The sequence below is a fragment of the Perna viridis genome, chromosome 2 (assembly GCF_037379345.1).
Source record: "Perna viridis isolate PV_CMFRI_1.1 ecotype Kerala chromosome 2, ASM3737934v1, whole genome shotgun sequence".
Taxonomy (NCBI): domain Eukaryota; kingdom Metazoa; phylum Mollusca; class Bivalvia; order Mytilida; family Mytilidae; genus Perna; species Perna viridis.
In genome coordinates this window covers 42112988-42257166 of record NC_142446.1, presented here as the reverse complement: position 1 = coordinate 42257166, position 144179 = coordinate 42112988, and the positions used below count along the sequence as shown (strand labels likewise).

The following is a 144179-nucleotide window of genomic DNA, read 5'->3' as shown; positions in this document are numbered from 1 at the left end:
TAAAATAAATTTGAACGAAAGTAACTTCTTTCACATGAATAATTTCGTATTCTCCCTTTGTATGTTATATCAAATCACATCTTTTCCGATAAAAAGACATAACGCAAAAGAAATATTCATACTTTTCTGTATCATGAATCTATTTTGTATCGTACGACTTCTGTATATCTTTGTCTCACTAAATACGTCTAGATTGATGCTGAAATATAATAGATGTACACGTACGTTTAAGCAGTAATTGTTATATTTGTATAATTCAATATGATTATTTTTTCTGTTAAAAAGATGCCAGTGTTTTTATTTTATCTTGGATACAAAATGTACTTTAAACCACGGCTATTTTAGCCAGCGATTTTTATCCATGAAATAGTTGTGTATTGGAATAAAACAAAATCAATAATGTAAACAGTCTTTAAATATGTCTTTCTTATTTACCATAGGCCTGTATGCTATACAAAATTATTTATTACGTCTTTTTATTCTTTGAATCCCATAAAAAAATCATCAAATTAGAATTTCCGTCGTATGCTTTTAATAATTTGCAAAATATGGCAACCTCTGGTCTAAATTACGATTGCGATGCCTATGATCTTAATGTTGACCTACTGATGCACATCTTGCCAGATGAAAACATGCATGTGATTGAAACAGATGACAATATACTGTTCGATTTGTCTGCATCAACATCTGCTATTCAGGCAAATAAAGATTAAACAGAGCCTCACAACCTGATCAATCTAAATATTTCGCTCCAATGTAGGCACCAAAATACAAGAGAATCAAATCAGTATCATACCAAGATCTGAAGGCTTTGCAAGAAAGGAACCAGTAAAACTCAACAAAACAGAACACCAAATGGGATGTGATAAACTTTCAAGGTTTTCATCATTTTATTTTAAATAATTGAAAACAAAAAGTTTGTAAAATGAAAATATAATAACATTTTTACTGTCATCCTATCACATTTTCAATTTGATACACTTCGATCCGTACTTGCACCAGAATCTATTATGAATGTACTTTAACTAATATGCTATTTAGGTCTTATAAGTGTCAAAAATAACAAAATATACATGTACAGTACATGTAAAATTGAAAAAGTTATAAAAAAAACATACTTAACATAATTGAGTGTATATTGCTCAGTTTTTGACATTTGCCGTTCTTTTTTTGAAAATGCAAGCCCTACGCCGGTCTTTTAATCAAATGAATTGTCTCTCACAAAATATCCAAAAAAAAAAATTGAACAAAAAGATGTTTTTGCAGAATGTAGAATGGAACCTACGTGGAAGCAACAAATTTTTAGGAAATTTAAGATAAAGACCTTGATGTAAAAGTTGGAAAATTCTTTGCTGAAACAAAATACCAAAATGGCCGAACAAGTGCCTGATGCCGTAGCAAAGGAGTATAACAAAAAAACTCATTTAAATCAATAAGATCAGCAATAAATCGCCACCTACAGACCTTAGACCGCGATATTAATATTGCACGAAGAACAGAGTTCCGTGCAAGTAACAATATATTTGATTGAAAAATGCAAGAAGGCTTAGCGCTGCCCACAAAACATAAGGATTTTTTTACTGCATCTGATTGAAATAAAATTTCAACCTACCTGTTTATTGAATTTAATTCTGTGGTTTTTGCGTTTCCTAATTGCTATACAATTTGTTTTTAAAGAGGGTAAGAGTTCCATGAACAATTGAAATTGAACTCGTTCAACCTTAATGATGAACATGGCCACGAGAATATGTCTCTTACACATGTAACCAAACTGAAAAACTGGCAGGGTGGGATTGATTCATCCGAGAGTCCAAAGGAGAAGGGTAGGTATACAGTTCCATACGCTGAGGAAATGTACCCTGTAAAATCCCTTCGGCTCTTCATTTAAAAAAGAAAAAACAAAAGTTTTTAGACGTCGTCGTGAAAAAAAACCGTAAATCATACAAGAGTAATCAAGGGAACCAAGGTTATAGGGTAATCAAAAGAATGTAATCCAGGGACAAAGACCAGACATGGAAAACAGACATACACAACAAAGAACATAAAGTAACTAAAATCATACATACAAAGTAACAAAAGTAAATGAGCAACTCGGACTCCATTAAAAACTGGGAGCATGGAACAGGTGCACCGGTAGGGTAAGCGTCCTCTGCTTTTCTAGAAACAAGAACCACAATTGTTCTTCTCAGTCGGTAACGTCCGTGTGTGTAAAAGAAACGAAAAAATTCCGAATAAAAAGTCATAATTGTAATGGGCTATTCATTAAATACGCTACAGGGACCGGTTTAACAAAGATGTCTTAAGACTAAGACATGTCTTAGGATCGTTTAAGGATAATTTATATATTACTATCCTTGTTCTTTGTTGTTTGTCAAAATTGTCGTAAGTTAAGACATCGCTTTTAGTACGTGGGCTGAGATAACCCCCCGAGCACCCCCACTCATCTACCAAAAAATATTTTTTTAGATACCATCATATCTTCCATTTATGAATCTTTTTGTCGCCAAAAATAAACTTAAGTATTTTTGTATTTTTTGGCTACTTTTTAAACCTCGTGGAGGCAAAAATCAGTTTTTAAAGATTTTTTTATTCTACGAACTTCTTCTTTCTACAGAACGAAGTAAACTGACATATGCATAGATCATCATGTATCTCAATGTCTCAGCTTTATAATGGTGCCATGAAGGTTGCGTTAACACTTAGTGTTTTGCGGTAAAATGAAACAAATGTAAGTACCCTACCCCGCGCTTAAACTGACATAGTCTTCAATGCCAAAACCCCTAGAATATTAATGCTTCAATAAAAATGGTTTATTTGGATATTTTCTGTTTAGTGTTATCACAATTTATACTTCTGGGGTTCCATTGATGAATTTTGGCGATTATCGTAGTCAGAATTTATCCAAAAAAAGCGAAAAATGCGAAAAATGGAATTTTGGATTTACAAGTTATTGATTTAAGCTCAGACACTATATAATTGCACTGTATCACACATAAGTTTGTTTAAACTACGGTATTCTGAACAAAGGGAAATAACGAGTGATATAGAAGAAAATTCTGAAATTCTGAAAAAAATCCCTTTTTCCGATTTTATAATAATTGTTACCCCCCCCCCCCCCACCTCCCAAAAAAAAATCTTAGCGCCCTAATTGATCAGATATGTTTAGAACATCATTATCTTAATTATTTATGCCTAAAATATGAGTTCTACAAAGTCAGTATGCTTTGAATGAGAATTTTGTTTGACACATAGACCAGTTTTCTATGGTTAATACTGAACAGAAAATACCAAATAAGTCATTTTTTACTGACTCTCTAGAATTTTGACATTGAAAAATATGTCAATTTAAGCGATTTTTCGGCAGGTGGGCGAACATTTCTTTCATTTAACCGCTAACTCCTAAGTGTTACCGCAAATGTCTTGGTACTATTGGTAAGCTTAGACATTGGGCTACATGATGGTATATACACTTGCTTACTTAATTCACACATGCTATCCAAGAAAGGGTTAGACGCCCATACAATTGAGTCACAAAAAGGTATTTGTAGATATAAAGGTACTTACAAATCACCATGAAGTTGATGAGTGTGTGTGTGTGGGGAGGGGGGGAGGGGGGGTTGCACGGTTAACCTTCCCAGCCCATGGATTATCGGGAAAGCATATTACACTACAGCATAATCATAAAAATATAATAAGTATACAGCATGACAGACATAGCAGTGGCCAAACACTTTTATATAAAAAAATATAAGTAGATTGCACCATATAACATATGTTTATGTGTTCATTACATGTAAATGAAGAACTGTCATTTATCCTAACGGATTCTCAATTAGTCCAGTACAGTTCTTACATGGTATAAGTATCCCATTGAAACCATATGTGATCTCTCATGTTCCATTCCCTTTAGAAAATATTCGTCCCCATATTGTTTTTATCAAATACATTGCCAAATTAAATTAAATATTTTAAATTCTTAATTGTTAATTTCAGTTGAGTTTAATACATTTTTAAAATTAACACAAACTTTAAAAATTTATCTCTATCATTCCCATCCCCCATATATCATAGAATGGAAATGTTTTCCCATACAAGTACTGTACGGTTGTGAAAAGACCAGCATTTTTGAAAATAAATATCAACAAAGTATTATTTAAGTGTACAAACGACAATACTTAGAAAGAACCAATCTTTTGCGACGTTTTTATGGGTAAAAAATTATTCCTTGACAATGTGATGCAAATACAGTTGATAACATCGACACCACTGAACACTACTAAATAAAAAAAACTGGATAGTGTCTTTTTATCTTTAAAAGTGGTAATTTCTGTGAAATTTTCATTCAAGTTCTCATAAATATAGTTTATAGCACTTAAATTCACAATGTGCACGAACTTTCATGCTTGCAGTTTTTCCATACACAATCTAATTCCATTCCTGCATTAATGTTTGACATACAAATGTGAGGCCTAAATATGGCACACTCCATCCACTCCTCGTGGTTCTTAACCTTAACCGTATATCGGTTTTATGTAAATAGTTATTCTTTTTGTCTTTTGCATAAATGAATTTAGTTTAAATAATTCCAGACTCTGTGTTTCCCCGTGTGTTATCAAATATCTGTGTGCTTTACTTGCCGTTTTACCTAGTTTTTTTTCAAACTTGTGACGGATATCATTCATCCTCTTCCCCTTTCTTATGAACGAGTGCATGTGTGCTGTAATACCATACACTCAATCCACCTCCTAACCTTTCGTCGCTCAATTTAAGTTTGTTAGTGATCTGTACACTTTCTGATCATCGGGAAGTTGAATTTTATTAAGTTTTACAAATCTAACACAATTGAAATATATAAAAAAGAAATTGCTGCAAATTCTAAAAACTGACATATAAGATATTGTTATTGTACATGTTTTTTTTTCTTCTGAAAATGGGTTGTCACTCTTTTGTCAATGCCCAAAGAGATGTGTTAAAGGCAAACATTTTTGAATGGTTTATCTAACACAACAAATTAAATTTATGTAAAATTAGGACAAATTTATGGTATACGGTTCTAATATTCCACAATTTAAAATGCGATTCCTGTTTCTTGTTATGACAACGCGAGCAACTCGCTTGATTTAATTTTCTTAAGATCGTGTACAGCGTACAGAAATTTGCATTACTTAATTTTAATATGGGTATTATTTGTGTATACATACACATTCATTTTCATGACTTAATAAATGTTTAGCATCTTTGTTCATCAGCTGGTCCACTATCAGCCATTAACAAGGGTTTGTAGTTTTTTTTTATCCTGCAAAAGGATTATATTACTGTTTGCGTTTATCTTTTTTGTTTTGTGTTGAAATTGTTTCCCTTAAATATAAAAGTTTTATTAAAACTCAGAAATTGGTAGAAGGAAGTTGGCATGAGCTAAACATGATTTAATTGTAAAAAAGTTAATTTGAACGCAATACCTTACATATCATTATAATCGAACTTTTTATATACTTTAAATCTTAACTGTCACTTAAAAAAGGGTAGAAAAAAAAACATTACACTTAATGACTCATTATATCTTATATTTGATTCCAGTTATACAGATGCCTTTAAGAGATGCAGTTTTAGAATTTCATATATAGAGCATGCATCACAAAATTATATATGAAATACATTAAAACATGAAAAGAACTGATTGTTATTAAAAACAGTAAATATTCCTTCATTTAAAGAATTGAAAACTTTATCAAATACTAAACATACAAAGAATTGAAAACTTCATCTACTGCTTAACATAAACAATTAAAAGAGCTTACAAATATTCTCAGTATCCATCTGCGCAACTCAACTGGCGGAATCCCCTAACTAAACACTAAAAAGATCATCCAATGATCTGCTCTGATAGTAAGCCTCTGCCTTATGTTCATCGTTTTAATTTCAGAAAGTAAGCAAGAGGCTACAGGAATAAAACATGGGATGAAAAGAGGGCTTGGAGGGACCTTTGATTTTATTTAAGGATGTTCAGTTTCATTACAATAAATGCCATAATAAGTTCTGTGTAAAATCTTGAAAGACAAATTACAGAATATGACGCAAAGGTGAATCCCCATTACCAGAAGATGCAGGAGACAAAACAATTTTTTTCAACTAGAACCAAAGGTCCCAAAGGAATTAATCCCTGGATTTGAGAAAATAATTTCAAGGTAGTGAGAAATGAAGGAATGTATAGTTCTCCAGAAACCGCGTATAAGTCTTCCTTTAATGACCCATTATTGAACAGGGCCCAAAATGTAGAAGAAAAAGAAAAAAACATAAGCTAAGTGAATGGTCTTAAAATCCGAATAGAAATGTTTTAAGTAGATATTTTTTATACCTTTCGTAGTAGGAATAAATAGTCTAATATTATAAATAGATTTAAGTCTACAAGTTATTTTTTAAGATAAACATGAAAGCCTTGATAAGCCATATCATTTAAGGGAAGCACTGGAATTACTGTTGGTTCTGCATCTCGACTGTAAATCTGTTAAGAGTGTAACAGGAGACGTATCTCTGTTATCTTTATTATAGCAAAGACGTAAATCAGAAATAGAAAAAGCAGGAATTTCACTTCGTCTATTACCAGAAGATACAGCCATCAGAAAAATACTCAAATATGAATAATATTTAATATCGACTTCTACAGTTTGTCCAAAAATATGTTTTTTTAGAGAAGAAACCAAGCTAAATTCCTTCTGTCTTGGGCGTTTGTGAGTAATTTGTTATAACTAAAAACAAAATATATTCATCCTTAGTTAAATGAGGCATAATTGGATAATTCTGTGAAGAGCAGAACGATTGCCTTTAAATGAAAGAAATGCATAAGCGAACAGGGAAAACTTATGGCCTCTACAGAATAGGCTTTCAGATCTGGAGCTGGAGACACGAAAACTTAGATATGAATGACTGATTTTTGGAGGTTAACGCCCGAGCAGCAATATTGCAGCTATATTCAGGCGATGAACATGAAATAGATGACAAAATGAACATGACATGATGATGATGACATGAAAAATGGGATGGGACACAGGGATAATAGGGTGGACAAATTTTAATTGCCACTAGAAAAAGGGAGGTACGGCTAGGTCGGGCAATTTAGTCTCTTGCGGCGGAACGCAAAGGTTCCTACTCCTATCGAGTACCACATCAGGGTTCTAAAACGTGCAAGAAATGTGGCATCTTTCCCAACACGTTGCACCACTATGATTTGCAGTCAGGTTTTCCATCTTATAGTCTGACAACCCCAGCATGTAGCAAGCCAGGCGTACCCCATTCCACCACCTGGGGCACACAACCCAGTTGCTCTGACTAGGGTTCTGTGCACTATATAGTCGCCTTTTATGACAAGCTCAGCGCCGCTGCAGGCCTATTCTTTTGACACCCCCCTGAAGGTTGATTTTACCTGAAAAAACTGACTGGAGAAGTTCCCATTCTATTTGTACTGAGGTAAGTACTCTTGATAGAGAAACTTCTAAGACATGGATTTTCCCTGGGACCTGAACTGCAAGCTGTTAACGAAGTTGATTGCAAAGAGGAAAAATTTCTCTTGCCCGAAGTAATGGATTGTTGCAATGGGTTCTTCCTTGAATTATCAAGTTAGTCACAACAGTCGTGTTGTCCATAGCAAGAACAAGTGATTTGTTCAGCAGAAATGAATGGAATGCAAAAGAACCAATCATATTCTATTACAAATTTCGATATGCTGACCGCGTGTTTCAATAAATTACCTCTTATCCCCAGTTTTTAAATCAAATACAAAGAAAGAACTTAATGTGTAAAAGAAATGTATAGAAAGAAAACCTAATGAATCTAAATAGAACGACAAATCCAGCACTTAAACGTTCTACCATGAAAAAAAACAAGGAATGAAGCTTTATTGTATTATGAATTTAAAAATTTGTAATACTGCAAAATTTGATTAATGATATATGAAATAATTTGTGGTTAGACTACTGGGTTGGTGAATACCCCTGGGGAGCTTTGGCTCACAAGCAATGAGACAGTGCAAGAAGAACAGCTTTCATTTCTAGAATATTTATGTGCTCTTGCAAGATGTCTGGACTCCACAACACCTTCCTTTTTGCAAAAAAAAAAAAAAAAAAAAAAAAAAAGAGTCATTTTTGGTATTTCAAATATAGTAGTAATTATTTTAATTTATACAATACCACCATAATGTAAGTTAATACAAACACACATTTTCCTCCAGGTCTAATTTTTAAAAGACTATGCTTACAATTATTTAGGAGAAAAAAAGAGTTCCACAAAGAATAAGTAGTACATGCCTTGAAAATATGATATTATAAATATTACCTATAAAACTCTGCGTCTCTTTAGTTCTAGACATTTTTAGCCACGTAGCAACCATTCATAAGCAAATCACCTTCGAAGACTTTATCAGTAGTTTGTAAAGGGAAATATGTAATGAGAACATTTTCCTACATTCTTCAACTTTTTCAATATCTTTAGAAATAGAGTAGCGTTTTCTGAAGATATGCGTTATGTTTGAAAAGCTAATGTTTTAATGGCTCGCTGAAGTACCTTGTAGTCCAGTAAAATATTTTTTATATAACACAAAACAAACAAAATGCAAAACTTGCTAAGTTCATATTTTACAAGTAGATAAGTTTTGAAAAAAAAACAGTTCAGTTACTTAGTTATCAGTATTTCAATCTAATGTTTCATATATCCTAATTGCTCCAGTACTAATTCTGTGATTCTGTAGGGTAAAAAAATAACATTGAATCATGTTTTCAGATAAAAATATAAAATATTTTAGGGAATCTCGTTTTTATCAATTGATATGATTATATATTACTAGAAGATACCGCTGATTTTGCATAGAACATTGATTGCACATCCTTTCATATGGTTTAAAATAGTAAATAATTCTCTCCACCGCGAAAGTCCCATGTAGGTCCAAAGAAATAGGCCCCCAGCAGCACTAAGTTGACTAAATAGTGCTCATTACCCTTGCCAGGGGCTAGGGCGCTCTGCGCACAGAGCAACTGGGTTGTGTGTCCCAGGTGGTGGAATAGGGTACGCTTGGCATGCTACATGTTAGGGTCGTAATACGGAAAACATGACCGCAAGCCATAGTGTTGCAACGTGTTGGGAAAGATGCCACGTTTTTCGCAGGTTAAAAAACCCTGCTTTGGTATTCGATAAGAGTAGGAATCTCAGGAAGCTTAATTGCCCGACCCTTCTCCCTGTCCCTATTTCCAGTGGCAATCAAAATTCGTCGATCCTATTGTCCTTGCGTCCTATCCCATTTTTCTGTTCAACATCGTTTCATGTTCATCTTTCCATTAGATGTTCATTAGCCGGATATAGCTGAAATATAGGCAAAAATCAGTCAATCAATCAACCATATCCGGGACCCATGCTGCACAATTGCAGAACTTTTTATTGGAATTTGTGGAAAACCGAACTAAAATACCAAACTACTGTTCAAAGATTCAAGAAAGTCTTCAAATGGTTCTAAACTATCGACTAGAAGCCGAAGTTACATCGGATAAATAAGCTGATCGATTGATAGTTTGGAGACATTATTTCCATGTCACTATGTATATTGTGTTAAATAAAAAACAATACATCCCTAGAGTGAAAAGCATTAAAAATATTTTAAAGATTGGCACTGTGTACCAGAAATTACTTTTTACATATACTACAAAAATCGTTATCAGATTTCAGATCCGGGCCAGTTAATTTCCTTTAATGAGAAAAACAAAATAGTCTTGGATATGGCAAATTTCAATATGTACTAAGGTCTCTGACTTCTCATATATGTAAAATATTTGATTTGATTTTGATTATGGGGATTAACGCTCAAGCTGCAATATTTCAGCTATATTCAAACAATGAACATGAAATGATGAAGAAATTAAAAATGGGATGGGACACAAGGATAATGGGGTCGGCAAATTTTGATTGCCACTAGAAATAGGGAGAGGTGGGTAGGGTCGGACAATTAAGCCTCCTGTGGTGGAGCCCAATAGTTCCTACCCCGATAGAATATCAAAGACGGGTTCTCTAACGTGCGAGGAACGTGGCATCTTTCCCAACACGTTGCGCCACTATGGTTTGCGGTCAGGTTTTCCGTATTATTACCTGATGACCCCAGCATGTAACATGACATGGGTACCCCATTCCACCACCTGAGGCACACAACTCTGTTGCTCTGTGGGCAAAGCACCCTAGCCCCCGGCCAGAATTCTGAGCACTATTTAGTCGCCTGTTACAAGTGCAACTGCTGGCTTATTTCTTTGACACCCGGACCTACACTGGGCGATTCGACTTTGAAACGCAATGCCGGATAATAAAAATACATTTGTACGTGTGGATTTTGTGATTTTAGCAGACATTTCTGTAACTTAATTCAGTCCACGTATTTTATGTTTTTGAACACGTTAGACAATAAAGTACAATTAATTGCATTAATATATATTTTTAAATGTAAAGTATAAATTCAGTTACAAAGTACCAGAAATGGCTGGTTCTGTTCAAGCGCACTTTATATCGTGTAGAAGTAATGTCAGTGTAATTAGGCATTATGATTTCAACTCACTTCATTGATTCAGTCAACAACAATTTATAAAACGATCATGGTAAAATTAGAAACAGATAAACGTGAATGGAAATTGCACATAATCGTTGCGTTCATAAAGTTGGAAAAGTGCTTAGTTACACTATCAGTTGACAACATGTCGGGTTTTGTAGACACCTCATGCCATAAAATCTTGATGCATAAATGAATAACGACACATTAGCACTAGAGGATTATTTGTTATTTAAAGAAAGTAGAAAAAACATATAATAAAAACAGTTTTTGAAAAAAGGGGTACAGAATATCTCGCTGTGTGTATGAAAAAGGGGGGTGTAATTGACACGGGAAACCGATCAAACTTAGCAAATGCTGCTTCTCTTGGTTAAATACAAAAGAAAAAAAAAACAAAAAACAAAAAATAAAATAAAATAAAATAAAACAAACCTAAAAAAGCACACACACAAAGCATCCCATTTTTTATAAGCAAATAGGACGCTTATTTTGTTTTTTGTTTTAATTACATGTAAATAAGCGAAACTGTTTAACCGATGATCTATGTTTTTGATCGTTGATCTTAGTACAATGTATGTTTAAAATCCTAGAACAAATTACATTAGAAAGTTTTGACAGTATATATGTCATCATATACATCATATACATGTGTACAATAGAATTCCTTAATAAAGTAGTGGGTATTTGAAAAAAAATATAACCGCACATAAAGTCCAAAGTTCACAAGAACTCTTCATTCGGTTTAAGAATACATATATATAAAACAGACTTTAGTACTGACTTACTTTGTGTTCATGAATGACTATGTATCCTGAATGATTCTCATAGTTTTTTTTACCTTTAACGACTTATCAAACTAAAATAAAAGTTCAAAATTGATCTGTCTAAGCAATTAGCAAATATATATATACACAATTATATCTGGATTTGAATTATCCATTTATTCACAAGTTCATCATACGATAATGGTATTCTGAAATATGTGAAACAAAAACTTCTCGGTACAAACAATATTTTAGAGAAAGATAAGGGTGTCTTTCTAAAACTCTAATTAAGTGTTAACTTATTATAATGTACAAAATCTTATCTCCCGTGTATATATATTACCAATTGATGATCTTTGGAAAAATGACGTCATGCCATAAGCTATTTGCATGTATACATTTTTATGGTAATTTATGTACAATATTAGTAATGAATGGAATTTAACATCGTGCAAATATTTCTGTACGTGTTGAGTGCGTTCCATCCTTTCAGCAGAGGACGCTTAACCTACCGGTGCACCTGGTCCATGCTCCCAGCTTTTAGTGGAGTCCGAGTTGCTCATTTACTTTTGTTACTTTGTATGTATGATTTTAGTTACTTTATGTTCTTTGTTGTGTTTGTGTTTTCCATGTCTGGTCTTTGTCCCTGGAATACATTCTTTTGATTACCACTATAACCTTGGTTCCCTTGATTACTCTTTCAAAACATCTGATCAGGGCCTGCTATTCGTGATTAATTGGTGAAAACAGGGATAATAAATATATGTAAAACGCTAAAAATGCTTAAAATCTTAGTGTGCTAATATATCAATAGTGCTGTTGATGAAAAAGGAAGACTCGTGCATAATGCATATATAATTTGTTGTATTTCCATAATTGCACCAAGCGTGCTGATCATGTTTATCATAATGTATTAATGAAGTAATTAAGAAAGTACATATGCGCTTTCCTTGTTTGTTGTTTTCATCTAAAAAAGGGAATATAAATGATACAGCTTTATACAGGCAGGAAATAAGAAAATAAAAAACATGCAAGTTTTTGAGTTGAAATAGAAAAAAAAGAAAAAAAGTGAAAAGAAAGTGCTTCACCCATTCAATGCTCAAAGTACATGATTTTAAAATGATTAATAGCTGTGGCTTTGTGCTTTATTCATTGTACACAGATCGTCATAGTTTAAACTTAACAAACTACTTTCACGGAGTCTAAGTAAATATAAGCTGAGAAGCCTGAACTTATCATCCGCATCATTTCCTTAATGTGCCAAGTTTTCCCATTATTGACTATCCTTGGTCACTTTTCTCAGGATTTCATAGTTAATGGCTTCTTGTTTGATTAGCTCTGAATTAATTGATATAACCTAGAGTGGACACAAAGAAAAGTCCGACGTCGGAATTAATTTTGTTTGATTATAATTAATTGTCTAGTTCACAAGTGCGGAAGATATCTTTGTGTACTTTAAAGTTCATTTCTCATAAATGTACACCAGGAACTAGGACTAACCATACAACACTTGCAGCACTTACCAAAACAGGAGTAATGTAACACATTATTTCCTTAAATTGAAATATTCTTTTTTGAACTTATCCATGATGAATTTCATTAAATTTGCAAATAACTTCAGTATTAAACGAAATGGGGTCTTGATAGATATTGACGCGTAGAACTATTCCCATCGAAATATAGTTAATAGAAAATAACGAATGGCTTACATATTATGGCTTTTGAAAATATCATATTTGTCGATTCTGAATGCGTCTTGTTTTGGTCTAATCCTGTATTTCATGCTATATCTCTTCGATGCAACCTCTCCAAATAGGTATCTCACTACCTTTGCTTGACTATAATACACCAACATTCTTAGCAAATATAAAGAAACAAATATATATATGTTCAAGTGCATATGTAAAGTAGTAGGTGTTGTTCATATCTAGAACAGGAACATAAGAACCGGATTGCATATTAATGAGAAATACATTACATTATAAATAAAACATCTCTAATTTTCAGTTTAATACATACATGGGAAGATCATGCGTATTTGGCATTCAAGTTTTGGTATTTTCTTATGGTTCAAACATGTTCATGACCTAAAATATGCATAGATCTTAACAGGAGTAAATGATTTGAACAATTAAACACTTTATTTCACTGACACAATAGGGCAGATGGACTTTACGTGCTACTGATGCTATAGATATAGACAAAATAAAACCACTGCGATGAAAAACTTTCAATATTTTGCATTACTTGTCATTTATTGCCGCTTATCGAGACAGTGTGAAATTTCCGCTCTTTAGTTTTCGTATAATTGACTGCAGAAGATAAATTAAATAAACAGACCTAATGAAAATAAATCTCAAATACATAAAAACACATGACAGTTCTTGTCGTTTAGTAAGACAGTTGAGATTTCTGCACTTATTTTTTGTAAATTTGAATGTCAAGTTAGTTAGCTTATGATAAAGTGTCGACATTGACAAATCAGGGATACCATTCAAGCCAATTGATCAAATTGTTACATAATTTGCTGAATACCCAGTGATTCAGTCAGCAAGTTCACAAGGGAGGTTTGTCTATCGAACTCATAATTGGTGTCATTTTGCAAAATAAAATTTACTTCTGTGTAAACGGTTTTTCTTTTTGTCTGAATGAATTCTTTGTAATCCTATTTCATTCTTGATAAATTTAATGAGAAATAGATTTGTAATATTAGACACATATATTTTTGAGAACGTACTTTAAAATTTCAAATAAAGTGCTGATCCTTTAGAAAAGCTCTTGCATGCATAATGTAAAGCATAAATTAATGATTTTATAAGTATAACTTTGACTAGTTTTTACCGATTTTCTAACACCTTAAGTTTTATAAGTTTAGCTATGCTAAAAAAGTTTGTTTATAATTCTTTTTCATGTTTGTTTTGGGCGTCTAGAAATAATTGATATATGAGAAAAGAAACATTCTTTTAGTTTTACCACGTATTCCTTTTACTCATTGTCGCAGTCCAATATACTATGCCCCCACCAAAAAAAGGGGTAACAAAATAACCGAACACTAATCTGACAAAATAGATATTACATCACATTAGTAGCTGGTATCGCAATGGTCCTGAATGGTACAGGCATTTCAAACTAAATGTTGGGATAAAATCTAGGTTTTGCAGCGTGAATATACCGGTGATGATCAAACAGCATTCGAATGCCACAGTGTCACAATAAGGTAAATGAGTGATCATATCGGTATAAAGAACAAGTTTACAAAAAGCAGAGTATTTTCAATCGAAAACATGCATTCAATTATATTTCGTAAACACTATCACTTCAATGCACTAAAATGATTGCTTGCTTGTTTAATGAAAGTATCAGATATTGGTATCAGAACTAATAAGGAAAAACATCGTATGCAACATCTTTTATCTATTTGTAACGATACACTTTGATGAGTTCGATGACGAATCGCTGTAGCGTTGTAAACATTTCAATACCCATAAATTCTCTATAGACGGTTGATCATGTTCAAGATCAATTACATTTCTTGATTGAAAAAAAAACTCAAACCAGAATATTCATTTGAGAGGATCACGTTTGTTAGACACTTGAAATGTAACTTGAAATATTAAAATATCTTGCGACAATCTTAATTTCTTACATCTTAAAGCGGTTTCTTTATATATTGTTAGAACTTGCCATTCACAAATACGGATAATTTGTTGGGCATTACAGTTCTATTTATAGAAAATTCCTAAATTGTTTATTTATATTATTAAAGATAGAACAAAATGTTCGCCTTCATATTGGTAGTTTCTATATCTTATCTAGCATATAAATACGATGAACAGTTATCGGTTATTTATAGAACGTATTTAAGAAGACCTTCCAAGCATTGCAGAAGCATTAAAAATAATAGTCTTAATACAAAAATATTGATGCAGACATAACATCAAGGAAAGATGTAGATTTTGTTTCCATATAACTTAAAACGAAATAAAATGCAATCAATTATAGTTTAAATATGTTTTCTTATGTCAGATTTTTTAATATAAGAAAAAAGACTGATCAAGGTGATCTTTAAAGGAAATTTAGGCTTGAATAAGACCAATAAGTGCTTTGATCTAATTTAACAAGATTAATAAAAGTATCAACTCGTCTGCTTTTCATCTTTTACAAGTTTGTGGTATGCTTCTATTTTGTTCGACTTGATAATTATTTGATCTGTAAGATTGCTGTCATAAACTGATACATAGACAACTAATTATTGGAATAGTACCGTCTTGATCCTTTTCATGCATTGATATTTTATCCTGTTGATTTTTTTTCGCTTTATGAATGATTTTTATTTGACACTAATTCCTCATTAGATTTTGTACCAGGAAGTGAAGCATATTGCATAACACAAAGAAAGAATGTTTGACAAGTTATTTGCAAAAAGCTTGTTTATCATGTAAAATTTATCAAGAAGACTGAAAAATACATGTTTTATCTTTTTTTTCTAGACCTCATAATAAATGCAGTAATAGAAAGGCAACTTCTGATTGACTGCATTAAATAGTCTTTTAATTCAAATCGTTATAAAATCGTTTATCAAACATGGGCAAAAAGCTTTTACAGCTGACAAAGTTGAATGTTTGAAGCTGTTTCTTAATGTGCATGCTATGTTTTATTAACTGGTATATGTAATACACAAAAAAAGTTTTGACGAACATAGGAATCAACGTACTTTGAAAACTCCTCCTGAATTTTAAATTCCAACTCGTTTTAAGATTTATTTGATACAAAATGTTATTTCAAATTTACACACTACTTACTGTTGAACCAAACATGAGTAAAAATGTCCTAATGAGCTACTATTTTTTGTGTGGAAATTCCATTCGAGAAATGTAGTTTAAATTGTAACACGATCAATCAAAACTCAAGGTCAAAATCTCATAAAAACGGGTCAGTTATTGCATTGTTTTACATGTGATACAAAAAAAACTAAAATTATAACAATCGTAAATATCTTTTTCTCAATCGTTAGTCGGCCCCGTGTAGGTCCGGGTGTCAACAGAATAAATAGGCCTGCAGCGGCGCTAAACTTGTCGTAAAAGGCGACTAAATAGTGCTAAGAACGCGCTCTGAGTTGTGTGCCCCAGGTGGTGAAATGGGCTACACCTGGCGTGTTACATGCTGGGGTTGTCAGGCTATAATACGGAAAACCTGACCGCAAACCATAGTGGTGCACCGTGTTGGGAAAGATGCCACGTTCCTCGCATGTTAAAGAACCCTACTGTGGTATTCTCCCGGAGTAGGAACCATAGGGCTCCGCCACAGGAGACTAAATTGCCCGACCTTACCCACCTCTCCCAATTTCCAGTGGCAATCAAAATTTGTCGACCCCATTGTCCTTGTGTCCCATCCCTTTTTCATTCCATCATCATTTCATGTTCATTTTATCATCAATTTCATGTTCATCGTCTGAATATAGCTGAAATATTGCTGCTCGGACGTTAAACCCCAACAAACAAACAAATAAACGTAAAGGGCGACTAAATAATGCTCAGGAACCTAGCCGGGGGCTAAACCAACTTTAGCAAGTTCTTGAATATCGTAACGGATGAACTGGTACCATTTTTTTTCAGAAATGATAAATACTTTACTTATGATATTATTTTAACAAGCTGATGTACTGTTAACTTGATTTTCAGTTTTACTACTATTCAACTTTATAGTTTTATTGTATTACGATTAATTAGTCAGTTATAAAACATGATGCTCCCTTGACAGTCTTTAATTGAAAACTATCAGTGCAAGAGTAATCAAGGGAACCAAAGTTACAGCAAAAATCATAAGAATGTAATCAAGGGACAAAGACCAGACATGGAAAACAGACATACAAATCAAAGAACATAAGGTAACTAAAATCATACATACAAAGTAACAAAAGCAAATGAGCAACTCGGACCCCACTAAAAACTGGGAGCATGGACCAGGTCCACCGGTAGGGTAAGCGTCCTCTGCCGCTGCTTTTCTAGAAACACCCACCGAGTTGCTAATAAAAAATCACGTCCAGATATGGCCTATTTCGATAACTTTGGTTTCGTGTATCTCTTACTTATTTTTGAATGTAGAACTTGGTTTTTGTATTTACACTGTAGGTGAGTTATCGATTTTGCAAATTATACCAACATTTGAAAAAAATAAAGAAATAAAAAAAAAAAACTGTCTAAAGAGAAGAGCATTTCTGTAATAAATATCACATCTGTAGTAACTTGATTCAAATACGAAATATGTTATTCAAATCAGAATTCGGTTAATTTTAACTTTGTTTGAAATGAACTATAAAGAAATGGATCTTATTAGTTTTAATTGCGAATGCTAATGCACAGTTGATAATATAGATAACTTGCTGTTAAGCGAATTTTTTGGAAGAGCTTTGTGCTTTTGTTCTATACCCAACAAGACGCAAAAACAACTCAAAATAGAAAAACAATTTTTTTTTACATATATACGTTGATTAAGGTTCATTCGTTAACTTAAAAACGCCGATTACAATCGACATTTATATAACTTATGAGATAAAGGGAAAAATGCCCCGTCAATAGATATGTTCTGATATCGAAATAAGGGAAAAAACATCTTATATAAATCAATTGGAATGTTACCATTACTTTGATGAAGAAAACATATCAAAGTATTCACTACTTTTCTAGTCGACACATGAAGAATTTGGATTGTAGAAACCGTGACAAAACGAGTATGTTTTCCCTACTATGTTCACGCTCAACTCGGACATACAACTAGCTCCTATAGTTAGTATAATACATTGTTTAACAAAAATATAAAGTACTGTTTGGACAATGATCAAGGTCTTATTTTAAAACTGGTCTTCTATCACCTTGCTCTTTTGATCACAATGTGCTTTTTAAAAAGAAAAGATCATGACAAAATCAGTTTGAGTGGTATATCGACAACAGAAGTCCATTTTCTTTCGCTGAACTATCGTTTTGATACAGGTTACCTAGGTACAATCAAAATATTTTTTCTGTATTTTTTGTTGAATGCATTCTTTGGATAAATCAGGAAATAAAAACTGCCAATGTAGGAAACAATACAGACAGATAATGCGTAATTATTCTTAAAAAATATGGAATTATAACAGCGGAGTAGGATCTTCAAGTGGATTGAAAGGTTTATAGAGTTCCTTTTATAAAGGTCGTGCATGTATTACATTCATTCTAGTAAAAAGTATAATTAAGTGAGTATTAAGTTAAATAGTACTATTATCTATGGACGCAGTGCCCTAAACTGGTTTTAAAGTCAACCAATATCAGGACTTCGAAATTATTCTTTATGACCCTTCAAAATATGAAAAGTACTTCCTTTTCGAACACGGTCCCCCGAATAGGTTATACAGTGCGAACAATTTTTTTTTTTATACCTAATCAAACTAACGTTTAACGCTTTAAAACCCATACTTCTTTTTTCACTGTTTAAGGGTATAGCATAATTATATTTTTTTATTTTTAACAAACAATACCAGTGTCGTATAAAGATAAAGACTGATTGCCTTCAAAATGGCGTCGTAGAGTGTTTCATATATGTTTTGTGTTGGGACAAAAAAAAATAATAGGTAATCAGCAATAGACAAAACAAATTAAATTTTAATTTGTGGTCGACTACTGGAACGTCTACTTGAAAATGTGGTAGCTTGGTTCGCCCAAACTGCAGAAGACCATTGGGCCAAATCCAGAACAAGTGATGCCAAATACTATCAAATTATTGGCCCATGTCTCCGTCAAGCACACAACATATAAGGGATTGAGTGACGACAGATGGACGTGGTGGCATAATGTCGTCGAGTTCGGGCATTTAATGTTGCTGATGTGAAAATCAGGGCGAGGTCGATTGATTACACTGAAAGCATTCTCCGTCATAGAACGTAAAATCAACTTTCTATGTAAAGATAACATAGTTTTGGTATCTATATTACCGGAGAAAACCGCGGATATTTCGCTATGAAAAAACTTATTTCGAGGAGCTGTATAAAAATTTCACAAAGCGGGTCGAACGAACGATTTAATTAACTTCGATTTTGACGTAGACAAATCAATTGTGAACATTTTCCTGGAGAAAATTGAGTCTTGTACTCCAATTTCTTTGTTGTAATTCGAAAATTCAATCACAAAACTGACGGTTATATGCCTAGTAAAGTATATTGTCTGCAATATATGTATTAGTTGTGTTTAAAATTCATGTGATATATAATTTAAGCGTTTGTTCTGAAATATCAAACTTTTAATCATAAATTCTTGGCTTAAGCAAAATATCATTTCTGACTGAAAATGTAGGACACTTTGTGGACGTTGTGCATTAAATATATTCAACTAATTTTATTTTACTTTTAAGAGGTTTCCACATATTAATTAATCTTATGTCGTATTATTATTCGTTAGATTTGTCCTATATGCTGAGATTAAATATGGATTGTAATTATTTAAACTTTTTCTTCGTCAGATGAAAGTAGCACCAATTGAACGTATAAATAAAATAATTCATAAAACGGTTGTATGATTATAATTACTGAATACCCGTTTAAGCAGAGGTTTGAATGTAATTACTTCTTTGAGATTATTTAGCTTTTAATAGCAGTTTTTGTTTATAAATAAGGAGTTTTTTTTTCTGTGAAACGTATTAAACGACGGTATCAACTAGGAAAACTAAAAAGAGAATTTTCTCTTGGCATAAAGACAAGCAACAGTATTTGTGTTTTCGAGACAAAAATGTTGGGCATAATTTCTGATAAAGTGGTCCATGTCCAAATGATTTTTATTACAGAAAACATATATTGTCTGTTTCTATTAACGGGAGCAATGTTAACATTTTAAGGACATTTGTTTTCTGGGGAGTGTTAAAACAAAACAATTGTTATTCCTGGATTCCAAATTCAATCGAGTATTTTTTTGCCCCTTGCGGATCCGGGTGTCTGCAGCGCTCAGGACACTAGCCGTGGCGGCTAGTGTGCCCTGCCCATAGAGCAAATGGGTTGTGTGTCCCATGTGATAGAATGGGGTACCCCCGTTCCTCGCACGTTTAAAGAAAATTCATGCTTTGATATTAGACAGGAGTTGGAGCATCGGCTTCGCTACAGGAAGCTAAATTGTCCGATCCTGTCTACCTCTCCAAATTTCCTGTGACATTTGAAACTCATCGATTCTATTATCCTTTTGTCCCATCCCATTTTTCATTTCATCAACATTTCATATTCATTTTATCATCAGTTTTAATGTTCATCACCCGGATATAGCTAAAATATTGCTGCTATGGCGTTAAACCGCAAGAGTCAATCAGTCAATCACATTCATAGCCCGGATATAGCTGAAATATCGCTGCTTGGGCGTCAAACATCAATCAATGAATCAATCATTTTTTTTGTTTTGTTTTGTTAATGTTACAAAACTAAGAAAATCTATTTCAGCGTATGCCAACGACAGAAAAAATAAATGAGCATCATCGCTAAAAGTCTACAATATTCATAAAATATACAATACTAACAAAAAAATCTGCTTTGTTTATTTTCCAATTTTTCTATTTGTCCTGATTGCATACTGCCTTGGTCGTATTTCAAGTTTCTAATTACGTTTTTTTTCCGTCGGAAGTAATGCTGTGCGGTTTGAAAAGTCTCATGCAAGCTTTTCCAATAATATAAAAATAATTGTCATATACTTCCTATACATCAGTCATGAGTAAAACCTATAACAACATTTTCTCCATAAACCTAAATGAACCGTCATATTTTGCTAGTATATTGATGTTTTCGTTGGTTTTCAAGGAAGCTGATGATATTTTAACGCTGGTAAAAACGCTGAAACCATGTTTAAACTAAAATGAAGCTGATTTTGAACAATTCTGACCCTTTTTGTACCTATTACATGCATATGTATTTGTAATTAACGTGGTTTTCCCCATATGTTTCTGACGTAATTAGATCTATGTAAGTTGATTAATGTCTCATTTCTTTTCTTTTTTACATCAACTTTAAGGATTTTCATAAATACAATATTCACTCAAGTCAATTTAATTCTTTTGATTACCGCTATAACCTTGGTTCCTTTGATTACTCATTGACAAAACATTGGAGTGTTTCTCAACAATACCACGAATCGTTTCATACTTCTAACATACAAACTATTTCTTTTTGTGGGAGTCAATACTTCACAATTCACATTGTTTATTTGTCTATGCGAAATAAACAGTTCCGATAAAAACTGTCACACTTGGAAACGTAGTTCTGTCCTAATCATCAGTTTATATTATATTCTATTCTTATCTTACTGTGCATATCTTGTAATAAGTAATAGACAGAGTTACTTGTAAGACAATGTTTATAGGATTATAACACTATAAGATGAATAGACAAGACAAGTTGTGTGATTATTTGTTACACCATAAGGAATTACTTTTTTTTAATTTCTATTTGGAGATTAATGTTTAATCTACAGCCATAATAATTAATTAAAGTCACAGTGAATGACACTTCTTGATAGAGTAAACAATAATAAATTTTCACAGAAAGATAATTTAGAGAGCACATAGATGGGTTAAACTCCATATTTGAAGATTTCTCCGTTTTCTCATGGCTTTAAGAAACGAATTGTTGTTTGATTTATGCAACCTGTAAGAACTGACATTTATGGGAGAATAGTGTTAGTTTAGTGAGTCGAACTGCAAAAATAACAAATTGCTGCCATTCGTCATTCATTACTCTGTAAAGGAGTTATTTCCCCCATGACAAAAATTTCATTGCTATACAGTTTTCAGTTTGCATCTTAACAGTTGTTTTAAGTTAGAAATAAATTTAAAATGATAAAACAACACTTTACCTGATGTTTTTTTTTACAAAATAAGGGATGCAATTTCTCTGTTGTTAAGTAGGACAAATCTTATACAAAAATTTTATTTGCTCTAACGTTTTAATAATATTTCATCGATTTTTAATTAAAATGAAAACTTAAACTGATACTATAATATAGGACCATGTTTGTCATAAATATATGAATCGGAATAGTTCATTGTTGTTTTTGAATAGGTGTCTTGTTGTATTGTGCTCACAGATCTAGGTTGCATCCCCGGTCGAGACACACCAAATACTTAAAGATTCACTGCTTCTCAACTATATAATAGATACATTGTAAGAAATGAATGACGAACTGTTCGGAGTTGAAAAAATGTGTCCGAGTGGGGTGACATATAAGCTTGTGGGTTGTTGCTTCGTTGGGCTGAGATAACAGAGATCACACATTAAATATCTAGATATCCGGCTGAGTGTGTCTGTCTAACACAAAGAAGGGTCTACCTAATTGATCAGTTTCGTCATAACATGCATTATTTTTTCTTCCTTTCGGGGTAATGAGTAATCAATGGAACCAAGATTCTAGCGGACATTAAAAGAATGTAATCCAGGTACAAAAACCAGACATAGAAAACAGACACACACAACAAAACATAACTTAACCAAAATAATACAAAGTAGCATACGTAAATCAGTAACTCGGACACCAATAAAACCTGGAAGCATAGACCAGGTGTACAGGTAGGGTACACATCCTCTGCTTTTCGAGAAACATCCGCCGAGTTTCTCATAAAAAGTCAAGTCCGGGGTAGACGAAAGAGGAAAGGAAAACTATAACACGTTGAAAAATTTTTTTCATGGTACAGATGGATACACCGTAATGATCCATGAATTCATGATGACGACCATAAAACTTCTGTAGTGATGACTTCAATCTTGTAGCAACATACCCCTGTTCCAGAAGCCTATTTGTTAGAGTTCAAGCGCGATACAAAAAGACTGCGTAGTTTCGGCAAGCTCTGACATACCGTATGAGTTGTGATATGAACATTCCATACGCAGGTGCCCCATGCAGGTCCGGGTGTCAAAAGAATAGGCCTGCAGCAGCGCTAACCTTGTCGTAAAAGGCGACTAAATAGTGCTCAGGAACCTAGCCGGCGGCTAGGCGCTCTCCCCACAGAGCAACTGAGATGTTTGCCCCAGGTGGTGGAATGGGGTACCCCTGGCGTGTTGGGTTGTCAGGCTATAATACGGACAACCTGACCGCAAATCATAGTGGTGCACCGTGTTCGGAAAGATGTCACATTCCTCGCACGTTAAAGAATCCTGCTGTGGTATTCGATAGGATTAAGAATCTTTGCACTCCGCCACAGGAGACTAAATTGTACGACCCTACCCATCCCTCCCTTTTTCTAGTGGCAATCAAAATTTGTCGACCCTATTATCCTTTTGTCCCATCCTTTTTTTCATATCATGTTCATTTTGTCATCCATTTCATGTTCATCGACTGAATGCAGCTGAAATATTTCTGCTCGGACGTTAAACCCCAACAAACAAACAACATACAAAACCATACGCAGGTGCTGAAGGGATGTCGCCACAGATGAAAGGAAAGTTGACAGTACGGAATGGAAAGTCATCGCTTTTGTCGTTTAGATTGGTTTGTTTGTTGGGGTTTAACGTCCGAGCAGCAATATTTCAGCTATATTCAGACGATGAACATGAAATGGATGATAAAATGAACATGAAATGAGAAAAAAGAAGGATGGGACACAAGGACAATGGGGTCGACAAATTTTGATTGCCACTGGAAAAAGGGGGGGATGGGTAAGGTCGGACAATTTAGCCTCCTGTGGCGGAGCGCAAAGGTTCCTACTCCTATCGAATACCACAGCAGGGTTCTTTAACGTGCGAGGAACGTGGCATCTTTCCCAACACGGTGCACCACTATGGTTTGCGGTCAGGTTTTCCGTATTATAGCCTGACAACCCCAGCATGTAACACGCCAGGGTTACACCACCTGGGGCACACATCCCATTTGCTCTGTGGGCAGAGCGCCTAGCCCCCGGCTAGGTTTCTGAGCACTATTTAGTCGCCTTATACGACAAGCTTAGCGCTGCTGCAGGCCTATTCTTTTAACACCCGGACCTGCACGGGGCCGTTTAGATTGGTCAGTAGTTTTCTTTTACCGTCGATCTCTTAGTGTAGGTGAAGATATGAGGCTGACTTCACAGTGTCTGTTGTAGCTTTTATCTCATGCACTGAGGGATATATAAGATGTATAAAATCCCCGAAACTAGGATTGTTTAACGATGCTACGTCATCTATATAGCGAACACAATTGTTTGTTGGGGTTTAACGCCTGAGCAGCAATATTTCAGCTATATTCAGGGGATGAACATGGAGTGGATGATAAAATGAATATGAAATGATAAATGGGATGGGACACAAGGCTAATGGGGTCAACAAATTTTGATTGTCACTGGAAAAAAGGGGAGAGGTGGGTAGGGTCGGGCAATTTAGCCTCCTGTGGTGGAGCCCTATGGTTCCTACTCCGGGAGAATACCACAGTAGGGTTCTATAGCGTGCGAGGAACGTGGCATCTTTCCCAACACGGTGCACCACTATGGTCAGGTTATCCGTATTATAGCCTGACAACCCAAGCATGTAACACACCAGGGGTACCCCTTTTCACCACCTGGGGTACACAACCCAGTTGCTCTGTGGGCAGAGCGCCCTAGCCCCCGGCTAGGGTTCTAAGCACTATTTAGTCGCCTTTTACGACAAGCATAGAGCTGCTGCAAGCCTATTCTTTTGACACCCGGACCTGCACGGGGTGAGTGCAATTAAAAAATAAATAAAGCGACAAGCTGGGTTTTATCCATATTTTAGTCAACCTATCTCTTAAACATTAAATGATTGTTGTTAATTCTGGGCAACTCTACTCATAAAAAAACAGATGTTTACAAGAAAAATTATGGGCTTGGTTTGCTGCGTTTCATTTTTACCTGGATTTGTCTGGTTTAAATTATAAAGGCTATTAACATACTGCAATAAAAAAACCCAGTCACTGTAAACGTATAAATGGACCGAATAAGAAATTCCACTTCCGTCCTTCCCGTACGGGTCCGGATGTCAAAAGAATAGGCCTGCAGCAGCATTAAGCTGCCCGGGGCTAGGGCTCTTTTCCCACAGAGCAACTGGGTGGTGGAATCATGCACCCCTGGCATGTTACATTCTGGGGCTGTCATCCCATAATACGGAAAACCTGACCGCAAACCATAGTGGTGCACCGTGTTGAGAAAGATGTCATGTTACTCGCAAGTTAAAGAACCCTTGTGGTATTCTCCCGGAGTAGGAACCATAGAGCTAAAGGAGGCTAGATTGCCCGACCCTACCCACCTCTCCTCATTTCCAATGGCAATTAAAATTTATCGACCCCATTATCCTTGTGTCCCATCCCATTTTTCATTTCAGGTTCATTTTATCATCCATTTCATGTTCATCGCCTGAATATAGCTGAAATATTGCTGCACGGGCATTAAACCCCAAAAATCAATCAATCAATCCACTTTCGTCCTCGTATACAACTTTACGTCGGCGCAGTGTCTCGTAAAATACATTTTGAACAATAAGGACCGTCATTAACAATGGCAATCCCAGAATAGAAAACAATTTCTGAATCGGTCCATTGTCGCGGTTGCTAATTTTGCGGATTTTGGCAAGTGAAATTATTCGCAGGAAACTATTTCCGTGATTAACATTATGGTTAGCGTTATATGCTGTTAAAATCAATCGCTCTTTTTCCTATCCATCGTAAAAGTAGCAAAAATAATACGTAAACAGTACCTTTTTTGATTTAATTTGCAATGTCCTAAACACTGACCTCTTATATTTGTGGTCATTCAGTACGTACATAACTTTCATCTAAGTTCCAAACAAGTTTTGATTTACGAATTAAATATTTACATTTCTTTAGAACTGTAATACCATATAAAACTATTATAAATCGTTATCCGTCTATTTAAGGCGTGATATTGTAATTCTGAAAAACTTAACTTGTCATGTACATGGACGAGGATTGTTCTTTAAGTCAATCAGAAATGAAAGATAGCACGGCAACATTTTAATTCCACATAGTCACTATAACAGCAAATTAACAATTGTAAGATAACATGAGTGGTTATCATATCAATGCACTGTCTGAACCTAAAAATGCACTTAATTACATTTCAACGCAAAATTTTATTCCCGTATTGTGTGTCACAATTAAAATATATGGAACCAAAATAAAAGATAATAAAAAATTCATGCCCATTAAAGTAGAACATTTTTGTGGTAGACGAATACTCCATATCAATCCACCAAACCACGGTGACAGCTGTACTGTAGAACCTATGGGAACAACACAACATATATAGACAAATACAATGATACAAATAGGGCACAATTTGTTTTGTATTGATGGCCAAACAGACTCGCTACTTCTGGCTGTCGGCTACGTTTTGTGGCTAGCCCTTACTAAACGTAGAAACGTTGGAATATACTGGTGTCTGAATGAAACTTACTTAAAGTAAACTCCATTTAAGACTAGTCATTAGTTTACAACGAAAATATAAGACGGTTGGAAGTCTCAATTCCCAGTAAGATAACTGAGGGTAATCCCTTATGTACCTGCATAAATCTGTATGTGAATAAACACATGACATAACCGTCCATACTGTTTTATATGTCTCAATTCTGAAACGAAAAAAAGACGCATTCTTATTTCTCTTACAAATGTGGACGGACGGAGAATGTTTAGCCATGATATATTAGAATTGAACACTGTTTTATCCAGATTTATCGACATGTAAATGGTCCGATTTTACACATCCATTTATTCTGCCAAAACAGTGTTTAATACTTTTTTATTCTCATCCTTAACTTTTTGAAATGTATTTATCTTTTTTGTTCTCATTCAGTTAAATTGATACATAAAACAGAAATTACCATTGGTGGCAACCAACGGACAACCAGATGTGGTTATCAATTTCAAAAGAGTAAATAGGGTCTTCTTGTATTATCATATTCTTTCAAAATTATTGGTTGAATATATGATGTCAAATAGTCAAATATGATTGGCATTAAGCAAAAAATACCGTTTCACGCCTTAATTGGCTCTTTCTTTTATCTTTATGTTAGACATATTTGTTTACGATATGAATATGAAACACAAAGGTCGTAGATATTGAACAACCAATCATGATACAGGAAAAGACATGCAGATGCAATTGAAATTATACCATTAAACGATCCAAAAAGAAGAACATATTAAAAAATGCTTCAGTAATCACCTTTACAAAACAAATCATTTTGAAGACAAATTGTGAAGTTCAAAAAGATCGGTAGACAAACAAATGGTGTCGGACAACAGAGTTAAGCGGTGATAATTCATTTTCGAATCTCATTTGGGAAAAAACATGTTCAAATTGTCCAAAGAACACGATGCATTACATGAAGTTTAAGCACAATGCGTATTAATCTTTAATGTATAATTAGGTCTGGCAACCATGGTCTTTTGTTATGGTTACAAGTAGTAATGTCGTGGGATTTGTGTCTGTAAAATGTAGGCATAATGTAGTGTTAGCAACCAAGAGTAGTTATTAATCTCTTTCTCAACACGAAGGACATTTTAACAACAATTGATCACAGAGGAAAAAAGTATTAAACCCACATGCTATTAGTTATTAATTTAAGTTTGGAAAATAAATGTAATGACATTTTTATATGCAAAATGTTATAAAACGAATTACCATTACCAGAATGTATAGTCTATCTTTGGGTTTCGTGTTCAGTAAATTAGCTACAGAAATCGTGATAAAGGGTGCACGACAAATACCAGCAATGGCGTAAAGTCGGTCAAGGTATGAGTCGTATAGTGGTTAAAGGACAGAAGTGAACGGAGTGTTCATATGAAATATTTCTGAGGAAGATAGGCGAAAATCTGAATGTTAGTCCAGTACTATCAGATACAAGAACTTCTTGGAATCTTAGAAGTTTTTTTGAATTACTTCCAAGAGAATGAGTCCAACAAAACAACAAATTTAAGCTCAAGTCGTCATTCTCCAACTTTATACATTATTTTTTATATTTCATACATAATTAAAGTATTCGAAAAGATATTAAAAATTGCAAAATAAATGACTGTAGGAACTGAAGGATGACGTAGTTTTTCTAATACTGACTACGCTAAGTATGATTATAAATCTTGATTGTTGATTGATTGATTGTTGGGGTTTAACGCCCGAGCAGCATTAACGTATAGAAAGGTCTGAAAAATTCCCAACGATGTTAGAACTGTCAAATTTGCGATGCAAGTGTTTGGTCGTTCCTTCCGCGGGACTCGAACTCGTACTGCTGTGACATCTATGGCACCTTTTTATTATAAGTTGTCTTTACTATTTACATATACATAACATATGGGACCCTAAGTTTTTAAAGATATCAATGACTATATAGATATGTTTAAGACTATTTGAGCCCTGTGCAGGTCCGGGTGTTAAAAGAATAGGCCTGCAGCAGCGCTTAATAGTGCTCAGAAACCTAGCCGGGGGCTAGGCGCTCTGCCCACAGAGCAACTGGGATGTGTGCCCCAGGTGGTGGAATGGGGTACCCTGGCGTGTTACATGCTGGGGTTGTCAGGCTATAATACGGAAAACCTGACCGCAAACCATAGTGGTGCACCGTGTTGGGAAAGATGCCACGTTCCTCGCACGTTAAAGAACCCTGCTGTGGTATTCGATAGGAGTAGGAACCTTTGCGCTCCGCCACAGGAGGCTAAATTGCCCTACCTTACCCATCCCCCCTTTTTCCAGTGGCAATCAAAACTTGTCGACCCTATTGTCCTTGTGACCCATCCTTTTTTTTTTCTTCATTTCATGTTCATTTTATCATCCATTTCATGTTCATTGTCTGAATATAGCTGAAATATTGCTGCTCGGACGTTAAACCCCAACAAACAAACAAACAAACAAGACTATTTGATAGGACTAAACTAGATACAATATCATATCTGCATTCCAGTTCAACAAATTATTCATCATTATAAAATGTTCGACCAATCAGAGTGATTCATAAAACCTATAAACGTATGAATGAGAGTTTTTCATTTTCTTTATAATATTCAGCGTATCATTACCTGCAATAAGGTATATGTTATTTACTTTAGCTAAATAAATGTTCAGGACTGTGAAATCGAAATCCTAACGAAAATATACGGATTTTGACTTTCCAATAGTAAACGCCCCCTTTCTTCCTGGCAACATATCAACATCCAAATCCTATGTAGTATATAACACAGTTAATCTGTTACCGTCGTACCTGCGATCTGTACACGGACTTTGTTTGTTTTTATTTGTTTGCTGGGGTTTAACGCCCGAGCAGCAATATTTCAGCTATATTCAGGTGATGAACATTAAGCGGATGATAAAATGAACATGAAATGACGATGAAATGAAAAATGGGATGGGACACAAAGATAATGGAGTCGACAAATTTTGATTGTCACTGGAAAAAGCAAGGGTTGGGTAGGGTCGGGCAATTTAGCCTCCTGTGGCATAACCCTATGGTTCCTACTCCGGGAGAATACCACAGCAGGGTTTTTAAAGTGCGAGGAACGTGGCATCTTTCTCAACACGGTGCACCACTATGGTTTGCGGTCAGGTTTTCCGTATTATAGCCTGACAACCCCAGCATGTAACACACCAGGGGTACCCCATTCCACTACCTGGGGCACACAACCCAGTTGCTCTGTGGGCAAAGCGCCCTAGCATCCGGCTAGAGTTCTAAGCACTATTAAGTCGCCTTTTACGACAAGCTTTGCGCTGCTGCAGGCCTATTATTCTTTGACACCCGGACCTGCACGGGTCCGGACTTTGTTTGTAGAGCAAGGATACTTATAAGCTTATGTTAAGCCTTTCTTGATATTAAGATAGAAGTTATAAGGTCGTCTCCGAGCTTTGACCGATATGTAATTTTTATCTTGCTTTACGTCTTAACGGATTGACAACCATTTTGATACTTGTCTGATTTTATCCACCTACAATGTGATGAGTACCACTGTTGGAGCAACACAAACTAACTTTTATTTGTTTTTTAGAAGTTCATATTGTAAGTGGTTTGGTTTATTTGTTTGCTGTCTTGTTTTCCTTATCTTAATCTTTTATATGCAACTTATTTTTTTATGTTCACTACATTGGGTATGTAGATCGTCTCTATTTCCTGTATTCACATATTGGCTATGTACTTGCATTCTGATATCTATGAACTGTCATCCTATTTTGTTTTGTCAGTAACATTTCCAGGGATATTTGCAAGAAAGCAAATTTATTTGAATGTTTTTTTAAAGGATATTGCAGGAAACATTTTTTTCTCATATGTATGGTTTTATTCATTTCTGTCGGCCTAATCATGGTTTCCTTTTGTCTAATTTAAAAAAAACTGTACACCCAAAATAAATTGATATTGTGACTCTAATGGAGTTTTGCGATAAGGAAACTTATGAATAAGTCCTGACGTTAATAACGAAAGTGTAATGAAATAAAAGTGGTCATTGGCATGGCTCTTTTTTTATTTTCTATGTAAAGTTGCATCATCAATCATCAGCTGATTACCCGGGAGTTAATGGAATTTTGAATGCATGGGATTGCGAAGTAACGGCGAATCGACTCTTTTTTTCAGTGTAGCAAATCAAATGAATAAAGTCAATTTGCACGATTGGTAACTATGTTACCTTCTCGTCATTATCGAGACCATCCCTTTCAGGCTATCAATTTAATAATGAAGAATACATATCCATGAAGTTCTTTTTAAAATATATTGTTTATATGTATTCATGTAAGCTTTGAATGGAGTTATGAATTCTAAGTTAAAACAAAACAAATAAACCAAAACAAAAACAAACAAAAAATATTGATTTGAAACCTTTTCAATGGGCACTGTATTTTTTTTTAAATATTCAAATTGTACCAGAAACATGAAAGAATGAATTAAATTCGTTTTTTAAATTTTATTTAAGTATGCCAAGATATATATCATCACATAAAATGGTTGCATGTAAAACCCTCTCGAACTGAAATTTAAGAGGCTTTCGTTTATCCTTTAAATTCTGCTTAACCTCCACTAGAACGTCTCTAAGAAGAGAATACATTAGCGCAATACATGTATGTTACGTGAACTTTTGTTCTTAAATGAGGTCAATCAAACAGGCGTTGCCGAATATCATATATCCTGCTAGGCGGTAGGGGAGCCTTGATTTCTTATTTTTCGATTGATAGATAGGCTTGTTTTTTTAGACACGTGGGTCATCCGTTATTGTTATATATCAGTTCACAAATTAAGCAGATCATACACATCGGGGTAGCATAAAATCTGCTTTTGCTGTCTGTTTTTGTGGCACATTTTATTTAAGTATCTTACAGAACATCATGCATGGTCTTGGTCTAATATATAAAACAACTACTGGGACAGTTTGAACTCCAAGATCTGATCATTTGCAGTATATTGCAAATAAACTGTCAGTTAATTTTCTACTAGTCTTTCACAATTACCTGTTTTCTTAGAAAAATATTTTGCATCATATTAAATCAAAAGGCTTGTAAACAAATGAGGCTTACAAAGATTGAAAAAAGTGAAACAAACTGCAATAGGAAATATTGATTTTTGAAAAAGTACTTTAATTCCCATATTGACCTCCTATGTGGGACAAGGAGGAAACCAATCTCAATCATTGCATCAGACACATCATAGCCATAGTCCCATCCTGATCATACATGTGTTTAACCACTACCTGTCGCTTGTAGGAAAAACAATTTTCCCTTAAATGATGACCTAAGATGAAACACAATGCCATGACTTATTTAAATTTTAAAAGGAAAAATACATTTTTATTTGCTCAGAGGGGACATTAATGTATCATAGCGTTTTGTAACTATTCATGTACAGGATAATGGGAATATAAAGCTGATTGTTGATATGATCATTTAATTAAGAATGTTGAAATTTGTATTCAATTTGAAATTGTTGTAAGCAGATAACAGAGTTGTAAATGAAAATACCATGGAATTAAATGTCCATTTTTATGGCCCTGAGAAGTCCGTTCTGTTAAACAGCCTATCCTATGCTTCATTTCCATTAATCAGATTTTGTTTAGATCATCTTTTCATGTGGAACCCTAAACAATATTACATTAATGTGTTGCCGAGGCGTAAAGTACCAACAGTTTGTCAATCAATCTTATGATAACATAATACAACGATAATATCCTTTGCACTAGAGGATCATTACGCAAGCTTAAAAATATTCCTTTCATACTTAAGGTTTGAATGAAATGGAACTTAACTGCACTAACCAAGCATTATTTTCCCACGCAGACCACAAGAATCAAGGTGTAATTTGTGGCTTGATTTTCTCTATTCTTATAACTCTGTGCGTAATCATGCAATAAAACAGGGTCTAATTGGCATGATGTTTTGTTGTTATTATGCGTTAATACATGCAAATGACCAATCAAATGTGTTGTTATCAGCTTAAGTTTAATGTATTGAGTCTTGGTATGCGGAAATAAAACTCCACGTGGGTGTGTGGTTACTTCTATAAGATTTATTTCCACTGTTGAAAGTGGTGCATCTAGTATGTTGCATTTTTACCTGTGTTCCAACTGTGAAAGCAGCACTAGTAGCCGTCCGACCCCGTCTGTCCGTCGGTTCATTCTTCTGTTCTCACCAAAAATCATGTTACTCAAAATTAAAAAAAGCAATATTTTTCAAGCTTTTCACACTTTTACTTTTTTACTTGCTGACCTATTCCTTCACTCTTATGAGGCTGACTTTATAGCTGATCTGATCAGAAAGAAAGAATATCGCTTGGCTAGATCCTTTAATCTCAGTTTCCGCTATATAGATGACATATTATCTTTAAACAATCCTAATTTCGGGGATTTGATACATCTTATCTACCCAAATGAACTTGAGATAAAGGATACTACAATTGGAATGACTACCGTCTGCTAAAAAACACTTGCATCACATGAACAAATGTGTTGTCAATAAAAAAATCCAAGCACTTTGACAACATCTTCGGTATACTGAGAAAATCTTCCGAATTTTTCAGGCTTCACATTGAATTGAGAACACAACGGGAGTAACAAGTGTCCTGGTAAGACTGAAAACCCTCTTTGACAGCCGTGAATATGGAAGGCTTGGTAGCACATTTTGAAGATGCAGCTATGAAGCCTTGCTTGTTTATGGATTCTTGTGAGCTTTGGATCCATTATATGGACGGATGATCATAATTAACGTCTTAAGTATAGAGACCTATATAGAATAGAATGGATTCATGGTTTTTCTTTCTTTTTTAATGTGTTTTTATCTTCTACGAAAAAAAATTCTGATTTATCATGTCACACCAGTCTAATACAGAAAGAAATGGTCAGGTAGGAACGAACAAATCGTTCTATTATATCAGTGGGCATACCATTATAATTGGATCGTAAATTTTGAAGTGATGTCTTAAGCAATTAAACAGCTAAGCCACTTGTGCATGATACACCGTCGTCTTCTGAAAAAAAAGTTTTTTTGAAATAACAATTGGTTGTACAAGATGCTATGCTATGTATATCCTGACTCATTCCTTATTCCACATTAGTAGGGAGCTTTTATAGGAGACAGACAAGAATTTGTAACAACATGTTTTATATGATACCAAATTGAAGCAATAATTCTGATTAAGAGAGCATAGACTTTTTTAAAAAATATTGCATGTCAATACATAAACTGAAAATTTCAAAGTTACATAAAACAGAAAGTTGATAAAAGAACTAAACATAAATTGTTACATGTTTCAGTGTTCATGGTTTAATGTTTCCCCAAATTGGTTTTCTCTTAGGGCTATTCCATCAATAAATGTATGGGAGGATTGGAAGGCAGTTTTCGTTTGTGACCAAAACACCCATACATATATTATAATGATTAATACTTCTCCTGATTTACCCTCAGTCGGCGCAAAATGTAAAAAAAACCTTTTTTTAACAACAACAAAAAGATCAATAACATATAACTAAAAACTAAAACAAAGCATCATCTTCAGATCTTGCGATTTATATGACTAACAAGTGTGTTAAGTTTTAAGCAATAATCATAAATCGATTTTTGAGATACGGCGCGACATATGAAAAAAACAAACATCTTATTTTAGTTACAAAGTACTTCGAAAAGTTGTAATCCAATTTTCACCAAAACGTATATAGACCGCGTAACCATACCAAGAAAAAACTATGTAAAGTTCCAAGAAATTTGAATAAATTGATCTCAAGTTGCGGCGCGACATGTGAAAAAAAGCATGTCCTTTTTTTGTTTATTTTTGCATAAAAACTCAATAACTTGAAAAAAAAAATTTGAATCATCACCAAAATGTATACAGATCTTTAGATTAATGTAATCAAAAGGTGTGTAACGTTCTAAGCAATAATCATAAATAGTTTTGAGGTACAACGCGACAAGTTAAACCCCCTATTTTAGTTTCAAAGTTTGTTACTTGATTAGTTAAAATCTGATTTTCACTAAAAAAAAATATCTATGTTAAGTTTCAAGAAATTTGGATCAGTTGTTCTCAAGTACGGTGCGATATGTTTACGACGCACGGGCAAATTGACGGAAGCCGGGCATTTGCATACCATTATACGTCCCGTCAAAATTTTGACGGCCGTATAAAAAGTAATAAAGTTTAGCAGAAATTATGCCTCTATAAAACGTATTATGTAAAGAGACATGTATAATATTAATGTTTCAAGAAGAGAAGACGACTCCTTCACTATTGTTGTATTCGAACATACTCCCAGGTTCAGTGGAGTCACAGCTGCTCAGTTAATTTCTGTGTTTATTGTATTATTTGTGATGCTTTTCGGTTGTGTTTTGTAAAATATTTGTCGCAGGATTATGAATGTCCTCTTCTTCGTTCTTCATAGTGTTCTAGGATTTACTGTAAAGACTATTATATTATTAAAATCTTAAAAACGGAGTTTACCTGTTAGTATTTATTTCCATTATAGTCATTTATAACAAAAATAGGTCTAATGGATGATGGAGTAAACAACACCTAAAAATAGTCCGCATATTCGAACTTCTGTTTGGTAAAAATCCATTTGCGTTTCAGTAATTCAACTTCGCTGAAGCCAGTTTTTATGAACCGTATGTTCATAAATAGCAGATAAAGTGCTTTTAATACATGTGCTACAAAAAATTGAAGTGCCTAAATCAATGGTTTAATAACATAATACCATTAACTCAAATTTACTATTTATTGTTCTATACAGACGTAACGTACAAGGTTACCGACAAATCGGTTATCAAACTAAAGCAGGATCAACACTATCTATTGATAATTTAGTTGACCTTCTGTGGTGTCGACAATACAAAGAGCCATTCACTGACGTTCGATATTTTCCACTTCTAGTGAAACTCGTCCTTATAGTTGTATCTTCTGAAAAGTCTGGGAAATCTTGGTCCTTATAAAACTTTCGGCAACACCTTCTGAATAACCTTCGAAATGCTCGTTTGAATTTGTCCTAGAAATTAAATGATAAAAAGTATAGTGTAAATAACGACTGAATTGAGAACTAAAATTTAAAATGTATCTAACTTATAGTTTATAAAAAAAAAACAAAAACAAAACCCGGAAACGAAAAAAAAAATAAATAAATTAAAAACAGACTATATCATGCAAATATTAATTTACAACGATTTTTTTTATTAAAGATTAAAAATCGAAAAACGCCACGATCCAATTGCAGCATTATTTTTAGGGAGAAATAAAGATATATATATACCATATAATCAACAAAGGCAACCCTCTTCCAGAGCAATGATCTTCCAGAGCAAATAGGGAGAAATAAAGATATATATATACCACATAATCAACAAAGGCAACCCTCTTCCAGAGCAATGACAATTACCAGGCGATTTTGTAAGAAAATAACGACTTTCAAAATTATTTTTAAGTAATGTGTTTTTTCAAGTATGTTATGATAAAAACAGTTAAAATGTTCAGTTCTACACTTTATTCTTTTCTTTTTCAAGCTCTCTTTATACTCCGTTTATATCAGAAAGTTTTTAAAATGTCGGCCATTCAACTTAGAAGTACTGGAAGTACCAAATGATCTGAAGATACTTATCAATGACAGTGAGACACTCCAGACAAATTGCTTAAAGAAATGATTACAAATAGTTTGACATTTTTATACTTGAGTTGTCATTTCGCTTCAGGTTGGGCAACAATAATTTTTCTGTAATAGCTTCAAAATACATTAGTAGCGCCATTGATTGTAGATCACACTGCCATTCAATTTACATTCATAAGCCTAACTGAATAGTCCAGTAAATCCGTTTAGTTTCGTCAGGGGAGCAAACAGCACAAAGACGTGGTCACAAATATAGATAATTCATTTCTGCTTCAACAGGAATGTCTTTCCCAAAAAAGAAACATAAGTGTCCTTCTCCTCAAGTATCATTTTCTATAACGTGATTCACCTAACAAGTGTTAATTTGCTACTATTTGAATAACTTACATTGAGGAGACCATATATAAATGGATTGTAGCAAGAATTACTCATTGCCAACCAGTTCGAACAAAACCATATGATGTTAATATATTTATACCTGAAACAGGAAATAAGCACCCAATTAAGGACTATATATGGCGATATTGTCTCAAACAAACTTTAAAGAAGGCACTTTTGAAAGTTTCAATTTAATTGAAAACGCGGACGTATAAAGGCGATTAACTTACGGAAAGACGTCTTAATACAATGATGCATTTTTGCGTCATCAGATGAATTTATAAGCACTTACTATTGATGCATTCGTGAAAAGGTATATATTTAAGCACCCGTCTGAACTTTTAAGATTCTTACAAAAGCTTTGATTTCGAGAAAATTGTTTGCACGTGCAATCGTATTTGAATATGGAAAATCCTATGTGTATTGTTTTCCCATATTTTTGCTAGTTTTTTTCTTTATAACGTTTGTTTCTTTTCGGTACTGCTTGTTTCTAAGGGTTATTAAAACATTAAAGGGGAAATTCAGTAAGTAAAAAAAATACTCACTTGTTAACGTGTGAATACACTTGTGACAAAACATTATAAATCTGTAAAGGCAACCAGCATAGGACAAAAATGCACACCACAATAATTAGAATTTTCACCACCTGTAAAAAATAAAATAAAATAAATACTAAGTATCACGTAAAGATAGAAATCAAGTTCAATAAAAAAAAATACGAAGAATAATAATTATTAAACAAGACGCAGATCTAAGATATGAAGTATCAGTTTTTGTACGAATTAGGTAGTGGGTGAAAACCCACCGTTTTTAAAGTATAATTTGACTATTTGCACTATTAGAATCAAGGAAAAAATTAAGAATTTTTTATATCAGCCTGATAGATTGATTTATAATTTTATCGAAATGCACAGAAAAATTGACATTTCAAGGGCGGATAACACTCTCAAAAATCTAATTTTTCTAACTTTCTATTAATAATTTTTTGAGCAATTTCAGTTATGCAGAGGTTAGATATTGGTATTTTCAAATAGAGACAGCTTCCTTGATTGAAATTAACTTGTCAGATCGTTAGGTTTTTGACATGGGTGTGATTTTTTCACATTTTGCCTGATTTTTACAAGAAAACTTACACTTAAATCTACATACCAATCGATTGATTGATTGATTGTTGGAGTTTAACGCCCGAGCAGCAATATTTCAGCTTTATTCAGGCGATGAACATTAAGTGGATGATAAAATGAATATGAAATGATGATGAAATGAAAAATGGGATGGGACACAAGGATAATGGGGTCGACAAATTGTGATTGCCACTTCAAATAGGGAGAGGAGGGTAGGATCGGGCAATTTAGCCTCCTGTGGCGGAGCCTAAGGTTCCTACTCCTATCGAATACCACAGCAGGGTTCTTTAACGTTCGAGGAATGTGGCATCTTTCCCAACACGGTGCACCACTGTGGTTTGCGGTAAGGTTTTTCGTATTATAGCCTGACAACCCCAGCATGTAACACGCCAGGGGTACCCCATTCCACCACCTGGGGCACACAACCCAGTTGCTCTGTGGGCAGAGCGCTCTAGCCCCCGGCTAGGGTTCTGAGCACTATTTAGTCGCCTTGTACGCTAGCAGGACTATTCTTTTGACACCCGGACCTGCACGGGGCCATACCAATCGAAACAGCCCTATCTGTAGCATATGATTAGTGTATTCGTGTAGTATTGAGATAGCTCATAACTTGCGTTCAGGTTAAAGAACAAATACCTTTTTTTCGTCATTAACAGATTAAAAGAAGCATTTGTATTGCAAGCACTGCAAGACATATTCCGCACGACCTACTATATAAAACTCAATACTACGATTTTGTTCCAATAATTGAAAACTACCTTTTGATATTTTGATGTATTATTTTTGTTATCATTTAATGTTTGAGCGGTTAACTGTTATTAAATCTTTATATTTCATAAATCTTATTTTCCATAGATGACGATGTGTGTTATTGGTTGCTACTATTACTTTTCTGTCAAGATAATATTCAACTTGTTCAAAGTGATATATTTGCCAATAGAAAAAATGACATGACAGAGTAGCGTTCGATAGACTTGTTTATCAAGAAATAAATTAACATTCATAATATTTGATGTTTGAGTTATTAGTTGAATTGATGATGTGGGTGAATTTTATACCTAAAGAAATTGATGTCAATGCCATACAAAACAAATTATACCGAATTCAGTCATGGAAAAAAAATGAATAAAACTTGTCGGAGAAATCATGTGGACAAAACACAAAATGTCGGACACATTTAAAGACAACATGTCAAAGAACAAGTTGCACAATGTACAAGAACCTAAAGGTATGCACGGAAAACAATTCGAACTCAAATAAACCCGGGATGAAGTGACCTATCATTTTACTCTAAATCAAAATCTTGTCGTTGTAAGTAGCACTCCAGCTAAGGATCATGCAAAATGTGATTCATGGGTAAAAAGCCTACATATTTTTATTTTTGATATTTTGTTTGAAATGTCATAGTAAACAGAGATTAACATGTGGTTTTTCACATAACCCGTGCTCTTAGGAGATAAAAATTGTATAGAATGCACCGTAAATTTCAAAATTAAAGGAGATAACTCTGTAAATGGCGCTCAAATACAATAGAATCTACTGGATTTTCAATGTGGATTATCTCTTAAGAGCAGGCAGATTTGAATGAATAATTACACATTTCATAGTATAGACCCATAAAACAACTTAATTACAAAAATAAAAATATGTAGCCTTTTTTGGGGTGTATCACATTTTTCAGATTTTGCATGATTCTTACAAAGACAGCTACTTAAACAAAACATATGATTAATTTTGCAAAGTAAATGATCAAAACATTCATATCCGAACCATGCATTGATACAAGGCTTTTGTTCATATTATTAGCTTTAAAGTTACTTTCATTTTATGAACAATATGTTTGCTGAACCCTTTCGCTTTCATTTGTGAGAACACAAAAAGTTAAAACCGTGAATCTTTTAACTGAATCAAAAACTTTGCTTGATGTCATGTTTTTATAGCCTTTGAAAGTCAGAAACCTATTTAGTGCTTGTTACGTCCCGTTTCATTCGTTTGTGCCTTTTGTAATTGGATGTCTCGTCAGTTTAGAAATCATTGTCTGTATCATTGGTTTTACTAACTCAGATTTCTGCACACTCTTATAATTAGTTAACTGGAGGGACAAATTTCAATTTCAAATGTTTTTTTTAATATTTTGCATTATAACAAATATTAATTATTCTTTTGAATAACGAGAAGAAAATAGAATGTCTCCTGACAGTATGTACATTTTGTATATTAATTATTCTTTTGAATATTTAGAAGATAAAAATACTCAATATGATTGATATGTTATTAGCATTTCTAGAAAATAAATAGTGATTGAGATATCCGACTTCTAAATGTCTTTTGTAACCGGACAGACTAACAAATGTGTTTTCCCGTGAAAGAATCACATCATGTTGTATAACTAATTGAGTGACCTATATAAGTCTTATTAATCGGACATTTTACTTCTTTCACGGAAGGCAGTAATCGTTTGTCACAATTAACACGCAATAAAGTAAAGTTGTATACTAGTAACTTAAGTAGAACTTAAATCACTTTAATATCAATTATGTTTGTTTGTTTGTTTGTTGGGGTTTAACGTCCGAGCAGCAATATTTCAGCTATATTCAGACAATGAACATGAAATGGATGATAAAATGAACATGAAATGAAAAAAAGGATGGGTCACAAGGATAATAGGGTCGAAAAATTTTGATTGCCACTGGAAAAAGGGGATGGGTAAGGTCGGGCAATTTAGCCTCCTGTGGCGGAGCGCAAAGGTTCCTACTCCTATCGAATACCACAGCAGGGTTCTTTAACGTTCGAGGAACGTGGCATCTTTCCCAACACGGTGCACTACTATGGTTTGCGGTCAGGTTTTCCGTATTATAGCCTGACAACCCCAGCATGTAACACGCCAGGGGTACCCATTCCACCACCTGGGGCACACATCCCAGTTGCTCTGTGGGCAGAGCGCCTAACCCCCGGCTAGGTTTCTGAGCACTATTAAGTCGCCTTTTACGACAAGCTTAGCGCTGCTGCAGGCCTATTCTTTTAACACCTGGACCTGCACGGGGCCTTTAATATCAATTAAGCTACATCATTAAAATATGTTTTTTTCTCATTTAGTGTCTGATTAAGGATTATTACTTAAAGTAGAATATCTGTGGAACAGAAATAAATATCACATGCTATGTTTAAACACAAGGACGGAGCAGTTTTAGTTAAACCAAGAGTGTATTTAGATTAATGCAATCTGTTTTCCCCAGTTTATTTTTTACCATATATCGTTAAAGCCTTATAATTATTAATTATTACTATTAATAATTGTTTTTGTTCATATGATCAAAGGGTTTGGTATGCCTCAAGTAATGTTTTTTGCTAGGACTAAAAATATTTCGTTCCAAAGTAAAGATTCAATTGCCGATAAATCTTAATTTGCAAGCATCAGAAATAAAACGTCATTTCTCGCAAATTGTGCTGGAGAGTTTGATATTCTCATAATAACAGAAACCAATCTTGATAGCTTAATAAAACAAAAAAAAAAAAAAAAAAAAAAAAAAAAAAATTGTGGAAAGGACGCACCAGCACTGGCAGTCGTCTTTTAATTTACACAATAAAAAATGATATCGGTATTACCCGTAAACCAGGATTTAGAAAACGACACTAGAGGTCAATCCCTTTTATTGTGTAACACATATCGACAAACCGGAACTGGAATACTGGACACGTTTATGTTATTCAATCGACCTCGCTCAACAAAAAAATCGTGATCGCGGTCGACTTTAATGTTAATCTCTATGTCAAATAATTAACTTCTTGATTTGACGATTAACCTTAATTCTTAATAACAAAACTAACTCAAATTGTTAACAATAGCAGTACATTACTTGACCCTATAATTACAAGTAATAGCATGATTTGAGTATACTCATATTTATGTATTCGAGAATAAGATTAGTGATCAATATACAGCAATAGCAGTAAAAGAAAGTTTAAAAGCCTCCAAACATTGTTTTATGACAGAAGTATGACTTCGTAAAATTTGACGGGAGACCGGTATACTATACATAATGATTTACGACTATTTACGAAATGTAGCTATTAAAACGAAGACACAGGCTGGGAAAAAATAGGAAAATCTGATAGGAATAATAAGAGAAATTTACAACATGACAACACCCCACACTATCTCCGTGATCTTATCTCCTTCTTTTTCAGAGAACAACAATCTGTCCTCCATGTAATAGATCTGATATTTACCCTTCTGTAGATAAACACTAAATACTAAATATTCAGTGCCATCTACTATAAGAGAATGGAACAATTTAAGTAAAGACGTTCGAAATCTATATTCAATATCAAAATTTACATGTGCAATCCTAAGTGAAGACTCATTGCAAGCTATGATTAATTAACTACGTTCTACACAGAGTTCATATTGTAGCTGATCCTTCGTGAAGTTGCGGTGCGCCCTTTGAAAATGCCTACCATTTTTTTCGAATGTAAACATTTTACAGAAAATTGCACTACACTATTCGAAAGTTAGCGTTTTAATTCCTTTATCAAGTTTGACGTTTCAGTACTTAGCAAAGATAATACTGATCTGAGGTATGAAGAAAAAATATTTTTTGATAATGTTTTCACATTTAAACATGAATTTAAAATCAGTGTCGGAAATGAACAATGCATCAATCAGCCCCTTTATGGTTCTTATCATCAATTTCATGTTCATCGTCTAAATATAGCTGAAATATTGCTGCTCGGACGTTAAACCCCAACAAACAAACAATGGTTCTTATCATAATGTACATTATTTTGTGATTTTAGGAAGCTTTTCAATTTTTTTTTATTGTATCAAAAATGTCTGTTAATATTTATAACGATTTAATGTATGACCTTAATGAACTGTCTTTGTAGTGTATATTTTTGTTGGGAGAAGACGTCACAAGTTTGTAAAATATTGTATTCTATTTCTCTTGAGATGTTGACGAATGCAATTGATAAACTAATATTTTTGTATATTTTTTTGAATACGTTTATTACGTCACCTCGTTTAGTGTCTGACAAAACACTTCAGTATTTTAATATCCCTTCTGTATTTTCCGACTACTTATTTAAAAAAAAACAACACAATTTCATGCTGCCTTTTTATTCCTTCATACTGGAAACAAATAATCGTAAAGCGAGCTTAACCTACCATCCAAATGCCTGTTCCATGTCAGGACCATTGCGGCTGCTTCTAACAATGCTTTATTTAACTTTCTTTAACTTTTATCGGGGTATTGCTTATTATTTTGGTAACTTTCTAATTACCATTTTTCTAGTTTTGATTTCCATTACAGCAGACACTGCATTCGCATATATGACTAAAGATAGTAAGAAATAACATTCAACCAACAGTAGACAAAAATGCTATCTTAATCTTTACGTCTAGTGCAGTTCATGCGTTCATATAACAGAGCTCTAGAGTAGACTACCACGGTAATAACTATATTAGACTAGTTAGAAGATTTGCTGATACATCTGTCATATCTAGAAATCTCTAGAGACTACTCTAGTGTCAATCTGACACACTGTATGACAAACATCGTGAAATAACTATATTCAGGATGACAACATCATTGTCTGTGCCACGTCAATATCTTATTTAACAAGATAATTGTATATTTTTTGCATAATTTGGAAATCGAGTAACATACAAGAGAATATAGAATATTAGCGTTATCAGTGAAAGCTCTTACATTTTAATTAAAAAAACTACGGTAACGTAATTCCAAACTCGAAAACAAAGGTATGTTCTGAGTGTCGAAGCAAAGGAAATCTAAAAAGAAACGGTCCTGCATCGATAAAAAATTAAATAAGCCAAACAAAACGAAACGAAACCGCAAAAAACTAGAAATATATCTATATGTATGTATGGGCCATTGTCAAAGCAAGTGTGCAAATTAAAATTACTTGTGTTACTTTTTATCACATATAACAAGGAAAAATGCCATTTAAGTACAATTTACTCACGTAGTTATTTTCTTGCCGGGACAGACATTGACATCTTTAAATGCAGTATAATATGCAGATTTCAATTGTTTTATTGGACTTTCACATGTAGGATGCCAAAGTTTTGCTGTCATACTCAGGAAACAATCAAGAGTCTAAAATTTCCTCCCTGATATTTAGAAATTTGAATCCTATGAAATGAGTATTTTTTTTTTACATTGCCACGTATCAAGGGAACCAATGCTATACAGGTAATCAAAAGAATGCAATCCAGATACAAAGACCAGACATGGAAAACAGACATACACAACAAAGAACATAGAGTAACTAAAACCATACATACCAAGTAACAAAAGCAAATGAGCAACTCGGACTCCACAAAAAAACTGGGACAACATTCATAGGCACTGTCCTGTTCGTATATTTTTCTTAAAGCTTTGATTAAATGTTAGGGTTCTCTAGATTTTATAGTTTCAGTGCCATTAATATTCCCATATTCGTTACTATTATTTATAACAACATTATTTTATATGTTATTTTAAATGACAGTACACAAACTAAAAACATAAATACAAACATACCAATTATATACAGTGCAAATTTTGATATGGTATACACGTGTTTCAAGAAGTAACCTCTCCTCACCAGCATTAGAATCAAATATATAGGAAGACCTTAATCAAAATATTAATAGTATATACAAGAAGTACTATAAACCAAAAATATCGAAACAGGAAGCTAAATCCTTCACCGATAGGTCCTACCAAATGCAATGCCTCAGTGTTTTAGGTATATTGAAATTTGTAATACTGTAAATTTTGATAAATATGATAAATGAAATCTGATATAAACTAAAATATATTTAAAAAAATTCAAGATCGGAAATTATTTTAACTTTTAGATGTTGACAGAAGATAAAAAATACACACTTAAGACTTAACGCAGGCACCCCATCTAATTACAACATATAGAAACAAATTATTTAAAAATTTAAAAAGGTTAAAAATTTAATAATTTATCAATGGGGTCCAAACCCGCAAAAAAGTCCAGGTGTAACTAATGACCGTATTTGCATGCTTTAAATACTTTGTTGTACGTTTATTTGAGTAAAGCTTTACGTTACTAAATTAGGTTTTGGAATTTATAGTGGGAGTTATTCAATTAAGCGGCCTTAATAACATGTCATTTATTCTCTTATTATTTCTGTAACGTGACAGGCCTCTTCCATGCGACATGCCTGCAGAAATGTCACAGTTGTAGGTCTTAACATATTTTTTTTTTTTAAAAAAAGGGTCATTTTTTCAGTGGAATGATTAATTCAACTTTAAATGAACAGAAGGATGTAGGAAAAACGCCAGGTTGAAAGAATAATCGTGGTACTCAATTTATTTACATCGAATGTTGCCAACAAACACAAATAAAAAGCCTTTTTTTCTTTAGTAGATTAAGGTAAAAGATAAGACTGTACTACTGTGGGAGACATTATAATTCAGCTATTTTAAATATTCCAAGACAAACGTGAAATCATACATATGTTAGTGCCAGAAACCACCCAGCTATATATCTCCAATAAATTAAACTTAGTAAAATTAAGAAAGAAATTCATATGTAAAAATAGAGTAAGTTCAAAATACAAAAAAAATATTTATCCTAATTAATATTGCAAATTTCGGTATCCTGTACACGTGTTCGTACAAATAACGACTCACCAGCAGCCAAATGCAGACTTAGGAAGATAGAGATTCAAATATGAATAGTCTACAAAAAGTACTCATAATAAAAGAAATCAAAATAGAAAGTGCAAACTGAAGCTCGAAGAAGTTATACCATATGCAATCGAATCTCTGAAGCTTTAGCGTTTTAAGATTTTTTATTTTGTTATACTGCATATTTAGATATGCAATCTCTGTTGTATTTTAATTAGACAAATTTCTTGCCGATCTCTGGACCACTAGCAGTAGCATCCCTCCTATTTTTTTTCAAAACACACAAAAAACAACCCGGCTTGATAAGTAACATTCTACTTTTTTAAATCAGCCATTTTTTAACTGGAAATAAATTTAGAGGTCCAGTAGTTTGTGAGGAGAAATTTTTTTTGGAAGGAATAACATTAAAAATAAGAAAAGACGTTGTGAACAAATTCGCACAAAAATTTAACCACACAAAAAAAATCTCACCATGCTGAACACTTGTACATGTACCCGTGTCAGAATTTGGCTCAACCTAACAGTTTAGGGAATATATGCGAAAAACTATTGTTTGATCCATATGTTTTATCTTTAGTTACAGCGACCAAGTTTTTTTTTCAAAGATCAATTATCCCAATAATCAATTTTGTGCATTGTGTAATAATATAAGAAACGGCGAAAAAAAAACTTCAAAAAAGAGAAACAACTCCAACAGATTTACACGAAAATCTGATCACAAAAAGAACTCATCATGCTATACACTTTCATCCTAGTCAGAATTTGGATAAACCTAAGGGTTAATGAGATATATGCGAAAAACTGCTGTATGACCCCTACGATTTACATTTAGTAACGGCGGTCATGTTTTCCGACGTTTAAAAAATTCCCATTTCAGTTCTGCAGCAGCGCTAAGCTTGTCGTGAAAAGCGACTAAATAGTGGCAAGAACCCTGGCCGGGGGCTAGGGGGCTTTGGCCACAGTGCAACTGGGTTGCATTTACCTGGTGGTTGAAAGAGTATTCATTGTATGCTACATGCTTGTGAGGTCAGGCCATAATACGGAAACTTGATCACAAACCGTAGTGGTGCACCGTTTTTGAGGAAAATACCACGTTCCTCGAACAATAAAGTTTGTTGGGGTTTAACGTCCGAGCAGCAATATTTCAGCTATATTCAGACGATGAAAATGAAATCGATGACAAAATGAAAATGAAATCGATGACAAAATGAACATGAAATGATGATGAAATGAAAAAGGGATGGGACACAAGGACAATGGGGTCGACAAATTTTGATTGCCACTGGAAATTGGGAGAGATGGTTAGGGTCGGGCAATTTATCCTCCTGTGGCGGAGCCCTATGGTTCCTACTCCGGGAGAATTCCACAGTAGGGCTCTTTAACGTGCGAGGAACGTGGCATCTTTCCCAACACGGTGCACCACTATGGTTTTCGGTCAGGTTTTCCGTATTATAGCCTGACAACCCCAGCATGTAACACACCAGGGGTACCCATCCCAGTTGCTCTGTGGGCAGAGGGCCTTAGCCCCCGGCTAGGGTTCTGAGCACTATTTAGTCGCCTTTTACGACAAGCTTAGCGCTTCTGTAGGCCTATTATTCTTTAACAACCGGACCTGCACGGGGGTTGAACAGTAAAGACCCTGCTAGTGTATTCGACTGTAGTAGGAGCCTTGGGATCGGCAAAGGAGGACTAAATTACCCGACCCTGCCACCTCTCCCTAGTTTACAGTAATCTAGTAAAATAAACTCGTTCACCCTATAATCATTGTATCACATCCAATTTTCTTTTCTTATTTCATCATCTTGTGTTCATTTTATCATCCTTTTTATATTGATCTCCCGGATTAGCTGAAATTTTGCTGCTTGGGCGTTAAACAACAAACAACCAATCAGTTAATAAGTGGTCAAATCATGTAGATGTTTGTTTGTTGGGGTCTAACGTCCGAGCAGCAATATTTCAGCTATATTCAGACGATGAACATGAAGTGGATGATAAGATGAACATGAAATGATGATGAAATGAAAATAGGATGGGACACAAGGACAATGGGGTCGAGAAGTTTTGATTGCCACTGGAAATAGAGAGAGGTGGGTAGGGTCGGGTAATTTAGCCTCCTGTGGCGGAGCCCTATGGTTCCTACTCCGGGAGAATATCACATTAGGGTTCTTTAACGTACTAGGAACGTGGCATCTTTCCCAAAACGGTGCACCACTATGGTTTGCGGAAGCTTTGAAAGATTGTTCAGGTGAGCTAAGCATACAATCACATATAAAAATAAGAAATTTATGTATGCTGTTTATGTGATACAAATAGTAACTTGAACCAAATACATAAGATCGATAAATTAAATATTTTTGCACCATTCAGTTTAAAGTTTGAATATGATTATTACTTTCAGCACAGCAATAGAAACATTTCTGTAACTACATTCTTATTACAACAAATACGTTGTAAGGCTTTTGTAAAGATATTACAAAATTAATTGTTCTGTTATAAAATATCTTGTCTAGGCTGCTGACAAAACTATTTTATAAAGAAACCGCTATTTTCGAATTTCTTTTAAAGCTAATATTCATTTAATTAATTGATAAGTTTATAGCTCCTGTGTGAATGGAATATAAAATTGCCTATTCTCTAGGTATAACGGTCCATTGTAAGGGATGGGCATAAAGAAGCAATTTTGTAAATTGCTTTTCCTTAAAAAGTGAATTGATGAAATACTGGCAGAGGTGGACATATCTTACAGTACATTTGAATACTAAAATGGTAGTTATTATCCTATTCAGTATTGTTAGAGTTAAACAGGTATTATCAAAAGAGATTGAATTTTAAAATAGAAACCAGATCAAAGTAATACAACAAATAAACATTACATTGATTATGTTTAATTGAAGAAAAAAAAAACGTGCATATAGATTAAGGGTATGCTATAGTTTACAATGGCATCCGTCCAGAATCATTAGGACATACAACAATATTTTATGTATATATCAATTCAAACATTGACGCTTAATATCATGATAAGTGCCAGGAAATTCAAAATAAGTTTAAAAAAAAACTCATCGACAGTTCGTTGACTCGCTGGTATATTTTTAATAGTTGCTATCTAGTGAATTTGTAACGAGGAATATTCAAACTTCTTTTTTTTTAATCTAATACGTTTAAGTTGAATGTATAGGATGACTTCAACATTATTTACGTCATGGAAATTGTATCGTTGAGTTGCTCAATTGTTACTGGAAAGAGTAATCAAGGGAACAAAAATTCTATCGGAAATCAAAAGAATGTAATCCAGGGACAAAGACCAGACATGGAAAACAGACACACACAACAACGAATTTAAAATAACCAAAAATACATACAAAGTATGGAATGATTTCTTTGTGACTAATCTTTGCAAAGTGTGTCGGGGAGCTACATAAGTGTAGCTAGACTCTAACAGAACTTTACTCACTCTCATTGTGACAAATGCGAAGCATGACATGATTACCCTTCCAGAGCATCTGATGTCACCGTTTTTTTTTTTTTTTTTTTTTTTTTTTTTTTTTTTTTTTTTTTTTTTTTTTTTGGGGGGGGGGTTGCTTTGCTTTACTTTGTTGTGTGATGTCTTGTTTTCCTTACCCACAGTTTTCACATTAATTGTACATTGTTCTGTTTGCTACACTGTGTTCAAGTTTGAGGCCATATACTTGGAGTTTGTAGCATCTGAAATGTAATATCACTGATGCTTCTTTTAAAGGCACTTTTATTGCCGATTATTAACTTAAAATCTGCCCTAAAATGCACTTGGTGAAGTAAATATTGATACTGAGAAAATGACTTAAAAATGTATTAACTTTATTAATATAACTTTTTGCATAAAATCGATTATTTTCATGTAATTTTTTCACATGAGTGACGTGTTATGGTACATTAATTATCTCTGGGTTAAAATTTAAAGTAAAATATGACAGGATACCGGTGTAAGCAATATGCCCCTTTTAATGTAAAAACCCATGGTTTTACTGCTAACTTCGCAATTTCAGAACATATTTCTACGTTAAGTTTTGACTTATGAAAATTTCTTCCATTAGCATTATTGAGCTAGTTTTGGTCAAATGGAAATAGTTACACATTTTTGCATACGTTAATATGATAAAGGTGAAACCTTTTAACGCTCCCAAAGAAACATAAATTAAAAGAGTAATCAAGGGAACCAAGATTCTAGCGGAAAGCAAAAGAATATTATTCAGGGACAAAGACCAGACATGGAAAATAGACAAACACGACTAAGAACATAAAGTAACTAAAATAATACGTACAAAGTAACAAAAGAAAATGAGCAACTTGGACTCCACTAAAAACTGGGAGCATGAACCAGGTGCACCGTTAGGGTAAGCGTCCTCTGCTTTTCTAGAAACACCCGCCGAATTGCTTATAAAAGGACAAGTCCGGGGTAGAGGAAAGGCAAACTATGACTCGTTGAACAAATCAATATTTTCATGGTGCAGATGGATATACACCGTAACGATCCACGAGTTCATGATGACTACCATTAAACTTCTGTGGTGACGACTTCAATCTCGTAGCAACATAACACTGCTCTAGAAGCCTAATTGTAAGAAGTCTAGCGCGATACAAAAAGTCTGCGTAGTTACGGCAAGCTTTGGCATAACGTAGTTGTGATATGAAAACTCAGGTGCTGAAGGGATGTTGCCAAAGATGAAAAGAAAGTTGACAATTCTGAATGAAAAGTCATCACGATTTCAAGTTTGGTCAATAGTTTTTCTTTACCATCGATTTCTAAGTGTAGATCAAGATATGAGGCTGATTTCACAGTGTCTGTAGTGTCTTTCATCTACAGTTCTTTGGGGTAGATGCGATATATCAAATCCCCGAAACTAGGATTGTTGAACGATAATACGTGATCTATATAGCGGAAACTGAGATTAAAAGATCTAGCTAAACGAAGTTCTCTCTTTCTTAAAAACAAATTTGATAATTTTTGTCAGTTCTGATTTGATATATTATACTTATAACCTTCAAATATGGTAAATTTTGTGATGAAATATGTCCTACATTATACTAAATGTCATGGTCTGATATGTCTATTGGCAACACTCTGGAACAGCCTTCCAAACCATTTCAGGACAGATTTTCTCATTTCAAAAGCCTAATTCAGTCCTGGAATGGTTCGGAATGTCGCTGTTCAGCATGCAGGTAACTTTCTGTTCTATATCATGCTTATTTTAGCTATATGTTTTGTTTGGCTTCTACTTGAATAATAGTACTTCTGCTTAAGCTTTAGATTCTGCATGATAATATATTTTTATGCTTAGTTCTCTGCCATATTATTATGCTTTAATATTTGCATACTATGCCTAATTTGTGGTTGATTGTATGTATAGCTTTGTTTGTATGCCCTTGCCTTGTTTTATGTTCGGTCAAAGGCTCCTTCGAGCTTGTGTTTGTATTTATGACATGCCGAATCAAAATACTTTTCTTAACTTATTATCTTATCTTATCTTGTCATGATCCGAAATGTCTTTGGGTCGAATTTCCGGCACTGGTAAACATTATGGTTCTTATAAATTGCGAAACATCTTAAAATATTTCTTATATTTAATTTAGTTTCGCTTCATTCTGTTTCGTTTTGTATCGCTTAATTTTATTTCTATTATGTTTTGATTCATTTTATCAAATTATTTCTTTTCGATTCTTTCTTTTAACGATTGTTTTCGTTTCGCAATTTTGAAAGTACCCAAGAATTACGGATAATATTGATCTCATACTTTTCGTAATCATCTGGCGCCATACTGCAGACTTATGGCCAACCCTATCTTGGAAAAGTTATGATTCGATTTGTATTTAATTATCGAAACTAGCAAATATTTTCCAAGAAAGGTTTGGTTCTCAATCGCATATATATATATATAAGTATACGCAAATGAAGCTGCCATTATGCTGTTTAGTCAGCTCCTGAAAATGAAGGTACAAATCGGATATTGATTCTTTTTCTTGTCATAAGTATACAGAACCAAGTTGATAAGATAAAAATGGAAAGTTGAAATTCCTAAAAGTAAATGAAACAGTTACAGTAATTAAATATTAGTTTGACAAAATAATGAGCTAAATATTGGTATCGCCTACGCTTGTTGTAAAATCATATAGCATATTTTTTCTCTTTTACCGCACTTACCATCAACAAGCATGTAATCGAGATAAATTGGGTTTTTATTGATACTACAAATACGAGACAATACAAATGAATGGGCAATAATAAATTCCGCTGTTTAAACCTTCCTGTCTCGTCGTTACTGAAAAATTACTCCAAGGAAGGGAAAGTATTTATTAAACAGAAGAATATATTGTAACAAAGATAATTGTTCAGAACCAATGGGTGACATAGAAATATCTCCTTTAAAAACATTTTCAGATAGCTAAAGGCTGTAACAATGGTAACTTAAACAGATAGATGAAGTGTCTTTGAGTAAATTCCAGACTTTAGCATAAAATGTACTTTTATAGACAACCACTTTAGATTCTTAAAATACAAAGTTTCATGGAAACTAGAAAAAATGCACTTGATATCTTGCATTTTTTAAATTTCCAGACGTCTTTACCTTTTGTTAAATCTCCATTTCATGAAATATGAAATAATTAATAAAAATATATATATATATATATGTCTGAAAAATTCCCAACGATGTTAGAACTGTCAAATTTGCGATGCAAATTTTTTGTCGTTCCCTCCGCGGGACTCGAACTCGTACTGCTGTGACATCTATGGCAACACCGCCTGCACAAAGTCCAGCGCCCTAGACCACTCGGCCGGCTAGGCTATATAAAAATATAGCTTTCGCTGGCCGGGTCATTCCTCCTCGTGGGATTAATGTGGGGCTGTAACTTAGTACACGATGTATGGTGGTACGTGACAGTTCATGTAGATGTTAATATGTAGGATAGAGGATCAAATTAATGATGCATGTCACAACAAATCAATATTATACAACGTCTCAGAATGTGACGACTCTATTTGCTACACTGCTCCATCGGATCAAATTGATACAGGGAAGATATATAAACGTATAGAAAGGTCTGAAAAATTCCCAACGATGTTAGAACTGTCAAATACTGTTTTCATATAGCCTAGCTGGCCGAGTGGTCTAGGGCGCTGGACTTTGTGCAGGCGGTGTTGCCATAGATGTCACAGCAGTACGAGTTCAAGTCCCGCAGAAAGAACGATAAAAAATTTGCATCGCAAATTTGACAGTTCTAACATCGTTGGGAATTTTTCAGACCCTTCTATACGTTTATATATCTTCCCTGTATCAATTTGATCCGATGGAGCAGTGTAGCAAATAGAGTCGTCACATTCTGAGACGTTGTATAATATTGATTTGTTGTGACATGCATCAATAATTTGATCCTCTGTCCTACATATTAACATCTAAATGAACTGTCCCGTACCACCATACATCGTGTACTAAGTTACAACCCTAGATTAATCCTACGAGGAGGAATGACCCGGCCAGCGAAAGCTATATTTTTATATAGCCTAGCCGGCCGACTGGCTTTGTGCAGGCGGTGTTGCCATAGATGTCACAGCAGTACGAGTTCGAGTCCCGCGGAGGGAACGACAAAAAAATTGCATCGCAAATGTGACAGTTCTAACATCGTTGGGAATTTTTCAGACCTTTCTATACGTTTATATATCTTCCCTGTATCAATTTGATCCGATGGAGCAGTGTAGCAAATAGAGTCGTCACATTCTGAGACGTTGCATATATATATATATATATATATATATATATATATATTGTCAAACAAATACATCTTAGAAATGCTACAAGAATGTTTCACTGGTTTTATTTGGTAAATATGAAATTGGTCCCATGTGTGAATGCCATTAAGTGTTAAGTGTAAGTTTTTGTAAGAATCAGGCAAAATAGAAAAAAATGAGAAGCATTCATGTCAATACCCAACTGTTCGGACAATATAATTTCATAAGGGTGCTTTATCTATTTGAAAAGATAACTATTTGACCACTGCATCACTGGATTTGTTCAGAAAATGTTTACTAAAATGTTAGAAAAATGAGGTTTTTACAGAGTTATCTGCTCTTGTTCACTATCAGTTTATTCCAATAAAAATGTAACTCAATTTTTCCTAATGATGTGGAAAATCTTGTCTTTTTTTCCTTGATTCTGATGGTGCAAACAGTCAAAATTCAACTTTCAAAATGGTGTCTTTTTCATACCATGTTTCACCCACTGCCTGATTTTTACAGAGACAAACACTTAAACGTCAATACCAGAATAAAATTAATAGCAGTACAGTCATGGGTCAAGATTTTGTCTTGATTGGTCAACACTTCTTTGATTATTTTTGAATTACGTTTTGGAAAGAGATATATTGGCCTTTCTATGCTAAATTAAGTACTTTTCAGATAAAATGGAATAAACACTTTTACTGTGGTTTACGAGAAGTCAATGGTTTATAAGGGTATAGAATCATGGAATAAAGAGGGAGAAAAGAAAACTGAAGGAAAAAAACAAAATAAAGGGAAACACAGAAAACCTTTCAAAAAATATATACATGTAAGCAACTCGAAATCTGCCAAAACCAAAAGTGAGCTATACTCTGAAATTCCTAAACCTTTTGAAGCTTTTTTCATATTTGAGTACTTAAGTGACACACAATTTCGATATATTTTGAAGATTTTTTCTCTCTCTGTAATACCTAAATGTTTCTTTGTATTGCTTTGATAAAAAGTTTTCTACAAGCTATAAAAAGGTATAATAGTCGATCTTAAAGGAGCCAAAAATACCCAGTAACACAAAGCCTGCCGAGGTTCTTAATAAGAGCACCTCGGTGTGTATGATCTAGAACGTTATTTTTTCTTAATTCACATTGATTAAATTGAAATGTACGAAATCAAACGTTACTAAGAACATTGAGTTTAACAATATCGAAGCATGATTTTTTTGTATCAATATTGTGCGATCAAATGTAGACAATGATGCTTTAGAAATATCTCTTTTTTCCTGCTGATCTATAACGGAATTTAACCCATAATATGCAGAGATGTTCTTAGAAATCATAATGCATTTCATGCTTCTGCATTTAAATAACTCAAATCCAAGACAATACTAAAACAATGCATATACGATCATTTACTCTTTGTAGAGTACATTGAATTTGTGAATACGAGTTATGTAGCATTATTAACAGTGACAGTGTGAGTCGAGCTGCATGCGTTGATATTTAAATAACTCTGAATTCAAGGAATTATTGAATAATTGGATTCAGAGTTCCATTTGCAAGATTGTATCAATTACGGAAGATATCCCGCAAAAACGCATTTTAATGGCCTGCATGCCATAAACCGAAAGGTCAGTTACTTATCAGGAAATTTTATGCCACCCTTTAATGCAAATGGTAATATAAACCGCAAGCAATAGACAATAGCAAAAATACGGATTTCCGTTGGAAATGCCGTGTTAAGGACTTAGATACACTTTTGGTGCAGGAACTCTAAGCATAAATTAATGAATTTTTAAACAGAACTTTCGTCTTCCGCAGTTTTTTTAGGTCTTTTTTTCAAATGACGCGAATTAAAGGGACATTTATCCCGGAAGTGACATACCAAAGAATTCAAGTACAATAAAATCAAATATTAATTAATGAAGTTTAATCTCAATGATTTAAAGCATAACCTAAATTTTGGGTTTAGGGCACTTGAGTCGATGTGTTTTCAATTTCTCCTCTCCGTTTTAGTCATAAATCACTGTCTGCCCTCTTACATTTGCCCTTTTTGTCATATATTTGTTCCTGTCTATTTTACTTCTCCTTATTCACTTTCATATTCATTTTTTTTCATAATGAGTGAAAAATGAATATCGAAAATATCAACTCAAGTTTTTTAATTTCAAAATCATAATAATCGAGCATTGGCGAGGGTGTTATAATGTTGAAACTTAATAAAGCGATTTGATATTTTGCGGTATTTTCACGAGTTATATGAAACCTTATTTTTTTATGAAAATTTTGGCTGCTTGAAATACAACATCTGTCATGGCAGAAATCCTATATAGTGATCTTCCATCTTTGACGTCATCAATTGTGTCATGAGAACAACGTTAGAAACGTCACAAGGTCACTTTCGACCAATCAGGTTTTATAGTGAATGATGCACAATCACACAACCAATCGTAACGGCGAATTTTTCATAGAACTTATTCGCATCACATCGTCAATGGTGTGATATCGTAAATATATAGCCAGCCGCCCCAGAAATTGAAATATTGACCAAATCATACAGAAATAACATTTTATTGAAAATAAAATGATTTATGTGGCCAAATCCCCCCCTTTTTGACCCTTACTCCGTTATCTAATGTAGTCCATATCACCAGCTGCATTTAATATATACATACCAATGCAGATCATCCAATCAAATTAGCGCGATTGATCACATGTTCACTCTTTAAACTTGAACAAGAAAGCTTGTTGTGATTTTTGTTTAGTTGATTACCCACCTCCACCCCTTACTACCTCCGATATATTTTTTCAATATTGGCTATGGCCGGTTTATTTTAGGCCAAACCTTTTTTGTTGTAAGGAATTTTGTAATACTTTTTAGGGTGTGTCAACTGTAATATCAATTTTATATTATTTGCCTCATCTATGACAGTGTCACTCCAATTTAATGTACATATGTTACTTATTTTTACTGTTTAATTATCGTCATCTAATAAATGACATTTGTGGGATATTTTGTTTTATTTATGTCCTTACCAAAAAACTTAGTGGAGTAGCTTGCACAGTTGTTCTCCTCATTTTCTCTAAAGGAATAACTTGGAAATTGGTGCAATATAAAAAATATTATGTTAACTTTATTATGATTAGCTTCTTCAGCAGAGATATAGAACATAAATACTCCGGGAGTCCTTGAAACTTCAGAAGTTGAAAATGGAAACAGTTGTGATAGTAGTAAGTCTATGCTACAAAGACGACAATAACTAAGTTATAAATTGAAGCGAAATCCTCTGAGGCATCAATCATTAAATAGTACGGAAAAATGAGCTTACCCTCAAACAGGATTTATATTCATTAACCAATTTTCACCCACTCTGTTATTTTTTTTATGATTGATAGTACTTGAGAACCCGAAAAACAATTAAATTTATCTAACCGTGACTAACATGTTGCAATTATTCTAAAGCTAAATTATATCTTATTGAATTTGCAGATGGATTATTTTAATGTTACCCTGGTGTAATGTATAAATACGGGATCTATTTTTTAAAACAATATAATTATTGGACACATGATATATAATGTTAAAGCGAAAACATTTCTACGGACATTATAATGACAGATCATATTTCATACATGGACATGGAGGTACTGAATAACTCGCTTTCGAAAATAAGAGTAACAAGATTACTTTAAAGATACCTGATTGAACTTCTAGAAAGAAAGATTATGCACGGGGTTCATAAAGGAAGCCACCTTTATCCGTAAGATATTAGTTTAGGCTGATCATATTTAACCACATCGGACCAGACTATATATATATATCCTTTTCCATGTATGAAATATTTGAACTAAGGTCAGAATATTTATTTGTTTTCAACTTTTAAGGGCCAGAAAATGTTTTTCCAAAATCTATGGGTCCCCCATCTCAGAATCAAATGGAAAACTAATATTAACAAACTGTCAATTAAATGAACAATTTTAAGAATATTCATTTATTTCTTTAAAATCATTTATACTTTGTGTCTGAGAAGGCTATGCTGTATTATTTTTAGAAGAATGTGGTCAATATGTGTAAAGAGCACAATACTTTACACATGTAAAAGACCCCATATGTAGTATTATTTCATAGAAAGGACCTTTGGTCCACTACAGGAGGCTAGATTTGACGACACCTACCCATCTGGCATATTTTCATCTGATTTTTGTCCTGATTATGCATTAAAACTAACGACTGTATGTTAAACAGACACCAAACAATCAATCAGTCTTAAACGTGATCATATAGTATGAGAAATACACGGCGTCATTTTTTAGAAGTCTGAATGAAGATATTTAACCGTTGAATTGAAGTGATGCCAAAATTTAACTGTTTCGAGTCTTGGTTTTGGATAGTGAGTATTTCAGGCACTTTAATGTTCTTTGTTGGTTCACGTAACTGGCAGAAGTTCGTTCCAGCATCCGACATCCTTACATTTTTTTCCGGCTTCGTTGTATATTAACAGACATACGTAGGCATTAAACAAACTATCAATTTTATCAACATCTGGTTATCATTGTCGGGTGTAATGATGGCTACCGATATCTACCGATACAAATAGGGACGTAAAGAAAAAATAACTGCCGTCAACCAAAAAAAAAGAATTTACTGTTTTAGAAATAACAAAATTGTTGTTATTGTTAAAACAAATTAGTTTAAATTTAAATTTAGGTAGAGCGAATAGCTATCTTAATTAGTTCGCTTTTGACTAACCATATAACATGCGGTTGAATAGACGATCAGTAGTATTCCTTTAAGCCCCGTGCAGGTCCGGGTGTTCAAAGAATAGGCCTGCACCAGCCCTAAGCTTGTCGAAAAAGGCGATTAAATAGTGCTCAGAAACCTAGCCGGGGGCTAGGCGCTCTGCCCACAGAGCAACTGGGATGTGTGCCCCAGGTGGTGGAATGGGGTACGCCTGGCATGTTACATGCTGGGGTTGTCAGGCTATAATACGGAAAACCTGACCGCAAACCATAGTGGTGCACCGTGTTGGGAAAGATGCCACGTTTCTCGCACGTTAAAGAACCCTGCTGTGGTATTCGATAGGAGTAGGAAACTTTGCGCTCCGCCACAGGAGGCTAAATTGCCCGTCCTTACCCATCCCCTTTTTTCTAGTGGCAATCAAAACTTGTCGACCCTATTATCCTTGTGTCCCATCCTTTATTTTCATTCCATCATCATTTCATGTTCATTTTATCATCCTTTTCATGTTCATCGTCTGAATATAGCTGACATATTGCTGCTCGGACGTTAAACCCCAACAAACAAACAAACAAACAAAGTATCCCTTTAAACGTTTGTCAAAGGATTTGCCTAACTGATAAATGGTAACAGCAAAATAACCAAAACTGATAAATTCTAGGTAACAGTCAAAAGGAAACTCCATTTAACAAATGGTATCATCAAGGTTAAAAAGTTGGATACGACCGCAATGGTCCGGGTATTTCCAATTGAAATGGTGGGTTTTACCAGGTTTCATAGCACTAAACCTCTAAAAGCGCTGTTTTAGTTGTTTCCATAGAATGTAGTTTGTTAAAACGATATTTATCAAAGAGGGTATTTGTCAAACGCATTACAAGTAAATTACTGTATGGTCACACTGCTAACTTGCTTTCTTTCAAAATAAATTATACAGATTATGTTTTCTTATATTTTATCTTTCTACAATAAAAATGCTATTTCGCAGGCTAAATACCTTTCAAGGCAAATAGTTACAACTTAGTTTACTCTTTAAACATAGAAATTACTTACAATCAACATTTTTCATAATATAATATATTTTTATTTTTCAATTCGACCAATTACCTGAGGTTCAAAAGGATTATTTACTTATTTTATTTCACAGTAACTCAATTTGTTTCGAATGTATGGCTTTACCACTTACAAAACATCTGAACAAAAAATCTCCATAGTAATATTAGTCACTAAATAAAAGCACTTGAATGTAAGAATTCGCAAATATTAAGTTGCAGTCCTTTTCACAAAAAATCGTAAGTGTAAAATTACTGGTAAGCTATGATGTCATAGTAGAGTTAAGTATTGTGACGGCACAACTTACGACTAATTTTACTCTTACGATTTTTTTTGTGAAAAGGGCTACAGACAGTAAAGGGAAGGGATCAAACCTACCGAAGTTACTTATTTTCTTATTAAGATACACTTAAGATACACTTGCATGTTTCATAAACAATCATAACTTGTCATTCAGTTGTTGCTACTTTGTGACAAATGTTGTGTATGAAATATGTGCTTTGCACGAGAATGATCCTCTTTGATTCGGTTGATTTAGGCGGAAAATTAGTATATGGTTTTCTCGATGATACAAGTCTAATGACAGGAAGGACTATTGTTACGTCATATGTAGACCCAATACATCATTTCTGCACCATGAATCACCCTACCATTGGCACTGTCTGAATTTTATATGGACTGGGCCTTAATAAATTGAAGCGTAACAACCTTAAGTTTATTAAGGAGTATATGACTTGGTCCCTAAGCTTACATACCGTATTATGATCGTTATATTAGATAATAGATATGTAATAAACATTACTTTTTTTTTTATCTCAATACGCATTAGTTAACAAAGAGTAAAGGGCATGATTGTAATTCTCTGAGCCATACAAAATTTTTATTTTCTATAAATATCTTACCTTTTTCCTGTTTCTTGAGCGGATATCATCCCGTCTGTTGATATACTGTCCAGGAGCCTTTGAACCCCATATTCTGTACGCAATTCTTATGTACGAAAAATTTATTATAATTAGTGGGATTATATACTGAATTCCAAGCAAATATACGAAGTAATATTGTCCAAAATCTTTATGTGGAAAAAACGGGCTACAAAATGGCTTTGTTTTTCCTGTTACATTGTCTGGAACTTGTGTAACTTTCATATAAAGAGCACGTGGGATGCTAGAAGCAGTTCCAAATACCCAAATAAAAGCTAAAATACCGACCGCAACAGATTTCTTGAAACCAGCCTTTAAGGGATAAATAACAGCGATATACCTGTCTATTGCAATGAAAGTCAGGGTGAAGACACTGACATTGACGGACAAGTCTTTAACAAAAGGTGCAATAGGGCACATGAAATCTGCTACCACCCATCGTTGTAACAAAGCTGCTTGGAACTGGAAAGGTATAGTGAACATCCCGAGGATAACATCAGCGAGTGCCAAGTTAGCAATAAAGATATTTGTTACAGTTTGCATTTTCTTGTTGATGACGATTACACTTATTACCAAGCTATTTCCGACAATGGCAGCTAAAGAAATACTTCCATAAAGAATTGCAAGTAGGACAATTATTTCAACTGGCACTGGGTATAAATCCGGGACAGTGCCGTTTAAGCTTGTATCTGTTTCGTTCTCCATTCTTCCTTTAGGAAAAAAACTTTAAAATATCCAAAAAGCACTTTCGGCAATATTATTTAATAGTTTGCGTAGAACTTTAGAACAGTATTGTTACATGCACCAACTGACTGTACATTTCGATATAGAAGACTTCTAAATTTTTTTTTAAATATTGCTATCCAAGAATTTAATTAAGCAATAGATGTTTGTTGTCCTTTATAATTTAAACTTTCCCATATTCTGTCATTGTAATATGTATAACGGTCTTCCTACGCCTGGAAGTAACAAGAATTGTGAATGGCTTTGATGCTACGCAGCTTTACATAAGAAACGAGTGAATCAATACGGGCAAACAACCAGAAAACCTTGTATTTTATTAACTTTTTATCTGGGAAAATCAAGAAATTAGAATCACTGTCATATCTGAAGTCATCGAACAATTCAATTAAAATCGAAGTAATTACTTTTTTTCAAGTAAAATCCTAAAATCACTCGAAGCTCATTTTTTACATAAACGAATTTATTTTTTTACAATTAGTTAACAACATTTTTATGATGGAGAATGTTACATAAAAAAAACTTACTTCTATTTTGCATCGATTTTTCTTCTTTGAATAACACAACTAATTCAAGGAAAAAAGGCCGAGTGCAAATCATAAAATACTGTAACGTGAAATCAACTAATGAAGTTTGCCCTCCAACAAATCTGCAAGCGATGCGAATGATTAAGGAACAAGAAATAAATGTCATGTATTTTAAGCGCAATTTTCTATTTTAAATTAAATTTCCAAATACAATTACATGTACCTCTATCCTTGCTTTGTTATAAAGTTCAGTTCAAAAATAACACACCAAGATAAGATAAAAAAAAACTACCATCGATGTAAAAAGTACAGGTTGATAAATTAATTGTAAATATTTGCAAAATATATTTAATTTCTTTTCGATATTCAATATATCATTTGTGGTATCACCACACCGGTTTTATTTAAGTATAACAAACTTCAAACGTACATGTATGTATACATATTTCGTTGTAGGGCGAGGCAATTTTTTCTTGGTTAATATTTATTTAACATCACCATGAGGAAATTGCTGATAGACGTATTTATTCATTGTGGTGGATTAGTGTTATAACAAACTAGCCTTTCCGATGGGTACCAAGTGTACACGCTACTTACTGAAGTTTTTGTACTTGAATGAGGAAAAATTCATCCAAAACTTAATCAAACAAAAGGAATGGAAGGTGTTGTTTCAGGGTTACATTTATCCAAAACCCGCAAGGACACTCGACACATTGCAGTCTTCCTCTAGTTTGTATCGTCTTCATCTCCAAAATTAACTGAAAGTTTCAACGAAATTTTTGTATTACATATAACACGATGACTTTGACTCTCCTATTATTAAATGCTGTAAAAAAACAATCAATCAATCAATCAATCAATCAATCTGACCCTTCCGTAGCACGGTAATTCATCCCGTTTTTCAATGAGTTTGTTTTAGTCGTTTTTTATTGTTTTTGTTGACCCTAATTTGTGTGTGGGCTCTAGTACATTGTATATTAGTGTTTTGTTGTAATTTTGTTCATGGTTATCCACTCGTTTGTACTCTTAATTTCTTGCTACTTCTTACATACGTTTCCATCCTTGAAAAACTGCTTTCCTTTTACTGACCAATTCTCAGTTACAAACAGTGTAAATACATATTATATCTAAGAAAAAATGTCAGAAATTTACTCTGGTTTTAATAGTTTCCGTTTGCATAAGAATATTCATCTTGAATATTTTACCAGGTGTGACCTAAGATGATATTTTGATTAAAGCGTTGTATAAGACCTCACGATATTAAAACGATTCTTTGCAAAAATAATCAGTTGCCGGTTCGGTTTTACAACAAAGGAAGGAATTTCTGTAAAGCTGTTCGACAGTTAGTTCAAAGTTTTTCAATTTAAAAAAATCCTCATTTACATTGTTGACGGATTTTAAGTCTTACGTTAATAACTGTCTTAGTTTGTTTTTGAAAAAAAAGTAGGGAGTCTTTTTTATTATTAAAATATTCTGTTCCCGACTTATAAGATTTGGTTTTGGTATTAATAGATTTTAAAAAAATCACTTGAGAGAAATTGCTTCCTTATACGCGTTAATTGTTTTTTTTTTCATCTACATGTTTATGGTATTGTCTTTTTAACTATAAGGAAGTCTTTGTTCCCACGGTTTTAGTTTGTTTGATTTTTGTTGTTCAGCGGCGCGAAAAAGATTGATGTAATATTGCATAAGAGATAAAAATAGATTAATATGAAAGTACATACAACCAAAAAAGTCAATTATTTCCGAAAAGGATAAAAGGGTATAATAATAACAAAGCAAAATATTGTAAAAACTGTGGCCCTTTTCACAAAAAATCGTAAGTGTAAAATTTGTTGTAAGTTATGCAATATTTCAGCTATATTCAGGCGATGAATATGAAATGGATGATAAAATGAACATGAATGATTATGAAATGAAACAATGATGGGAAACAAGGATAATAGGGTCGACAAATTTTGATTGCCACTAGAAAAGGGGGGATGGGTAGGGTCGGGCAATTTAGCCTCCTGTGGCGGAGCGCAAAGGTTCCTACTCCTATCGAATACCACAGCAGGGTTCTTTAACGTGCGAGGAACGTGGGATCTTTCCCAACACGGTGCACCACTATGGTTTGCGGTCAGATTTTCTGTAAGATTTCAAATGAAAACAAATTATAACTTTACTTAGTGATCAAGGTGATTTTCCTGTTTAAGAAACAAATATTTAAAAGTTTTTTTTAAGTATTTTGTGCTCCAAAAATTGTCATACTGAATATTGGTACGTTTTAGTAAATTCGATCAAAATAAACAGCCATGGTTGATATACTAAAAACCCTCAAAAGTTAAACTGAACTAAAATATGTGTGTCATTTCGGAGTCATACCGTAGTTTAACATTGCATTGAATCAAATCGGAAAAAATGTATTCATACAGTAACAACAAAAATAAAATGTGCACTATTTGAGTTTGTAACATACTTAATTCTATTGTTTTAAGGAATTAAGCAGGACCTTTGAATTGTGTAAATTTGCGTTAGAGCTAGGAGAATTTTGTAAGCAGATTAGAAAACGGATGTGTAGCGAAAGTAACAGCAAACACATTTGACGAAACGAATAAACACATTATCATGTCTTGCATGTCATTTAAAACAAATCACACCAGACTTTGTTTTGTTTGTACTTATTTATCCTAGTCACAGAAAATTGCCAATCCCTACGTTTTTACTTAGGTAAAAAGTTGTTCAACTACAAGTTTCCCTAACAAATATTGTGTATGTTTAAATTATCTTTCTAAATATATACATGTATGCATTTTTGTAGTAGTTCATATTGCAATCGTTTTACTGTTTTTTGTGTTGTCTTATTTTCGTTACCTACAATAGTTATATGTAATTCTATTGTATTCCGTTACCTATATATGTATATAGATTGCGTTTGTTTCCTGTTTATTTTGGCCATGTACTTGGACTTACATGTATCTGAAATGTCCTTCTGCTTTAGTACTTCGGTATTTTTTTCCGATATTTCATAATAATTTTTTTGTTATGAAGTATTTTGCGTAACGTCTACACAGTTGATTGTTTGTATTACTGTAAGAAAACTCGTCCTTGTCTCAGTTATTTTGTGTAAGTCTAATAATCTTAAAGGGGATACAATTTGTGCGGTAATCAATTTAACTGTTTTACAGTTTAAATATATTTTCGACATGTATACACGTTCTCATATGAACCTTAGTATAGGCATAAACTTTCGATTAATACAATGTGTCGATTCCTAAGAGGATGAAACATATTTATTTCCCGCTATACGGCGTCTTCAAACGGATACTATAACAGTATATTGGCTTTATAAATTCCATCTCAGACAACCGAATAGTCTAAGTAATACAATAAAAAAACTATTTTATTCCGATCAAGAATTTGATCCGAAATCAAATAAGTTGAACCGCACTTACTATGCGACATACAATACAATAAAATCCATTTTATACCGATCTACAACTTGATCCGAAATCAAATCAGTTAAACCGTTCTCCTGTTAGACTTTCAATAGTCAATTTGTAACGAAGCTCTAATTTTATTATGCTAGAAAGGTGACCCTTGTAGATCCTTTAGCGTAATGGAATTGTTTATGTCTGAGCAATCGAGTTTTTTAAACAGCGTTCGATTATGGAATAATACAAACATTGCTAATGTAATAAAATGACTAAGAAAAAAAACAAGTGTAAATGGTTATAAAAGTATTTCCTTTCAAGTAAAACCTGCAGCAGCACTAAGCTTGTCGTAAAAGGCGACTAAATAGTGCTCAGAACCCTAGCCGGGGGCTAAGGCGCTCTGCCCACAGAGCAACTGGGTTGTGTGCCCCAGGTGGTGGAATGGGGTATCCCTGGCGTGTTACATGCTGGGGTTGTCAGGCTATAATACGGAAAATCTGACCGCAAACCATAGTGGTGCACTTTGTTGGGAAAGATGCCACGTTCCTCGCACGTTCAAGAACCCTGCTGTGGTATTCGATAGAAGTAGAGACCTTTGGCTCCGCCACAGGAGGCAAAATTGCCCGACCCCGGCAATCAAAATATTGTCGATCTTATTGTCCTTGTGTCCTATCTCTTTCTTTCATTTTATTTCCATCATTTCATGTTCATTTTATCATCCATTTCATGTTCATTGCCTGAATATAGCTAAAATATTGCTGCTCGGGCGTTAAACCCCAATAATCAATCAATCAATCAATCAATCTCAATTTGAAAATACTATTATTTGTTCTCTGCATAACTGGTTTGCTCAGAATTTTTTTCAATAGAACGTTAAAAAATTAGGTTTTTGACAGAGTTATCTGACCCTGAAATGTTCATTTTCAGTGCATTTCAATGCAATTATAAATCAATTAACCAAAATGATATGGAAAGTCTTTTTTCCTTGAAAATAGACAAATTAAATTTTCAAAATGTTGGTTGTTTTTTTTATACCATGTTTTGCCAACTGCCTGATTCTTACAGAGACTGACACTTGCGAACACGCTTGATTAACATACCTTACATACGTATTCAGTTTAGACAACATTTGTTATGACAAGTTTACTCTAAACATGTACAAGTTAAATAATGACCCGTATAGAAGCGATAAAAATATAGGGCAAAAAAAGCAACTTATAGTTGGCCAAACATAAACTTTGTTCTAAAAAGTTATACATGTATTTATTAGGAAATGGGCACGTAAATGATTGAATTGAAAAAGTTATAAAAAATACATGTATTTACTCACATTTAATGATTAAATCACAGTTATGTTATTCTTATATAACATGAGAAAGGTATTTAAGCAGGAAAATCTCTCAAGTTTTTTTTACTTTTACAATTTGAATCATGTTTTTTTTTTCTTTTATTTTGATTCCGCACAAAATGGTTCAAAAAGTTGTTGCTAAAAATACCTCGATTGGGTGAATTTTATCACCGTATAAGGGCTAATTTTGGCGAGTGTAAAGGATTTTAAGGCAAAATAATATACGAAATAAATTGACGATGCTAATCATAGCTGACTTTAAGCGGTTCCTTTATCAACTTAAGCTCAGATTTAAAAAAATTAAGATAAGCCGCTAAAAACGCAAAAAATTAACGTCCCGCAAAATGCATCCACTACAAAGTATTAAAATACTTCTGATGTACTTTTGTATGTATTGAATGTTCCATAAACCAGATGTATAGAGTAATCTTCTCAGTGTAGATACAGAACATTCGCTTCAATGTTGTATTTGATTTTCTTTCTATTTTATTGGAATCGTGTTTTCTCATTGTGTCAAATCTTAATTGGATCATAATTAAGGATTTTATCATATAAAGTAACGCTTTCTGCATAATCAAATATGATATAAGAAAGTCTCAAGCTTTTGATGTACTGCATTAACATTTCCAATTGTTCTTGTAGTCTGTGTAAGCTTCCTGCATCAGGCATTAATTTCTATTAGCCGTAACATGAAACAGAGTAATGATATGGGGGTTTTCATTAAATACAATACACTTTGATCACTAATTTGAGTCTAAAAAGAGTAATAATATATTTATTTTTTTCGGATGCATCAATAAGCCGGCTTTTCCTGCAAATGCTTATGCCAAGGAATTTATCGACATCATTTTTTGTTTTTTTTTGTTTTGGTGTGAAGACTGAAGAGCAAATACCCAAAAGAGTTTCAGTTGTATTAAATATGACTCAATTTGATGAAAGTGGTAAAAAAGTTATTTGCAAACTAACTCCTTAAAAAGATAAGAATGTATCATGCTTTACTTGTAGATGATTTCTTCAATTTCTTTAAAAAGTGAAAGCTTATGGTAAAGAGAGTCCTGACAGAAAACAGAACAGTTATCATGTTCAAATACCGAAACAGTGTGATTAAATACTTGAAAATAAATGACAGGAATAATCATAGGTAGTAGGCCGCTATAATTTGAAAGGTTTTACAAGTCAATAATAAAACTAAACAGTAAACTGGACCCTGGCTAATGAATCTGAACAGTATAAAATCCGATGAATTCAAAAACGTTTTTGAACTATGGTGGGAAATTAGAAATTTTGAAATCCAGTTGTTCACTAGTGTAAGTGAGTGGTGGAAATTAACTAAAATTAAGCTTAACTCTCTAACAATTGATATCAGTAAAAGACACAATCGTTTAAAAAAAATAAAAATAAAATTTAGAATCTCTCAGATCTAATTGTTCTGACTCAAATAGTGAAAACGAGAAAATTCTTATTCTAGAAAAGTGCATTAAGATTTATCACATTAATTAAGATGAAGCTGCAAAAAAAATCGTTCAAGGGCAAAGTGGTGTAAAGAGGGATGAAAGGCCCACTCGATTCTTCTTCGATTTAGAAAAGAAACGAGTACAAGAAAAGTTATTCAATAGAGTCAAGTGATCAGATAATACTTTTAAATATGACATTGATTCTAGTCTAATGGAACGAGTTTACTTTTATTCAGATTTATTTAAAACGGAAGGATGGAGCGAAAACCATGGTCACATGCTAACGCGTCATATTGAAAAGAGACTTAGTGAAAAAGACATGATTTATTCATATGAAGCTGTCTCTTTTTGATGAGGTTGAAAAAAAATAAAAAAAACATTATACCCAACAAATCACCCAGGGAAGACGGAATAATCTCAGAATCCTATCTTTTATACTGGAAGCTTATAAAACATTAATTTATGTTACTACTGTAAGACATATTCGATAATAACCGCTTATGTGTTTCCCAATTATTATTAAGCTAATTCATACTGAACAAAAATGTTTTATTATAGAGCAAAATATTACAGACGCAAGTAAACAAATTCAAGACATTATTGACTTTGTTGATGAGACAAATGGGATGGAATAATAATATTCTTGACCAACACAAAGCTTTTGACATGATGGAATGGGATGGTTAAACTACGTTTTAGTAAATTTTAACTTTGGAATGACTTTACGATCATGGAATCAAATGTTGCTTAAAAATGGGATTACAGCAATTAATGGTTACATTTCAAACTATTTCCAAATCACAAGATCTGTAAGACAGGGATGTTCGATTGCTGTCTTCCTTTATGTATAACAAGCCGAACTAATAGCATGTGAAATAAAATTCAGGGTATTAAATTTTCAAGTGAAGAAGGGATGGGAAAATCGAATCTAAATGAAGCATGTTTGTCGATGATAGTCAATTGTTTAGTAAAGATTAAGCTTCCACAGACATCCTTTGAGATTTTTTTCAATTTGTGAAAAAGCTTATGGGTCAAAAATGTAATGTAAGAACACCAAAAGTTTAACTATTTATGAGCAACTCGGCGGGTGTTTCTAGAAAAGCAGAGGAGGCTTACCCTAACGGTGCAGCTGGTCCATGCTCCAAGCTTTTAGTTCCTTATTTACTTTTGTTTCTTTGTATGTATTATTTTAGTTACCTTATATTCTTTGTTGTGTTTGTATGCTTTCTATGTCTGGTCTTTGTCGCTGAATTACATTCTTTTGATTGCCGCTAGAATCTTGGTTCCCTTGATTACTCTTTAAAAAATGGGCCGTCTCAGAGGTCAGCAGATTCATTACAACAAGATTTCATGGACGATGAACAATATCACAACGAATGAAATTCAGCACGGTTATTACTTTGATAAAGTTGTGGTTCTCGAAGATGAAAAACATTAAAATATAATACATGTTTGGAAATTTAACATTTTTTTAGCAAGACGATCATTGTCAAGAGCTACATTCTTTCATTATGTGGTTATTAAATGCAAACACGAGAAATACGAGGTAAATATGCACTACAATTAAATAATTTAATCTGGGAATATGGGTAGGGGAAAGTAAATCAAGTTGAGCGAAATGTTTGATGCCTGGATGGGGAAAATTCAAAAATGTATGGGAATGGTTAATATATATTCTTATATTGAAAGTATTTTTATCAAAAATATTTATAAAATAGTCCAAGCGCCGCTGGGGAGATTGACGCTTAAATAGACATTGGTTGCGAAAATTTGATTAAAATTTAATGAAGATTACTTCATATGCAACTGCTCGACTTTATTGGATGAAAACGCATTTAAAACCTGGTGTCAGTTTGTTATTAAAATACAAAAGCTAGACAATGCCCATGACATACTAAACCAGAGACTTTTTGTAACTTTAATCTCTTATTTAAGAAGAGACCTCTTATTCATCATACACTTTCTAAAAGATGTTTACAAAGAATAAAAAGATATCTGGGATTCAAACCATACGAACGCCATAGTTTGTGATTTAACATACAAGATTATTTTTAGACAAATGTAATTGCATCTCTGAGTATTAAAAAATTAAAAGTCTATATCGTCTAAATTTACCGAAGTTTAAAAAAAAACCCAAAACATTGGAAAATTCGAAAAAGGATATTGTTTTAACTATTTCAGTTGGGTCACAAATTCTGGATATAAACAGACGAGTAACATATATTCAGAAAACCTTCGACTTGCAACTATCTAAAAAATAATAAATTAACTTTTAAAATGTCAGAGAAAATGGGAAGAAACCTTTTATAAAACAATTAATTAGGATGAAATTTGGAAAGCTAGGGAAGGCGTAATAACACATCCGAAATTAAAAGAATTTTATTGGAAATTTATACACCGTATATTATACTGAAAACAGATTGCAAGTGAAGGGTATGTCGAATGGCAGATGTCATTTTTGTCACAAAGAAAATAATATTGAGACCATAAAACACTTATTCTATGATTGCATTGTTTTCAGTGAAATAATTTAAAGGATTTAATTTACATTTTAGCTAATCATAGATTATCAAGCAAATTGTATTTGCTTCATGCTTAAATCATTAGTGCAGTAACCTCTAAATTCCTTTTTTATATTTTTTAATTTGTAATATGGAAACCAAATTATTTTTCTGAAAAAAGTACCACCACATTTATAGTTCATGAATCTCATACCTTGTCTCAAAGGTTCAAACTTAAACCATTTGAGAAGGACATTTAAAACAAAATTTTAAGGGATCTTTAAGATAAATATATCATACAAATTATACAAGGATGGTGCATATAAACATATATTTTCTAACCATATTAAAACTAATTATTTTATTTACATTTAGATTTATGCATTACAATGTGTGTTCAAAGAGTAATCAAGGGAACCAAGGTTATAGCGGTAATAAAAAGAATGTAATCCAGGGACAAAGACCAGACATGGAAAACAGACATACACAACAAAAAACATAAAGTAACTAAAATCATACATACAAAGTAACAAAAATAAATGAGCAACTCGGACTCCACTAAAAACTGGGAGCATGGACCAGGTGCACCGGTAGGGTAAGCGTTCTCTGCATTTCTAGAAACACCCACCGAGTTGCTCATAAAAAGTTAAGTCCAGGGTAGACAGACGAGGAAAGGAAAACCATGACCCGTTGAATAAATCAGTTTTCATGGTGCTGATGGATACACCATAACGATCTACTAGTTCATGATGACGACCATAAAACTTAGTCATGTAATGTTTTTTAATGGTTTAAAATTTACTAGTTTACTACTTCCCGAGGTTTTACAAAATCATTATGTGGAATACACTTTGTTTCAGATACTTCAATTTTTATACTAAATATGTAACTGTGAATGAATACTTTTTTTCATATCTTCTATCTTCATCTCTGGGAAGAAAGTGTTTTTTTATTGTGAACAGGGACCCTTAGACTTATTCACTTGGGCTGTATAAGGGATTTGCAAACAAAAAGTCAGTATGAAATAAACTTTTTTAAATCTAAAACATGCAGTTGAACAAAACAATAAATGAAAACATAATAAAAATAGACTATCGGGAGGGGGGTAAGTAGTATGTGTAACATATATGCATTCCGGTATTACGAAGATGTTGGACCACAATAATATGAACAAAATAGTTTAATAAGAGAAACAATGATTGATTAACATTAACAAAGTTTTAATAAGAGAAGCAATGAATGGTTACCATTAACAAAGTATTAACAAGAGAAACAATGATTGATTAACATTTACAAAGAATTTTTGAATCCTTAACTTCGTGGCAAATCGTGGTAAAAACTCTCTGCATTATTAACGTTTTATATCTGCCTAAAAGAAGTAGTTATTTCATCTTGTAAGTTAGCTAAACGATAATCGACAGTAGTAATTTGTACTTTACCCACAGGGCATAATACTACATACACGCAAACATCATGGATGATTAGTGCCGAAGGCGGCAATTATCAATCCAAATACTTCCTGACTAAATTTTCTCCTACTCTGACCTGTAATGCTGTCTGTATTGACATCATTACGTCACTGATATTTTTCCTTCAGGAGGAACTGTAATTCTGCTTTATTCGGTGCTGATTAACCATGTTTATGTCTTTGGCGATTTGATTACAACAGTGTAAGAAGTAATTGATGCCAATCTTATACTCGTTTGGAATACTAATACTAAGCTTAGTAGCATTACTGGCGCCTTCTCAGATGTTGTTTTTTTCTTGAGGTAAAGAAACAATTAGTCTGTAACCACGTAAAACATATTTATAACCATGTATTGAAAAAAATATGCTTTGTGTACGTAAATTCTTGTATCTATTTTTACACTTTATAAATAATTATAAGTAATAGTATTTCAAAACGGCAAAAAAATGGATGCAATGTAAGTATTCATTTTTTGTTGTTTTCGGTCTTCCATTAACTTTTGTTACTTCAATGGAAACTACGCGCATTTTAGAATCTAAAAACATTATATAAACATTTTTTAACCCTCACACGTGGTGTAGACTTCAGGTTTGGTTCATTATGAAGTACTTCACAGTTCATCATCCACTATAGACTCATAACAAAGTGATTGACTAAGTTAACTGAACAAAATGTAATAGGCGAACGATCGACAAGTGGTTTAAATGTGTCTAGCATTTATAAGCTAATGACTTGTGCTTAATTCTTACATTATTTACAAATATTGCAACTTTACTTAGTAAGACAAACTATTTTTTGCTGAACTTATTTTTTTAAAGAAAACCCGTGTATTTTTAAGACAAGATCATTTGGAATAGATAATTTCCTTTTTTTCCTGACGCTTACAAATCAGTTAATTTTTAACTTGTACTACAAACGATCGAACGAATTAAAGGAAACGAACATGAACATTTTTTATGTATTTGTCAAATCTTGCACAAACAATCTTTCCCCTTGAGTCGAATAATCTATCACTTTATCACAATTGTCTTCCTTCAAAACAACACGAACACGTTAATGACGACTTCTTGTCGTAAAAGGCGACTAAATAGTGCTCAGAACCCTAGCCGGGGGCTAGGGCGCTCTGCCCACAGAGCAACTGGGATGTGTGCCCCAGTTGGTGGAATGGGGTACCCCTGGTGTGTTACATGCTGGGGTTGTCAGGCTATAATACGGAAAACCTGACCGCAAAACATAGTGGTGCACCGTGTTGGGAAAGATGCCACGTTCCTCGCACGTTCAAGAACCCTACTGTGGTATTCTACCGGAGTAGGAACCATAGGGCTCCGCCACAGGAGGCTACATTGCCCGACCCTACCGACCTCTCCCTATTTCCAGTGGCATTCAAAATTTGTCGAACCCATTATCCTTGTGTCCCATCCCTTTTTTCATTTCATCATCATGTCATGTTCATTTTATCATCAATTTCATGTTCATTGTCTGAATATAGTTGAAATATTGCTGCTCGGAGGTTAAACCCCAACAAACAAACAAACAAACTTCTTTCAGTATTCATGTTTCTATGTAAATTCAAAATGGTCGTTCATTTGCATACAATGCATTTGTTTTACAATACCTATGAGGACACAAGATGAAAACAGACATAAAATTGATCATTAAATTGGTGCTCATATGTTGCTTCTGCCTTACTGTGTAAATGAGATCTTAAAATATTTATTGATTTGACGAAGATACATGTGGTCTTAAGTAAGATATTTCAGGAGCAAAGGATAAATTTACAATTTTGCTTATATTTATTCAATTCGTTCATTTTTAGTGGCATACAAAGTCGAACCCTATAGTTCATTCATAAGTTTGCTTTTGAATTTAAAATTTCATTTCTTTTGATATAATATAATCCTGTTCTGCCCTACTCAATAAATACCGAAAGCTTCGTAAATATTTTCATTGTTTTTTTTAATTAATCCTCTCATTAGTCCGAGATTGCTCTGACATCCAACGGCTGATCTCGGAATAACCTCTCACGTTAATCCTCATACCAATACAAACGTAAATAATTTAAGCTAATTTCAAATATGTTCGTCATCAATAGATAGATCAATCTATAATACATACTTTAAAAAGTAGGTATTGCAATAACTGTTCTGTTCCGTTAGTAAAACCACATTCAATGATATGTATTATCAGGAACAGTGCTTAAATCCAAATTAAAAGATTTTTTTTACATCATGCATGTGCTTTATTGCACATATCAACCAAGTAAATAGCATAGTATATCTTACACACTACCAAAAGGTAAAGAATAACATGAAGAAAATTGATACATTAATACTATCTAGATATCGAAACCAAAGACAAATCTTTGTGTTTGATTCTTCAAATTTACACTGATGACAATTTGTTCAAAACTCCTGTCGAAAATCTTTCGGCTGATTGCAAAAACACAAGACGCGAATTAGTATAATCAGAGTCTGTGCCAACTTATTTTTATAATTGATGAAATTTTCTGACATAGTGACACAAGACATGTTTGGAAGTCCAATGACACCCATTGACGTCATCTGAATGAAGACGGAACATAACTTAATTTAAAATATAAGTTAATGCGTTCATGACTACATGACCGTGGAACGAACTTTTTGTCGCGCAATCTGATAAATTGAAATCTTATCAGTATTACGTGACATATTTTTGGTATTTTGAGCCATACTCATTTGTCATGTTCAAAACAAAAATATTTAAGTAGTCAAAAATGTCGATACCGGGAATATAAAAAGAGAACATTGTTGTCGGACTGTGAAAAAAAAACAACAAACAAACAAGAGAAAGCATATTAAAAAATCAGAATCATTCATAGTAAAGAACGGTTACTTAAAAAAATAACGACTATATCTTTGCATTCCTGAATTAAACGATTTATTGTTATATGCATATGTGTTTACACTTCCAAAATAACAGAATGATTTTGTTTACTTAATAAATTAGAAAATATTTAAAAAATAAAAAAACACACAACACAACGAGCTGTCTCATCGGATGTGTTGGGTTTGTTTGTAATGTTTTAATTGATAAAATCCCATAATATGTTGCTTAAATCTAGAAATACAAGGAGAGAAATGTACAAAACCGATGAATAAAACAAAAATGAATTCAGAATTTAGATTGCTTTTAAATGTTAGTTTAATGCTAAAAAATATAAACAGCTGCTTCCAGAATCTGTCCCTGAGTTTCATTGATGGTGCTGTTTGCCGAATAAAAACCTGAAAGTTGAAAGTAAAAGTAAAGAGAATATGAACAGGATATCCGTGATTTGAGGACAGGACTAAACCAACAAATTTGAAATAGACAAAACACCATAAGTAACACAAAATGCGTAAATAAATCGATAATATTAGGCAGGCCATTATAAAATATTGAAAACATACCGTTTTACAGAAATTAAATATGGAATCAAGTAACTTACAGAAGAAAACTTAATTAAATTCAAAATATATAATTTTTTTCGATAGAATAATTCAATAGTTTAACTAACCCTCGTGATTAACCAGTTAAGTATGCTCCAGTGTTGGTTGGGTAATATGAGTTGGTACCGTAAACAGGTAAGGAGCCAGTTCCGCCTGAGATGACAGTTGTGGTTGGGGCATAAGCTGCACTTGAAAGGAAGCCAGCTCCGGTGTTATAAGTTGGCATGTATGAACCACCTGACATGTATGAATTAGGGTAGTATGATCCACTGCTGACCAGCGTTCCTGTATTATAACTAGGATAGTATGAACCAGATGTCATATATGAGCCGGAAGTATAGGTTGGATAGTAAGATCCAGAATTCAAGTAAGAGTAGCTTGGAGCGGCGTAGTTACCGCCACCATAAACTCCTCCAAAGCCACCACCATATCCTCCGGTGAAACCGTATCCACCGCCATATCCGTATCCTCCACCATAACCTCCTCCGAAACCGCCATATCCTCCTCCATATCCGCCATAACCACCTGTAAATGGTTACATGAGCAAGGTTTTAAATAATTTTGACTTTTGTAAATTTTCAGCTATTGTTAGTATAACTTTAAATTAATTACAATAAAAAAATGCATTATCCTAGCAAAGTTTGTAGCTCATTTATGGGTACAAGTAATACTAGCTATGTTCATCAGTTGCTCCGAGCTACAGATTAAGCTACCTTACTTTTTAAATTCAATCTTAATTTCTTTATTTTAATTGAGCATGTGTTTCATTATGCATCAGGTAAATAGTTATGTAATCGTCAATCAAAATTATCATTTTTTTAAATTTTAAATTTTAATATGTCGCGTTTGCTTTAAGTGCCAATATAAGGCAGAAATTAGATACTTACCGTATCCCCCGTGTCCACCTTTACCATAACCTCCTCTTCCCCGTCCCCCAAAACCACCACGGTACCCTTTTCCTCTCCATCGCCGGTGTCCCCCATACCCTCCTGCCTCCGCTAAAGCAATGGCAACAGCCAGAGCAAGGACAACTTTCATTGTGGCCATTGCTTTAAAGGAAAATGAAGAAGTAAATTTACATTCATTAAAAATATCGATTTATAATTCGGTGTTTGGAAGAAGTTTTGTATAAGTTTTGTTGGATTTTTACGCGTTGAATTTTCTCAATTAATGACAATTGTTTTTTTTTTTTAGAATAACAGTTTAGTAACAATGTATTTTTAAGAATACTTATCATAGTGTGAGTCGTTTGATAATTTTGCGTAACAATTTTTTCTTAAATTTGCAAATAAATTGCTGGAAACAAATCAAACAAGAGCACATTAAATATTTGTTTTATCTTACCTTCAAGTCTAAGTAGACAATTGTGCAAAAGGGGAAATCAAAGAATTAAAAACGGGAAAAAAAGAACAACGTAACACGTCGAAAATATATGGGCATTATGTGAATCTTTCCATTTATCGATTTTTTTCCGCCTAGTTGTAAAATGTCACTTCTTTACTTTAAACTAACAAGTGATATATTAAAACAATTTTATAGCAGCTTTGACTTCATTAAACACTATTTTTGTCTTCGACAGTTTTACAATAAGTTATAAGTTCAAAAATTTAAATACATTGTAAAAACAAAACAAAATTCAATACTCGTCACTTATGCAAAGTGCTGTAAATGTATTGTTTTTGCGTTTGAATAATTTTCGCTGATTTCGTTATGTTTAAATAAGCGTGAAAAAAAATGACTCGCTTTATATTCAAATCCACTAATATAGTCATTCTAAAAAGTTTATCAATCATACATTGGTTTTATACGACTCGAACTATTCTCTTTAAACTACTATGGTGTCTAATTTAATGTAACAATACACGTAACTAACTACATCAGTTTTTAATAGGGTTTTAACAAAATACAAGTATTAGATGAAACCTCATGTCATGTCACACCACCCAAACATAATATATAAGTACAATTAACAAAATTATCCAAATCATCTAAGAAAATAAATAAAGTAATTAAAAAATAAGATGTATGAGAAAAAATGTGATGGTGTACACTTTACTTATATAAGGGGATGTAAAATATAACTGTTGTTAAGGAAAGTTATACTTCTAAAAGAAAAAACAGTCATCGATTTACCTTTGAAATATAGATAAGATTCCAAAAGCGCTGTTACTCTTAAGGATGCAAATTTCGTTTATATACCTACCCTAAAACCACGTGTGATCTTTATTGACTAAAAAATTGTACCCTTATTTCTAAAGTCAGAAAAGTGGCGAATCATGGTAATGTGTATTCCCTGAATTGAGGTTAGTATAGGTCATAGATGTCAAAGCGGGTGACAAATTAGTTGGAATGTCTTCCTTTTTGAGGTTGTTCCATAATTCCTTGTTTATACTCCACACGCAGTAGTTCCAAGGTATATGACGAGTATCTGACATTGATGTCTTAATATAAACTTGTTTACATTAAAAAAAACAGCAGGTGATGCTAAACATTATGATATATTATACGGATATTTATATAGATGTTTACAATATGATTTGTAATTAATCAATTGCGATTGCGATTTAATTTATAGCAATTAGAGGTACTTGAACAGGACTGTATCTATATGTTGTCGTCTGACTTACGCGCTGATGACAAAATATTGACCCTATTTAATATGTCTTTATGGTTATGCCATCTGCCTTTCAACACACTTATTTCTAAACCTGATACGCACCCCCCTAAAAAGGATAAAACTTTGTATCTATCAATCTTATTGTACAAATTTCATGTGTGTTTCAAGGAGCGATATCAAGGAAAGCTTTATATAGGTATGACATTTTGCAGACTTCATTAAAGACTCTGGCCGCGTCAACTAACTGTGGACGACCTGTTTTGGAATATCTGGTAAACATATATAACCCTTTTAGCAGTTTTCTCTGCAACGATTTCCCATAACACTTAATATTGATAGAAGCTTTCAAAGGAATAACACATTTGTATATCCTGGGGTTCAACTCTAGCGACATCAAATTTATTGTTTTGCAACCTTTTTATAATCATATTCCATTTTTGTGAAGGGTGTGTAGCTTTATATTTTAGTAAGCTGTGTTGCTTATATTTTGGCAATATTGATACCATCGTTTTGTTCCAATTAAGCTTTTGATTATCTAGTTTATCGTTGTCTGTCGTTAATCATATCATTGTTTATATCAATTTTCTAACCGTGTTACAAAATTTCAGCCATTGCTGAACCTAGCAAGGTAAAGTTCATATCATTAAAGTCTTTGGAATAAGGTAAGGCTTAACATTTAGTATGATGAAATTGTTAGAAAAGTGGATCATGCGAGTACAAAAAGACGGTCCTTACTCTCTGTCTACCAAAATTAGCTTGTTCAATTAGTAAATTTCTGCACTTATTTGGTTTCGAAGGAATATTGTTTTGCATTTGTAAAATATCAAGTGAAAAAATAAGTCAGTAATAAAAACATGCAATTTTGTTCTTAAAACGTGAGATGAATAACCGTTAGGATATGCAATGAATCACAATTTCATTTCTTCAGCTTTCGAAATACAAAAAAGGATAATATGTAAATGGTATCTTTAGTTCTGCATATAATGTATAATGTATGATTAGATTAATTGCATGTTTCTATTTGCAGAATCTCGAGGCCGGAACACAATATTGGTTTATTATCAAAATGTTTTCGCTTCAAATTAATACTGTAAGAATTGATGTTCTTCTCAATGGAACAAACTTACAAATAACGGACTAAATAGCTGCATGTTTATTACAAAATTATTTAGACATTTGCTTAATGCAGTTATCTATCAAGAATTTATAGTTAACAAATGTAAGTGGATGCTTCCGCGATGAAAATTTGGTTCCATGATTTATTGCGTCATAATTTGAAAAATAGCGTCACGTGTTATTTGTCCTTGAAGAATGTCATCCACTTTAATAGCTGATAAGGAGCTATAACGGTTGTTAAAAGATGAAAAAAATCAAAGCTTCTATACAAAAGCAATCAAGACGAACTTAAGCTTAAAACAACAAACAAAAAAAACAAGAACAAAAACAAAAAAAAAAACCAAAAAAAAAAAAAATAATAATAATAAAAACAAGACAAAACAGACAAACACAATAATAAAAATGGTTGTTTATAAATTATCACTCAACTTATATCAGATATTTAATGACGAATATCCATTCATATTATGATGACATAAACGCCATTTGTTTAAATTTTTTGTATCATTCATTCGATGTACTATTAAGGGCAGATGCAATCGTTTCTACGTGGTGCTATTTTTCAGAAATTAGAAAACTAAGATTACTACCATCAGACCATTAGCTTTATTTTAATGTTCAATTTGTTGACAGAAACTAAAGGTCACAACTTCGTATAGCACGTGAAACAGACCAATCAACAGTTCGAAAACCTCAAAGCATATGATTTCAAAGCAAATGAATAAGTTATGGCTACCCACGGTCATGAATGGGTGATTTTTATAATTTAGAGACAGCCGAGTTTGAAGGTAGAATTTTGGGAAAAAATATAGTTAAAATGTATGTTTTATTGAAGTAATAGTTATGTGATTTTGTTACTTATAAAACAAATTAATCTGAAATTAAATGGCATACACGGCAATAATAAATAAATTAGGTTGGATATGTTGATATTCTGTCATAAAGAAAGGGGAAATTTATAATTAAAAAGTCACCGACATCACATTTTTCATAACGTTTCGACTTCAATGAACCTGATCATATTTGTTTTGGATAATATATATGTTTGAATCAACCGAAGGTGTATCGGTTGTCTCTTTGATTTCGTGTTTATGAAGGTACGTTAAATGTAAGTTATCCTTGAAATTATGATATATTGAGAATAACAGATCGTATATAAGGAATCCTGAAATTAAATTACAGAAGCAGGGCGACTGTTTTTTTTTAATTTTTTTTTTAAATTATTTATTCAACTTTGTTGGTAACAGAACTTGTAAAAGCCTTGCTTCAAAGGAATTTAAAAGAAAATAAGTGATTGATATACATAAAATTAGCATGGTTAAACCAAAGAGTTAATTTTACTTCCAATATAAAATTATAAATAATTTCAGTAAAAGAATAATGTATGTTAACTCTTAGCTTTCAACGCAAGCCCTACCTCTAGATCCAACAGGATGCTTTATTAGACCTTGTAGTAGCTCGAAGTACCTACAGAGCCTAAAGTCGATTCAGTTCTTTTTATGTATTTTGTGATGTGTTGACAGTATGGACCCTGCAAACGATTTGTCGAATGTAAACGCATTCAGTTTTATTTTGGATTGGATTTATATGTTAACTAGATACTGTATATGTATAACTGTATACTATTTTATATTATACTTTAAGTGATCACCTGTCAGAAAAAGTAGGTCTTTAAATTCTCTACATTCTTCTTTTTTGGGAGTGTGAATATATTTTGACAGTATTTACCCTGCAAATGTATTAGGAAATAGGAAATTGAACTAGGAAATAACCATTATGCTTAAGACAAAATGCAGGATTTTTCATACATTTAACCTAAAGTGCCATATTTCAGGTACAAAATTTGTTGTTAGGCTACAATTCAACATGAATAATACGGTTAAGTGATCAACTGATCCCACTTTCTTGTTTGGAGTGTTTTTATTTATTTATTTTTTTTGTTTCTTCTAGAAATTAGGGGCTAAAGGGAGGAATGTTTTCCTTTTGTAAATCCTTGCCTACGCTTTTCAATCAGATTTCAGATATCTCTTACGGTTTTCAGGTTACAAGGTGGCTTAGTGGGCACACCCAAAATAATCGACTCTTTTAATTTCAATGTTTATGCCATATTTGTATCCACACTTGCCCTTAGTGAACTGAGTTCGACAAGCAAGGATCTTTATTGACAGTATCATGTTAGTTTGGTTTCTGAAATTAAATCCATTCTGATGAAAACAATATTCACTATATTTATGCATATTATATCGATGGAGCATTTAAACTTAATATTTCTTAAAAATTTCGAAGCATTTATAAACGAAGCGTTTATCTGTATTAAATAATCAGGTTGACTTCAAGAAAGTATCTGCGTTAGCTGTGGTAATTTAGATGTTTAGATGTTTTAACTAATTTGTAATGCTGATTTGTAGTTGATGAAGCTTATTCATTAATTCCAAAGTACAAACTTCCTCTTTAATTATCATTGTACTCTTTGACACAGAATCATGTTTGCATTATTTTTGGTTTAAGGAGGTAGACCTAGAGAAAGGGGCACAACTCTTACAAATCATTGGAACGTTTGTATTCAGTATTTTACATCATTCTCATGAAAGCATCAAAGTAACTTGGACTGATTTCATTCTGTTTTAAATGAAAGCTTGATAGGCTTTGGTAAAATTGAATATGATACAAACATATCACTGATTTAAAGAGTTATGTCCCTTACCCTAAGTCTACCTCCTTAACATTTAGTTTCTGTGACTAAGTTCATCTTTGGCTTCGAAACTAACAGAGTATATCGCATTTATGTATTATAACCTAATTGATAATGACAGCAAGTATATAAAACTTTAATATTTAGAAAGAACCCATATATCACAATCGGACAACATTTGTCCCGTGCAGGTCCGGGTGTTAAAAGAATAGGCCTGCAGCAGCGCTAAGCTTGTCGTATAAGGCGACTAAATAGTGCTCAGAAACCTAGCCGGGGGCTAGGCGCTCTGCCCACAGAGCAACTGGGATGTGTGCCCCAGGTGGTGGAATGGGGTACCCCTGGCGTGTTACATGCTGGGGTTGTCGGGCTATAACACGGAAAACCTGACCGCAAACCATAGTGGTGCACCGTGTTGGGAAAGATGCCACGTTCCTCGCACGTTAAAGAACTCTGCTGTGGTATTCGATAGGAGTAGGAACCTTTGCGCTCCGCCACAGGAAGCTAAATTGCCCGACCTTACCCATCCCCTCTTTTTTTAGTGGCAATCAAAATTTGTCGACCCTATTATCCTTGTGACCCTTTTTTTTCATTTCATGTTCATTTTATCATCCATTTCATGTTCATCGTCTGAATATAGCTGAACTATTGCTGCTCGGACGTTAAACCCCAACAAACAAACAAACAAACGGATAACATTTTAGCCTGAGATTAAGTGTAAACCTGAGTGCATGTTGAGTAGTACTAACAAGTCTATTACCCCAAATGCACAAATGATATCTGGATATCTTGAAAAGTAACATACAGGATTTGATTCAGGCATGTCCAAAACCCAAGGAATTCACTTTTATTTCAAATTCAGAAACAGTGGAAGACTACATCGGTTGTGCTTTTGAGATTGTATATATATAGTGATTGATTTAATTGATATAAATTGAAAGTGAATGCATGACTTACTAACAAATACAGAAAATACTATAATTTTATTAAGAAAAAAAAGAATATAAGCATATTCAGACCGACTTAAGAGTGTTATCATATAACTATTGACTAATAAAAAGAAAACAAACGCTACTGATTGAACAACAACGTTCAAAGAGATGATGTAATTTGTAATGTCATAAAGTTTGTTACCTTGTTTCTTTCTACTCGAAAGTGCAGTTGTTACTATTTCTTTGCCTTTCTTTTATCACATTAACAGCAAATATGCTTAATTATAATGGATAGAATTTAACAAAATCAAGACATGACCCAACCAAAGTTTGACCTTGCAATATATTGATATCTAAACATTTGAAATTTATCATTGGCAACATTGAAAATCGTATGATTGAAGAAAAATGACTGGTTTTGGTGAAATGTCATGCTTGTATCAATTCGTTAACATTCTTTAAGTTCGACAAAAATATTAATTCATATACAAAATAAGAAAAAAAATCATTGGTTAGTATAGCAAAAATTCAATATATTGTGTTAATCAAATGTTATTCAAATAGGAAAAAACTCGATTTGTATATATGAATATTCCTATTAGATGAATGTGACAGAAAATCCAGAACTTACACATTGATAATGAATGGCGTATATTCTATCAATGGTTTTACTCTTGGTTGTTAAATTGACGTGATTACTAGTATTGTGTGTTGTTTCAGTCAGTGTTTAGTATGTATTGAGTTTTCACTCTAAGTAAATATTTGTTCGAGTTCACTATTTCATTAAGTTTAGACATTTCAACGTAAACTACTGTGACCTTAAGACTTGTTTCATTCACAAAACAGCATCAGCATCATGGATGTCATTGGATATCGGCCGAAAAGCATTTGGTTTCGATTTGTAGCCATATTTACCCAAAGTAAAGAATTGTTTCATTAATATTCCCATATCCTTATGTCATCGGACGGGATAATATATCGAAGTGAAATATAGTTGATAGATTATCTACTGCAACGATAAATTCATGTTATCCTGTAGGATTTCAACTCTTATGAAGAACGAAAGATAACTCCACTTGTACCTTGTTTCTATACCTTAATTTGGACTTGATAAAATATGTGATTTTCATTTGCGACTCTAAAAGCCAACGCTATTAATAAAATGTACATTATAATTAGAATAACGAAATATGCAAGTAAATATTACTTATAGGAATTTAGTCGTAGCCAATGAGCAAAGATTGTGAAAAATATAGGTCTTCAGTATATTCTTTAAATCGAGAATGCTGAATGCAATTTTTAAAGACATATTCATTTGCAAAATGACTGTTTGGTTCTTTATCACTCTGCCATTTTGTAAACATTTGCTAAAAGACTTCAAAAGTGTTTATGGTATTCAGAGTAGCCTGAATATTATTATCAGGATTTAGTAGCAGTGTTTTGCAGAGAATAAGATGATAATTTGGATTATATTCTAAAAAAAAATATATGATATAAATTGCCCGACTCTACCCACCCCACCCTATTTCTGTTGGCAATCAACATTTGTGGACCCTATTATCCTTGTGTCCCTATCTATAATTTTTATGCCTCGTAATAAATTCAAATAGAAGATAGGAATGATAACCCAGAATAACAGTGTTTGTTTGTTTTTTTTTAATTTTATTTTCACATTACTCTATTTTCATAACAAGAATTAACTCTCGTTTGTTACATTATTTCAATCCTAATAACTACTTATAAATTACAAGAATGATGTTTATGACCATTTTATGTCCTATATTCACAGCATTTGTTGTCATCGAGGAATATTTTAAGGTTTGAAACTAATCACAAAATCTATAATTATGTGTTTCTGTAAATAAGTTTTCATTAATCTGGTATTATTCCTTCTTTTTAGTTTCTGTTTTCATTGTTATATTCTTCACTAAGTTGTTCGTATTTATACTGATTTATTGAGTCAGATTTAAAACTTTTTGAATAAGGAAGCCATTTATATGAGTAAGGTGACATTGCACTCATTAATAGGCATGGAGAATGCTTCATTTCTTATCTTTAGAGTAAGGAAGCCTTTGTATGAGTTAAGGGTAGTTATACTCATCAGCAAGAATGACGAATGCTTCATTTCTTTTCTTGAGATCTTTTGATTTTTATAGGACTTTATACCTATATTTATAAGGTCTACAAAATCTTGCCCATTGTCTTTATTTTCATCATGTAGCTTTTAAATGGTTTCATAAGTCATTAAATCAATAGCTTTTGAACTGGAAAGATGCGACTGCATCACTTGGACATAGCTGGTTATCTTTCAGGAATGCCAAGGTATTAAATCCAATCCGTTTCTTCTTAGATTCATTGACAGGACTGACTTTCTGTTCAAATAACATAAACTGGTATCTATGATGCTGTCCATTAGGAGGATTGGGACCCCAGTAACCTAGGGAAAATTAAATGATGTTATGCTAGTAATAACACACACATAAATGCATTCCATTCATTCAATGTTTTTAAAATAATTGATGAAGTAACGAAAAAGACAAACACCAAGCTAGATGTTAATGAAAATTAATTTTCTGACATGTACCTTCAACTTTCAATAAACTGATTGAATGCTCAGAAGTAGACCAATTAACCTGCATATTGAATTTGATTTTCTAATTTCATACTATACATAAGTTCCTGTGTAATCACATTCCGTTTACTCCAAGCACAGCGGGTTTTTATGCTTTTCGTCCCTAGAAATGTCTGACATTGCATTTATTTTCCGACTTTGTCATACTCTTAACATTGTTCAAGGACAATAGTGATACAGATAAATTACAGTATATACATGAATACTTAAAAGTTGATGCTGAAAATATGTGTATCATCAACACTAAAATAAAGAAAAGGCATTGTAGGTAAACAATAAATCAAGAATACATGTTTTAAGAAACATCTTGTTTATCTACGAATAAGAATATAAAATGATTCTACATGTCCCAGGCAAAACGAATATTAAGACCGTACGCATACAGTCGACCAAGTGTGCAATAAAGAGACAACATATCTCTGTGGTACGACCGTAAGCGTATGCTTTGTGCAATCATTCAGTTAAAGAAATATAAAATATTATCTTTCAAATTAACCGCTGACTAAGGCAACATATATATATATGTGTGCCTGTGTGTGAAATACAAATAAAACTTATGTTTTATCTTACCTTCATTGATATTTTTGTCAATAACACCAGCTTGAAGGTCTTCACCCTGTAAGAGGACATACAGAACTAATATATGTTGACAGCAGCATATTGGACATGTTGAGCTCAACAGCGGATTTTCCCTTTTTTTCATCCCGAATTTATAAACACATGTGTGCAGGGTCGAATTATGACAAAAAAATAGAAAAGCTCTACAAATGTGCATACTATAATATACAATAACATATAGATTGTAATGTGACCTACATTTGTTTTCTTGGAAAAATCTACAGTTCTCATTCATTTACTTTTCACTTTAAGATAACTTAACATTCCTAATTGAATTGCTTTGGTTAGTTATGATTTACCGATATATCCGTCAAAAGCCAATGTAGTACATCACTAGCGTCACCAGCATCCGGGTCTCTCATTAACATCATGTATTTCTTATCCTAAAAATTACCTAAATCTATGAAATACCAAATAAAAAAAAATCATATAAAATTGTTTCTTCAGGTGACCTATAATGTTAAACCTATTTGAAGAAGTCATATTAGGGCAAACAAGCTGGCGATACTAATTTAAGGAAAATAAATTCACGAACAATATTCTAAAACTCTAAAATATTGAAAGTCGAGCTAACAATTCTCTTAACTTGTTTACCAATTACTATTTAATCACTTTCATTTGCAATATACTATGAGTACATTATCACAAGAGGTTTGGGTAGTATTCTAGTGAACCTTTGAATAAAAGACGATGTCAACACAGAGAAAAGTCAAGTTAAGGTATGGAGACATTTATTTCGCATCTTCAATGAAAATAAACTACAAAGAATGAAACGAAAAGAACAGTGCTCGACTAATTGTCGTTGTATTAAATGTTTATACAAATGATGTACAAAATGATATATAATAGGAGAAATACATTGTAAAATACGTACTTTTTGTGCACTTGAGAATTTAATGCTTGGTTGGTTTTTAGCAGCATCCTTCGGTATGTCTCTGCCACTTCCATCGTTACAAGGTCCGAACCTCTCATAAGGTCCTACTTTCAGTTGATTGGAAGCACATAAATTCGGGAATGAATCCGAGCACGCTAGTACACAATGTATGTAACAAATAAATAATATCGAAACGAATGTGATATACATTCTTACACGTCATAAAAGGTTGGTACAAGATTTGTATTGAGAAATATGTCGTTTTTATAATCAATATTATTACATGCATTTAGTAACATATATGTTCATGTACACCTGTTGTCAGTTTTCTACTTAAGTTTTACTTTTATTGATACACACATAAGTATATCATATTTTTTAAACAACAAAAAGTTTGACGAACACTCCCCCCCCCCCCACAACAATAACAAGTTTCAGCTAAAGGTATTGCATTGTTTCAGTTTTTACAAAGCCCAAATATACAAAGATCTGCGCCCAGTGTAGGTTCATGTCCAGCATTTTGATTGGTTAATCGTGGTTTAACGTCATATAGCAGATATTTCAAACATTACAGGACTAGAACATTTGATTAATCGATTGTACCCAGTATCGTACTAGTCCGACATGCAGAGCCTGCCAACATTAGGAAATGATCACCTACATTTTGACTTTATCAAATGTTACATATCATACTGGATTGCTTAAGAGCATACTAATCATATTATTAGTGTGGACTTAAAAAATACTTCTTCAGTTACTTTTGGCTCTTAAATATCCGTTAAACTAAATTTAGCCCGTTGTTTTCGTTTAAATTTGAACTAAGCCTTTTATTATGTCAGAACTTTCATTTTGATACAGAACTCTGTTAAATGTGAATTCTGTTCACGATTGAATGTGATTTTAGGCTGTGCACTAGACGGAGCTAAGTGCCGTAAGCGACTCCGCATGTGCACAATCGTCTACTTCCGTGCCGACAAATTTCGTCTCTTCCGTCAGAATATTTTTAGCCATTCATAGTTCTGTTCTTACATTCTACATATATAGTTCGGGTATTCCTTTAGGTTGCACTAAACAGATGGGATTGAGGTGCACTGTTTTGTAAACAAAACTGACCCGGTCTAATGTTGTAAAACTTAGGAATAAAAGATGAAACCTGGTGGAAATATTAATTGTGGGTAGTAGTGCATTCGTACATAAATAGATGCAATACCTGTGAAGATAAAGAGGTGTAAAATGCATGCTTTATGCTATCCGGAAAGATTCAGGTCCTCACCGGATTGGGTTCTCTTCCCTGCACCAATTTGCTGTTTTTTTTAAATGCAAATTTCGCACGAACTTTAAGAATTAAAATTATGAACAAATGAGCAGAAAAGGTACACTTTTTATTTGTTTTTTTGTTTACAATAATACCATGCCTGCTTACTTTTTCTGGCATTTTCAAAGTACCTGATATTTTAGAAAACCAGTTTTTTGACAATTAACTTTGGGAAGGCACACAAAATTTGTTTTGAAAACTTATATATATATAAAAAAATTTTTTATTATGTTACCATGGCTACAGATTTTCATGACAAATAGAAAATAATATCTATCTTTTTCCCCCATGGATCTCCATAATGTTGGATTTTCTTGTTTAAGTGTCTCAATTTAGCATTATTTCCAGTAATTGTCATAAACTTATCTGCAGTGACCTATTTATATAGTGGAACATTGACAGTGAGGATGCCGAAAAAAAAACGATTACCGACAAATCAATACACGCTAAAATATATCTGACGTGATTTCATCGATATACATGTAGATGTTACCTTTAACACCTTGATTACCATGGTAAAAACTGCTAACACAAATCAACATTCACCATATGAAACGAGTCCTTATTCACCTTGTACAACATGTGCGTGTAGAGTTGACTTTATTTAATAATAATATTATGAATCTGTAACAGATGGTGACTCGTCAAGTACACATAGACAAAACGTTTAATGTATTTGAAATCAATTAAATCTGTATTAGTAAAAAGTACGGATATGTAAAATGCACAAGCGTATAACGAAATACAAAATAGTGATCACCAAGAGGTCTTCAACAAGTGTAAACACACCTTTAGGTAAGCTCTGAAAGGCCCCGACAATAAAAGTAATAAAATCAAGTTCATCTAATAAGTAAATGTATGTAACACTTTTAAACAGACAAGACTGTTCACGTATGACAGCATATATAACCCGATATTTGGTACACGTAATTATTAAGTAACACTCAACAGTTTAACATATTTTTTGACGTTGAATTCTATTATTCGGATATATCATACATTGAGAATAAAATATACCTTTTTATCAATTTAGATCGAAGATCAGAATTGATATAGCAGTCGCCATAGCCTTTAGATTTGTAAAGCCTGATAGCATCTGCAGTTATCGTACACTACCGCAGGAAAATAGTCCCATTGGCATACTCCACTTAAGTTCAAATGCAGATAGTTAGGCCCACTTTATAGGTATTTCAAATACATAAAATTTAATTCTATGTTATTTACGCCAATAAAAAAAAACCCAATAAACAACTTTATCTGCGAATTAAATATGCTTAATACTTTGGTTTATATTAACCAAGATCCAATTGAAAATAGTTGACCTCTATCCTCTTTTCAGTACCTGTTTATTTCTATGCATTTACCCGAATAAACCAGTCGTTCAGTGCCGACATATTAGAAATGAAGACTCTGCAAGATTATATATAGTTATCAATCATATAATTGAAATATAAAGAGCAATGCTGAGCTGAGTACCAATTGGAAGAGCTGTCTTCAGGTATTTCATGCAGGCCCTGGTGGATAAAAGGGGCAGTGGTTACGATGAAGAAACTTGTAAAAAGAAAGGAATTTCAAGCTATTATTTGCCACTTATCTTTTGTACCTTATGTTAACAAAAAGGTAGCATAAACCCCGAAACGATCCTGACGTATGTTATTACGATTACCGCCTCGTGACATCTGAAGCTCTGATCTGACAAGTGAAAATAAAACTTTGCATAGAGGATGCCATAGAAATTTCGATTGTGCATTTCTCCGGAATTGTGTAATTTTTTTTGTCTGGTGTTATTGGTTTATGCAAAAAACATTCTATCTGGCTACTTTAGCCATGTGTATGTTATCATAATACAGCTGTATGTGCTCCAGGGTCTTAACAGTGCATGGTAAATGTTTCCTGCACCATACACGATTGGTGAAATATATTCTTAAACTTTATCGTCAATGTTAAAGAATGTGATTCTGGAACTAGATGCCCAGCGCTTTTACATGGCACATAGGCGTCTATGGAATAACTTGTAGCAATTGAGCTATAAAGCTTATCATCTGAGAAATGTAGCTAGTTTAGAGGAACATGTATTTAAGAGTAATCAAGGGAACCAAGGTTATAGCGGTAATCAAAAGAATGTAATCCAGGGACAAAGACCAGACATGGAAAACAGACATACACAACAAAGAACATAAAGTAACTAAAATCACACATACAAAATAACAAAAGCAAATGAGCAACTCGGACTCCACTAAAAACTGGGAGCATGGAACAGGTGCACCGGTAGGGTAAGCGTCCTCTGCTTTTCTAGAAACAACCCGCCGAGATGCTCATAAAAAGTCAAATCCGGGGTAGACAAACGAGGAAAGGAAAACTATGACCCGTTGAATAAATCAGTTTTCATGGTGCAGATGGATACACCATAACGATCCACTAGTTCATGACCATAAAACTTCTGTAGTGATGACTTCAATCTTGTAGCAACATAACCCTGTTCCAGAAGCCTACTTGTTAGAGTTCTAGCGCGTTACAAAAAGTCGGCGTAGTTTCGGCAAGCTCTGGCATAACGTATAAGTTGTGATATGAACACTCCATACGCAGGTGCTGAAGGAATGTTGCCACAGATGAAAGGAAAGTTGACAATTCTGAATCAAAAGTCATCACGTTTGTCGTAAAGTTTGGTCAATAATTTTCCTTTACCATCGATTTTTAAGTGTAGGTCAAGATATGAGGCTGACTTTACACTGTCTGTAGTATCCTTTATCTCAAGTTCTTTGGGGTAGATGCGATGTATCAATTCCCCGAAATTAGGATTGTTTAAAGATAATACGTCATCTATCTAGCGGAATCTGGGATTAAAGGATCTAGCCAGACGATACTCTTTCTGTCGGATCAGATCAGCTGTAAAGTCAGCCTCATAAGAGTGAAGGAATAGGTCATCAAGTAAAGGAGCACAAGGATATGATTTATTTCAATGATTGTGGCTTAATTTTGAATGATTTAACAGACACTTTCGATCTGGGGGTCGATAAATTGAATTTTTGTCACCTTTCCTCCTTGAATAACTTCTGCTTCGTTTGATTTTCATAAAAAGACACAACACAATATAGGAATTGAAAATGCCATTTATTATAAAATGATGAAAACTTAAGTATCAACAGGACATTAGCAAAACACAACTATATATACAGTGATTAAAAATAAGTCTAGAATAACCTGAATTGTAAAAATACTGAAAGTACGTAACTAACCCATGAATAATATCTGAGCTGAAAATCAAAGGTGACGGGCAGATAAATTGAATATCGACCTGAATATTTAAAAACTGGGAATGACCAACTAGTAGTTTGCACTTCAAATATGCACTATGTCGGAGAGTTTTATGTTTATTTATCTAGGTGTTCCATGGAAACCGATATCGAACTTGAATATTACGCAAACTGGCGCACTGCTACGATGCAACAAGAATTTTGGTGTTTGTGTGTGGTTTTTAGATGTTCTTCGTAATCAGAATGGTGAAATTAAAATTAAAACAAAGAGTTCAATATTAACCATTTATAACAATAAGCATGTGTCACGTTTGAATTCGATCCCCGTACTATCCATTTATCTCATATTTTTGCAATTTGACGATTATTTTAGGCGTAAAAAATCAAACGATCGATATAAATTGATTCAGTACATGGGTACTTTGATTTGTTTATACATTATAAGAAATTGTTTAAACTTTATATCATTTACCCTATATCACACCCCTAGACCTATAAAGCATCCCCAATATCGCACCCCCACAATGAACACACTTGAAGTATTAATTATATTAATATTAATATGATATTATAAACATGACATGTTAAAATCTTTATCACATGCGGTAACAACTCTCGACCTACATCACCCAATACAGAAGTCTCGTATTGATACGGCATGTGATACAGATTTTGGCACGTAGTAAACAGTATATTTATCAATGTAGCCATTCAGTTACAAAAAGTATATCTCCATACAAACAAATATACTTTCGTACCATGAAAATCATACTTGTTCACGTTTTTGTTTAAAGTCATTCTAATATATGTAACAATAAACGCGAAAGTTAAAAAATAGATAAAGAAATAAGAAAGATGAAAAAAATTGATTAAAAATAGTTCTGACATGTAAAAGGTGAAACGTATTTCCTACACTTTTTTTCATGATAGGAACGTAATATAATAACATACATGGAACAACAGTAACAAAAACCATATCAACAACAAAATAAATACCGGTGCAACATGCTATAAAGTTTAAAAGGAGGAAAAGGTATGGATACTGGTTAATAGGTAACACTAGCACCACAAATTCCGTTTTTCACATTAAATCTACGTTTTGTTTCCACTTATTGAATCAAAGTAAGTAGGAGGTTGGGACGAATATTTAGTCCCATATCCGAATCCAGGATCAGAGTACTGAGTCGTACCATACCCAACTCCAGGATTTTGGTTGTATTGGTATGGTGGTGGGTTTGGTCCCGCTTGCTGATTCATTGAAGCCTGTTGTTGCTGAAGTACGGCTATTTGTTGTTGCTGCTCCAAAAGTGCCCTCTGTAATGCTGCAGCACGATCTTGACGGGACAGAAATTGGAAAGCTCTTCGATAATAACAAAACATGATAGCCACACACAAGGAACAGATAAAGAAAACAACAGCAATAACTAATGCAACAACATTCAAGGCTGTTAATAATTCAAAATTCTTTGGACATACTACACTGTCGTTGTCTTTGCTAACACATTCTCCAAGCGACCAGCCAGAATATCCGATGCAAAGGCCAATACAAGAAATTGATGTTACTGCCATTATGTAGTAGACCATCACCTGAAGAAAGCCAATATTATGTATTGGTGTCACTGTTTTTTTTTTCAATTTGAAAACGATTGTTCTACTATTGATTATGGTTTAACGTCCTTTCGCAGATATGTATTGCATTTCATGACGAGTATGATTGTTCAATCGATCAAACCCTGCTTTATACTAGACCGACATGCGGATTCGGGTTCTTATTTTGCTAGCTCACAGAAACAACAGCTCGCATATAGGCATGCCATTTCATTCGGACAAATTATTCTTACTCCGAGCCAACCAATCGTCATGCACTATATACCCTTAAATACAGATAATATAACACACTAGGCCTTTCGACAGATTGGCAGGTTATGCCCATGGATAGAATAACAGGCTAGACCTATGGATAATGCGATATGCTAGGCTTGTGGATAGAATGACAGGTAAGGCCTATGGTTTGAGAGACAAGCTAGGCCTTTGTGGCCGATGCGTTTCAATTGTTTTACGTATCGTTAAAACTTTGCTCGTTAGTATTTTTTTAAACAATTTAGCCAAATCAATTAATTGAAACTCTCTTCTTTACCCCTCAGTCGATATCGAATAGTTATAGACCATTGCAATGAAGATCTATTTTTTTCCTCTTATTGGTTGGGAACTACAGATGTACTTATAAGAATGAAGTCCACACGAAAACATTTTTCCGCGTACCTGTAAAGATTTATATTAGTTATGAAAGAAAAATAAATATGTTAAGCCTGCATGAAACTTGTTAAATATCTAGTGGTTAGACGATAGTTGTTTATGTTAAGTCATACGTACAAAGCATCGTTGTTTGTTTCTATCACTGTCGTTTTTCCATTCTGGATTGGACAAACCTAATGCAAGCCCAAATCCTGATCCAACTAGAACCTGAAAGAGGATAACATCCTTCGAATATTTTAAAAAAAAATGATAAGGTTACTTTGTATTTAATTGTCAGTCTCTGTAAGAATCAGGCAGTGGGTGAAACATAGTATTAAAAAAAACCCATCTTTTTGACAGTGTAATTCGAATATTTGCACCATCAGAATCAAGAAAAAAAGATAATATTTTCCATATTATTTTGGCTAATTGAGTTATAATTTCATTGAAATGCACTGAAAATGAACATTACATTTTCAAGGGCAGATAACTCTGTCAAAAACCTAATTTTTCTAACATTCTATTAAAAAAAATTGAGCAAAGCCAGTGATGCAGAGATCAAATAAACGGTCTTTTCAAATAGAGAAAGTATCCTTGAGTAATGTTACATTATTAGATCTGTGGGGTTTTGACATGCATGTTTATGATTTTTTCCCATTTTGCCTGATTCTTACAAACACTTACACTTAAATTCACTAACAAAAACTATTCATTTTTACATGTATCATCGATAAACAAACGAGTTATGTTATAAAGCATCGGTTTACAAGCGCTGATTGCGTACAATTTAAAATTTGCGAACTTCCGGTGAAAGACCGGTAGAAGCTTGCCATTTGTCCTACTCAATTTTGAAGGCGTTTAACGGCGTCTTCTTCTATTTCAATCTGTTAGTTTTGCAGCTGTTGTCTGGGGATCGTTATTTCATTTTTGTTTTGCTTTACACAGAAAAAAATGAAATAAGAAAACTGTGTGCGGACGTGACATGTAGGGTACATTGATAGACAACGTGGTTGTAGTCATTGCGAGAATTTTATACTTTTTGTATACTTCTTTTCTCATTGCTAGACATCTTGCTAAAAAGATATTCAGTACAACTAATAGTATTTTAAATGAACGTTTCAGAGGTAAATCATTAGGATTGTAGTTTTTGTATATTTTAAGGAGTAGACCTAGGGTAAGGGACACAACCCTTACAAATCATTGGAACGTTTGCATTCAGCATTTTACACCAATGTTATGTAAGCATCAAAGTAACTTAGATTGATTTCATTCTGTGTCAAATGAAAGCTTGATAGCCTTTGGTGAATTGGATACAAACATATCACTGACTTCGTGAGTTATGTCTCACCCTAGGTCTACCTCCTTAAGTTAGTATGATATACTTCAGAGTGCATTGCGTGGTATAGATATCAAATAAATATAACAGTATCCAGAACTGCTACTCACAATAGCACCGGACCAAATTTGCACACCAGATGTCAGTGGAAATCCTCCGCCTTCAGCCGATACCAAGATGACAATTCCGATAATAATGGAAACTATAGACAACGTGGTTGTAGTCATTGCGAGAATTTTATACTTTTTGTATACTTCTTTTCTCATTGCTAGACATCTTGCTAAAAAGATATTCAGTTACATTTGATTACAATTACAAGATGACCAGTTATCAACTGTATGCATTTATAAGCTTTTAGATGTAAGACTACCAAATTTTCAACACTTGAGGTTAATTTCTAGCTATGGAGTCAAGATAGGTTGAAGAGTTACTGTACACCATATACGCTTTTGTTTTTTTTAATTTTGTATACAGATTGAATTATGATAAGTTTTTTCTTTGTTTTCTTTGTTTTTGTTTTTTTTGTTTTTTTTTGTATTTTTTTTGGTTTTGTTTTTTTTTTGTTCTTTGTTTTTGGTTTTTTTTGTCTCGCCGTTTTAGTTAAAGTCCATTTTTCTTGACAGTTATAAAAAGAACACCTATCAAACAAAACAAAAATGGGAGACTTACCGAGCCTTCATTTTATATTTCGTCTGAATATAGCTGAAATATTGCTGCTCGGACGTTAAACCCCAACAATCAATCTATCATTTTATATTTAAATAGATATTTCAACAATTGAAAATGAAATCTGATTTCTCTCTGAATCTAATGCTTACGGGTCAAAATCGTTCAATATGCAAATCGTGAAACATTGATGATTTTAAAAAAGAATTTCTACTTGCCCTGACCTACAAAAAATTCTTCTAGTTTTTCATAAATACAAATAAACGCTCATGATTTATTTTCTGTTTTTTTAGACGATGAAGAGTTTGAGTGTCACGTTCTTGTATGGCGTCTAGATCTTTTAATTAACGATGAACTGAATACACGCGCCGTATATTTCAACTAATTTTCATGTACATACATATAGCATCCATGTACATACTTATGTAACCCTTTTATAGTTCGTGTGTAAATGTTTCAAAAGACGAACGGAGAAGGCTGCTGAAAAATATATAAAAAAGAAAACCTACCCTGTTCTTCGGGTGACATTTGCATTCCTGGAAGGTTCAGCCCAGACGGGCATCCTGAACCAACTACGACGTTCATTTGTCAAAACTACACTTCTATGATTTACAACTTAACATGGAGAGTTATTATATATGTAATCGCTCAACTATTATCGTTCAGGTAAACATCTAAAAATAAATACTGAGGTAGTTTTATTTACACGATCCAGTTATTGATCCAAGTGTATTCAACGCATTTGATCGACTTCTAGGTTTCGGAAACAAGCACGAAGATTTTATTAATCCGTCTCCTTATCAATACAGACAATTTATAAATTTAAACATACGACAGGCATGCTTAGGAAATAAGCAACAACATGTACATGTACTACTATGTAAATACAATATAGATATTAAAAATTGAAAGAAATTAAATATAAAAAAAGGTATAATTATGTTTGAAAGAAAGAAAGGAGTATTGCAGTTCAACAGAAGCGTTTGCTCTGAACAATGTATTTTTGAACAAGTTTAGATACATGAATATTTTCACTCAACATTAGAATATCCCATACAATAACAAATTTATATCGATTGGATAATTAAGAGTGTACGAAGCTGGTCGTACCTATGACACTGAAAAAGAAATGATAGGTTGGAGAGTACAAGATTTCGCGGGAACAGATACTCGTTAAAGGAGGTGCAGTTCATGCAAAGCCTTGCATGTAGAGCTGTCGTTATCTTGTCTCTGTACAATAATATTATGGACATGAATTTTCATGCGTCTCTAGTTTACTTTTAAAAATATTTATTCAACCAAACATTCGTATATCCAATAGCGAACTATTCCACAGGCGGATAGTCGACGGCAAAAAGTGTTTAGAGTACAAGTGTGCGTATCGAAATTAACAATGATATACATGATCGTGTCGATCAAAAACTGAGCTAAGAACAAGGTCATATAAATAACTTTGGGATTCCTCGTTTATAATTAAATAACACTATAACAAAAGAGTTGAAAATGGTAGCACTTTCCGTATATCCATTACACCCTTCATTTCGTGCGTTATAAAGCTAGGATATCGGGGCTTCGAGCAGATAATTTGACTGTTTTTTTAGATATAAACCACTAACATCCCCAAAATCTTTCGTAACACAGTGTTAGCCAATCAATTGCACGGTATGAGTGACGCTGACCATCAGCTGACTGTTCCTTGGTTTAATTGTCGTTTTCGTTCTAACACATATACTCGATACTGTTAGACCCGGTTTGCACTTTTATGTGATATTTGTAATACATGACGGACTGAGGAGTTTCTTAAAGTCATTGGCTATCATTTAGAGTCACGTTGTAAAGCATCAAAGCGTTAACACAATCCCCCGGCATAGTCAAACCCATGAATGTGGGTCATTGTGTATTCGGGGAAATTAGTTGTCATGTGACCACGTTCATTCGTTAAATTCATTAAAAGCTTCAGACGTGATTTAATGTCGATCCGTGACCTAATGATTCAATTTGTGATCTGCACACTGTACAGCCTACAGCATTTGCTGAATCTTTGACCAAGCGAAATACTATTGGAGATAAAATCAACTTTCCAGTGCAAAAAATAACGTTATGTTTCCGATCACCATTCTAAAATTTTGTTGAGTCGGAAGGAAGGGATTTATTTTCATTTTTATTTAAATTTTGAAACGAAATAAGTCATAGGGACACCAAATCAGAATATAAAGAAAACCAAATCTGCAAAGACTAAACATGTAATAGACTTAGTCAACGGCCTAATCCCTTGTGGGATTCGGTGCTGGAGATATTTTTTGTTTAGACGGTGTAGATCAAAACACAAAAAAAAAAAAACATCTCAAGCGCCGAATCCTAAAATGGGATTATCCACGGCCAAGAGCACACTCCCGGCATGTGTGTTTACAATACATTATAAATATAAACAACCAGAATTTCTACTAACTCTTTGTTTCTATCTAGTATAGAACAAAAAAATCTATTTTCTTCTTTAAAATTGCATTTTATTAAGTTGAATATGGTCCGTATTTCTTCACATTTTTCTGGAGGAAAAACTTACAGTTGCGATCACTTCTAACATCTCTTAAATTCTATCAGGATTTCTGATCTACGACTGCATCCTGACAGATCCTGACAGGGTCAGACAGAGGCAGGGCACATTTTGCCATATTCCCTGACAGATCCTGACAGAAATTGTCCTGGGTCGTGATAAAGAAAATACGAAAAGCTGTTCTAAACTGTCATACCCCTGGACAGTTCCTGACACTAAATCTTTCTATTCTGTGTGACGTAATTTAGAACAGGAAGTCCGCGATTAATAAATGGAACTGTGCGATTAATGTAAATTAGCTAACCCGATTAGGAAACAAATCTTGATTTCAAAATTAATATTGAATTTCCAATTATATATAGAGAGCTCGTCGTGATCATCATCCCACAATCACTCGATCGTTGTTCATGTTCCAATTTTCGTCGATCACTATCCAGTCAGGATCTTTTAAAATTTATCATTGTTTACATGTATAATTTTTTTACATTCTGTCATACACCTGTGGTATTACACCTGTGATATTGATTAAATCAAAGTATTTAATTATAAAATTAAAGGTCTATGTTTCTGTTCTTAGTGTATAAAAGTCGTAACAGATAACTTTCAGATGTTCGGTAATTGTCACGAAGTTCAAGATTGACAAAGTACTTTTTGAGAGAAAGCTACTTTTAATAAACATAACGATCACAAATCATTCCAAAAATGTTGAAATTGACAATTTTGCATTAAATGGGTGATCGATACCTAAATATTTCGGTTAAAATTCTTCAAAATGCCACTTTTAGCAAAGAATATGATTGATAACATTTCCAACTTCCCTACATAGTCTTATATGTACATAGAAATTGTAGAAACTAAAAATGTAAGTTTCATATTAGTGACTGTGACACCATTATTTCAGTAAAAATTCTGCAAAATATACGAGTGCAGGCAGTTTTATTTTTCATGAGGGTCTAAAACTATTGACTTAAATGCTTATTGTTTCAGTACAGCTATCATGTGGGTGACTATGACTCATATATTTCTGTCAAAATTCTACAAAAATGTCATATTCCAGCATATGAATGAATACCCACACTTTTAATTTCTATGAGGGTCTAAAATCAATTACTAAAATGCTGAATTTTTCAATATAACTAAAATATAGTGGCTCTGACACATTAATTTGAGTCAAAATTCTTTAAAAATGTCATATTCTTGCAAAATGTATGAGTACGAGCACTTTTTATTTCCATAAGTATCATGTGGTGGCTGCGACACATTATTTTGAGTCTAAATTCTTTAAAAATGTTATAATCTTGCAAAATGTATGAGTGCCCACACTTGTAATTTCCATGAGGGTCTAATATTAATGATTAAAATGCTACATATTTCAATAAAACTGTCATATAGTGGCTGTGACATTAATTTAAGTCAAAATTCTTTCAAAATGTCATACTCTTGCAAAATGTATGAGTGCCCACACTTTTAATTTGCTTGAGTGTTTAAAAGAATGAAATGCTAAATTTATCGATATAATTATCATGTAGCTGGCTGCGACACATTTGTTTGAGTCAATATTCTTGAAAAAAATCTTATTCTTGCAAAATGTATGAGTGTGAGCACTTTTGATATCCATGAAAACCTAAAATTATTGACTAAAATGCTATTTTTTGTAATATAACTACCATGTGGGTGACTGCGACTGATATATACATTAAAGTTCCATAAAGGTATAAAATTTCTGTATAAACTGTCAATTTATATGGAAAATCTGTATCATACCGATGTCTAGTTCTGCAACCAAAAAGAATTCAGTTCAAATGCTATAAAGTCGGGGCGTAACAAGTACGGCAGGCAATAATTCTTGTTGGTACTGCATGCCATACATAAAAGTACTGACAGGATCAAAGAGAGGTTAGAAGTGATCGCCACTGTATACAACAAAATAAGTCGATGTTTGTTCCTTCTGGCCGGAAATGTCTCCCAAACGTATTTTGATAATGTTTGTCCAGTGACGTTAATGTTGTCCCTCCCGTGATATTGCGCAGAGCTCCTTCATGAGCACTCTCTACAGGGCCGGATCCAGACACTTTGAAAAAGGGTGTGCCAGCCGAGATTCCTCAGAAAAAGTTGTTTGCTAGGACATTATTTGCCATTTTTTCGCCAATTTTACACATGAAAATGACATTTTTTTTTATATAAAAAGGGGGTGTCAACCCCTTGCACTCCCTCTGGATTCGCCACTGGTCTAACTTGTTGACTAGGTATTGGGTGTGGTTATGCCAAATGGCGCCACCATATTCAATGATAGGTCTGATGTAAGAAAAGTACATTTTCTCCAAGACATGCCTGTCAAGGACAAAACACACCTTAAGCAAAAAAAAAACTGTAGTAAAAGCTTTCTTAACAATATATTTAATGTGCCAAGAACCATTACTTGAAAAAAAAAATAAATGCCCAAGTGTTAACGAGAAACAACCTCTTGAATGTTATGGCCATCCATAGAAATAGGCAAATGCATTAGCTTTACGGTTTTATGGGATATAGTTATCGTTTCCGTCTTTTGTGGGTTAAATTTAACGAAGCACTGATTTGACCAGTTATGAACGTTTTCAAGATTTTTATTTAGTGTCAGCAGAATACTGCGGGTTTGTATTCTGTTATATAAATGCTCTTGTCATCTGCAAACAACTTAACACAAGTATGAATTTCTTCTACAATATAATTTTTAAGTAACAAAAACTGCAAGGGTCCTAATATGGAGTCCTGGGGAACACCAGCTTCAATTGACGTCCAGTCAGAACTTCTACCACTAAGAACCTCCCTTTGTTCCCTCCCGAAAAGATAGTTTTTTGAACCGGCGTAGCAAATCTCCACAAATACCGTAGTTTTGGAGTTTAAATAAGAGTTCGTTGTGCCATACGCGGTCAAGTGCCTTGCTTATGTCATAATAGACAACTCTTATTTCTTTTCCGTCATCGAAAGCTTTCCCGATATCGTGCATCGTGCATCATGTTTGATACGTACGGTAATGGTCAAAATACGCATAATTATGTTCTATAACAAATATAAGAAAAGAAGTTAATAGTATTTGCAAGTTAATTCAATGGCATACGTCGTTTTTGTTAATAATATCAGCTCAATAATAACATGCCAAATATAGCAGTATAAAGGAAAACAGAAGAATAACTAACAAAAAACATACAGAAGCCGAAGCCGAAAGAAAAAACACAAAAATTAAAAGTAAATGAACAAACCAGACTCTAGTGAACACTGGCTGCATGGACCAAGTGCACCGTAATGGTAGTTTACTCTGAGTTTCTAAAACACCTAACGAGTTCCGGTATAATTTTAATGGAAGAAGAAAATTAATTTTTAGCGAATAGATCAAATCTATTAACATAAACTTTAGTTCAACAGCGACTAACTCAAGGTTTTCGAAATGAAAACTGAATCCTTAGATAGTTTGTCTGACAGTTGTCTGAAAAACGTTTCTTGACTACATATATTAATATTGAAATATAATAAACAAAGTCATAGACGGCATAACGAAGTGCATATGCATACATTTCTTATTTCTTTAAAGGGGTTAAGGCTATTATGGCCTCGCTACTATGTGGCGGACCCCTGTTGTAATCACTCTGCCCGTCCGTCAAGATCAAATTAATAATTGTGAAATAGAGATTCGTGTCTCTTTGTTTTCTTTTGATGTAAGCTTTTGATATTTTATATTAGGGTAGAATGACCTTAAAATGGTATGTTGCGAACCATAGCTTGATGGACTTTGACCTTGAATTTTGACCTCAAGGTCAAATTAATGATTTTGCAAATTCGTGTCCGGGCTGTAACTTTGTAGTATTTTGGTATAGGCTTTTGATATTTGGCATGAGGGTAGATCAGCGTAATTCTATTTAAGGTACAGCGGGGTCCTTAGAGATGGTTTCCATCTCAATGTTATCTACTTTGTACTCATTCTAACCCAACGATTAGTCGATTTTAAAAGCTCAACAGAACTTAATTATGTATGTATATGTATTATATGCACCGACTTTATATAGAGCTTTTGACTTTGACCTGACGATCTCCCAAATTCAGCTTGAACTCAGGCGTACAAAGATTACTTCAGTGATGTTGCAAAATTTAATTAATGTAGCAAAAATTATAACATAAAACTTACATACAAATATAAGCATAAGTCTAAAATAAAAATTTTAAAACAAACAGTTACATGTATTGAAAAAAACTTGGTCAAGAAATGAGGAACCCGCAAACAATCATAGAAAAAAAAGATGTCATCATCTTGGTTTTGGTATGCAGTGGTAGGAGGGTGAACAATCGTTAAAAAACTCTTTGTAGTGTAGGTGAAAGTGTGGCCGCCAATCAACATAGAGAACAATTTTCACCTTGGCTTCTTATTAGGGAACCTAAACAACATACTGAAGAAAGATTACATTAATTCGTTTGAATAAAATTTGTGAGAATAAATATCAAATATTCTGTACATGTACATACAATATATACATCAACAAAGGCACGTGAAAATTACATGTATAATGAGGTGGTGTAAATATCAGTAAAGCCTAATTATTGGTTAAAATACGACTTCGGCAAATTATCCTGATGCCTTATCGAAAGTGAGCGAAACAGTTTTGTTATTGTTCACTCGCAGTATAAGAGCAACAACTTTTTTGACTTTTTTTACGTATAGAAGTATGACCAGTCTATTATACCCTTTAGCTCAGATGTTTATGGATACTCAGTACAATTGTTGACAGCCTTTTGACAATGATCATAAAATGCATAATTCAAATCTAAATAATAGTAAATAGGGAAACTGAATAAGAGTGAATGTCGGTGTCAAAATTATAAGCATGATTCACTACATGCACTGGAAATAAAGCCATTTGCCCGTAATAGGATAAAATTTAATTTTTTCAATGGCTCATATACATGTCAAACATGGAAGAGGTTGGTTTCCGTAGTTCCGTAGTTTACCTTGGTTCCCTTGATTACTCTTTCGATTTATTATAGTTCCTGGATGTACTACAATAGAGTATTACTGCATTATATTGTACATAGTAGTCTAAATTTGAGCTCAAATTAATTCTGCATACTGCATTTATCTCAATATTTGCTGGTGTATAACGTTTCGCTGTATGTGGGTGGTGGTGGAGGTCCGCCATATTGGTTATGTGAGGTTTGAATGGCAACAGTCGGAACTGGTGCTGGTATCACCTGTTTAAGTTTTTGGTGATAGTTTCTATACGCTTGGGTTACAAAACCTGCCGTTATTAAAATAATAATATCCATTGCGAGAACCAGAGAGTTCGTAGCAAGCATTACATCGTAATGAGCGGGGCATCTTTCCTGTGTCGGATCTTTATGAGCACAAGTAACAATAATCCATATGGCATATCCTATACATTGTCCCATCCAAATAAATGACCACCACATCATGCCTGAAAAAGTTCCAATCTGAAACAAATAGAATTTAAAGTATTTTCAAAACGATGTAGGCACAAGTGATAATAGAGCCATCATTACGTAGGCTGTACTAATTAACTTAAAACATTACTACAACGTGAAATCGTGAGTATCAGAATAATTTAAAGGTAATCATCATTGAAATGTAAATGAGAAGCATTGATAGAAGAAAAAAAATGAACTTAGAGACTTACATAACGGTCTTGTTTTGTTATTTTTCCGTTACTGGTTTTCTGATCTGGATTCGTGAAACCAGCTGCCAAACCACAACCGGCTGCCGCTAATATCTTAAATCATAAAATAAATCGCAATTCTATGAAACGGGAATTTCTTTTACATTACGGCAATGTTACGTAGACAAAGTTTGAAAGTCATAGTTTTCCTTCCCTCGTTTGTCTATCCCGGACTTGACTTCTTATGAGCAACTCGGCGGGTATTTCTGAAAAGCAGAGGACGCTTACCCTACCGGTGCACCTGGTCCATATTCCCAGTTTTTAGTGGAGTCCGAGTTGCTCATTTACTTTTGTTTCTTCGTATGTATGATTTCAGTTACTTTATGTTCTTTGTTGTGTATGTCTGTTTTCCATGTCTGGTCTTTGTCCCTGGATTACATTCTTTTGATTACCGCTATAACCTTGGTTCCCTTGATTACTCTTTGATTACCGCTATAACCTTAGTTCCCTTGATTACTCTTTGATTTTTTTATTGTTTTCTATTGTTCCATGTTTAAACGTAGTCCAGTATAATACAAACAAGCAGTCAAAGAATTTTTGTTTTTGACACTACGTTGATATTATATATGCATAATCTTGAGTGCTGATACATGAAATGATAATCTTTGGTAGAAAATGCTAAAGCTGATATATCTCTTTCTTTGATACCTATACATAATTTTACCATTATGCAAGTCAGACATATACTTATAAGTTAGTATCCGTATTATACTGATTAAGAAACACATTTGAATGGAAGCACATTGCATGATTAAAAACGAATAACTTAAAACCTAATACCCATTCTGTTTTTTTTTTTTTTTGAATAAAAAAGTATCCAAAGTTATAACACTCGAGAACTATTTGTTCCAAATAAACAACTGAACTCACTATGCATCCTGACCATATCGGAGAACTTGCTGTTACTGGAAAACCAAAATTGTACCCATACGCAATTATCACAACTCCACAAACAATATTAGTAACACTTGCAACTAGTGCGACAAGCGCAAACAATTTGTATTTGTCTACCAATTCCTTCTTCAGTGAGTTCACACGAGCTGAAATTGAAAGTAAATTCTTACATTTGTGACATAGATTATGAAGCAAATAGTTCTCCCATTTTTAGGTTGTGATTAATAATGCATTTAAATTTTTAACAATAGGGCGTCGAATAAATTTTGCCAGAGGTTTCTCGCCATTTCAGATTTTTCAAATTTTTTTTCACAGACTTCATTGGAAAACTCGATTTTCCTTCGGCCAATTTTTTATTTAAACTATTTCTCTGCTCTCTATGATAAAATTGAGATTTGAACATACTCACTAAAACTCGTATCTTGAAAATCTTACGTTTTGAAATTTATTCATACAGTGACCGGTGTAAGATGTTGTGGTTTAAAGTGAGTCCTAAAAATTTGCGCGGGAATCGAACACTCAAAGGGACCTCGTTAGAGAACCATTAAATCTTGCCCAGTGTCACTTCCAAACAGTCACAAGTTTACTAATGTATAAAAAAGAAGTTTAAGACAATACATGTACGACTGAAATTTTAAGACACACATGCGAAAGTTATGACCGTTTGCGTTATTTTAATTGGCTAATTATTACGGGAAAGCGGACATACCCTACCTCGACCACTCGGAATCCCCGAACAGAAAAAAATACGATTTTTCGTGTTTCTAGTAGTTTCGTGTTTCGTGTATCTGCTGCTAAGGTTGTTGTCTAAAAGGAATCTACCCCACATCCCTGTTTTACAAACACAGAGGCTCAATTGTAGAACGAGATACTACTAAACATTCAGTTCAGTAAAACTGTTATAAAACTCCTTTCATTTAAACAGTGACTGATCCAATGTTGAGCGCATCCTTTTATCGGAATACTTGGTTGATTTTGAGCAAAATGAGCAAATAATAGCATATAACCTCTTTTTTCAGGAACCCCCTTTTTCAAAATCTCAGGACCCACCCATGTATGTGTAAGTATGTGTTATATCATATTTTGATTTGTCATGTGCAGTTGTTTGTTATTACGCTTGAAATAAAAGTTTTAATTCATTGCTAACCTGCACGAGTTTTCCTGTACTATTTGAATAAAAAACGAAATTTTGACATTAATTTTATATGTGTCATTTTAAAACATAATGAAAACAAGGTTTGTTCTTCTTTGGCCTTCTTTAGTGGAATACGGATTGCTCTTTTTCTTTGGCCTTCTTTAGTGGAATAAGGATTGCTCTTTTTCTTTGGCCTTCATTAGTGGAATAAGGATTGCTCATTTACTTTTGTTTCTTTGTATGTGGTTATTGTATATTCTTTGTTGAATGTGTCCTTTTGCGCCAATTGGATATAAAATCGTAGATTAATTGTGCCAAAAAATATTTTTCTGTGTAGTCCTTTTCTGTCAAACACAAATAAGGAAACTAAATATAAAAGAAGTAAATATCTGAAGTAAAATGATAATAAAATAAAAAAAAATGAATTATAAATGAATTAAAGAAAAGAAATATAAAAATACATATATATTTAAAAATGTATCCACAATAAAAACCAAATATAAATTATTTATTATAATTATTTATTTATTTTTATTTTCATTTTAATTTGATTGTAATCATTTGTTTTTCAATTTTCAACTTTAAATTTTAAAATTAACAAAAAGAAAGGAAAAAATAACTTATATGTAAATGGTTTAATAGTTCTTCTATTTTATAATGGATAAAGTATTGCTCGTCCGTCCGTCTGTCGCTAACATGTCCCATATCTGATTAAAAAAGAAGGCGATATTCACTGGTTTACGGAAATAGCTTTGTAATGAAGTCATTTAAACTTAAAATATAAGATAAACAGCCAATTCTACAAGGATTTTGAAAAATGGTAAATAACATACAATAACCACACCACGCATCTAATGTAGCACAAATGTAAATTTACTTGTATTCTAGGGCAAAAGGATCATTAATTTATTTGCGCAATTTAACTACGAAAATCGAAAAGTAAACTGGTGCGAAAGAAGTACTGGCGCAAAAGGAAAACGCCCATTTTGACCGGCTAGTCGTTGTTTATTTGATTATTAGTCGGATCTTGGACCCTTGATTTCACTAGTTAGTCACATTTTGTTAATCTGAATAATGCCACTTAACCTATATGTACTGAATACGCATGACTTCTTTTAGTGGTTAAATTTTCAAACTGATGTGTTTGTTTGAGGGTCAGAACCGTAAAACCATATATAATGCCATATTTATTTAACATAAAAAAATGATATATGTACATGAATCTGATATTTATATGTGACCTTTAAATGACCACTTCAATCTTTAAAATACCAACACCAATGGAAACCTTAATAGTTAACCTAACAAACGAAGGAAGTCTCTGAGTCTCTGTATAACCCTTCTTAGATTGGGGGTTGGAGGAAGGCTGCTGAGGTTCAGATGAAAGAGGGAGCAATTTAGTACATGTTAATTAACTAAGTTACAGCCCTAGATTAATCCTTGGAGGAGGAATGACCCGGCCAGCGAAAGCTATATTTATTATTTAGCCTAGCTGGCCGAGTGGTCTAGGGCGCTGGACTTCGAGCAGGCGGTGTTGCCATAGATGTCACAGCGGTACGAGTTCGAGTCCCGCGGAGGGAACAACCAAAAATTTGCATCGCAAATTTGACAGTTCTAACATCGTTGGGAATTTTTCAGACCTATTTATATAATGCTACATTGTATAACTGACAGTTAATGACAAAAACAAACAAACCACCAAACAAACAAAAAACAAAAACAAAACTGTGTCATCAACTTTGTTTTTGTCGTGGATTTCAGTGTCATTTGTTTTAATAAATCAACTGTTGCATAAAACAATCTGGTAAACTTAGTGATATAAAGGTGATGTCGTTACATTTCATCATTTACCTTCTTGCTCTGGCGTAAGCGATGTTTCCTGAACTCCACGGGATTCCGAGCTTGCAGCACAACCCATTTTCTCAAAGAATTAAAATAAAGCTTTCATAAAATATAACTATATCCATAAAAGTTTCGAAATGGTTTGACCATTGTGCTTTACCAAGGAACACGCCCACGATCATTCAATGTTTGACGTTTTAAGCAAACAATGATATAGACAGAGTCCCAAATGTTGACCTGATTCTGAACTTTAATTTCAACATACAGTACTCAATATACTTTGTTTAACCATGATGTTGAATTTGCTAACAAAACTTTTTAAAATATCTTCGCTAGTTTTTGTTTGAAATCTATTGGGTTTTTGTTTTGATTGATCCGACAAAGAAAATATCGGCAAAAAAAACCTCGAACAATGAAAGCAGAAAAGACAATTCAGAGTCATAAACATCCAAGTAAATGTTTGAAAAAAAAACGTGAAAATGTGAAACATGGACAATTTTTCTGTGGAGAGTTGAATCTTTGCACAGAATAGAAACAGAATACAATATGTGTGGACAAAAATATGTTACTTTGAAGATTTGTATAACAGTATTTAAAATTATCAATAAAAAGTATACTCTAAATATGAAAACGAAGTAATTAAAATCTTATAATTTATGTTTGTTTGTTTGTTGGGGTTTAACGTCCGAGCAGCAATATTTCAGCTATATTCAGACAATCTTATAATTTAGGACCATCGCAAAACAAACCCGCAATAATTTAATTTTGTTCCATAACCAAAAATGTTTGACCCACTTTAATTTCTACCCTTGATATGCACATGCGTCGCAAACGATTAAAACAGGTCTACTAGCCGCTCAGCCCGTCCGTCAATATTGTCAATTACCTAATTTTTTCATAATCTGTAACTCAAAAAGTATCTTTTTGTTTCTATTATCACGACACATTTCATTTTCTCGTCATTCATTGAAGACCCATGGGTGACCTTGAGCTGACATTTTTCATCCCGGTGGAGTTGTTGTCTCTTTGACATATTCAATATACCCATTGTCGTTATAAATAAAGTGATCAGTGAGTAGCTAACAGATATTTTTTGCACATGCAACTTTAGATGTGTTAGAAGTCCAAATTAATAATATGATTGTGAGAATGACAATGAGTACGAGATGATTGTTGAATTCTTGTATACCGTTAATAAGAGTCTAGGAGGTGCAAATGTAGGAAATGAAAGTACTGTGCAACCTTTGTTGACACATGACTCCGTCTTGTAGAATTTTTTAACATATAATAAAGACTGATCTCTAAAAAGTATAAAAAAAAAACGTTGTACTTAAAATGCAAACTGTTTCTTTATGCTCCTTTCTTTTACATTTGAGTATTTCTCTTTTTTTATCAAACAAGTGTGGGTATATACTGGTTAATACCGAAGAGCATATTTGGACATACATCCGTTTTATATTGTATGTGTTTGCGTCGTCTAGAAAGCGAAATATCCCATTAATAGCAATTAATGCAACATTTATTATACGATATAATTGTTGAAAACAATATGATCACTTGTTCACGAAAGTCAATAATACGAGGCGCCGAATGGGACTCTCGTGGTTTTGTACTCAAAATTCAATTTTGTACAGACAAATAAACTCTGATTAACAAAATTTTTAACATACTACAAATGTTCAATTTTGTGAGACAAAAGTCTATTTTGTGTCACAAAATTCAATTTTCTCACAAAAGTCTACTTTGTATGCAAATTAGTTTACAAAATCATTTGGATATCAAATGAATTCTCTCATCACGATTTTGTAAGAAGGTTTCTCATTGGATACAGTAACCGCGAGTCTCGCAGACGCAGGTTTCCGATTACTTCGAGCAACGCAGTACGATTAATGCCGATCTATGTGAAATTAAAAAAAAATCTTTTAAGTTGCATTCTACAGTAAACCTGTTTTGAAATTACTAAAATTGCTATTATACGTTTTCTATGAGATTTGTTTGAAAAAACAGGTTTTGAAATACGCGATTTTTCTACTTCCGATTTATTGGGATTTCCCTGGTAAATCACGTGATCATTTCCTGACATCTTTCGACTCGACTATAAAATGTTTTTTCCCGACCTGTTAATCACCACCAAAATTGTTAAAATTTGACTAGATGATATGTATTAATGTCCCAAATTTTGCTGGAAAAAGAAATGAATCGTCAGAATGTCCAAGAAAATCATATTACAAATATGTTGTGCATTGAAGTTTGTTAATCTGTCAAAGTCGGCGAAGGAATATCTTGTTCCACTATCCCTCACGATTTTTTGCCAGATACAGATAGATTCCTTATTTCATTCCAATTCTATTGAATGACACAAGAAATTCGGTAAAGTGGAACACGTTGGGCGAGATGAAAATCCGACATATTACGCGTCTAACTTTCGTTTCCCTTTTGTTTACAAATGCTCAAATGACCTGTCTTTAGATTCAAGATTAAGTGACCCAGTGGATTATACGATTACGATATCCGATATTTCTTTCACTTGTGTGTTTTGTTATAACCGCGCACATTCGTACATTATCCACTGTATTGCAGTGAAAGCTTTAAGTTTGTAATACACGTGTACATGATGCTGCACATTTTGAATTCATTTGTTAAATTGAATTTTGTCTCACAGAATTGAATTTTGTGACACAGAATTGAATTTTGTCTCACAGAATTGAATTTAATTTCACAAAATTGAATTTTGTGTCTCTGAATTTAAACTAGGTGCCTAGAAACTAATCACTTATATACGTGACACATAGTTTCAAGTAACAATTTGTGGCACTCGAGCTATATATAGCTAATCAATTAAGAAATAGTTATAGCTAGTTGAGAGGTACTTGTATCTTCTGCAAGGTAGTGTCTCTGCGTACGCAACTTGTGTAGTCGGAGCCTCAGAGGTTCTACGTACATATAAAATATTGCAATATCTGATGAACATTCATTCGGTCCAGTATGAATTTTTCATTTCTTTGGTTACTCAGATATGAGAAAAGAGGACAAAATTGCAAAATTAGGGATTCGGTCCGATTTTCAATGGGTCTGATACTCTCAGCGATCAAAATATTATGACATACGTGCATTGCAGCAAATATTTATTTCTCATATCCTGGAGCTGTTGGTATTTATTTTGAAAATATTTTGGGTGCATATCGGTGTAAAACCAAATGATCATTAAAACATAATAATTAGATAGTTTGTGTATTATCCTTAAACATAAAGACATATATCATAAGATAAGAATTTTTGCAAATTATCCATTTATAGATAAAATCGTCACATTACATGCATATAACAGCGTATTATATTGAGGCCCCGAGTGCACAAGTTTTGTACGAGAAGACAAGATGCCTCTCTCCAACGATCATGACTTGAGTTTGAATGCCTTGACAGACATTTTCGACCCAGAGGTCGATAAACTGAATTTAACCTTAAAATTTTAGAAACTGCTAGAGGCCAACTAGTACGTTGTAAGTCAATTATGCAGTGTGTCGGGGAGTTTTGTATTTATTCATCTATAGATGTTCCATATAAAACTACACCGAACCTGAATATTGCGCAAAATGTCGCACTGCTACGGTGTCATCTGAATATTGAGTTAAATTAAATGTCCTTCGTTATCACTGGGACTAATGTTAGTTATATTTAATGACAAGTTTTTGGAATGGTTAATTTAAATCAAAGTTCAATATTAACCATTTGTGTTTAGACATGTTTGAAGTCGATCCACGTTCTTTTCTTTGGCTTATTCCTATTTTTGCAATTTGACGATTATTTGAGGCGATCGATATAAATTGATTCAGTACATGAATACTTTGATTTCCATTCAACCTTAGATACATTTCTTTTCCCTGTACTATGATACCCCCGACGACATGAGCGAGAAACCGAAGTTAGAAAACGTTTTTGAACTATTCAATGCACAATTTAAAGATCTCCACCTGTTGAAAAGTGCATACCGTTCGTTGTGCTTTGACAGACGCAACCCTCTCATAGCTCAAGAGATACAGTCATGCAATGCAGCTTCGGGATAGAGGATAAACTTTTCACGAGCGTCGTGTGAGACATGGCCTTGTGCGAATGAAATATATACGTTTGAAAGCATATTTACTGATATCATTCAGTTACTGAATGATTTTTTTACTCAACCCAACTATGTTCCCGACAACAAGGCATCAAGGTTACTCCTTGAAAAATTGATTCAATTTTGATGGACGACAGTGAGTACTGTCTGATATATAAGATTTTCTTATGGCAAGCCAAAGTGGACAAAAATCGTTATTTTGTACTTCTAGAAAATAATTTTGTAATATTACAAAATCATTTTTTAGCTCATCTGGCCAAAAGCTATGCAAGTTATTGCCATCACTCGGCGTCCGTGGTCGTCGTTGTCATCAGCCGTCGTTAACAATTATATAAAACTCATCTCCTCTGAAACTACTTGACCAATTAGAACCAAATTTGGTATGAATGTTCCTTAGAGTATTCTGCATAGAACTGATGTGGGGATTTTTGATTCGTCTTAACACATGGCAGCTGTTACTAAAAGTAGAACATAGGGGTCAGACAGTAGTTTTTCAAATATATCTACACTCCTTGAGACGTTTAGGTTTCGGCTAGAAACCACTAGTTCCACTTCCCATAGGCTTCTGTGCTAATTTCACAATATTCAATGGCTTCTCTGGACTTTACCTTAACTTTAACCTGCAGAGGACTATATATCAGCATGATTCTACATATGTCCGCTCTTAATCCTCAGAATGGCATGTGGGGTTAGCAGACTTGCAGTGCAGTACTGGTCACCGGAAGTGAAGGGTCTATAAATAGCATGGGAAATCCCAGTGTTTTCACAAGATAGGGTATATTTAGAAATCATTATGGAGATTAGGCTTCACATCACAAGAAGCAAAATGCACCTATAAAATGTACAGAAATGTTTTTCCTTTCAGAAACTGTTTAATTTTTTAAAATAAGATGAGCACTTTTTTCACAGCACTATGAGGAACAGGGGTAATTTCTGCGTAGGACTTTTTTGCGTACGTTCCAAATGCTCATCGGTTGAATTGGTGGTCTGTAACCTTTCCTGCACGCATGATACCTAAACGAACGCTAAACGCTCACCAAACGCACGAGAAATGAACACTTCTATCGTGTGTTTTAAAGAATGCTCCTATTGTGCGTTTAAACGCGCGATAGACGAACGCTCACAGCATGCATTTAAACGCACGATAGACGAACGATGAAAAATAATAATAATAATAAATAATGACAAAAGAAAAAATAGAAAATGAAATTAATGAAAATATAAAGATTAATAATACAAAAAATATAAATAAATGTTAAATCAAGGAAATAATCAAAGTAAAAAAAATAAACGAACGCTCGTATCGTGCGTTTAAATGAACGCCTCTATCGTGCATTTAAACGAACGCTCCTATCATGCGTTTAAACGCATGCTCCTAGCGTGTGTTTAAACGAACACTTCTATTGTGCGTTTAAACGAACGCTCGTATCATGCGTGTAAATGAACGCCTCTATCTTGCATTTAAACGAAAGCTCGTATCATGCGTGTGAATGAACGCCTCTATCTTGCATTTAAACGAACGCTCCTATAATGCGTTTAAACAAATGCTCCTAGCGTGTGTTTAAACAAACACTTCTATCGTGCGTTTATTATGCGTTCAAACGAACGCAAAAGTACAATTTATGTGTAAAAACACGATAAATGGTGCATGTATGCTAAAATGGGAAACGTGAACGTCTCAAGGAGTGTATAAATAACGAAAAACCTAGTTGTTTTCCTTTAACTAGATAGAAAAGCAAAAGCAAGGTGTACATATCCAAAAACCTCAATAAAATATTTTTTGGGTGGTATAATTATACCCCATGCAAAAAAGTTGTCCTGTCTGTCTGTCCGTCCTTCCATCACAAGTTTTCGTCATCTTGACAGTCACGTGTTGACAGCGGCTCCATCTTTCAAACTTTGGTGAATGGTAAGTAGCAAAAATCATGGGTGGGATTTTTTTTCACGAAAATCAGTCAAGGGAAACCACTCCTGTGGAAGGGGGACTTAGTAAAAAAATCCGTGATTGGGGATTGTATCCCAGATAGCATCTCCACTTTTTTTACCACATTCCTTCAACCTAGTAGCAATAAAATCTTGGATGGGATTGATTTTCACAAAAAATCAGTCAAGGGGGACCACTTCTAAATGTTATTGTGTTAAGGGAATAAAGTTTGTGCAATTGTGTGCATGTGAGGTATTGTGAGCATGCTCTCTAATGTTCTTTAATTGCTTCTTGCATGTATTTTATTTAAGCTTAAAAATGTAATTTAAATTGTTTTTTTTTGAAAAAAATTGTTTTATGGGTTAGAACTTACAACACTAGTTTTTGGTTAATATAGAGGTTTTCATTTATTCGAGGCACATTTGTACCCATATACATGTACATGTACAATGTACATGTCTATTCAGATATTAATGATTTTTACACCTGATTTACTGAAGCAGTGCTTCCAAGCTTTGAAGATGCAAATGTGTGAGGTTTTGCAGTTTTAAAGATCATGCAAAGAGAAAAAAACAATAAATCAAGTGAAAATGCTGGTAAATCAGCTTCACTCATGCAAATTGGGTGAGAGTTGGTAGTATTGCCAAAGTTTGCCCTGAAGCAATATTAGGTAACCAATGATAAAGTTGGAATTTGAACTTGGATGAAGCGGTTTACATTGTACATCAAGCTATATTTTATTCTCCTAGTGATACTTGACATGTTTAGGTTTCTAGCACTCACGATAACTATATATAGATGCACCATGAAGGCTCATCAAAAGCTAACAAAATGCTTATAAACCCACAATAAATGAACGCTTCTATCATGATTTTACGATTCTGCAGGTTTGAATTTACAATATATGAACTTTTGAAATTGTGTCATATTCATTTTATTTAGTTACATTGTATGTCTTCTTTTTTTCTTACATTTTGCTGAATTTAAAAATAGTAAATAAAAACTCTATTCACTATTTTTCCATAAAAAAAAAAATATATATATATATATGGTAACAATTTTGATTTACATTTGTATACAAAGCACTAAAAAGATGGAACTACATGTGCATGTGTTATTTGATTTTTACACAGAGCATTGGATGAAAATTAGAAAAAAAGAAGCTAAAATAATAATGCATCACAAGTCATTCATGTAAGAAAAAAGATAAAAGGTAAAAACCCTTCTTGTCCTAATATCTATTTTATTTTGATTTATAAGATTTTTTTTCCTTTCCCCGAAGAAAAATGACAGAATAGAAAATGTGATCCCTGTCTATCTGGTTGCTCCCTAAAACAGATATGTTACAATTTAAAGAATAAAGACCCTTTTTCTTCTAACTTACAAAGCCAGTACATAATTACTATATTTAAGTAGTATTCTAGATGCTCAAACATCTGGATAAGAACAAAAATTATAGTAACTCTGCTTGATCAAATAGCAATATTTTTGTGGTCTTTGAATGAATTATATACATGTATTAGATTTGCATGCATATGCATGTTATTTGGAAAAATATATATATATATATAATAGAAATAGATGATTAATGATAATAATAACAAGTAACAAGTAACAAAAGAAAGAAAAAAAAGGGAACATTAGGATTAAGGGAAAATATAAATGATAATAAATAAAAATAACTGCTGAAAAAAAAATAATGACATGTATGACAATGTTGGTTCTCTTCTTAAAGCTACCACTTTCAATGGAAACATTTAAACAAATGTTCATATAGTGTGTTTAAACTTTAAATGAATGCAAAACTACATGTACGTGCAAATGCACACAAAAGGCTAAGCAAATGCTGAATAAACGATGCACGAATGGGAAACCTCAACATTTCAGGGAAAGTTTCAAAATTTCTCCAAAAATGGTTAGCAAATTATCCTTAATAAGATAAATTATTTCTTAAATGAAAAAAGATTACATCTTATACATGTTATATTTGTAAATCATGATTATTTCCTGTGTAAGCAGACTGGTGTATCGACTTGAAAGAAACTTATGTTGTCATAGTTCCAAACAATCCAGTGTTGATGTTAGCAAAATATACAAGTGCAAACATTACAATATTCTGAAGTTTTATTAAACAGAGCAAGTACAATGTACATGTAATATTTCTGTTACAGACTTGAAACTTAACCTAGAAAATAAGTAGATACAATTAATTAAGTAAAAATGCATGAAAATCTGACATCATCATAAATTTTCAAAAATTTTTAAATAAACATGTATATTTATTTTAAGATTCACATGAAGTTCTGAAAAGAATACAGAGAACAGATTCAACAGATAAAGAGTTAATGGTAGTTTTGGCTGAACACTTTTTCAGAAAAATTTCACTTTCTGACACATATACAATAGATAATGATTCAGCAAATTACAAGAACATTTATGTCTGTAAATGTGGATCATGCAAACTAGGAAGATTGTCTTCTTGCTTTGATGACACAAGTATAGGTGAGTTGTCTGCCTGAAATATTGAAAAGTTAAGGAATATACAATATACTTGAACAATTTTAACATGAAATGGATGAATGAAATTTAATAGTATTTTTAATAATGAAAATTTAACATAAAATAATGGTGATAGCAAAATTACCCAACACTACTTTAATCCATAATCAAGTAAGTCCAAAATAAATCGGACAAAATAGATATTACACCACCGGAGTAGCTTGTTTCACTATAGTCCTGTCTAGGTACTAGCATTTCAAACAAAATGGTGAGTTAAATCTAGGTTTTACAGCACGCCAAACCCCTCTTTCTCTTACATTGCAGCATGAGTATTCCAGTAGTGATTAAATAGCATTTGCGTGCTATTGCATCATAATCAATGAATAATTTACTTAAAGCAATCATTACTCATTGTTTTTGAAGAAATTAGTATTTTGTATTTTTCAACCAAGGACAAATATCTGAAAAAGAGTTTGGTAAGAGGCCTTTTGAGACGCATTTCCTCCTACCCCCTGATTCAGGAGTCTGTTACGCAGATATTTATGGTGTTTAAGGAAATCAGAGTAGTTAGTACTTACTCTAGTGTAGCAAATCAATTGTGAAATATAAACACCATATGCAGGAGATGAAGGTATATTGCTGCTCAGGTAAGGGAAATCTGAAGTTGTCTCTTTTATCATAAATCTTAGTACTGAGATGTCCACAGGTGTTGAATTCGAGATGTACATTTACAGGTTAAAAAGGATGCTAAACAAGTTATTTCTGTAGTCTCCTTTATGTGGAGCTCTGGTGGATATATTGAAGGTAACCATTTACCAAAAGAAGGGTTATTATTGGACATTACATCATCCACATATCTGTATATGAAATTAAAGGATTTAGCATCTTATATTTTTATTCTTTACAAGATTCTGACGAAATTCAGTCTCCTATGAATACAAAAACAAATCTGCTTGGAGATGATCACAATTTGTGCCTATTGAAATGCCAACATGTTTCTGAAAAATAGCTCCTCCAAATGTAACAAATAAGTTATCAATTAGGAAATCAAGCATGCTGCAAACCTGCTTTTCTGGGTAGCAAACTTTACACTTCTGAGATGTTTGAGGACATGTGAGGATTTGTAATCTAGAACAACATAATTTCTCGTATCAGCAAAATATTTACGAATAAGTCCTTTTGAGATTTCGATTTATCATTGCAACGTAGTGTTAAGAGTTGAGAAGTCAACATTTTAAAGAGAACTAATTTCCGAAAAACTACGGAATTTCAGGTTTTCAAGTAAATCTTTAGAATTTTAAGTACATGTATCCACATATGATTAATGCCACTACGAGAGTAGGTGGTAATGCAACTAGCTTGCTGTCCATTTTTCACTGCGGATAATATCTTTGTAAGGTGATTCGACATCTCCTTCATAGAACAAGATGAAGATCCAGCTATACACCTTTCTTTGTATGATAAAAAAATATAATAATTGTGAGATTGAAAAAAAAAAAACTTAAAATGTTCTCATGAACAATTATACTTTTATTAACCGGTTTTTTTTTCACGTAGTGTCTTTGGATAAAGGTTATTAAATTTTATTCAAATGAAAGGCCTTAACATATTCCTGTTAGTAGGTATGTACAAAATAACGAAAAACATTATCGGTACATGTGCATTGTATCAAGTTACATTTAGTATATTGTATACAGTTTTTTTTTAATCCCCCTAGCTGCCCTTAAAGCGATCTGAAATCAACTATAGCAAATGCATGTATCAATTTCTTGCATTTAATATTAGAACTTGATAAAAGCTACACATGTTTAATATTAGCTGTGAATGATTGGCTAGCAAAGATGCCAACATTAAAACACTTAATTGGTATACATTGTGTATTTCGGCAAAACAAACCCTGAAGTACCAGCAATGGGATAATTCAAATGCGTCAAAATCTCATGGGCTGAATGTGAAATCAGGAACCAAAGACGATCTTCATACATAATCTAGTGAACTGAATAAGATAGATGACTTATAAAAACCTTATATAAGGAAGACAAAACAACGTCACTCAAACTAAAGTACATTTTTTTTTACTTCTAGCAATAAGAAATCCCACAAAAAATTGGGAGTGACATCGGGTGCCCCAGAAAGTAAAAAAAATCCTGCTTTGCCGGGGGCACCTGTTATATTGTAAGTGAGTACAATCCGGTATTAATCTAGAAACAATAATGCAGCTCCGTGACAAGAGTCACAATGGGGTTCTATCAAAAACAATTCAACCTTAGGCAAAGTCACTTAATTCTGAGAAAAGTAATTTAAATGCAACACTGATCTTACCAGTCACCCTATCTGTGATTTATGATCTACTTTACAGTTTTCAATATATTATGTTTATATAAGTATCTGAAAACTTCCCAATGATTATAGAACTGCAAATTTTTTTGTCATTCCCTATGCAGGACTTTAGCTCATACTGCTGTGACATTTATTGCAACACTGCTTTTACTTAGTCCAGCACTCTCAACCACTTGGTCGGCTAGGTTATATAAAATGTACCATATTGTGGGTAATTTTTTGCAGGTACCAAGTTCAGTCTACGGGAGATAAATGTGAACAATCTGGACTTAAATTCGGCGAGCTTTAATCTTTGTGATTCTTTGTGGGAATAAAGTGAAAACTGGAATCTTGTGAAAAGTTTTGGCTGTACGGTAGCTTTCACTGACCGGGCGATTCGTCATCGTAGGTTTGATCTATAGTTGTAACTTAGTACTTGATGTATATAGTACAAGACAGTAAATTAAGATACTTATATATTGTATGTATATATGGATTGTATTTTCAATTTTGTTATAGGGAATCCAGATTGTTGGCATGGATCGTTAGATATTCTTCTTGGAAACATGGAGTGTTTTGTTAATGTAGTTTCCACAGAAAACGAAATCAGTCCTGGGTGCAGGGAATCTGTAGAGATGAAACTCAGGAGTGCTGAAGAAAGAGGTTTTCGTAGACAGACATTGGCACAGGCTATAGTATTTTCTTACCTACAAAAAACAGAGACATTCTACTTTGAACAATTTTCTTATTCCTTGTATGGCAGCAACTCGGAAAGAGATTTACTTTACTAAAAGTTTACTTTTACGACAGCAAACATATCTTGCTCGAAAGTAGGCCAATTAAGCTGCTTTTTGAAATCCCTGGTTCAAAATTTTTGTTAAATTATGAGGCTATTTTAGCAGCATGGCTTGTTCTCAATTATAAATATTTATGTACTGGACCTCATGAGTTGTTACTGAAAGCTCCCAAGGCAAATTTCTTCAGTCTTGCTTCACCCAGCCTGGAATTGAATGAAAATGAACTTGCATTCAAAAATGTTGTTGCCAGGAATACCTTTGTGGACTATGCCTTCATTGATATTATAAAACCTACGTTTGTGTGGCCATCAAATCTACCATGTCGACCATTTGATTTAGAAAATAATCAGTGAAAGAGAAATGATTAAATCAATAATTGGAACATAGTATCAATATTCGCACTTCAATTTGATAAATACTGGTTTCATGTAATCATATTATATCGCACTTCAATTTGATAAATACTGGTTTCATGTAATCATATTATAGGGGTTTAACCTTTTTCCGATGCAATTACATATTCTGAATTTTATTTGTAACGAAGAACATGGGCCTGCCTGTGTGGATCATACGTAATTAAGGTCAGGTCAGGAGGTGTAAACTAACATATTCAAATCAGCTCAACATTCCATATATACCATAATGGTATAATATCCCTTTTTATAAGTTCGCCATTTTTTTCCCAATTTTTACCAGGCTTTGTATAAAGAAACAAAATATGTCGATCAATTATTGTTTTGAATTTTTATCAGAGGCTTAATATTTTGAGCACCGGAAACAATTAACGTACTTCAACATACATGTACCCTCAACCATGAATTGACAACACAACATTTCATTTGTAAATATGTAAACAAATGTATAATTGATTATTGTTGGCCTATCAAGAAATTCATCTCAAATAATTGTTTAATGAAAAAATAATAGTTTAATATATGCTTCTTCTTATCATATAAGGTCCATATTCATGTGTCTGTCTGTCAGTATTTTAACAATTTTGTTGTCGGACAATACAAGTATGTTCATGCACATGCATATAACTTTAATCTGTAACACCAATGGAGCAAAAATGTCTTGTAGCTTAACTCAGTCTGTCTGTTCATTTGTCTCACATAGAAAGCTTTAAAGGTACTTACTTTGTATAATGTAAGTCAAAAAGTATCAAACCAAAATAATTTCTACTTTATATGAGAATGGAAATGGTAAATATGCCGAAGAGATGACAACTCCACTGGGATAAAAAAAAATTAGTTCAAAAGGTTTGAGTCCCTTGTTTAAACATAAATAAAGAAACTGACCATACGTTCCACCAATGAAAAAAAAGGACTAATTGCAGTTCACTGACATACATTTGTACCAGCTACAGACCAGTTCAAACCTACAAAAAGTGAAGTCCTCAATTATTCCCAATGGCTTACGGGCTTAAGAATCACGGTACATCATAAGTCATACAATAAGAACACAACGCGTGTCAAGACGAAAACTGCTTTTAAATATAGTGTGCAAGGCATTTTTTTGACGTCAACTTAGTATTAAAACACTAGAATCAATGGTGAACAAACACTATAAATGCTTTCATCCCTACATTTATTTCGGAAATTTGTAACTCACACTAGCTTTTATATGTCCTTCAAAGATGGATTGTATTATGGTTAAACATGTCTGTCTGTCCGTCTGTCTGCCTACTTGCCCATGTTAACATGTGCCATTAATCTACAATCCCTTGTTTAATAAACTTCAAACTTAAAAAAAAATGTTCGTAATGAAGGTCTAACGGTCTGCATACTATTTGGAGAAAATTCCAGTGTTTTTAGTCTTGAGTTATGATACTTTATTTAAAAAAAAGGGGAGAGAAAAGATATTTCATGTCATCCCAAAGAAATTGCATGATGAATTCACTTCAAACCATACACATTTATTTATTACAGTTGTTTGAGGGTCTGTATTCATTTTGGTGAAATACATTTTATCATTTTTTCTCTCTGGAGTAAAGGGACTTTTTCATATATTCATAGTTTTTTAGATGTCGCAACGTAACTTGAGAATCCCTTGTACATTCCTTTGCACTTTTCTGGTACTTTTTTTCACCTGTCACACCGAACTCATTAGCCCCGTGCAGGTCCGGGTGTTAAAAGAATAGGCCTGTAGCAGCGCTAAGCTTGTCGTAAAAGGCGACTAAATAGTGCTCAGAAACCTAGCCGGGGGCTAGGCGCTCTGCCCACAGAGCAGTTGGGATGTTTGGCCCAGGTGGTGGAATGGGGTACCCCTGGCATGTTACGGAAAACCTGACCGCAAACCATAGTGGTGCCCCGTGTTGGGAAAGATGCCACGTTCTTCGCACGTTAAAGAACCCTGCTGTGGTATTCGATAGAAGTAGGAACCTTTGCGCTCCGCCACAGGAGGCTAAATTGCCCGACCTTACCCACCTCTCCCTATTTCCAGTGGCAATCAAAATTTGTCGACCCTTTTAACCTTGTGTCCCATCCTTTTTTTTTCATTTCATCATCATTTCATGTTCATTTTTAACACCCATTTCATGTTCATCGTCTGAATATAGCTGAAATATTGCTGCTCGGACGTTAAACCCCAACAATCAATCAATCAATCCGAACTCATTATGGGGACAAACTTATCATGTGCTCATGGCACATCTGTTTATTTTGCTTATAGTGTTTATATACATATTGAAGATACTTATGTCCTGACCAATACATGACAGTGGAACAGGTCCAGGCAACTATTGGTCTTTTTATTTTGTCAGAAAGACAACATTTGAATTAAACATGATTGCTTGTATACAAAATATGACAAAATAGCTAGTTTTCTAAATAAGGTTTTAAAGTTTTGTTCAAATATTCTTTTCAATTAAAAAAAAACGAAAAACGGATTTTTAGGTTATATACATTGTAAATGTTTATCCATTTTTATGTAATTTTTTTTTGTTTTTGAAGGCAATTAATAAAATAAAAAAATCAGTGTATATTTATTTCCTTTTGTTACATTGACATTCTTAAGTAAGAGAAATTGTGAGACATCTAAGCTTTTTTATCTTATCAAGTTATCTTCTGAATCGTTCCATATCATCTATAATGACCTATTTTCGGGACCAATTTTCTTTGTTCCACTTTCAAACTATATAAATGATAAGTGAATGCTGTATAAGCATTCGTAGGTTTATCTTTTTAAGAATAATTTCACCCATTTGCAGGCTTATCACTTACAATGCATTTTTTAAAGAGCCAGTGATTCATTTTTATACATTCATCAAAGACAGTTTATAGTTTACACACGGTTGTCCGTCTGTTAGTCAATCTGCCTTGATAAATTGCACTGTACTTTGATAATTCCTTGTTCAATAAATTTCAAACTTTACACAATTGTATTGTTAAGTTACTTTTGCAGTCTGTTTATTTTTTAAGAGAATTTCTATTTTATTTCCTGAGTTACAAGACTTTATTTTGAAAAAGTCAGAGTCAGCAGTTTACATGTCATCCCATATTTTGGCGGTGGAATTTTTTTGATATGTCAATATGAGTCTGGTGAAATGCACTACGAAATTAATTGTGGTCTCGTACCTGTAAAACAGAAAAAAGTACGTTTTAACATTCATCTGTTGAAAATCTGGGGTTGCTTGAAATTCTTCGTCTTTTCACTCGTTCAGCTGCCCTCCGCTCAACAAAACCCAGATTTTCAATGGATTCTCGTGTAAGAATCAATTAGATTGATATAGCGTAATAGAGAGAACTATGGAGTATTTATTACAAATTCACGGCCGCTTAAAAGTTGGATGGCATGACGTTATTTAATAACTAAAGGATCAGACACTTATCATATCAGTGATCTTCTTAAACTATTCAGCTTACCTCAAAATTTGGGGGGCAGTTTACATATTACAGACCTACGTGTAAAACATAACCTTTTGCATCTTAAGTGTAACTATTCAATTAACCAAGACCCAAGCGGAAACCAAACAAATACACATAGGAAAAAAACAAAAACAAACACACAAACACACGGGAAAGAGACACCTACAACAACATAAAATAACCAAAATACAATGCACAAAGGAACAAAAGTGTATGAGCAAACCCGGCCCCCATTAAAACCTGAAGCATGGACTAGGTGCACCGGTATGGTCAGCGTCTGCTTTTCTAGAAACACCCACCGAGTTGCTCATAAAATGTCACGTCTGGGGTAACGAAAGAGGAAAGGAAAACTGACGCGATAAATAAAGCAATTCTCATGGTACAAAAAATCATGCCAGCAGTACGTTATCAAAACAACAAAACAAAAAACAAGCAAAAAAGCAATAACAACAAACGCACAAACACAAATTTCTTTGAAATAAAAATGTGCGCAATGTGAAATATAGTTGCTAAAGTTATTTATAGCAATGAAAATGGCAAGGTAAACTGGATTTCTTTGATTTTCTGTTGTGACTTTCCCTTTATAAATAGAGACTCTCTAAAGCATCAAAACCATTGATTAACTGTTGAATTGAAAAGAATTCTGATAACGGCCTTATTCTATCTCGTTTGATGTTGTATTCTATTGGGCAACATTTGTCTTTTTCACACCATTAAGATACCCCGTGTAATTATTTATTCCGTATTATGACGAAGATAACGTTTTACAGTGTTACTGAAGATGTAGAAAAGAATGGAAAGGATTATACAAAATCTAAATCCAGGTATATATATATATTTTTTTTTTTGGTTTTAGTTTGCGCGAATTTTTATATATCACTGATTTCTTAATAACAGTCTTACAATTTAATAGAAATCGTATTATTTCACTTTAGATTAGAGTAAAGCCTTTAACAAATTTGCTTTATATAGTTTTTTATACACATTTTAAAAAGTTTTTCTGGTGAATAGTTTTTTTGGAATATTAATGTTATTAGTCCCCCAAGAAAAAAGAAATCAGTATATTAAACGACTCCTACATTTGAGCGTTTTAGCCATCATGGTTCATAGTTACGAGATTCGTATTAAAGGTTACCTAAATCAAAATAAGTTTTCATGATAAAGAACTCTCTTGTTTTTTACTTATTTATTTTTTTTTCAGCTCCATTTTTTGTCATAGCGTTTATATTGTACTTGAGTGTAGGAAATGTCTATGCGTCTACAGAGTTCTATTCACAGACTCATGAAGATGTTACACCAAGTTCAAATGCATTTGCAGGTAGGATTAAATTAAAATTACATGTTTAGTTGTGAAAAATCAATATTTTACTAATGCGATGAAAAAAATAGCATATTAAGAGGGAAAGAATGAAACAAACACTCAAGAGTGCTAAAGTGTGTTAACGAGATAAAAACAGACCTGATATTAGGATTACATTATTTAACAGTTGATCGTTCTCTTTTATCATTGGTTTCCTGACTTCGTTATAATGAATTTTCTTACTTTACCATTATGGCTAAAGCTGTTTCTAGCCAGTAAATCGAGCCTTAGGTGTAGTAATATCTATATACAGATTCATTGGAAGTATTTTGTATAAGGTGTATGAAAGTTTACCTATTTTACTTGGTAAACTTATTACAAAATAGGAAAAAGCAATATGCGTTTGTACTATTTAATAATGCCATTCAAATGAGGGCTTATATTATTCCGTAGTGTAGAAAAATATAACCCCGTCCAAACTCTCCTTGCTTATATGGGTTGGATCCTTTCCATCACATTGAAATGTTCTCACAAGACATTGGATAATTATACTTATGGATTTACATCGAATGAATACGGGAGTATTTCTTTGGGTAGATGAGGTCAATTGAAATCAAATGATTCTTCAAAATTGGAGTTTTCAGCGATACAAATTACATGACTTTTAATAAAACCCTTGCTGGTACTTTTTGATAACCGAGTAGACTGGAATCGTAGTTTTAACTCTTTTCTCTCTTAGTGTGGCGGCGAGAGTAATAACTATCGAGAAAATCACCGAATTATTAAAATAGACAAATTCAAAGACATCTCAATAAGCTTTTTTTTAACATTAAAGCAGATTAAAATTATAAACTTAATTTCTTTTGATGTGTTAAGCTTGAAACAAGCAAATGTGAATATTTTCCAATAAATAAATCAAATACGATGTGATTTAATTTTTAATCTTAAATCTTTATCCTACTATGTAAACTTGAGACAAAATCTTTTAAATTATCCTGTAAATATTGATGCAAAGTTTACAGATTTTTCAGATACTTAGAAAATTACAATTTATATTCAGCAATTAAACAAAATAAGAGTATGTATCAGAACCTGCCACCTTATTGTAAAGAAGCGCCTGAACAAATATCATTTACACAATAAATTAATAAGTACCCATAAGTCGGTCTATACGGAAATTACTAGTAAATAGTTTATGCACAACAATTTGTCTGTCTTGTCAATGTCTTCATTTTTTACTTTATCGTCTGTTATAACTCTGTATGGATTGACTCCTCTGTACTTTATTATTGTGTCCTTGATACTTGTTAACCCTTGAAAATATGTATACATATGGCGAGACCGAACACTGAATTATCTTATAACCTGTCTAAACCAGGCACTATGGAAAGTCCCATTATATCCGTTTAACAGTATTTTGATCCTAGGTAAATCGACCACCTGTCTAGACCGAACCAGATACCCCAAAGGATGTTTGAATAAGATAGGTATTACTGTATTGTATGGACTTGTATTGATCTTCTTGCAACATCTAACAGAGATTAATTTCAAGACCCTTACAGTTGGAAATATCAAAAACTATTTTTGTTTTATTCACATTTATAGAACCCGTATATACAGATTCTAGTTCTCAGACAATAACTGACCATGATCATTTACATATAACAGAAGTACCACATACAATAGTAATTGAAAATACGAATACTGAGCCAATATTGAAGCTTACAAACACCTCTAGGGGTGTAATGGTCCCTCCAACTGAACTACTTGAAAAAGATCATTCTAAAACATACACAGATAATGGTAATGACACAACGGATAATAGTACCACAAAATCAACAATACCTAAATGCGAAACCAGCGAAGGCCTGTGTGATTCTTTAAGTCGTGATGCGCATGTCAATGAACCAAAGATAAAGACGACGTATGTTCCAGAGAATTCACGAAGTGTAACTCCGAATAAAATTCAGTTGACAACTCCTGAATGTGAATTTAGTAAAGAAAAGGACTGTGAGTTACTGAGACACGTTATTAACAATGCAAAGACGAATGCAGTCCCAGTTTTAACCAAATCCACCTTGCGAAATGTGGTCGTATCTGCAATAATGACAACACAACAAACCAAAGTAACTGAGACGACATTGGTAAATAAACCAACAAAACTACCAATGAAGAGAACGACCATGGATTTTGAGAAACTACTGGTTGACGTTATTAACAAGAGCAACTTAAGCGTTCCACAATCCACACAATCAGAAATTGAACGTATAGAGGTTAGTCGAAATTGTAAATTAAATATTATGCCAGTTCTAATAATTCAACAATATTTGTGTCATCAACAGCCCCTTTCTTATCATTTTTTTTATTAATGTCGAAAACTGCATCTATGCCTAAGCTACTTTGTCTATGTTTGTCAAGAAATATTTCTCGATCTGTGTTTTTATGTAGGATTTTTATTGGTCCTTTTCATTTCTTTGAAAAGTCCTGTTTGATTAATTTAACAATGACGACGACTTCTAATTTGAACCAAATATTTTTTCTAATATGATGCTTACCAAGCTTCCTGATTGGTTGGTTCTCTTTTAGCAAACTAGGATATTTTGTATAACATGGCGTGACACTTTGACTGTATTAAAGTCTATTGACCCGCATTTCGCGATTCACCAGGTAGCGTTTTGAGGACGATTTAATTATCAATTCTTTAAACTAGAATACATAAATTATAAGGAATGTTTCTAATTTTGGAATATATTATAGGAAATAACATATGGCTTTGCAGTTTCCAAATGTAAAATGTCCACGCAAGATTATTTCGTGAAACCCGTTCAACTTTTAAATAAATTACCTTCAGTGTTGTCATCGTATTTTCGATTATTCATTGTTGAGTTGCGTATAATAACTATCTTTATTCCTTGTATTTGTTTTCACAATATGCCCCGAATAATTCACATTAAAAATATAACCTACCATAATAAAACTAAAATAATTTTCATAGTCAATTTTTGGTTTTGAACTTCATTATAACAAAAGGGGAAATCATTTCTATCAAATTCTTACCCGAACCACAGTTGAAACAAAACCTTCAGGTTCAATAAACCCTTATTTCTGCTATGTAATTCTAGCTTCTTACAGAGATCAGTACTCATAATTCAGCCAATGCGAATGTTACGATCGTTAATTCGATTTTGGAAAAGCTTAAAAGTGTTGTTAATGGATCATCCGAGTTTAAGTCATCTACTGCCAGTAGTCTACTGCTGAATATATCTCAGTGGAATACAGCTGACAAATCAACAATTGAGGTAAATCTTGAAAAGAAAAAATGACATGGAAAGGAAAATGTGACATAGAAACGGTCGTGCATCGTTTTTGCAATCTTAATACCGTCGACATATACAAATGCATACAGAATAACAAAATTTAAGATTCGTTGAAATTTCAGTTTAGGTTTTATATTAGCCACTTTATCATTATTTGTTTTTTTCTTAATGTAAAATCGATTTATTGAAAGATTATGTCTTCGTGATAAATTCTTTGACGGTCGAAATTAACGTTACTTTCTTTTTTGTTTCCTATACGTATTTACACTTCTCTACTTTTTTTTGTATTTGACATTAATTTAGAAATAAAATATAGTATTTATTTCATTTTATAAATAACTATAACATGTCGTTTGGTCTTCAATTGATAGAATAGAAAATACTTAGCTTACTAGACTACTAATTTTCACTATGTCCACTGATATAACATATTGCTATAGGAATGTTCCAGAATGCTCTCGACGATAGTTACTAAAGTCACGGAAAATACTACTACTGCTACTGATAGAGAAGAATCAATGGTATAAGGTTTTCTAATTTTTTACATAATGTTGTTTTCCAACAGTTCGTCTCACGATCGAGTGAATCTTTATATTTTTTTGTTTGTTTTAATTTACTTTATGGTAGATCATACCCAATACTTTTAGTAAATATATTTTCCTACTTTTTCTCAAAGATGACCTTCAACGAACAAACTGTAAAATATTAAGAAAGAAAATATAGGTCACCGAACTTAATTTCGAGATAACTGAGCCTAAATAGAAGCGCTTTTTACAACATTTTGTATAGAATCAATAAGGGATTTTCACAGTTTCGCTTACTTTTTAAAAACTTGAAGAACAAATTTCTTACAAACTTGTATAAAGAACACTCATCTGACATTATTTCATATTTTAATAAAAAAAAATTGGGGTCGCTGAACATTTGTTTTCTTGTGGTATCAAAAAATTAAAATTTTGTTTACCTTGAGGTAATTTTCTCATTTTGCTATTTATATTGACAGAGGGTTTTTAAATTGATGTTTGTAAGTTTACTGTATATCGGTTTATGCCATAATATTTTTAGTTTAATCTAAAGACATATATTTGCATCATTTCTAACACTATTTGCTCATTTGAATTACATTCTTCTGTATAATTATGCAAGATGACAGAAAAGAATGCTCCATGTAGTAGGTTTGCTTTACCTTTACGAATTCTTTTTGAGGCCTTCATCTTTTGCTAATATGCTAACAACACGTTTAATAAGTATATTTTCGATGTTTCAGTATCATTAAAATGCACGTATGTTAAAGTAAAAAAAGGCCCGTGCAGGTCCGGGTGTTTAAAGAATAGGCATACAGCAGCGCTAAGCTTGTCGTAAAAGGCGACTAAATAGTGCTCAGAACCCTAGCCGGGGGCTAGGGCGCTCTGCTCACAGAGCAACTGGGATGTGTGCCCCAGGCGGTAGAATGGGGTACCCCTGGGGTGTTACATGCTGGGGTTGTCAGGCTATAATACGGAAAACCTGACCGCAAACCATAGTGGTGGGAAAGATGCCACGTTCCTCGCACGTTAAAGAAACCTACTGTGGTATTCTCCCGGAGTAGGAACCATAGGGCTCCGCCACAGGAGGCTAAATTACTCGACCCTACTCACTTCTCCCTATTTCCAGTGGCAATCAAAATTTGTCGACCCCATTGTCCTTGTGTCCCATCCCTTTTTCATTTCATCACCATTTCATGTTCATTTTATCATCAATTTCATGTTCATCGTCTGAATATAGTTGAAATATTGCTGCTCGGACGTTAAACCCCAACAAACAAACAAAACAAACAAAACAATAAAGTAAAAAAGAGAACGTAATGAAATAACCTTAGATATGCTAATTATATTCAATAATTAATTGTATAGTAAAGTATTTCGATGTTTTTCTTCTTATAATTTTGTAATTCGTAAGCATCTATTTTTTCATATCAGATTGTCATGCAGAACACACTTTTGACAGTTGAGAATATTTTAATTTCTTCCATATCAACGGACACTACAGTTTCTACATCTGCTATTGGTATGATATGTGTTGAGAGTTAAATTATACGCGTTTAGTAAATGCCATGTTACGACACCTTAAAAACTTATACGTGTGTAGCAAATTGTACATAATAGAGATTCTTCGATTTCGTATATCGTTTTTATTTCTAGTCGCCAATACACTGTTATTATCTTTATACTGCAATCCTTGTCATTTTATCAATTAAGTTTAATTTGCATACGACATGATCTTTACATTTCTTCCCTAATTGTGGCCCCCGATAGTAACACTGCGATTAATTAAGAAATCAGAGACTGAAGTCTTTAAAGTCGCTAATCGTCAAATATTTACTGTCACTGATTTTGGCTTACTTTCAACATCCGAAATGGTACAAATGCGATATGCTCTAAATTCGGGTGACTTCCGCTAAAATCTTGGTTCCCTTGATATTATTGCATACTCTTTCGTAACCATTATGACCCGAATGTTTTCAATCACCCGGAATAAGATTAAACAACTGGCAATGGCTATATATAGATATCGGTGTCCTGATAATATATATGACCTTTGTATAATCAATTGTAACGAAGACCCATTTTTGAATCGGAAACTAGGTAATATTATATAAATTAAATGCTAACCTATTTTATCTTTTAATGCAAACAAGCAAAAACACGCATAGACGTGTATGATATATTTTTAAAAAGGAACATTTTAAAGACCTTTGGGTCGTTTATGATATTGACCAGGGAATCAGTTTAGGAATCAGATTAAGCAGCTGGCAATGAATATTAATAAATATCGGGGCGTGCTAATGTATATGACCTATATGGTCTTGTAATGAACCTAGAAACTGCTGATACAGCGGAATGTTACGCGTGTTTGTTAACATAATTAAGGTGGGCAGTAATTTACACACATACAAGCCACGTCAAAGCCGCATGCTGCTTATATAACAATCGAAAATCGACCACAGTTGTGGTTTCAAAGACTGTTAAGGACGTCATATTAGGACTGGTATTTCATGCAAAGATGGGACTGTAGGCAGAACCCAGGTTTAATTTCTTGGCAGTGACCTTTTATCACAAATAAATATACTGTCAACTCAAATAGAACGATTGCAGTGAAAAATTGTATGTTTGAGGGGTGCCTGATATCATCAGAGGACAATTGATATTTAACATTATAACCCTGTCCATTACTCGTGACGTCTATTGTTGAAACCGTTCGATTAATTAGTCGAAATTTTATAAAACCGTTTTATATTGGTTGTTAATTGACATTTTGGTCATGTTAGGGGCTTTCTAGACAAGCCACTAAATTCACATGCCCAAATTTTGAATTAGACCATTATAATTGAAAAACGACCTCTTCCGTTACATGTGCTGATTATGTTTCGACGAATATTACCAGCAATTTAGTTATATATTACAAACTGTTCTTACTATTTCTGCATATCTGACTATCTCTTTTAGATATTGTAGCACATACATTGAAGAATGTTACCTCTGATATACACATGGAAACAGCAGGAGGAACGGTTATCATATCTCAGAAATTGTTTATAAATAGAATAGGTAAATGGTTGTTAGTCATATTGAAATGTTTGTTTGAAAAGTAGTGTTAACATGTCAGTATGGAACTTTAAACTCTTCTTATGTTATTACAATGTTTAATTATTTTTTTAAATTCTGTTATAATAAATATGAAGACAAAACACGTTGAAAACTAAGTACTAAATATCTATATATGTTTTGTTATACACTTTCGCTCTCTATGACCGTTTCATTTATTCATGAAGTATAACGTTCACATTTACCATTTCCACTACCACAGTTATTTAATATTAAGCCTAACCTAATTATCTTCTTTCAGTCAGAGTTTCAACAGTTGTTTTCCACAACGAAATTAGCATGAATTTAGCCAACAATGGTCCCCTAGAAAGTGCCAGGGTCAGCAGCAATGTTATTGGTGTATCTCTACAGGAAATGAATGCCACTAAGCCGCATAATATACCTGTGATACAGAAAGGAGCTATTATAGTCACTTTGCCAACTGATATCACACGGGCAAGTTTAAACAAGTATCTTCCATATTATTCAATTTTTGTGTGTTTATCTTCATTTTTTCTCTTCCCCACCTATTAACTATACTACAAATGATTTTATTCATGATAGGAGGGCTAACCCTAGACATTTATCAAATATATATACACCATATATTCGTTACAAGGTTTTAGTTTTTTTTGTAGAGAGAAAAGAGACGAATTTGCTGTTATTGGAACTTCTCAAGAAAGTGAGTTTAAACTTATAGTCGATAGTAGAGCAGCATTTTGAATAGATGTAATCCAATTAATTTTAAAGTCATGCATATCTTGATTGTTGCACCAAATAGGTTTACCAAATAGTACACTATCAAGCTATGACACAATTCAGTAACCTATATTTATGCATAGAGATTTACTCATTGATTTGACGTTACTGTATATGATATTATTTTCCTTAATGACATACTAAAATTGTATCAAGCTTGACAGTCACCAAGCTTCGGTGGATGTATCTTGAATGAGAAGAATAGGAAGTTGTAACACCGAAAGTAACAATTGAAAAATTCTTGGCTCTTGGGGTATGACAGTAAATATTTCATGACTATTTCAGTGGCTGGTCATCTGATGGTGGGGCTGTATTGGACAAGAATGAAACTCACACAACATGTATATTCGATCATTTAACCAATTTTGCCGTACTTGTCCTGTACTACGATGATCTGGAGTCACAGGTGAATGTAAATAAATAGTTTCTCGATCTATTTACACATTTACTGTACTGTAAAATTCAAACTCGTGCACCGAAATTGTTCGGAAGTGATTGTGCTGGCGTATAAATGAATTTAAATATCAGACGAGGAAACAACATTGCCCTTTCACGAGTTCACAAAATATGTGACAAAATGAAGCTTATTGACAATAAATAACTGCAATCCACACAGTTATAATTTGAAATGAACTCCTTGAATAGGAAAAAAAAACAAAAATATATTTTTCGAATGTCAAAATTTGAAGGAAAATTCATTTAATTTCCAATATGTACATTTTTTTAGTGTATTTTGAGTTTAGAAAATTGCAAAAAAATGTAATTTTTTATCCAGCTGACAATTTCCCAAGAAAACGTGCTGATGATTATGACGACTGTTGGTTGCAGTATTTCGATAACTTGTCTTGGGATGACAATATTTGCTTTCCTTTATTTCAAGTAAGACTAACATTATCAATGTACATCGAATAGAACTTTTCGGTGGGTTAATATGAAAAAAAAAATACATATAACCTGGACGTCCGGGTCTTGTTTGATAAAGTAAATCTTTACATAATGTGCATTGAATGGTTAAACAATCTTCTGACCTATTATATGTATTTAGGAATTTAAAAATATTGCAATTGAATACTGGATTTTTTTTTTTAGAAAAAAATGTTTTCCTATACTGCATTTCGCGACCTAATAAAACACAACGATTGTGTAAAAATACAACAATTTTGTAATCGATATTATATTAAATTTTAATGAACAAAGATATGCATTCCTAGTCAACATTGCTCCACCTAGTAAAGTTGCCTTGAATTGAATATTTATAGACAATTCATTTAATGTTGATACAGTGCGCTGTTATAGATATCTCAGATTTTGCTGCTGTAACGATTCCGAAACATACTTTGATTTAAATGTAGGATGATGTGGAAAGAAACCATTCTTGTTCATGGCAACTTATCTGTTGCTTTGTTACTTGGGCAGCTGGTGCTTGTGGCGTCAGATGAAGCGTTAAGGGATATGGTTTGTATAATATGCTTTATCAATTATTGTTAGTAAGCACATCTAAAAAAATGGAGGGTACGACAAGAATTGGAAGTTATTTGGGATTTTAATAAATATGCCTTTTGATATGATGACGGTATATATTACATCAATTCAAAGAGTAATCAAGGGAACCAAGGTTTTAGCGGTAATCAAAAGAATGTAATCCAGGGATAAAGATTAGACATGGAAAACAGACATTCACAACAAAGAACAAATTACTAAAATAATACATACAAAAGTAACAAAGCAAATGAGCAACCCGGACTCCACTTAAAACTTGGAGCATAGACCAGTTGCACCGGTAGGGTAAACAGAACGTACATCGTCCTCGTAAATATGAAAACACGATTTTATAAAATACGAATACTAGTATCTCAGAAGCGTGACGTTTTGACTGTCAAAGATAACGAAGGTTAAGTAGCTTGGTAAAATAAACTTATACAATGGAATAATTTTATATAAAGTTTGTGATTGTGGTTTGCATTTACACATCAATGGTCGAATGTTTTCAATGTACCGTAGATTTGAATTTCATTTCAGGTGGCATGTAAAGCCGTTGCCATGGTGATGCATTACTTTTTTCTTGCGTCATTTACGTGGATGCTCATGGAAGGAATAGCTCTATATATGTCATGCACTCGTGGATTCCATTACCATGGTAATATGAGATGGAGATACCTTCTCGTAGGATGGGGGATTCCACTCATTATTGTGATCATTTCGATTGGTGCTGAATTCCAGAACTACGGGAACGGAGGTCGGGTCATGTAAGATCAAACACTTGAAATATTTATATATTATTAGGTGTTACATACAAATCAGTTTGATCTGTACAACACAATGAATAATGAGACAACTTTTTGATTTTGCAAATATAATAAAATAGCTTAACAAAAAACTGATTGTTAACATTGACATTTTTACCTATTTAATTCGTTAAACATGCACAATTCTGTTGGAATATAGATATCAGTGATTAAATTTTTTGTCGTTTTGTTGTGAAGGTTATACATGTATTCACTTCGACAGAATGACGGCTTCGATACATAAATCTTTCGATGACATATTTTCTCATTTATGTTATGTCTGCTTATAAGGTGCTGTAGTTTTTCATCTTTTCATTTTACATTAAGATGTTGGCTCTCAACCAACGATGGACTGATATGGGCATTCATGGGACCAATGCTTGTTATTATCATGGTAGGTTTTTTTTTTATCCAATACCAATTCCACGGATATTGCTGAACTGTTCTAAAATGAAGACAAAAGTATAAGAGTTCTTTTCTAGTTATTTTGTCTTCGTGTGTAATAAGATTATATGAACATAATGATGACGAAAAACATTATAAGGTGAAGAGACATTTCATTTTCTTATTTGTTGATTAATTAAATTCCATTTTAAAAGTTGAAACATCGAAATTTGCTCGCATTACAATATAAACTAAAACGTACTAAGTTATAAATGGTAAAAAAATTGAACCAGTTTTTGATGTGTGTTATCGTATATTTTAGTTTAATATATTTATCCTCGGCATGGCTGTTCGAGTATTCCTGACTTTAGAAACAAATGCCAGACAATCTGATGCCGCAAAAATAAGGTACTAAATTTGTTACATTTTCATCTTACAATTGGTTTAAAGTTATCATACACATTAAAATTCTAGAATTGTTTTTTTTCTATCTTTGTTATTCTTTATTAGACTAACATTTCTGACATTATTAACCCAAAGTATAGTGCGTTAGAGGGTTTTATAAAAAAAATGCACATAATTTTATAGTTCCAAACATATCAAAGACGCTTTCACATAAATATCATAATGTTTTATTGAAACAATTATACATGTTTTATTCTACTTCAGGGCCAGTATCCGGGCCGTTGTCTTTCTACTGCCACTCCTTGGGATTACCTGGTTGCTGAGTATATTGGTACCATTGCATGTTGCTTTTCATTACCTCTTTGTATTAGGTAACTCGCTTCAGGTAAAGTGGTTTTACAAATGCAACTACTTATTAACAAGCTGTGTTCAAAATAATGTAAAGAATACAAACAAACACCTACAAGTACACATTTCTGTTACTAGGAAAGTTTAGGGCACTTTCCCTACCGGTGCACCTGGTCCATACCTCCGGCTTTTAGTGGAATCATGGTTGCTCATTTGATATTTTCTTCTTTGTACGTGTTATTTCTACATGTTTTTTGTTGTGTTTGTCGTTCAGATCTTGATTTCTTTGATTCCTATTTCGTTTTATTTTTGTATTAGTTGCGTTTTGCATCTTTTTTACCTCTTTACTAAATATTCGCCTGCTTTGCTTTACGCAAGATGCATTGCTTTCCTATACACCATTAGAATTTTGCGACTACATTATAAATTCATCTATGTTTAATTCATGTTATTGTATGTAATTGTTCAGATTTGCTAGTAGTTTAAATATAAAGGTCGAAGTAGTCTTAGACGAGAAACTTTCATTTTTATGGGCTTAAAAAAACAAAATATTTACGATAAAGTAAACAATATTTGTTGCTTGGTTATGCGTCTCCTTTTTTTTAATTTTTATATAGGGTATGATGATTTTCTTCCTGCATTGTGTTTGCAATAAAGAGGTATGGTTATTTGTCATATGATTCATCATTATAATCATTGATTTGTGCAACTTCAATTGTTATAGGAAACAGAGACTGTATCTTACCATTTGGTTGGGTACTAGATTAAATCTGTCATAGTTTTGTCAATGACTGAATGTATGCTCCACTAGCATGCAAAACATTTAGTTTAACAGGCATTTAACTTAAGTGTGACATAAAATGATTTTATTTCGGTGAGTTATATCAGTTTTTTTTTTGTCATTTGATTTTTCAGTTAACAGTACCCAATGTCCTAATTAGACATGATTTTTTAGCTATTTTAATAATAAATTTATATGTTCCAATGTGGATGAAATAACTACAAAACCTTAAATGAATTGTACAGGTTTTCGAAATTGTTGATTATCTATTTAGATACGAAAAAAGATTCTGGAGAGGAAGAAACAGCTAAGCATTTCCCAAAAGACCTATGGCGAGTCTGAGGTTGCTAGGAAAAGGCCCAGAACAGTAAGTAATTGTAAAGGGTTGTACTTTAATTAAATTGAAATGATATTGTTCACTTATTCCAAATATTCTGGTAGCTGATTTTTAGCTACAAATACTCACCTTGGAATGGCAAACTAATTTTGATTTCTTGGAAATAACATGAATAAGTAGGAAGTAGAAATATTTCACCCTAACTCATTAGAGCAATGTTAGACATTTACATTAAGACACATTATAACACGTCACAAACTCACTCTAGTGAAAGTCTGAAGGGTCGAGTGCTCTCTATATAAAATCATTGAACTAGCCAGGATCTCCACTAATGCTTTATCTATGAATTATTTACAGGTTGACGCATTTTGTGATGTGCAAGTGGAATTACCTTCAACTGGTTAGTATCAACACATTGGAAGGATAAACAAGTGCGCATATTATATCAATGCTTTTATGATTGAGTGTTTAGAATAATGATAATTATGTATGCTTTCATTGATAACAAAAAAATCAAACCAACCAGTACATATTTAAAAAAAAATATCAGATTAAAAAACGAAAAACGGAGGAAACTTTTGGATACCGTGAAAGAAAAGACACATCTATTCATTTTGGAAGAAATATAATATTTATCCATTATCGTTTCAGATCGGAAGTATGCATGGGTATCTTAAATACAATTGATTAATGGAACCAGCAGCTGAAATGAACTTTATCTTGATCCCTGCAACTATACCTATTTTGAACGCTCACTTTTCAATCCGTCAGAGTGATCTCTGCAGTAGTTTGCGTTAATATTAAAATAATTGATCAAATTGGTGTATGATATTGTGTTTTGATATCCAGTACTAGTAAACAGTTGAAGGTTCGAAAATGAATTAAATTTTAATATTGTAAAATATCAACTCAAGTTATTTTTTTAAAATTTTGTATCGTAAAATACCGAACAAGTTTGCTCCAATGTTTAAATACAACTAGTAAAGCATGTTGATATTTTTCGAAAGTTAAGAGATACTTCTTGCTATGAATCCACCAGAATATTTGACAGCTTGAAATTCGGCAATCGCCATGGCAAACATTTCATGCTCATGTAATCGTATGCGTATCACGTCGTCAGTTATTACGGGAGAACAACGTAAAGAAACGTTTCGAAGTTAATTTAGAACAATCCGATTTCATAATAGGTGCGATAAATAAAAAGGACAAATGGTTCACTGACCATAAACTTATAAGATTTGTGATATAGTATTGTGTAGTTTAATGTTTTGGTGTAAAATGATGAAATACATACCTTAATAATTTACTCTTACTTCATTTAGGTAAATCACAATTAATCTGAAAACAAATGTAACTACATTGAAAAGAATAGTTTAACCTTATCAGTATATCAGACAGACATAAAATTTAATATTTATTTTTTTATTCTTTCTGTTCGTCAATTTTACATTACCAAGATATATGAAGCACTATACATCACATTAAGATAACGTGACAAAGTTTCAAATTATTGTAAAAAGTTGTAAAATGTAACATAATACATCGCATTTACAATGTTAGTCCAAGCGAAGCAGATCGGTGCCCGGTTTAATAAAAAATCTCTAATTGAGATTTACCTCAAATCCTGAAAACTAAAATTTCGACCTAGATCGCTCGAAATTGAAGATTTGAGGGAAAAATTCACAATTTTAGATTTTTTTTATGAAACCCCAGATCGGATGCTGTGTCAGCATACTCTACAACATTAGCGAGTCTTTGCTTGAACCTGCCGTTTTGTTGTTCAAGTCCAGTGTCTATCTCTAGGTTTCTGAATCTCTTTTTTTCTGCTGCGTTTGATACTTTTTCAGCTTCTCCAAAATCTTCAAATGCGTTTAGCCACATGTCTTTAACTAGGTGTTGTGCTACATTTGGTAGATCTGCCGCTCGTTGTATAAGCTTTTCCGAAATGTTGTGTCTTAATTATGCTGCATACATTGTGTAAGGCTAAAGAAGCAGCCTCCAATTGAAATCTGAAGGGAAGATATTATTGTTTACTATGTTGAGGTCTATAATCGTTGTGTCTGGTCGTTAGAATTGTAACTGATTAAGCTTTTGAATTTTGGTAATTTCAAATATTAAATGGTTAATTCTTTTAATTGAAAAATATATTTATTTAAATAATCAAGCAAGTAAAAATGTTACTGTTTCTAGATCAATGTAATTTTATTCTCTTAGTATTGTTCATGTTATCAACCATTTCATGTTCATGGCCTGAATATAGCTGAAATATTGCTGTTCGGGCGTTAAACCCCACCAATCAATCAATCTCTTAGTATTGTGCAGTTAACTTGATTATTTGTCATAATTTTATCATGTTTTCAAAAAATTATTGCATATTTCATCAAAATCATATGTAGTTTTGCAAATTTTTTAGAAACACGTTGATGGTAACGGTGTTTCCGTCTGCACTGTGAGAACCGATTTATTTGGCATATCATACTTTACATGTCCTCTTTCGTCTACCCCGGACTTGACTTTTTATTAACAACTCCGCGGTTACTTTAGAAAAGCAGAGGACGCTTACCCTACGGGTGCACCTGGTCCATGCTCTCAGTTTTTTAGTGGAGTCCGAGTTGCTCATTTACTTTTGTTACTTTGTATGTATGATTTTAGTTACTTTATGTTCTTTGTTGTGTATGTCTGTTTTCCATGTCTAGTCTTTGTCCTTGGATTACATTCTTTTGATTACCGCTATAACCTTGGTTCCCTTGATTACTCTTAGATTTCCGATAAAATATTGGTTCCATTGAATACTCTTAGAAAAACAAACTTTAATTGTAAAAACAGCATTACCAGTATTCTTATTCATGCCTACAATTAGAAATGGGCAGACCAGGATTAAATCCTAAACACAATTTGGATACTGAAGGAACCATTTAATTTCCACAAAAGAATTGTCATCTAACTACATGGGTTTCCCCGTTCGTTTACCGTGGTAAGCAGGCACTTAAAATAAATATATTATTTTATAGAATTAATGATCATTACCATAATATATATTTTTACAAAACTTCCAAAAAAAAAAACGTAGTTGTATCAGAATAAAATCATGTAAACATGACATTCAACATTATATTAACCATTGTATATTGTTTAAGCAAATGGTGTATTCTATTTAACTTCTAAAGATATGTTATGACTGTCCCATACACACAACTGTTGTAGGAAATCGATTTCAATATTATATATACAAAAAAGAATTACACTTTAAAACATTAAATGGAAAAAAGAATTATTAAGGATGGCCAGATGTTATCATTGCAAACGTAAATAGAACAACAAAGAAAGCAAATAAAAATTTAGTAATAATGATTCGTGTTATAATATGACTGAATAAATTAAAATGCACACCTGCTGATAGACTTTATAAAAGCCACCGTTTCAAACTGTAATAAAGAATCAGGAAACTACCTGGTAAGAACTGCTAATATTGTAATGTTTTATTTATTTCGGATCATATGAACCTTGCTAAATTTTTCAGTAACGTTTGTAATAATTGGATGTTAGCATTCATTGTCAATTTTCAGTAGAACCGAGAAGGGAGATGTACCGTATTTCTTCATTTACTTATAAAGATTGATTGCAAAATGCTAATGCTTTTCTACTAAGCGTGGGTCTAAATTTTCAGTAGAAAATATGTCAATGTTAATTAACTTCAGAATAAGAACAAAGCAAATCTAAATTAGAACAGCAATTTTCTTTCGCTTATATGTGTTCCTTTTTAATAATAAACAAATTTATTTTCAGTAGTCTGTACCTCAACATTTTGAAAGTTATCTTTTTTCAACAAGAGGAATAAGAGCTGATACAACGCTTACTATCAAAGAAAAAAATGCTTAGTCTAATCCTGTTGATAAGTTGTGTTACCATTGCTCTAACAGAAGAAACGCAGAAAGTTAAAAACACGAGTACGATTATTTTTTGTGATTATTAATTTATTATCTAGTTATGGTTAAACGATACCAAAGTAGCATGTTTACAAGCTTCCTTGAAAGAAAGAAATAGTAATCGGTCTTTATAACTGAAGAAAGTATCTTCAGTTTTAATGTTATTAAGTAGATGGGTGATAACTTTTTTAAAAATCAACAATTATGGTCATATATCAGTTTTCTGTTACTCGTGTCAATTCCAATTCACTTCTTCATAGGTCGTGCGATATTCTGGAGATTAAGGTATAACGAGCAGTAACCCCTGGTTGAGTATTGTCAATTAGGGGTGTCCGTCCGTCCGTCCTTCTGTCTATCCGTACTTCTTTCCGTTACACGGGGGACCAATCTCTCATCCATATTTGTCATTGGGATATTAGTGGACTCATTTCTTTTCCCTTACTCCTCATACACCACTGAATGGAATTGAATGACACTTGTACAGAGTCTTTGATACTTGTTTCTACTGTACACCAATTACTTTTAATATGAATCTTAATCAATTTTGAAGAATTCGCATATGAAATAATTATTGGTCGTGGGTTTCCAATTTTCGTAGGGTTTCGTTAACCATGAAATCTGGTTCCCAAAGAAAAGGAAATGTCCTATTTGTTTGTATGATAGAGTTGTCAAATCCACAAATTGAAGAACCTACGAACTGATAACTTTTCTCTTAACTACGAAAATTGGTGCCTACGAATAAAAGTATTTTCACAGTAGCAAAATATGCACTTATGCATTTGTGAATATGGGGGCATGTGGTCTCATCTCTTATACATTACTCCATCCTACACCATGGAAGACATTTGACCAAAAAAACCCTGTTTTTTTTATTTAAATTTCGCAGAATTTTTTTATACATGTTCGATTTTACACCTATTAGTTTATATTTTGGTCCAAATCAATATGAATGTCAAAAGGTGCATGCTATTAAATAGTGGGTTGGGTGTTTTAGTTTGTGAGCGTTGCTCACATTTTTTCCCAGTTTTTTTATTTCGTTAGAAATAAGATTTACACCTGTTTAACATTATTGATTAAATAGAACGTTACAGCAATCAGTCATGAGTTAAATAAATTAAACAAAAAAAACACAAATTTAGTGTTACCTACCACCCTGATTGATTCTAGTAAAACTCTAAACACATTCATCTCATGTAGATCATTTAAGTAGCATTCCAGATATAAATTATGCAAAATGTGATTCATGGTTGGAAAGCCTGTATATTTTTAATTTTTAATATTTTGTTTAAAATGTTACATAAACAGAAATTAACATGACTCTTTTCATTCAACACTTGTTCTTAGGAGATAAAAATCATATATAATGTACTGTAGAATTCAAAATTAAGGGAGATAACTCTGTTAATGACTCTAAAATACAATAGAAACTGTTGAATTTTCAATGTGGATCATCTCATAAGAGCAGAAAGAGAGGAATGAAAAATTATATATTTCATCATACCAACCTATAAAGCAAACTAAATAACAAAAATAGAAATGCGTCTTTTGTTGGGGTGTATCACATATTACAGAATTTGCACGATTCTTACAAAGACTACTATTTATACTAAGTAGATACTGACAGTACTTTGAATCAAAGGATGCTGAAGCTGTTGATAAAATAAATAAAAGCTATACTGCCTAAACGTTTAATCATTACATCATCAAAGGATATTAAGAATGGTATGATCAAGGATGGGTTCAAATACTTTTAAAAGTAATTAAATACTTTGAATTACTTTGGAATTTTCATCAAATATATTACATCGCAATTACTTTGATTTTTAAAATGTGTTTGAATTTTTTTTCAAATACTTTTGAAAAGTTATTAATTACTTTTCAAATACTTTATGCTTTGAAAGACCACAATTTACGACAAATAAAAAAAAATCCCTAAACAGTTTAGCAGACATCATTCACAAAATCAAATTGCAAATGATTTTTTCCTTTAAACTTATCACTTTAAAAAAAGAAAAAAATAATTTCACTTTTAAAACACGCTATTTTATTATTTTTTGTTTGTAACTTTCTTAATCACTTTCACACCTTTTATTATAATTTTAAATAATGTTTTATTTGAGTGTCTAAATATTACCTCACGGCACTGGGGTTAAGACAAGATTAATGATTTTCCAAGGTGAATTAAGACAGGGACAAAATTGTTAAAGTGTCTAACGAATGATCAAAGGTGTCAAAGGTGTGATCAATTTATTTTGATGTTTGTCAATATACACTTTATTTTGATATTTGAAATTTCGTCAATTACAAATACTTTGCAATTACTTCCAAAAATGTATTTTAATTGTGATTGATTGTAATTACCGATTTCATATACCCCAACCCTGGTTATGATTTTAGAAGTAAAACAGATAGGGTTTTTTGTTACCAACGTGTAGTATCAATTTTTCATTTTCAGAGAGTAAAAACTGTATCTTGATCAAATCGAAATTTGCACAAATTTAAATAATATATAAACAAACCTATGTCGTGCGTTTCCATTTTCGTTTGTCTGTTTGATTGTTTTGTTTCTGTTTTCATTCATTTTCTTGTTTTGTACGTACTCTGATAATCATTGCTTATTGATATCTTAATTCGCCTATTTTGACCGTCTTATTATCATCTTACTGAGATAAAATAGATTCAAAGGTTAATGTTATACAAAATAAATAATCAAGTCTGAAATAAAAATACTAACATAATGTAATCATTTTTTTAAAACATAAAAAAAAATCAGGGGAATATTGCATACTGTTCAAATCAACTTAATTTAGTTCTGTGTCAATTCAATGACCCTTTAAAAATTCAAGGTGCAAACAACTATATAAGATACAAGTGGGGGCTATGGTTCAATTCCATTGATATTAATCAAGACGGTGTGGTGTCATTAAATGATGCGAAAGAATGTAGCAAGAAACTGATAGAGCTTCACGGCACAACTGGAAAAGAAAAAGAAACAAAAAGAAACAAAATCGAAAATTGGTGGATAAACTGTATGTTAGCTTCATCGACTGAGCTGGAATCAAAGGACCAGTTTATAAAAAGACACCAGTCGATGTACGAAAAAAATAGAACTTTGTTTATAAATAAAAGGAAACTGTGCTTCGAAGAAATATTTAATGTCTTTGACGTTAACAACGATAATTTTATAGACCTTAAAGAATATCTTGATGCATTCAAAAGTTTTAATCATGAAAACAGGTCATTGCTCGTAAAAAAACTTTGAGAAAATTAGTCCTCAAGATAAACCTGTACCGGTGATGAAACTTGTAGAGGATTGGGTTGACTTCACCTCATCGAATGATCCGCAAAATAGAGACATTGTCAGAGAGGAATTCGAGGAAGGCGTTTAGACTTAATAATAAACGGTTTCTAAGAATCAATTACATCTATGTACAGTGTGTTTTCTTTATTTCCTTCGTCAAGAAATCACAGGTACCAAATTACCTTATTTCCAAGCCATTAACATGTAATATAGCAATAAGCAGATTACCTTGGCTTTCTTTCACAGTGATTTGTTTCCTCAAAAGTACAAATGAGATGATGCACTAGGCGCGTGTTATTTACTTCAAACTTGGTTTTGTTTTTTGCCAAACTAACAACCTAGTTTTCAACCAAAAAGAATTTCAGGCCCTTAAAAGCACCAAAGCCATTTTAGGATAAAATGTGTAATAAAGAAGTGTTCTCTGAAAGAGTTTTAATGTGCTCCGACTTACAGTTGAAAGTTGCATTAATTTAACAACAAACTGATTCGGAACAGACTTACAGTTGAAAGTTGCATTAATTTAACAACAAACTGATTCGGAACAGAAATAAATAAAACGTCTAAATATTG

At 33.1% G+C, this 144179-nt stretch overlaps 5 protein-coding genes, 2 long non-coding RNA genes and 1 pseudogene across 8 annotated transcripts; 4 read left to right on the top strand and 4 right to left on the bottom strand.

Moving 5' to 3' along the window:
* Positions 1–30207: 30207 nt before the first annotated feature.
* On the top strand, positions 30208–33544 carry LOC148625146 (uncharacterized). The gene is made up of 2 exons (XR_015920186.1): positions 30208–30313; positions 33314–33544. It is a non-coding gene; the product is annotated as an uncharacterized LOC148625146 (long non-coding RNA).
* A 1905-nt stretch (positions 33545–35449) lies between these two features.
* On the bottom strand, positions 35450–60952 carry LOC148625145 (tachykinin-like peptides receptor 99D). The gene is made up of 4 exons (XM_088571194.1): positions 59983–60952; positions 37301–37401; positions 36765–36855; positions 35450–35765 (listed from the first exon to the last, which is right to left on the bottom strand). The coding sequence occupies exons 1-4, from the start codon at positions 60703–60705 to the stop codon at positions 35547–35549; spliced, it is 1134 nt and encodes a 377-aa protein (XP_088427320.1). The 5' UTR covers positions 60706–60952; the 3' UTR covers positions 35450–35546.
* A 13662-nt stretch (positions 60953–74614) lies between these two features.
* On the bottom strand, positions 74615–77076 carry LOC148625144 (uncharacterized). The gene is made up of 4 exons (XM_088571193.1): positions 77050–77076; positions 75804–75965; positions 74985–75441; positions 74615–74712 (listed from the first exon to the last, which is right to left on the bottom strand). Exons 2-3 carry the CDS (start codon positions 75961–75963, stop codon positions 74993–74995), a joined length of 609 nt encoding a protein of 202 aa, XP_088427319.1. The 5' UTR covers positions 75964–75965; positions 77050–77076; the 3' UTR covers positions 74615–74712; positions 74985–74992.
* A 7383-nt stretch (positions 77077–84459) lies between these two features.
* On the bottom strand, positions 84460–86672 carry LOC148625143 (protein D3-like). The gene is made up of 4 exons (XM_088568453.1): positions 86395–86672; positions 85820–85903; positions 85473–85518; positions 84460–84707 (listed from the first exon to the last, which is right to left on the bottom strand). Exons 1-4 carry the CDS (start codon positions 86602–86604, stop codon positions 84520–84522), a joined length of 528 nt encoding a protein of 175 aa, XP_088424579.1. The 5' UTR covers positions 86605–86672; the 3' UTR covers positions 84460–84519.
* A 4129-nt stretch (positions 86673–90801) lies between these two features.
* Positions 90802–95878, bottom strand: LOC148625142 (uncharacterized). Its single transcript, XM_088568452.1, has 4 exons — positions 95710–95878; positions 94645–94814; positions 93337–93426; positions 90802–92550 (listed from the first exon to the last, which is right to left on the bottom strand). Exons 1-4 carry the CDS (start codon positions 95783–95785, stop codon positions 92056–92058), a joined length of 831 nt encoding a protein of 276 aa, XP_088424578.1. The 5' UTR covers positions 95786–95878; the 3' UTR covers positions 90802–92055.
* Positions 95879–111224: 15346 nt separating this feature from the next.
* LOC148625141 (uncharacterized) lies at positions 111225–120006 on the top strand (annotated as a pseudogene). Its single transcript, XR_015919865.1, has 3 exons — positions 111225–111574; positions 115652–115864; positions 118700–120006. The product of XR_015919865.1 is annotated as an uncharacterized LOC148625141 (transcript).
* Positions 120007–123636: 3630 nt separating this feature from the next.
* On the top strand, positions 123637–137151 carry LOC148625140 (uncharacterized). Its single transcript, XM_088571041.1, has 20 exons — positions 123637–123667; positions 124045–124161; positions 125749–126416; positions 127266–127442; positions 127901–127981; positions 129419–129506; positions 130946–131047; positions 131346–131539; positions 131722–131765; positions 132128–132248; positions 132618–132721; positions 133195–133297; positions 133862–134088; positions 134455–134521; positions 134834–134919; positions 135181–135301; positions 135882–135923; positions 136320–136412; positions 136740–136782; positions 137034–137151. The coding sequence occupies exons 1-20, from the start codon at positions 123637–123639 to the stop codon at positions 137057–137059; spliced, it is 2535 nt and encodes an 844-aa protein (XP_088427167.1). The 3' UTR covers positions 137060–137151.
* Positions 137152–139799: 2648 nt separating this feature from the next.
* On the top strand, positions 139800–143684 carry LOC148625139 (uncharacterized). Its single transcript, XR_015920185.1, has 3 exons — positions 139800–139835; positions 140169–140329; positions 143155–143684. It is a non-coding gene; the product is annotated as an uncharacterized LOC148625139 (long non-coding RNA).
* Positions 143685–144179: the final 495 nt, after the last annotated feature.

Bases quoted from the DNA above. Each gene is read 5' to 3' on its own strand.
- LOC148625143 (XM_088568453.1), bottom strand. From the start codon at position 86,604: ATGTATATCACATTCGTTTCGATATTATTTATTTGTTACATACATTGT. The intron at 85,519-85,819 runs GTAAATCATAAC...GTCCTCTTACAG, and splicing joins GGCTTTTGACGGATATATCG to GGTGAAGACCTTCAAGCTGG. The intron at 84,708-85,472 runs GTAAGATAAAAC...AATTTTCCCTAG, and splicing joins TGACAAAAATATCAATGAAG to GTTACTGGGGTCCCAATCCT.
- LOC148625144 (XM_088571193.1), bottom strand. From the start codon at position 75,963: ATGGCCACAATGAAAGTTGTCCTTGCTCTGGCTGTTGCCATTGCTTTA. The intron at 75,442-75,803 runs GTAAGTATCTAA...AACCATTTACAG, and splicing joins AGGTGGACACGGGGGATACG to GTGGTTATGGCGGATATGGA.
- LOC148625145 (XM_088571194.1), bottom strand. From the start codon at position 60,705: ATGGAGAACGAAACAGATACAAGCTTAAACGGCACTGTCCCGGATTTA. The intron at 36,856-37,300 runs GTGAGTATTTTT...TTCCTGTTTCAG, and splicing joins GTGTATTCACACGTTAACAA to GTATAAATATATTAACATCA. The intron at 35,766-36,764 runs GTAAGTTATTCA...TTTAATTTCTAG, and splicing joins TTATATATGGTCTCCTCAAT to GACAAATTCAAACGAGCATT.
- LOC148625142 (XM_088568452.1), bottom strand. From the start codon at position 95,785: ATGAACGTCGTAGTTGGTTCAGGATGCCCGTCTGGGCTGAACCTTCCA. The intron at 94,815-95,709 runs GTAGGTTTTCTT...ATATCTTTTTAG, and splicing joins AATGTCACCCGAAGAACAGG to CAAGATGTCTAGCAATGAGA. The intron at 93,427-94,644 runs GTGAGTAGCAGT...ATCCTCTTTCAG, and splicing joins AAATTTGGTCCGGTGCTATT to GTTCTAGTTGGATCAGGATT.
- LOC148625140 (XM_088571041.1), top strand. From the start codon at position 123,637: ATGGAAAGGATTATACAAAATCTAAATCCAG. The intron at 123,668-124,044 runs GTATATATATAT...TTTTTTTTTCAG, and splicing joins TATACAAAATCTAAATCCAG to CTCCATTTTTTGTCATAGCG. The intron at 133,298-133,861 runs GTTTGTATAATA...ATTTCATTTCAG, and splicing joins ATGAAGCGTTAAGGGATATG to GTGGCATGTAAAGCCGTTGC.